At 40.1% G+C, this 144,179-nt stretch overlaps 1 protein-coding gene across 1 annotated transcript; it reads right to left on the reverse strand.

Moving 5' to 3' along the window:
* Nucleotides 1-6,599: 6,599 nt before the first annotated feature.
* Nucleotides 6,600-96,675, reverse strand: LOC308663878 (cholesterol transporter ABCA5-like). The gene is made up of 40 exons (XM_081320654.1): nucleotides 96,468-96,675; nucleotides 86,077-86,189; nucleotides 82,056-82,260; nucleotides 80,443-80,604; nucleotides 79,330-79,427; nucleotides 75,769-75,998; nucleotides 72,761-72,902; nucleotides 71,606-71,794; nucleotides 69,687-69,834; nucleotides 67,958-68,126; nucleotides 62,473-62,531; nucleotides 62,072-62,182; nucleotides 59,732-59,907; nucleotides 58,988-59,107; nucleotides 56,508-56,646; nucleotides 56,292-56,382; nucleotides 54,986-55,125; nucleotides 54,236-54,355; nucleotides 53,375-53,576; nucleotides 51,566-51,735; nucleotides 49,266-49,438; nucleotides 46,776-46,919; nucleotides 44,621-44,734; nucleotides 40,859-41,029; nucleotides 37,900-38,013; nucleotides 36,064-36,201; nucleotides 33,683-33,748; nucleotides 31,000-31,091; nucleotides 30,076-30,199; nucleotides 27,833-27,950; nucleotides 27,640-27,731; nucleotides 26,757-26,932; nucleotides 26,055-26,130; nucleotides 25,179-25,273; nucleotides 21,462-21,581; nucleotides 21,182-21,331; nucleotides 16,190-16,269; nucleotides 15,238-15,293; nucleotides 8,899-9,043; nucleotides 6,600-7,716 (listed from the first exon to the last, which is right to left on the reverse strand). Exons 2-39 carry the CDS (start codon nucleotides 86,179-86,181, stop codon nucleotides 8,939-8,941), a joined length of 4,980 nt encoding a protein of 1,659 aa, XP_081176780.1. The 5' UTR covers nucleotides 86,182-86,189; nucleotides 96,468-96,675; the 3' UTR covers nucleotides 6,600-7,716; nucleotides 8,899-8,938.
* Nucleotides 96,676-144,179: the final 47,504 nt, after the last annotated feature.

Raw genomic sequence — 144,179 nt, forward strand, 5'->3', positions numbered from 1 at the left:
ACATTTAAAATCTTTATGGCAGAAACAGGAATGGGGCTGAAAGAAATGGGAATGGTGCAATTCAATTTGTGACTGCATTTTAAGAGTGCATTACTTGAAGCTCTGCTGAAATAAACTGCCCTTCAGGTTTCACAGTTATGTATAGAATCATATTTCCAATTCAAACCACTTAGAGTCAAGGAGAGTTGCATCATAAGATAAACTACATGCTACCATAGAGGTCCTGAATGCTAGCATCTTATTTAACAGCAACCTGTATTTTGCTTTCAATATTGTCCCCTCTATGTCCTAATTTCATTGATGAAAGCATGTCTCACATTGAATGGCTGCTGCCCAGCTTTATACTGTAGCACCTACTAGGTAACTTCACCCATCATTGCAAATCTTTCTCATCCACATGAATTTTCTGTCTGAACAGCACTGGATTGACGGCAGTCTCCACCTCCCCCCCACACACACACCTAGTTCTCTGCTTTTCACCCTTTTTTGGGGGGGTATCATATTGATGTATTCTCTTGGTGTTCTTTTTCATTATTTATTTTATTCTATTATCTTCTATTCTGTTTATTGTTGTAAGCCATCTAGCCCCAAAGCAAGATAGGTGGCAAATAAATTTAACAAATAAATAAATAAATTATGATGACAGGGTTGCATGTAATTCTAATTAAAGTATTGCAGCGTTATCCTGAAAAGTAACTAAATCAATACAAATATAAATTTCGATAGATAGATAGATAGATAGATAGATAGATAGATAGATAGACAGACAGACAGACAGACAGACAGACAGACAGACAGACAGACAGACAGACAGACAGACAGTGGTAGTCCTGAAATCCCAAGGAGCTGGATCTAATAAGACTTCTGAATGATAAATATTGCATATCATTTATATAAACTTAACACTCTTCTTCAAAGTTCTTCCTATTGGTTTTATTGCAGTTGTCAGACAAAGAAGACTCCTAATCTTTCCTTCAGACCCAGACCAAAACAACCCACTGAACCTAAATTCCTCTTTGGCTAAACTTTACTTCTGCCTCTTACCTTTTTTTATCAGCACTCAGTTAAATGGTCTCTTCCAATAAGTCCCTTCTGCAGGAACCAAACATCAATGCATACTGGAAAGGAATCAAAAGGCAGAAATCACTTTGTGAGGCTCCATTCTCAGTACTGCTAAGTGATGTCCAGAACTAATTGCACCCCATTCATTGCAGATCAAGGAGATGAAAATGTCACCAGAGCAGGCAAGTCTGTCAAAGAACCATAGAAACGCCATGGATTATAAAGAGGTCTGGCAAGCAGAAAGTTGTTGTGGTGACTTTGATGTAAAAGAAACCAAAAGGCCAGAGGAAAGTTAAAGAGGCCGGGATTAGAGCCGAATGGGTATTTAGATTCCCACTGAGCCTCACCTCTAACCTTGGGTGTTATTGGTACCAAAAGTTATCCACCACTATTCAGGCTCCGTACGCCGCGCCTTTATAAGGGCAGACATTTCAGTCAGCGAGAAGCCAGCCTGAAATAAGTTTTCAAGGGCGCCGGAGAAGCAGAACGAAGCGGTGCTGATTTTATTTTCTCCTTTTTTCCCCTCACACCGCCCCGACACCCTTCAGGTTTTGCTTAGTCACGGCGGCGGCGGCGGCGGCTCGGTTTGAAGTGGCGCCGTTGGAGCAAGTGCCGGCGCTGCGCTGTGTCTCCGCGGCAGGCAAGGCGGGCAGTGGGATGCCCTCAAGACTCCCCTTTACACCGTTTCCCCGCCCAGAGGGAGGGGGCAGCTCTCCCTACACCCCGCCACCCCAAATTCTGCACGTCTCCCCATCCTTCCTGACGCCACCTTTTTCCTATCCCGCCCACCACCACATCCACACACACACGCAAACGCACACTTTTCTCCCTCAGCCTCCTCTCCTCCCCACTTGTTTAAACCTGACGCAGCAATCTGCCTTCCTTGCTGCTACCTCGGTCCGCCGCTTCTTGGTCCCGTCAGATGCGCAGCCGGAAAGCAGCCTTAAGAGCCACAAGCGGCGCTCCCTTGCGCTGCAGCGCCTCCTCGTCGATTCGGATTGGCGGAGAGGCGGCCGACGCCGAAGTCGGGCTGCTCCACCGCCCGCACTCGCCTCCCCAAGCCGCCTTAGGGCGGAGCGCCTCGGCTGTCCCCTTGGCAGCGGGGTTGCTGCAGGGCACGCCGCCGCCGCCTTAGCCGCCTGCCAGCGCTGTGGGTGGAGATAACGGTAGGAACTTTATTAAGGAGCAACTTTCCCTGTCCCGTTTCTTGGGAAAAGAGGAAAAGGGAAAGGGAAAGGGAACGAAAGGAGAGATTAAAAGTGTGACAGGTGGTTTTGCCTTCAGTGGATCCGAGTCCTTAATTGCATCAGGATTCAACGTTAGAGGGACTTCCAGAAAAAAGGCACGGTGGATCCTAAGCCACTGGGGTGATGCGTCTTGGCCCTATCCCAAACCCACGAACTTGGATAGGAAGAATTCTGGGCATCTTAAAGATATCAAAGCAGAGATAAGTGGCTTGGGGGTCGCAGAGAATATTTCTTTCATGTCCTGGTCCTTTTCCAGAGTGCTCCTCAGACAAGGAAGAGGATCCAGAAGAGGGCATTTTGGGGCTGAGGGGACCTAGTGAGATGCTGGGCAATCCTATCATTTCTGCCCTGGACTCAGTGGATTCAATCCCAACCAGGAACCTTCTCAGCTACCCTTCAATAATACCTTCTTGTGGATAGATTATATCAGAAGAGAGAAGTTGGACAGAACTGGGCCAACTGTTAGTATTTAGGAATGTAAATACTCAGTCTGGGCTTGGTAAAGCCAATGGAATAATGCTATTCTATGAAAGAATTCATGGATAGAATTTGCCACTGTAAAAACATTTCTGAATTTGATTTGACTCGTCTTCTGACATATCTTGTCTGCTCTTTCTGATGCTGCCATTTTGGTAAGTCATGTATGTGCTGAATTTGGACTAAATTTACAACAGTGGGATTAGCTTGACAATTTATTATGGCAATAACCAGATACAAAACTAGGGTTTTTTTAATAAGCCTAGGACAATTTAACCTCACATATTATCTAGGAAATAGGTGCTTTCTGTTTCGCTGTGACTGATTATGCCATTAGTGAATGTATGTATTCAAAATTCTAAATATAACTATTGAGCTCTAAAATACTGCAGTTTTCTAGGGTAGAGTGATCTCATAGAACAGTCTCCCAATTAGTCCTATTTCTTTTCCAGGTATTGATTGTATCTATGTTCAGCACTAGTCCAGGATGAGACTTGGAATCTCATGTTACAGAGAAATTAAACACCAACTTTTATTATGTGCCCTTTGTGCTTGAATATGTTAAACTGGGCATCTAGATTAGCAAATCCCAATTTCTAATGGATGTTCAGATGGATATTTTTTTTCAAACTGTCAATATCTCCATGTACTTCTAAGGAAAGAAAAGATGTTATGTGTCAGCTAGCTCATATTAGTCCATGGTTAGACAACTTGTATAGAGGCAGCAGCCACAGAATGCCACAACTGCTGGTCCTGAGTAGGCGATGGTCCCAAAGAAGGCATGTTAAAATTTTGTTAGAGGAAATTAGAAATTCAAGCACCCTCATCCTCTGGACATTCCCTTTTAAGCGTTTAAGAGTCAGTTCTTTACTCGGGGAGCAATGAATGTGAAAGAAAAATTAAAGAGAAGTTAAGGAAAGTGGGCATTTGGTGAAAAAGTTTTGGATCTGAGAATACAAAGGTATAAACCATAGAGCTGCAGGAGATGTCAGAGACAGTGCATTTGTGCCTTATATACTCAAAAAATCTTATTTCCATAATGCTGGGAGGAAAAATTGCAACCCTCTTTCCCAGCAAAATCCCAAGATCAGAAGCCACTAAAATTAGTTGCAAACCACAAAAGAGGTTATCAATTCATGCAGGTGATACATCCCTGTCTTGACTGGATCCACTGGAGTGATAATAAGATGGGTAGAATTAGCCTGAATTAGCATTTAACAAATTGAAAGAGAAGCGAAAGAAATTCATTCCCTCCTTCCAGTGAATAAAAGAAAATTTTATTTCAATTTGACAGCAGCAAGAATGCTCTATGCATGAAAATGGAAAGATACCTTAATTCTCACAATGGATGATTGGCTGCAAAAGCTGATGGAGTGACCAGAGATGGCTAAATTGACTGCTTTAATTAAAGAAAAGAATACAACTAACTTTGTTTCTACTTTGAAACCACTTCTGGACTTTATGCTTGAGGGGGAAAATTAAAGTTTGGAGTTTTGCTAATTAAATAGGTTTATTGTTATAGAAATGGCTAGTATATAGTATCATGCAAAATTAAAAGGCTGAGGCTGTACAATATTATTTTACACTACTGCACTAAAAAAAGTTGAAGTCAATATTTTTTTCCTTTCCCTTTTTATCCTACATTTTTCTTCTTCCCTGTTCCTTCCTTTCTTCCTTTCCCATTCCTTTCATTCTTCTTTGTATTTTATATTTTGATATGAATAAAAATGTTTTATGGAACGGAAAGGAAATGAGACAATAGAATGAAATGTTAAACTAATAAACATTTAAACTGGAAAAAAAAACCAATTTGAAATTAAGCAGCACTTGAAACTCAGGTGGCTTTGAGAGTTTGAAAGGATTCTTAAGGGATTCTGTGTGTGTACAATATTTTTGAGGACTTTAATATCTTAATATTAAAAAACATTTCTCATGTTAGTGTAATCTATTATGCAATGTATAAATATTGATTATACAATGTAAGTGTTTAATGGCAGTGAGTTTTTCAAAGTGCTTTAAGACTGAGTGCTTTCATGCTGATTACTTAGGAGTTTTAATTATTTACTTAGATATTTAAATCATACCAGCATAGAGTGATTTAAAAAAAAATACTGAAATGGCAGCAGCACTTGCTATAATCGGGCTAAGAACAGGGCTTTAAATAAAAATAAAGACTCGATCTGCAGTAGTTTACCAAGAATGCTTAGCCTGTCTCATTTCCTTTCCATTCCACAAAATATTTCTATTAACTTTTGGGTTTTGTTCTCATTGACAGCATGTAGAAAAAAACAACATTGAAACACTATAAACTGTTGGGAGGTATCCAATATGCTCTTACGGAGACACTCGGGGAAAGATTAATCAATCACTCCATATTGAGAAATGAGTATGTCTAGTGAGCCTCAAAATAGGAAATGGCAGCAGTCTGACTTGTTCGCACTCTTTTATCTCTTATTTCCTGAGTCTTCAACTGGACCTTTGATGAAGGACAGTGAGACACTTTGCTCTCCAGTTTATCAATATGATCTGTATTATTATTGTGGGCAGCCCAGAACACCTAGATCAAAATACCATACACCACCCAATTGTGAACTTCAGCTGAAAACAGTCCTATTTTTTTTCTCCAACAAATGTATATCTGCAAGTTATATTTGTGTGTGTGTATATATATATATATATATATATGTAGATCTTTGGTCATTCGGGTTTTTCCCCACATAGAATTGGAGGTATCATCCGTCATCGCCGAAAAATTATATATATATATATATATATATATATATATATATATATATATATATATATATATATATATATATATATATATATATATATATATATATATATATATATATAGAGAGAGAGAGAGAGAGAGAGAGAGAGAGAGAGATGTATGAGCGTATACACATTGTCCAGGGACAGGACCAGGAAACACACTAATATTGAGTTAAAGTGATAACTATTAGTTACATTTAATTATCTGAATACATACAGATAATCTGTACATATTCTCCCATGGAAAAACCCTTTTCATAAAAAGTTAGGTTCAACAAATATTAATCTAAGTATGCCAAACATAATTCTCAAGGGAGTTTATTTCAAAAGACGGATGTAATGTAGAAAAAAGGGATCCGGTGGCTCAGTGGGTTAGGACGCTGAGCTTGTCAATCAGAAGGTCAGCAGTTTGGTGGGTCGAATCCCAAGTGCCGCATAACAGAGTGAGCGCCTGTTACTCGTCCCAGCTTCTCCCAACCTAGCAGTTCAAAAGCACATAAAAATGCAAGTAGAAAAATAGGGACCACTCCGGTGGCTCTTCGGCTTTGAAACGGAGATGAGCACCGGCCCCTAGAGTCAGAAAAGACTAGCACACATGTGCGGGGGAACCTTTACCTTTACCTAATGTAGAAAAAGGACCTCTCCTGCATATCTGAAGAATCATTCACTGGTGGCAGGAAGAAAATCATGAAAGCCTTTATTTGTGTGATTAGGTTTGTAAAGAGTACTCTGCAAATCGGCCTTACTCTGCTTTAATAATAAAATAGAGCACTACTACTTTATGCTGTGCTCAGAAAACAGAAAAACAATTTTGCATTATTTTGTACCAACTGCAGTCTTTAGGCAATTTTCAAGGATAATTCCATGTAAAGTGTAATGTCACAGTCAAGACTAGCTGTAAAATAAGCCATGGAGAACGTGCAATGGTGAAACTCAAAGCAGTCTACTTGCAGCAGAAGCAAGATTCAGTAAAATGTTTCAGTGTTGATAACATTATACAAATAAATTATTCACATTCTTATACTGGAACAATAAACGGACATTTTAGAATGCTTTATTACAAGCAACAACGTTCCAGCAAGGCACTTTAACATAATAGCAGCAACAATATTGCAGTACTTTACCACTGATAGATCTGTGAGTCTAATATATAATTCTATTAAAATTTTATACAGCAAACTAAATATGCTTTAAAATGAGAACAATTTTGCCATTCACACAAAAGTAATTCATGAAATCAGTTAACAATGGGAAATAACTAAAACTGAATGTGAAAGATGAGGGCAAGGGCTACTCTGAAAAATACGTTTTGTGCTACCATGCAAATGAGGTTTTTGAAGCAAGTCTAACCATCCCTTGTCCCAATGTTAATGAACAGAAAAGAGGACCATTTGAAGAGATGAGGGAAGCAAAGGAGAATCTTCAGTGCTTGTGTAACATTTAGGAAATGCAGTGGTGCTTCTCTGGAAAATTGGGAGCAAGAGAAAAAAAAATGACTAACTTCTCTCTTGTAGTGAAAATGAGAAAGTTTAGAATGTGGGAATGTCAAGATAATGGATAATCCCCTTTCATGTAGAAAATACAAAGTGACTGGCTCAGAAGACAGACTGCTATAGCCTTAAGGTTTTGGAAAATATAGCCCTAGCTTTAGAAGTACAAACTGCTGGGCTAAAATGTTCCATCTGCAGCCACCACTGTAGCAAGCTATGAGAAAAAAAACTGGTTGGGTGGTGCCTGGTGTGAGTCCTTTGAGAGCGATGGAGCAGAGTGCAACTTTGATACCAGTTCCGAGGAAAGAGCATATATCCCTTACAAGTAGGTTCCGAGAGTAAAAACATGCCAAAAATTATGAGCTAGGTCAAACAGGAATGAAAGCACGATACACAAATTAATCTCTGCAATCTACTGGAATACAAGACTACAAACAAACTGGCTACTGCCCAACTAATAAAAAAACTGAGGTGCTGCACTGACCCCAGCACATCTCAGAAGACTATTGAGCTCAATGTTGGGAAGTCTCTTGAAAGCCAAAGCAATCCTCGGTCTTCTGATAGGGAAGGCAGAAATCTCCAACACTTTTTTGACTGAGCAAATATATCAATAAACAGTCCCAGTAAGAAGGAAGGCAGTCAATCCCAACTTAATTCTTCAATGCCTGAAAGGACAAAGGGATACGAGAATGAAGGGATAGGATCAGATCAACGGTGCAATGAGTTAGAAATCTCTTGATCAACCACCATGATACATCAAAGCTACAGATTAGACTGAGCATTTTAAAAACTCTGGCAAAACAGTTAGATATTGCTGCCAAGAAAACCAAATGGATAGACCCATTGCTAGTATCCTGCTAATTATTTTTCAAATTTGTATCCATGCACTGCCTACAAAGCCAGCCCGTGGCAGTCTCTTAACAAATCAGAAGCATGTGTCAGTGGGTTTTCTTTTTCTTGAAACTAGGTATAGAATAGAATAGAATAGAATAGAATAGAATAGAATAGAATAGAATAGAATAGAATAGAATAGAATAGAATAGAATAGAATAGAATAGAATAGAATAGAATAGAATAGAACAGAATAGAATAGAATAGAATAGTGATAGGTAGGTCATAGATCACAAATCATAGTTACAATCAGTAATCATAAGATACAAACATTTTTTTCTTTGTCTAGTGATTTTATTGTACATTTAGCACCTTCATATGCAATCAACTTTGTGTAAAAGAAAAACCTCGAATTTATTCTTTAACCATCATACTGAGAACCTAGGAAACAGCTGGGATAGCTTGATTTTGTAAATATATAGATCTTACATTTGCATCCTAGTCCTAGTATGTGTCTGTGTGTGGGTATTAATAGATTCACTATTTACAGAAGATCAATTGGAATATTTCATACACAAAGGAAATTTTTCATTCAAATTCTACTAAAGTTTTAACCATGCAGATGAACTTCTCAGTATTCTAGTAGAAAGTTATTTTGAAAACAAGGTTCTAAAATCCAACATGTATCATGGCTTTATAACCAGATAATTCAAGTTATCTATTTTCTACCAATAATATAAAATTAGATAGATCGTGGCTGATGAAATTCAGAATATCAGGTTCTACAATAGAAAGCATATACTGACTCATTAAAAATATTTTATCAAAGACAAACACTGGAAGTACTGTATATAAGATAAATAAAGAGAATAGGGTCAATGCTGCATTTTTAGATGTTGAGAATCAATATTATTTGTACTCCTAAGTACTAGTAATCGTTTTCTAATACAAAATAAAGGATGAACACTCCAAGAGAATAAAGTAACTTCAAATAATAAAAATAATCATTTAAAAACCTGAAGGATGTAGAAGTTGAAATCTGCAACATGGAATATATCAGAAAACAACTCTTTCTCCTTGGGTTCGTTCCCACCAAAGCATGCTATTTAACGTTCCAAAACTTTCATCTTCTTCTTGCTCTTTGGCAAGTTCCACAAAAACCTACGAAGAATGCAAGTTTTTAATACAACAAATTATCTAACATCCTTGACTGATCAAAGCCTTAGTAAATGGTACAAGTCAATATTCATGAGCCTATTTGTGATTATGGTATATGGAAATTTTTTTTTTTATTGAAAAGTTTTAAAGTACAATTTTCCTTTAAAAATCCCCCCTTCCCCCTCCCTCCTCCCCCCCTACCTCCCCCCCTCCCCTCCCCCCCTCCCCCCCCCCGACTTCCCAGAGCTAAATACAAGGTATATATATAAAAAGCAATCATAGACAATCATATGCTAACAACTATAAACTCTAAAATCCAACACTCTCTAGCTTATATAGGATAAAACAAGCCTTAATAATATCAAATATATGTAAAAAGAAGCTAAAATAAGAAAAGAAAAGAAAGAAAAAAAAAGAAAAAAAATACGAAAGAAGACTCATTCAAATGCTACATAAAACTTCTTAACCCTATACTTGATCTGGATAAACTCAATCCATTTTCTCCATTCCATAATATAGCGTTCTTGCGAGTGATCTTTCAAATAGGCCGAAATCTTCGCCATCTCTGCCAAGTCGGAAACCTTTAAAGTCCACTCTTCTATGGTCGGCAGTTCCTCTTTCTTCCAATATTGGCCTACCAAAAGTCTTGCTGCCGTAATTAAGTTCAACATCAACTTAGTGTCCACAACTGTAGCGTCAACAATTATTCCCAACAAAAAAAGTTGCGGACAAAACTTTATCCTCTGTTTAAAAATCTTCTGCATATTCCACCAGACTTTTATCCAAAAAGCCTTAACCTTCTTACATGTCCACCATATGTGAAAATATGTTGCATCTTCATCTCCGCACCTCCAACATTTAGGCTGATAATTCGGATACATACTTGCAAGCTTTTTAGGATCTAAATGCCATCTATAAAACATTTTGTAAAAGTTTTCCCTTAGATTTTGAGCTTGAGTAAATTTTACGTTCCTCACCCAAATCTTTTCCCAGGTGTCCATTGTGATAACTTCCTGGATGTTTTGGGCCCATTTTATCATACAATCCTTAACAAGCTCTGTTTCTGAGTCAATCTCTATCAGTGCAAGATATATCCGTTTGATATGTGCTGGTCCCTGATTTCTAATTTGCTTTATCAAATTTTCATCAGTCATTGTAAATCCATTTTTCTGATCTTCTTTCCACCTGGCCCGTAACTGAGTATATTGAAACCAATTTTGAACAACCTTCTCATCTCGCAAGAGGCTATATGATTTCAAACACCAAACATTTCTTTCCAAGCTAAGGATCTCCTTGTACGTAGTCACATCATGTTTGAAGCCAGCATGTATATTTTCTATTGCGTGTTTTGGAATTGCCCACAATGGTATCTTGCAACTTAACTTATGTCTATACTTCTTCCAAACTCTCAGCAATGCCTGTCTTAAAATATGCACCCTAAACACGTTGTCTACCTTCTTATCATACAACAAATATGCATGCCAGCCAAACAACAAATCATGGCCCTCAAGATTTAATAACCTCCCTTGCGTCAAGTTAATCCAATCACTTATTCCTACTAATGCAGCAGCTTCATAATATAATTTAAAGTTAGGCAATTTAAGGCCACCTCTCTCACGAGTATCCTGCATAATCTTAAGTTTAACTCGTGGCTTTTTCCCTGCCCACACAAATTTATTGATACCTCGCTGCCATTCCTCCAAATTAGAATCTTTCTTAAGAATCGGTATCATTTGGAATAAAAATAAAAATTTAGGCAGGACATTCATTTTTACTGCTGCAATCCGTCCCAACAAAGACAATTGCAATTTTTCCCAACTCTCCAGTTCTTTTTGAATTTTCCCCCATAGTTTTTCATAATTATTTTTATATAGCTTTGTATTAGAGGGCGACAAAATCACCCCCAAATATTTAACCCTTTTAACAATCTCAAATCCAGTTAATCCTTCTAAGAGAGCCTTTTGCGAAACTGTCATATTTCTGGCCAAAATTTTAGTTTTCTGTGTATTAACTTTAAATCCAGAAACCTTCCCATATTGTGTTATTATCTCCATCAGGTCCACAACAGAGTTCTCTGGCTGGGTCACTGTAACAACCAGATCGTCTGCGAATGCTCTCAATCTGTAGTCCTGATCTCCAATTTGTATCCCCTTAATTTTTCCTGAATTCCGAATTTTAACCAATAATATCTCTAATGTTAACACAAATAACAAGGGCGATAACGGACACCCTTGCCTTGTGCCCTTCTCAATATTACATGCTTCTGTCAAGCTATTATTAACTATAATTCGGGCAGTTTGTTTTTGATATAATGCCCTAATCGGTTGTAAAAATTTTTCCCCAAAATCCATTTTGTCTAAAACTTTCAACAAAAATTTCCAATTCAATTGATCAAAAGCTTTTTCAGCATCTAAAAAAATTAGCGCCGCAGGGATCTGGTTGTTCCTTTCCAAAACCTCTAACACATCAACTATATGCCTCACATTATTTTTCATTTGCCGACCACTAATAAACCCCGTCTGATCCCCATGTATCACCTGTTGCAGAACCCTCATCAGTCTATTAGCCAAAACCTTAGCAAATATCTTGTAATCTGTATTTAAAAGCGATATTGGTCTATAGTTTTTAACTTGAGTAGCATCTTGGTCTTCCTTCGGAATCAAAGAAATAAAAGCTGTTCTCCAAGACGGTGGCACCTTTCCCCCCCTCTGAATTGTCTGGAACAGTTCCTTTAACGGTTTTATATCTCTAATTGTAAATTTTTATAATAGGCCGCAGTCAAGCCATCCGTACCTGGTGCTTTATCCACCTTCAATTCCTTAATTGCTGTGAAAATTTCTTCTTCTGTAATCAGTTGATTAATCCCCTCTTTTTGTACTTGCGTAAGAACCGGGATGCTAGCATTCTCCAAATATATATCAATATCTTTTTCATTAATTTCCTCTTTAGCATATAGTTTCGAATAGAAATCCACAAAAGCGTCCTTAATAAGGTCCTGTTGAAACACAACCCTTCCTTTGTGCTCAATCTTGTCTATATTAGAAGCCCTTTGTTTTTTCCTCAATCTATAAGCTAACCATCTACCTGGTTTATTAGCGTTGCAAAAAGTATTATGCCTGGCAAACCGCAAGTTGGTTGCCACTTGGTCAGCCATTAATTTATCAAATTGTCCTCTTAACAGTCTAATAGCCTCCTTGGTCTTCACATCCTCTGGGTTCAAAATCAAAGCCTTTTCTTTTTCCTTTATTTCATTCTCCAGTTCTTTCCTTCTAGTTTCCACTGCACGTCTATGTTTGTTATTCATATATATCAACACCCCTCTCATATAGGCCTTGCTAGCATCCCAAACCATATCCATAGAGGTACCCTTATTCATATTAGTCTCAAAAAAATCCTTCATCCGCTGTTTGCATTCTTCCACATTTCTCTGATTTCTAAACAAATTCTCATTTACGCGCCACGAGCGCCTGTCTCTTTTCTCCTTATCAATCTCTAACCAAACTGGACTGTGATCAGAGATAGTTCTTGCACAAATCTTCACCTTTTTGGTCCTCCAAAAAAAATCATTAGTCAGCAAAATAAAATCAATCCTCGAAAAAGATTGATGTCTATCAGAATAAAAAGTATAATCCTTCTCCTGCAAATGTCTCTCACGCCAAATATCTCGCAATTCCAGGTCATCCTTCATTTCAAAAAAAGATTTAGGCAGTCTAGCATGGCCTGGAATGCGCTTGAAAACTCCAGCCTTGTCCAGCTGTACATCCAAAACACCATTCCAGTCCCCCATAAAAATAAAAGATTTATAATCCAACTGGGTAAGCTTTGTATGTAGTAAACTAAAAAAGTCAGCTTGTTGTTGATTAGGTGCATATAATCCAACTAACAGCGTCTTTTTACCTTCTAACAGCAGCTCAATCATAACATATCTTCCATGCTTGTCTGCTTCGACTAAGTCTGCTGTTAAGGCACTTTTAACATAAACAACCACTCCATTTTTCTTGTTCTCTGCAGAAGCAACAAATTGCGTACCCAACCTCGAGTTCAATAAATACTTTTGATCCAAAACTCTAATATGCGTTTCTTGCAAACATATAACATCTATCTTAAATTGCTTTAAATATTGAAAAACTTTCTTCCTCTTCTGTGGTGAATTTAGTCCATTAACATTCCAGGTTAAGAATTTAGTTGCCATGCATATCCTCCCAAAGCTCTTGGAGCACAGCTTTGATAGGACTATCTTCTTTAGGCCGTGCTCCTCCCACTGCTTGGCTATGAGTACGTTGTGAAGATTCTGAAGACTTTTGCTGGTCTTGTTCTTTTATTTTCTTTGCTCATTTTAAAGCAGCACGCGTTACCCTTTGCTCTCTAGGATCGTCCAAGGAAGTTATAGCTTGATCTCCTCCAGCACCATTATCCTCTGTTTCATCCTCTTGATGTTCTCCTTCTCCAGATCCCTTTGCAGCTTCCAGAAGTGTTAATGGGGTTGCTTTTAAAACATTATTGTAAAAATCACGCGCTTGCTTCACAGTAATCAGCCGATACCTTTTACCTTCATGCATCACCATCAGCCCTTCTGGAATCTCCCATCTGAACCTTATATCTCGTTGCTTGAGCTCTTGCACAAGAAATGTAAAGTCCTTCCTTCTCCTTAAAATCTTTGGAGGGATTTCTTTTAAAACCAAAACTTCTTGATCAGCAATCACAACTTTAGCATCATAGGCAGCTTGTATAACTTCATCTCTGATTTCTCTTTTTGCAAAGTAAACCACCACGTCTCTAGGCAACTTTCTCTGTCTGGCAATCCATGAATTCACACGGAACACTTTATCCATAGCTGCTCTTATTTCAGATGCTGGCTGGTTCAATACCACTTCGAGAGCCTCAGAAACCAGCTGCTTTAAATCTTCCTTAATATTCTCCTTTAAACCTCTGATTCTAACAGCAAACTGCATCTGGTAATATTGGGCAAGGCTTAACTCCCTTTCCATTTTGTCTCTTAAATTTTCATTCTCCCGTACTTTTACTTCTAATATTGCATTCTTTTGGATCAAATCATCCACTTTTTCATCTAAATCCTCCACACATTCCGCCACTTTATGCACTGAAGACAAAATGTCTACCTTCATCACGCTGCACTTCTGTTCCATCCTCTCTTCTATTTTCTCCTCCAGTTTCTCCAATTTCTCCTCCATCTGTGCAAATTTATCACCCATTGATTGGTTAATTGATTCCAGAATTACCTGGGCATGTTTATCCAGCGCATCTCGTAAATCCTTCGGTGTCAATACATCAGGAGGATGCAGCGCCTGTAACGATGATTGTTGCACCGGAGAAGATCCACCGCTCCGAAGAGTTTTAGGGGGAGGTTTAGTCGCCATCTTTAACTTTCAATTGTGACGCACTTCACTTAAAGTTTAAAAAGTCCACCAAGCTCGAGAGTAAAATAAAATAATCCTCTTCACCTTTTCCTCTTGTACCGCTCTGCCTGCTCCCTTTAATCCATAGTCCTTTCTTCAGGCAGGGGTGGTCGCAGACGCCTGGCTCTGCTCCAAGAAATCCGGAGCAGAGACGCCGGCCAGCTGGGAGCAACCCAGGCTTCGGGGGAGTTCAATCCTTCAGCCGCCCAAGCTCCAAGCTCAGGCGGCCCCGGAGAACTCTACCCCTACCTGGGGCCTCACCCCCTCCTCTTCTCCCGAGGAGGGGGCTTCAAAATCGCCCGAACAGCTGATCGGCGCTGTTTCGGGCGAAAAAAAACTCAGCTGAGCCGCGGGCAGCCCGGGAAGGCTGTCTCCGTCGCCGCGGAGCCACCGGAAGTCCGGTATATGGAAAATTTTTATTTGGAATGTAAAACAAGAATATGATGATGAGTTTAAATTAATCAATGAACTTATGACTACTTTCATTCAGATCTGTTGCAGGGATGAAGGTCAAGCTTAGTTATGAATGAAATGGGTAAAATCAGAAATGTCAGAAACTATGGATGAGTGAATGACATTTCAATTATTCTTGATTTATATGGAATTAGAAAACATATATATATATATATATATATATATATATATATATATATATATATATATATATATATATATATATATATATATATATATATATATATATATATATATATATATATATATATATATATATATATATATGTATAATACTGTACAATTATTTGGAAAGGTCTGAGTTACCTGTTCAAGGGTTGCTTGAGAAAAGCTGTACTCTTCAATATTAAAGGCATGTTTTGCTGTTTAAAAGAAATAAAAACTGTTAATTGCCATTGAAAGACAGGTATCAAAATATCTGATATTAAGATACTTTTCAAAACAAACAATTCCATCTGATGTCAAAACCATTGAACAGCTAGATCATTCCAAAAGTCCATGCACAAGACGACTTATAAAACTACTAAAACTACTATCCAAATGCTGAATTGGGACAAAATCCAAGTTTTGTGTGCACTCTTAGTTAATCTGTTGGAATGCTTTTCTCAGTGGAAGTTATTTCCATTAACGAGAAATTCTGTTGAATATTTTTTTCCGTCTGCAAAGTCTCTTTTGAAAAGTAAGGGGGGGAAAATCAGCAGTAGTGTACTAGTGTGGAAGTGGTTTCCCTTGATGGATGTACTTTGTCAAGCACTGTTTACAGCTTAAAAAAAATGTCCATTTGTCAAAACGCACACCTCTGTAACAATTCTAATGTTCAACTAATTTCTCTACACAACCTGAGAGCAAGCTAGAAAGGCTAGAAATTAGGATATGCGGTCCTTTGAATTTAATCATCATAATGTGACTGAGAACATGCACACAACATCTGTCTACACTGTATTAAAAATCATGGGATCATGTGGCTGCTCTGTGCAGCTGCTGCACAATCAGATACAGCTGCTTCAGTGCATTGCAGATAGATGCTGTTAGATGCTGTTTTCATGCCTCCAAGCACTTTATGATATTGAATAGAAAATAATACTTCATTTATTGCAATAGCTTGACATATATTATATGTATCTCTGACTGAACAGAAATGGATGAAATCATGACACGAGATGGCAAAATGATGAGGATACATTATGAAGAAATTGAAAAGATTAACAGAGAGATAGGCATTCTAAGGTTATCAGTTCACTTAGTATTGTTACCTCACCTTCCTCAAGTTTGGAAAAAGACAGGGCAAGTGAGTGGACATCTTCCTTTGGGATTTTGTATGATAAAATTGAGCTAAAGCTGCAACAAATAAAAAGAAAGAAAGTGTATTCCAAAACAAGTAGTTTGAGTAATACTAGATTTGGGGTATTTTAATGCAATGTCATTAGATATTTCATCAGACATGAGGGGTATGCAGGAGGGTCAATGACATCAAAATGACAGAGGCAACCAACAAGTGAAGCCCTGCCCTCTTTTAATATGTATGATACATTGCACACACACAAAAACACTGTGTACAGTCACTAAGTTATGCTCATCATTTTGAGACTGTTGACCCTGCCTATGATAAATACTACTGTTTTATCTTTGCTTTATCCATTTATGAATAATAATAATTACTTATTAGATACCTCTGAGACATAGTACAAATCAGAAAGGCAGTGACTACAAAATTCCACTCTGTATACTAAATGTAATTCACAACTTAATAGCCAAACCAGTAAATAAACGTTAATCACTGAGACAAACTAAACATGTTTAGAAACAATGCATTCTTATATAATTGAGCATGTACTGTATACTGCATAAAACAGCATTAATGTAAACTGCCAAGATTAATTAGTAGGATGAGATAACCTGGCCCTAGACCAGACATGTCAAACACAAGGCCCGGGGGCCGGATCCGGCCCGCGAAGTGGTTTCATGTGGCCCACGAAGCCATCCTGGAAACAGTGAGGAAACACCCCCACTGCCTTGGCCCTGGCCCAGAGACCCTCCTTCTGCCAGAGACCCTCAGATATGTCCCACTCCTGCCCAGGCCCCCATAGGCACCCTTGATGCGAACGATGTAGAACTGGCCATGCCCACCCAGTAGGCCATACGCACTCTAGCCACGCCTACCCAGCAGGCCACTCCCACCCTGGCCATACCCACCCTGCCCCTTGAGGGCAACCGCAATGCTGAGTTTGACACCCCTGCCCTAGACTAACTAATAGTCATATAAAATGCTTTTTAGCTCCCTTTAAAGGCCAATAAACTTTCACAGGGAGGAAGACAAAAAGGGAGCTGATTACAGAATTGCAAGCCCAGGATCCTGAAAGAACCTAGAGACTACAATCCTGGAGGGAGAAACTGAAGGATGGTCCAGTGCAAAGGAAATAAGGAGTAAAAAGGATTGCAGGGGAAAATAAGATAGCTATTGAGAAATTTGTGATCAGAGAACTCCAAATATAAGTACCAATGGTTTTAACTGGGCTCTGGCACAAATAAGTAGCCAGTAAAGAGCCTTTTGGAACATGAGAAAACGGGAATGGTTCAGATCATCGGGAATGGAACTGGGCTAGAATAAGACCTGAGACACAAAGAGGAACACAGGCTTCGTCTCAATCCTGCCAAGACTGAGTGGCTGTACATACCGGCATCTCGGACTAACCAGGTTTTTCCATCGTTAACTATGGGGAGTGAGGTGTTACCCCCCGTTGATAGGGCTCGCAACTTGGGCGTCCTCCTGGATTCACGGCTCAGTTTGGAAGATCATATAGGAGCCGTGACCAGGGGGGCTTTTGCCCAGGTTCGTCTGGTGCACCAGTTGCGGCCCTATTTGGACTGAGATGCCCTACGCACAGTCACCCATGCGCTCGTGACCTCCCAGGTAGACTACTGCAATGCTCTTTACATGGGGCTGCCCTTGAGGACCACACGGAGGCTTCAGCTGGTGCAGAATGCAGCCGCGCGAGTTGTGATGGGAGTTTCCCGATACTCCCATGTAACACCTCTTCTCCGTGAGCTGCATTGGCTTCCAGCTGCCCTCCGGGTGAGATTCAAGGTGCTGCTGATGACCTATAAAGCCCTAAATGGCATGGGCCCGGATTATCTGAGGGAGCACCTGCTGCCAGCATCAATTTCCCATCGTCCTGTGCGCTCCCACAGGGAGGGCCTCCTCAGGGTACCGCCGGTCAAGGATTGTCAGCTGGCGAACCCCAGGGGGAGGGCGTTCTCTGTGGGCGCGCCTGCCCTATGGAACCAATTGCCAACGGAACTCCGGATTGCCCCTGACCTTCGTTCATTTCGCCGGGACCTAAAAACCTGGCTCTTTGAGCTATCAGGCCTGGACTGAGGGGTTTTAACGATTTTAAATTGGGATTTTATTTTTTGGGGCCATATTTAATTTAATTTGATTTTAACTTAATTTTATACTGTATTGTTTTTAAATTTTGCCCTGTAAACCGCCCTGAGTCCTTCGGGAATAGGGCGGTATACAAATTGAATTAATAAATAATAAATAAATAAATACTAGAAGACTTGCAGTAATCTAAGAGTTAAACACACACACACACACACACAAACCACAGCAAGCACTAACAAAGCTATATTTTCCTCCATTGTTCCCCACCCTCTTCCTACAATTATTCACCATATCTCTATTAGTTTTTATAATATTTATATTTTCATGTGGGATTTGGTATTTATGTAAAATATTTTGTCTCTGTTATATTTATAATTTTTGCTGATTAGGTTGTTGAATCGCACCCAGAATCACTTTTTGTGAAATGAGCGACTACACACATTTGATACACATTGACTACACATTTAAATAAATCAAATTGTGACCCTTGCTCTAAGATTATCAAATGAGTGATCTGAGATGGGAGGCTATAAAGAATTGATAAATAAATACAGTATACAAATAAAGTGAGCTGATCATCAATCAAAAAACTTTGAGGCTGCAAGTGAAAGAAATTGAGACCACTCAACATCTCTGGAGACAAATAAGGGAAGACATAATACAGGATGGGAAGGATAATCAGGCCAAATGCTATCTCTGACTTACGCATTTTCAACTTGAGGAGATGGGAACACATTCAAGAGGAAATGCTAGTAAGATGTGGGCCATGCACAGTTATCAAGGGTCCCAAAAGACCAATAGACTAAGCATTATCAGCATATCAATGATATTGAAAACCCTAATTGTAAATCAGAGAACAGGATATAGGACTGATCCCTGAAAGACACTGAATATAAAAGAAAATTGCTGGGACTGTAATCCACCATGCAATATTGCAGAAAAAGGATAAGACAAACAACATTTATATCAATCTAGGACATTGGCAATGATGCCCAGGAACCATAATTTAAACAACAGTATTCAATGGCTGAGACAGTCAAATGCTGCCATCATGTCTAAAAGGACTCGTTATAGCAATAAAATATTAAGATTTTAGCACTGAAATATCATTCAATGTTTTCTTAGTTGAGTTCCTGGCTGAAATCCCGACAGTTATGGATTGAAAATGTCATTAGAAGACAAAAAAGAATCAATTGTGGGAGGATACTCTCAGAAACCTCAGATCAAAAAAAAGGAAACAGAGACCCAGTCCAGTAACCTGAAGACAAGAGGAGATCCAAGGAAGATTTATCCAATAAAGGACAAAGAGGAACTTGCTCTAAAGTTTGAAAAACTACCAGTGGTTAAAGAAAACTTCAGCAGGACAGAAAACTGGTTAGAAAAAGAGGCAGAAGAATAAGATAAATGTACAAGAAAAAGGATTCAGAAGGTAAACTTGTATTAAGAGAGATCAGCAAAATTTTTAAGCACAGATGATTCTTTTTTTAAAAAAAGAAGATGAAAATGAATTCACCACTTTATTAAAGGAAAAATATCCCATGTTCTTGCATGAAAGAGAAGAGCTAGAAGACTGTGTACTCCACAGTTCAGCAGTGGATGATGCTAATAAGGAAACAAAACAAGGGGGTAAACTAGTGAGGACTCCAGGTTTGAAAAATGAATGACAGCTTGAAACTAAAGCTTGCTTTGTCTCTCGCAGGTGATATAATTATCCAAAGTTTCTGCATATGTTTGGAAGAGGCTCTCTCCAGTTGCTTTTCTGGCCTACTGGCAGCCCTTTGTAGGACACCAGATCAAGAAACTGACACTACACAGATTGAAGGAATGTCGGGACAGATGCGTCATGCCGATACCGCGCCCACCCCATTGCTGGCAATGGGAAAAAAGTCGCAATACATCGTGACACGTCACGTGACGTTGCGAGTTTGACACCCCTGACCTAGATAGTCTGCATACTTGATTTAAAGCCTATATCATAATTGTTCTGCAATAAATATTGCTTATGTAACTTGGTGTTATTACTATCATCACTTAATAGGAAAAAGATCTACTGAGAATTTTTTAATTTTTAATTTTAACTGGGTTTTTTATTTTTTTCAGGGTTTTATTTAATCTTTTTTTAATTTGTTTTAACGTTTGTATTGATTTTTTTAAATACCCTGTAAACCGCCCTGAGTCCTTCGGGAAAGGGCGGTATATAAATCTAAATAAATTAAATTAAATTAAATTAAATTAAAATTGCTAGTTAAATTGCTAGTTAAAATTGCTAGTTAAAATATATTGAAAACTCTTTTAACTGACTAGGTCACAATTAGAAACGTATTAGTTTGATTAAGTTGACTATGTTATAACTAAGGGAAGCGGAGAGGGAATTTTTGTTGATGTAACCTGAGCTATGTACAAATAACCTGTTATTTGATATTGTTTCATTTTGATTACCCAACCACCGTACTGCTTCACAAATATTTGAGTGTAAATAGTATAAAATTAATAAAACTTCTAATAACAAAAAAATTGCTAGTTAAGCATTCCATGATTTTTAACAAAAACCAACTGTCCATAGAATGAATTTCATTTCATACATTAATTGTTGAATCTGTACTATAGAAGCCTGGGCTTCTCAAATTGCATCTTTATGTTTTTTTAAATTGATCAAAACTCAGAAGTCAAGATTTTACCTAGCTGGCACAGATCAGATTAGTAATGGGAAGGACCTAGAGTGAATCAAAAACGGTACTGTAGTCAGGCATGTTGCCACCCATATATTATTCTCTCTAATCCTTATGCTGAGTATATAACGAGACAACTCTAGTTATGTGATGGAATTGATTAATAGCCACTTGACTTGCAACAGCAGCCTTTTACCTTTCCTGAGGTCTTCCATTGGGAAAGATATGCAAAATTGCCCTCTGGAGCTGTTCCTTCATCTGTAAATCTGGAACTTCTTTTAATTTCATGTCTAAGTAATATCCTTTGCCAAATTTAGTCTTGAGGTGTTGAACTGTCCCAATGCACCTATCAATTGTTTGAGGCAGGAATAAGAGAAAAGCAAAAATATATTTGATGTTAAAATCTTTGTTAGTTTTAATTGTAATTTTTTTTCTTTCTCCCCCCCCCAAAATGCCCCAATATCTAGAGAAGATACCTCAATTTTCCAGATATCAAGATGGCCACTCGATCACACACGGCTTCTGCTTCTTCCATGTAATGAGTAGTCAGAATAGCTGCTCTCTCTTTACTTTTAAGGGCTGCTCGTATGGCTTTCCTATCAAACATAATAGATATTCGGGAAAGATTAGTCTTGCTAGGCCAACTCTTCTTTATATCATTGTCTATATAAAGTCCCATCTGATTAGCATAAAGAGATCTATTAATCTTTCCCAAAACTAAAGCTGCAGCTAGGAAGAACAAACGGGAATTAAATCCAGACAAAATGGAGCTGCTGCTGGTAAGAAATTTTTTTTAAAAAATAAGGTTCTGTCTATTTTGGATAACATTGCTTATCCCTTGGAAGAGTAAGTTTAAAGTCTGGAAATGCTCTTTGATCCTCAACTCTCCCTATAGAAATAAGTGATGGCTATGGCAAGGAGTATTATTTATGTATTTGGTTTCTATGTTCCTCAATTTCAAAAGGCTCTGAGCAGCTTTCGGGAAATAAAATAAAAGAGCTAAAGCCAATTAAAAAAAGAAAATACTTAGCAATTAAACATGACCAAGCAGTTATGCCACCATTCACAAACAGAATAACTCACTTTGTTAGGCGCAAGAAACCACAGCCATACATGAAGGGTTCAAGATGACTACTTTATTATATTCCACCTATACAAGAATATCCCCAGACTCTTCCTTCCTTGGGAACAAATATAAAGCTCCATGAATCTTAGGGGAGACAGTCTCAGGGCTAACTCCTCGCCTGATCCCTCCTCCTTGCCAGGCTGATAATTTCACAACACACCTCTCCAATAAACTCTAGTAAAAAGAGTTTTTATGACTCTTTAGAAGCTTAATTGAGAGGATCCCCCAAACCAAGGAATAAGCTGTTCCACAAGGGAGAAGGGACTATCATTGAGAAAACCTGATAATGGGGTCCCTGCTGGTTGTATTCTCTCAGCACAAGGATATTCAGAAAACCTTCTCTGACTGTAACAGGCAGGCAAATTAAACCTGGATAAGGCAGCTTCGGAGAAATTTGGGCCCTGAGCCATGTGGGTCTTTAAAGGTGGTAGGTGGCACCTTGAATTGCACTTGGAAGCTAATTAGCAGGCAATGAACCTCCCATAGTAGAAGTACTAGATGGCCAGGTCAGGATACACCCCTAATTCCTGGGTTGGTATATATTTGTGTTATTTGGTATTTTTGCTACTTTTTACTAGGTCTTTGCTAATTAATAAGGAGAGCTGAACATTTGAGTTTATAGAAAATGGGGTGAGGAATGGAATGAAGAGGTTGTATTTTATAAGACAGGGATGAGTTGTTAATAAAGCCACTTTGGGACTTTTTGTGAGAAAGTAGGGAAACAATTTTTATTTTGGGATTTGTTAGAATTATACAGAATTATAGAAGTAATATAGACTATTATTAATTTTAGAGTTAGATGTATCTTTATTTATATATGTACCAAAGAAAATTGGAAGACTTTTTTTTTACTTTTTTCTTTTGCTTCCACATTTATCTTGCTTTTTTGTCTGATTTTCCCATTTTGTTGCTTTTAGTTTGCTTTTTTGTTTTCAAATTTTAATCAAATAAAAATTTTAAAAAGGGAAATATATCCGCATTCCATGCTGATTATCATGGCTGGATGCACAGTCAGCCAGATGTTTAGACTGGATTTGTCATTGTTATCGACCTATCAAATCCTTCCCAAGGATTTGGGATAGGTAGATCTTGTCTAATAGTGCTAAAGATATTGTCGCAGGATGTAATCTGTTCCACGTAAAGCTGCCTTTGGCAAGTAACTGATAGTGATTTTGTCAATGCTTTTGTCAGTGATTTTGTCAAGTGATGCCTCAGAAGTTTTAGAATTACACTCAGGGCACCTATTACTGTTGGCACTACCTTTGCTTTCTTCCCTCTTATTTCTATATAAAGGTCTTGATATTTTGCGATTTTTGCCAATTCTTCTGTTCTGCAGTTTCCAGGTTCTGCAACGTCCACTATCCAGCCTTTTTCATCTCAAATGATTGTTAGTTCCGGGGTGTTATGTGATGAGTGCTTGCTTCTTTGAATTCTAAAGTCCCAGAACAATTTAGCTTTTTCATTTTCTATTACTTCAACTATTTTGTAGTCTCACCAGGGCTCTCTTGCAGGCAAATGGTATTACTTGCAGATATTGCAATGTACTGCTGTTGCTATTTTGTCATGCCATTGTTTGTAGGCAATCTGTGCGGTCTTCTTGCAGCAGCTATTTTGAAGATCCATTGTTTCTTCAGTTTCTTTGCAGAGATGGCATTTGCAATCTGTTGCTGTCTTCTCAATATTTTATTCCACTTATTCTCAATTATGAGATGCAGTCTTAACTCCCACATCCAAGTTATTGCTTTTAAAAAGCAATCTACTGAATATTCTTCTTCAATCTGAGCTATAGCCATTAAAAAGAACTCTTTGAATGAGGTAATGTGACTCTAGCTAACATTAATATCCTCTAGCCATGTTTTGCTTTTTAAAACTTATTACTGAGCCTAAAATAGTTGATGGGTATAATATGCTTCGACTGTAATATTTTTCAGGGGAAAAATATAGCAGTTCCCTTTAAACAAATGCTGCCTTGTGATACTTTAAAAACCACAATCCTGCATGAATCCATGAAATTGAATCAAGTCCTCTGCAATCTAAGATTACTCAAATTTATTAAGCTGGACAGTAAGAGAAAAATGATTAAGGAGACAAACGGTGGCTGGGAAAGGTGGGATGGTAGCGGCAGCACTTGAATATAGATGGATGTTATGCCAGCAATGGGGAAATTTCTGGTTATTCTTGTAGAATCTCTGCAGCAATAGGACCTGCAGTGTACTGTATGTCATAATAAATGTGTTACTTTCCCAAACCGCCCAGCTGAAAAATAAAGAAAATATGCTTCTATTTTAAATTTTGCTAATGTTGCACTTTTCTATTTCAGGGCTAGAGAACAGATTCTCTTCCAGTGGTGAATTCACCAGATCATCCATGTAAAGTGAAGAAATGCTCCCTTTATTATCTCTCAGAGGTTTATGTTCTTGTTGCCTTCCCTCTCAGAGCCACTTTGTGCCCTCCCTAATCAGAATGCTGGGTACCACCCAGTCAGTCTGGCACTACGACATTATCTCTCCATTCCTTCTTTAAAAAAATGAAATATATTGTGTGAGTCAAGTAAAGCCAGCCCTGACAGCACTTTTGCAGAACCACTACCAGGATCAGCTTCATCTGCAATTAATTTTACACCTGCCCAAAGAGCAAATCATGAAGAAAGCAAAGAGGGTTGACACAATTGTAAGAGAGGTTTCGATCTCTGTTTATTGTTTATGGCTAGTTCCTTTGAAAGTGTTTTGAAATATGAAGGCCATTAATCTTCTAAGATCTGTTAGACCAGATGTTTACATAGAGACAGATGGGGAAAGAGTAGAAGCCTTTTTCTGCTTCTTGGGATCGCAACTTTGCAGTATGTTCATTTTTGTTTCTATTCTGAGCATTGTCTTTTCACCAAATTTGTTATGCTTAAGTTATTTTTTACCAAAAGTAAAATGCCTTTTAAAGGCTTACAGAATGGATCCTTCATTAATCATTGCCCATTCTGGCCCACTATGCAACAGGATGGATAAATTTAAAGTAAATAAATGGTTGCGATTTCACATTAAATATATTCTTCATGTCCTTTGGAGACACTTACCACATGTGCTGTTTTGCTTTGGGGTCCATACCAGTAGATGGTTCATCTAGTAGAGTAATACAGGGACTACCAAGCATACTTAAGGCAAAACATAGCTAAAAAAGAGACCAGGGTGAGGGGACCACATCAGTGATGGTTATTTACTTTTAGTAAAGCCAAGTGAAGCAAAAAAAAAATCACTTCAAGATGGATTGCATCCATACAAATTAAAGTCAAATCTTCCGAAACTCTCTAGGAGACTTTCTACATCTGCTACTTTCAAAGAAATGTCAAATTTCATTTTATGTAACCGAACACGTTAAAGAGGACATAAGGTAAAGGTAAAGCTTCCCCTGCACATGTGTGCTAGTCGTTTCCAGCTCTAGGGGCCGGTGCTCATCTCCGTTTCAAAGCCGAAGAGCCAGCGCTTGTCCGAGGACATTTCAGTGGTCATGTGGCCGGCATGACTAGACGCCAAAGGCGCACGGAACGCTGTTACCTTCCCCACCGGAGTGGTCCCTATTTTTCTACTTGCATTTTTACGTGCTTTCGAACTGCTAGGTTGACAGAAGCTGGGACGAGTAACAGGCGCTCACTCTGTTACGCGGCACTCAGGATTCGACCCGCCAAACTACCGACCTTCAGATCGACAAGCTCAGCGTCCTAACCCACTGAGCCACTGCGTCCCTCCAAAGAGGAGATAGCAACTACTAAATGACCTGATGGCAGTTTTAGTTCTATTCCTCCAGATGAAAAGATATTTGGGATATTATCTTATAATTCTTAATGGCCATGGCAAAAGATTAAGGGAAGGAACATTTTTTCTCTGCTTACATAGTTAAATGTTTATGCCATAGCATGAATTAGAAAGTTAACTATTTCAGAAGAAAACCAAACCTTTCGTTTGATCCCTGCTCCAAGTTTCTTTACTTTTTTCTGTAGCTGCTCCTTAAAATCAAGTGCACTGGAGATGCTGTAAGAAAAACAAACTCATTTTTCTGTCTTGAAAGGGTATTATACCTGTAAGCAATGTGAAAAAAGCAATATGGCCCCCAATCTCTTGGCCTTCCTTCCCCAAAGGGATCAAATCTTGGTTCTGCAGCCTTGGGTGTGGGGAGGGGCACTAGGACAATCCAACTTTGGGGCTGGCTAGTTCCATGAGAGACCCCCCTCCCCCTGCTTTATAATAACCAACATTAAATGGCCATCTTAGAATTTTGTCATTAGTGTATATATTTTTTTTAAAAATCCTAATTTAATTTTAATTTTTATACATTGTTTTATCACTTATATTACATTATATTACCACCCAGAGCCTCTCTTTGAGGGAGATGGGTAATTTAGCAGTATGAAAACAAATAAATATGAGAGATCTTTATACTCAGCATATGTTATGATGTTTTTCATCATACTAATTAGAGGTTTGTGAAATTTCCCTATAAGCAGTTTTAACAATAAATCATGGTGTCAACTTCCAAAAAAGTTGACAGTTTGGACAGTTGATAACATGTCAATACGTGCTAATGAATGTATTAACATGTATCAATGAATTATTAGCATATATTAATGAATTATTTTTCTCTATTAGCAATGTCTTACCACTTTATGACTTCTTTCAGGTCACTTTCACTCATTCCTTTGATGGCACCATATATTTCAAAATGTTCCTGTAATGTGATTTCAGGCCAAAGTGGGTTTGTCTGTGGACAGTACCCCACAAACTTCATGGAATCATCTTCATTATTATCACCTGAAGAAAAGTCTCCCATCAGCACCTATAGATACACCATTGTTTTCAGATGATAATTCTAATTAATACGCCAGAAACATTTAAAAGTTATTATACGCACACCTTACTGAAATGATAGTAATAGGATATATTAGCTCAAGGAGTTCAGTTCTCTTTAACCAGTGGGGTGCAGTAGTTTGAAGAAAAATCAAAGTTTTAATTTCCACTTTTCCACTGAGCTCCCTTTGTAGATTCTTGGGAATCTATTTTAGAGGACAGCTGTTCTTAATATAAGATGAGGGGTGACTGAAAAGCATGTCATCTAGAGCTCCTTAGAAGAAAGGTAGGTTATAAATGTAATATATAAAAAGAAAAGAGGCTCACTCCATCCTTCCATCCATTTATCTGGATAGCTCTTCTACGTCCCTTCCCCAATTTTGCTTAGTTCAAGCACTTATTTTTGTAGTCAGGTCATTTTATTTATTCAATTCAAAGGATATAATATCACAAAAAGAGGACTTTATGAAGAAGCTTGCATGAGGAACCATCAGTGGACACATCACTATTAAGAAATATACTTCCAATGCTATTCCTTCATCATTCAACATATATAATAATGAATATTCAATCTCAATATGAAATATTCAAGTTATCAACTCAGAATTACCACCTGCATTGTAAGATCTTTTAGATGAGAATGCCATAATGTCCAGTTGCAAAAACTAGTAAAAAGATATGGTTAAAATCAATTACCTGGCCTGAATTTGGTTCAATTTCTCCCACCAGAATATTTATTAGCGTACTTTTCCCAGCTCCATTTGGACCCAGCACTCCCAGTATTTCCCCTAAGAAAAAAAAATACCGGAATCTGCAGTTTTTGCTTGGCAAGATTATCCATCTTTTTTTTTTAATATAGAGTCCATAATAAATAACTTGTAACACCAACCTTTTTTTACACAGAGGGAAACATGATTAGTTGCCACTTTCTTTATTTTTCTTCCAAGAAGAAAATCACTCTTTTCATCATATTCTTTGTGCAAAGAGTGGACTAAAACTGCTGGTTTCTAATTAAGAAAGAATGCAGAGCTTATATCTGAGCTAGAATGAATATACAATGCAAATACATTCCTTTAAATGAATAAAAACTCAATTCAGTTACTAACCTGGATCTCATTTAGAATATAAAAATGAATGTACATAGATTAAACATTTCCAAATTTGGTGGTGGTGGGGAGGTTATCTACTCAACATGAGATCACTATCTCCCCTCTCCCCCACAACTAATATTGAACAAAAATATTCTTTCTTTACATTGTTTGGGAAATAGGTTTAATTCTGTTTCCCACGTTGGTTGTGGTTTCTGCCACTAGGAGGTGTGGTCTGAACAATCACAGTAAAAGCACTCCTCTCGTTTCCCAGTTCCTGCATATCATTGTACAGCGGATCACAAAGAAGCTGAAATGAAGAGCTCCTGGCACAGCAACATACAAAATGTACAGGGACAGGAGCAATGCCCTATAACTCTCTGCACAAGAACAGCAACAAACTATTTTTATTTTTCTTGAATGCAGTATAGTATAGTATAGTATAGTATAGTATAGTATAGTATAGTATAGTATAGTATAGTATAGTATAGTATAGTAATTAGTATTAGAATTAGAATTAGAATTAGAATTAGAATTAGTATAGTTATTAGTATAGTATAGTAATTAGTATTAGAATTAGAATTAGTATAGTTATTAGTATTAGTATTAGTATTAGTATTAGTATTACTATTAGTATTAGTATTAGTATAGTACAGTACAGAACAGAACAGGGACTTTGGAAGTCTTCTACTCCAACCCCTTGCTTGGCAGGAAACCCTATACCAGGGGTGTCAAACAGCCGGCCCACAGGTTGGATGCATCATGCCGAAACTGTGCCCACTCCATTCCCAGCAATGGGAAAAAAGTTGTGATACGTCACAAAACATCACATGACATTGCGAGTTTGACACCCCTGCCCTATTCCAGGGCTTTTCAACCTTTTCACCCATTGTACCACTTTTAGGATATGGCAACATCTGAGTACCACCAGTGGCCTAGCAAGGTGTCAAAAACCTGATGACAAACAAAAAACAAAAAAGGGAAAAAAGTGATGAAATACAGGTAGTCCTCGACTTACAACAGTTCGCTTAGTGACTGTTCGAAGTTACAATGGCACTGAAAAAGTGCCCTCCAAGCCACAGCCAAACAAGACATCTGCCTGCCCGCCTGGCGGCGCTCTTCCTCCTGTCCAAGGTTTTCATTGTTGTGAGCATTTCTGTTGAGGATTGGCAGCGGGGGTGGGGTGGGGGGTGTTTGGTTTTTATTCCCCCTGTCTGCTGGGTGTTTGCAGCAGGTTTTGGTCACTTCACATGACCCTGGGACACTGTGACCGTCATAAATATGAATCAGTTGCCAAGCATCTGAATGTAAATCAGAAGACCCTGGAGATGCTGCAACATTCCAGCTGATTGGTGCTTCTTCTGGGCTCAGCAGAAGCGCCAGGATCAGCATCGAGCTCCAGCTGGAGCCTGGAGCTGATCCTGGCACTTCCGCTGAGCCCTGACAGCCCTACATCTCCAGCCATCTCTCGCTCAGGCTTGTGCGGTGCTGCCACCGGTTCAGCTCATTCCCTTCCCCCACTACTTTTCTAAAATGGTCGCGTACCACCTGCCAGGTGCCAATGTACCACCTGCCAGGTGCCAATGTTTATCACAGGTGGTACCCATACCACTGGTTGAAAAGCCCTGCCGTATACCATTTCAAGCAAATGGTTGTCCAGTCTCTTCTTAAAAACTTCCGGTGTTGAAGCATTCAGTTTCTGGAGGCAGGTTGTTCCACTGATTGTTCTCACTGCCAGGAAATTTTTTCTTAGTTCTAGGTTGCTTTTCTCCTTGGTTAGTTTCCATCCTGCATTCAGGTGCTTTGGAGAATAGCTTGACTCCCTCTTCTTTGTGGCAACCCCCGAGATATTGGAACACTGCTTACATGTCACCCCTAGTCCTTCTCTTTGTTAAACTACTAGACATGCGCAATCCCAGCAACTGTTCTTTATATGTTTTACCCTCCAGTTCCCTGGTCATCTTTGTTGTTCTTCTCTGCACTCTTTCTAGAGTCTCAACATCTTTTTTACATCATGTTGACCAAAACTGGAGGCAATATTTACCTCTTCACAGCTCTGACAAGTGATCAACTCTTTTACCCTCAGCCTCTCTGCTGTAACATCTTCATCCTCGTTCTCATCATGCGGCACATCAGGGAGTTTCCAGGGCTTGAGTTTCACAGGTGTTCTGAAAACAGGTAGAAGATTCATTCTCTACAATGGCTCTTTGAACAGACAAAATAAACAGGAAAATATTCCATGTAATATTTAACAATAAGGTAACAAGACCCCTCAAATTAGCCTGTTTTTATTTGGAAAAAGTTCCCAGGTGTCATGATGTGAGGAACAATTCAACATAACAGGGAGAAAAGGTACAGATGCAAGTCTGCCCCTTTGCTGAAACATCTATCAGGAAAAAGAAAAAGCTTTTCAGGCCACATACTTTAAAGTCTAGGAAGCTTTTTTTTTAATGAAAGATGATCAATGGAAAAGGTCAGGAGAAGCTGGATCTTATGTAAAAATAAATGATAATGCCCATTAATTCAAATGAAGCTGTAGAACAAATGATGATCAACACAAGGATATCTGCAGACTTTCCACCAAACAATTTATAAAACATAGGATCGGCAGAAGGCACTTGTAAATATATCAGCAAAACGAGTGGAGAATGAAACTGGGTTTGAAAATATTGGGAAATGTTATTTAAATGGAAACAGGTGGTCCTCACTTAACGACCACTTGTTTGGGGATTATTCCAATTTGTGATGGTGCTAAAAAATAGTAACAGTTATGACTGGTTCTTCTGGCTGTAGAACCCCACAGACACATGGTTGCTATTTGTATCCTTTTTCCCCCCTGGTTTCTGATAAGCAAAATTAATGAGGATGCCGCCAGGTAAAAAAATTATGACCACGTATCTAAAATTTATCATTTCCTATTGAAATTTGGTACTAGCATATTACATTTTCATATCAGTGATATACCAACCTGAAAAATGGATCTTTTCTTACTGACTTCCCCCCACACTTCATTTCAAGATAGCGCAGAAGAAAGAGCCAGATTACACATTGCAAATATGGCTAATATGAAAGGGAAAAAATCATATCAAAACTTCTGTTTTGTTAGAAACAAGAACAATTGGTAAACAAGTACAATCGAAACAGACAACTGAAAACAGCTGCTTAGAATGCCAGCTGCTTATGATAGGATATTTTACAAAATAATTCACTGCAGCAATTGAATACAGGTACTCAACTTACAACCATTCATTTAGCAACCATTCAAAATTACAACAGCACTGAAAAAACTGACTTATGACCATTTTTCACACGTATGACCACTGAAGCATCCCCATGGTCATCTGATCAAAATTCAGACACTTGTAACTGGCGTGTATGTAGGGATGGTTGCAGTGTCCTGGGATCACGTGAACACCTTCCGACAAGCAAAGGCAATGGGAAAGCCCGATTCACTTAATGACCATGTCAGTAACGTAACAACTATAGCAATTCACTTAACAAATGTGGCAAGAAAAGTCATAAAATGGGGTAAAATTCACTTAACTGTCTTGATTAGCAATGGAGATTGTGGTTGTAAATTTTGTTGTTATGAGGTATTATACTAGGTTTTAGTTTTTTTCTCCCCAACAATCTAAGTTATTGCTTTGATTCAGAAAGCTTAAATCATTTATTTATTTTATTTTATTTTAATTCCATTTATATCCCGCCCTTCTCCGAAGACTCAGGGCGGCTTACAAGCTTAGCAGTAGCCTTCATTCTATGTATATGCCTGCTTATTAGGGCTTTCACACACACACCAAGCGGCATTATTACAAAGTCAGCTTAATTGCCCCCAACAATCTGGGTCGGGACATTTGAAGGAATGTCCCCTTTGATCCAGATCTGTCTGTACTTTATATTATAACCTGTATAAGTCTTTTTATAAATCTCATGCATGAAAGAGAGCGGGTATGTTTTGGTTTTACAGCATATTTTTTCCATCTTTTTTAATACTATTTGTTATTGTTTCATCTTGGCCTTTAATATTCTAGCTTTTAAAATGTAATTCTATTTATGGTGATGTTCTTGTGTGCATTATTTTCTCAGATGCGGTTTATTATATTTTGCCCTAGGTTCCTGTCAAGTCAAATGTGCACTTCATGAATAAAAATGCCTGATCCCATCACTTACTTACACCACAATTCCACTCTCCCCTAATATAGCACAAAGTGAAATGACTATAATGGATTGAGGGTCCATTTTACATTCCATTATTTCACTTTCTTAAATCCATCTCAAAAGGTGAATAATGGAATTGTGGCGGCATATGAGAATGACCTTGGGATGCAGGACGAAGACCCAGAGCCTAGGCAATGTCTGATAAGAGGAAGTTCAGTCTGCAAATGGTGGTGGTGGTGGGGAATCATGGGAAGCGTTTCAGAAGAGAAACACTTAGTTTTCTAAGGGGAAAAATACTTTCAGTCTGGCAAGATTAATTTTAACTCTTTTAAGTAGTCCAGACAAGAAACAACCAGGAGCATCAACACTATCTTTAGGAGCTCAGTGGTGCGGTGGTTAGAATGTAGCATTGCAGGCTAACTCTGCCCACAGCCTGGAATTCAATCCTGAATGACTCAAGGTTGACTCAGCCTTCCATCCTTCCAAGATCTGTAAAATGAGGACCCGGATTGTTGGGGGCCACAGGCTGACTCTGTAAACCACTTAGAGAGGGCTGCAAAGCACTGTGGAGCGGTACAGAAGTCTAAGTGCTATTGCTGTTGCTATTGTAAGGTTACATTAGCAGAATCTTGCAAGACTGAAAATATGTCTCCCCTCTCTTTTCAGTCTTTGAAAAACTAGTGAGGGTCCCTTTGGCAAGTCTTTTCTCCCACCAGACTGTAGCCTAGGTTGTGGCATCTCAAGGTCATTTTCACCTACCATCTCAAGAACTGTTTCATATTTAAGAAACATGAAAATGAAATAAGAAATATTCTGTCTTGTCTCATTTTTATTTAAAGATTTTATATGACTGCCCATCTGGAGTAATGCAACTATGGGCTGCATGCCAGAAACAAATAAATATTCTTCAATAATTAAACACAGCACTGGCAAGATCCGTCTGTTGCTCCTATGCTAGCCTTTGAAGTAAAACCACTTGTATCAATAGAGACACAGTGGTTATAATTGAAATCATCAGCTTTTTAGAAACAATTCTTCAGGACCAAGCAATAAATATGAACATAAACTAAAAGAGGGACTGAAAACCCCATAATTTGTGTTAAGAAGGTCTTGAAAAAAAAAGTTCTGTTCCTTCAAGAAGCTCGTAAGAGCACTGCCTTCGTTTCCCACCCCAGTCCAAAAGCAACTTAAATTGCCTTCATAAAATAACTCATTTTTTTCTACATAATTAAAACACTGCATTTAACATAATAAAGTTGAAAATATGTGCTTTTTATTCCAGGTTATAACAAGTGCTCCTGCAAAATCAAACAGTATTATTACTTTTGCAGGAAGGGAGAGATGTTCACCACAGCGGCCAAACCAATTTTTAAACATGTCATAGTTTTGCACAAATTTTAAACAGACTAACTGTAAAATAACACACTGCGTTATTATTTCTAGTTGTAAGAAAATAGCTGATCTCTTGGATCTTTTATTTAAAAGGTGCTTACCGCTACAACAGAAATCAACAATCTTTCTGAATGCTTCTCCATCTTGTTATCAAGTTTCCGCACTATCTAACAAAACAAGAAATATTTAAAGCAAACCATAATAAACTTTTAAAAAATGGTACTTAGTATGGCTACTGAACTCAATAAACCATCTGAATGTTCTTCCATCTTGAGGGGATTCCAGATAAACAAGATAATACTCTTATTTTTAATTCTTCTAATATTTTTCACAGGATACGGTTAAGTTTATTATTCAGAAATTTATTCAGAAGAGTGACAAAATTTTCCCAAATATAGATTGTTCCAAAATGTATAAATAATTAGGTTTTCTGTCTGGATTTATCTCACTGATTCTATATATCAGCTCTAAAACACATTCATGCATAAAGAAAATACAGTAGTCCTTGACTAATACCAGTTCATTTACTGGCCTTCGAAGTTACGACAGCATTTAAAAAAAAGTGAATTATGACAATTTTTCACAGTTACAACCATTGAAGTACTCCCTTGGTCATGTGATCAAAATTCAGATGCTTGGCAACTGACTGATATTTTATGACAGTTACAGTGTCTGTGGTCCTGTGATTCCCTTTTGTGACCTTCTGAGATGTGGAAGCTACATTCACTTAACCACCATGTTACTAACTTAACTGCAGTGATTCACTTAACAAGTATGGCAACAAAAGGACGTCAAGTGGAGCAAAACTCACTTAAAACGCCTGTAAGCAACATAAATTTGGGGCTAAATTGTGATCGTAAGTCGAGAACTACCTACATAGCATGCCTTATTTTTTTCCAAAATCAGTAGAATTGACAGTCACAGTCAAATTTACTAGACTAGCTTTTTATAAACCAGTGATAACTTATTTATAAACTACTTTTATGGGCAATATTGGAGTAGGTAATAGAATATAAGAATATAAGAATGATGTGATTATATAAAAAAATTTTTTTTTAAGTTTGGAAGTAATCTATGGTATTTTAATTTGTACAATATATCAGGATAATATGAATTTAAAGCTTAGCTGGGAAGAAGAACAGCGTTAGACAATTGATATAAATTGTTTTATTTGTGATTGTTTTTATTGGGTAGATTGAAAAGTATTATATTGTTTTAGAATAATTATTGATATGATATATATATATGTTTGGAGTTTATCTATATGAGTTAAAGTTCGATAGTCTATATAGTTCAGGATTGTTTGCGTAAGCTAGATTATGATTGTTTGTATTTTTATACCCTGTATTCTGCTCTGGGAAGTGGGGGGGGAGGGGAAAGGGAGGGTGGGGAGGGTTGGGGAGGGTGGGAGGGAAGGGGGCTGGGGGTTTTTTCTTTTTTTTCTCCTTTTTTTGTTTGTTTTGTTTTTGTTGTTTGTTAAAGCTAAAATGTATTCTAAAACTTTTTAATAAAAAAATAGTTTTTATAAACTACTGTCATCAGCAGTAGTGTCAAGATTAATTAAGATTAATCAATCTTTCTTTTATCGTGAGAAGAAGTGATGACAATAACAAAATGAAAGGAAGAGATGCTAAGTTCAGAAAATATCCAGGACAGTCAAATGAGAGGGCCCCCCCCATGTATACTATCTGATTTGGTTGTAATAAATCACTAAAAGCATTGCAGTGGCAATTCATATTAACTGAAATGGAATGATGTTAAATATAGTATCTAAATCAGAGGTTGTAAGAGTCTTCTGATCTTCAGCCTGAAGGTAACTTTCTCACGCTTTGATTCCCAATTTGTAAAGAGCATCATCATAATCTTATTTAAGATAAAAGATGGAAGTAATTTAACCCTCTAGTGCAGACATGTCAAACACAAGGCCCGGGGGCCAGATCCGGCCTGCGAAGTGGTTTCATGCGGCCCGCGAAGCCATCCTGGAAACAGTGAGGGAACGGCCCCCACTGCCTTGGCCCTGGCCCAGAGACCCTCCTTCTGCCAGAGACCCTCAGATCTGTCCCACTCCTGCCCAGGCCCCCATAGGCACCCTTGATGCGAACGATGTAGAGCTGGCCATGCCCACCCAGTAGGCCATATGCACTCTAGCCACGCCCACCCAGTAGGCCACGCCCACCCTGGCCATACCCACCCGGCCCCCTGAGGGCAACCGCAATGCTGATGCGGCCCTCAATGAAATTGAGTTTGACACCCCTGCTCTAGTGATCCAAATGCTTTACACAGTGTCGACATCTACTCCTGGGGGCTGGGAAACACTTCACAGCACAATCTGCAGTAGTGTTAAGCACTGGTGGGGAGGATAGCCAATTGAACAAAAACCCCACAAATAGGATTAAAGTGAAGGCAGAATCACCCATTTAAATATTTTCTGTTCCCACTTCTCCTGCATTGTAACTTATTGTCTTTTCCTTAGAAAACCTACCTTTATAAAAGAAATAAGACACCCAATAAGAGGATAGATGGGAACAAAAATAGAAAAACAAACATGAAGAACAGCGGCTGTTGTATAATACCACATAAAGAAGGCTACTTCGATGACAACAGAACAAACTAAAGCCGCCTGGAAGAGAAAAGAAAATTTAAAGATTATTTTTTGTTATTTGTTTTTATCCAGTGGCAATCAATGTCCCAGCATGTGACATCAAATACATAGTAGAAAGACATTGTAGCGAACGTATAAATGGCATCTCAGGGTGCAGGGCTAGTCCTAGCCCTTTGACAGGTTTAAGACTTAGTAATGTAGTAAATTAAGGAAAGTGGAGAAAAGCATTAAATAGCCTAGAGCAGAGGTAGGCAACCTTGGCTCTTTTATGACTCGTGGACTTCAACTCCCAGAATTCCTGATCCAGCACAGCTGGATCAGGAATTCTGGGAGTTGAAGTCCACGAATCATAATAGAGCCAAGGTTGCCTACCCCTGGCCTAGAGAGAGGGAGGACAAGATAATCTGAAGAAGCCGATTGTTCAGAATGAGATATAGTACTGAGTTATGGTTGATCTTTGAAGGGCTTCGAATAGGGTGGTGTCTCCATCCTGGATTTTTTGGTGGCTTTCTATACCATTGACCATGGCATACGTATGGACTTGGCCTAGGACAGGGGTAGGCAACCTTGGCTCTTTTATGACTTGTGGACTTCAACTCCCAGAATTCAGGAATTCTGGGAGTTGAAGTCCACGAGTCATAAAAGAGCCAAGGTTGCCTACCCCTGGCCTAGGGGTTTGAGAGTCAAGGGGCATTGTTCTGCAAGGCTTCTCTTTCCTCTGTGGTCAGTCCCAGTTTGTATTCATAGAGATGGGGGAGAACAGCCACAGGGTGAGATTATTCAGTGGCATAGGGTGCAGTATATTGACGATCCTCAACTATACATCTCCACTGAGGCAGAACAAAATGGTGCCACTCAGGTGCTTACTCAGTTCCTGCAGGCTATAAAGTATTGATGGGGAAGCATTGGTTGCAGTTCAACTCTAGCAAGACAAAAGGGTTCTGGGATTTTTGGATCCCTCTGGATTTGGGCAATTGTCATCATTAAATCTCAAAAGCACTCCTCTGGCGAGTTTGTGCACAATTCAAAAGCCACTGCCCCTTTAGTCATTTCCCAAGTATAGTACTGTACATGAAGACCACCTAAATTTCAACTGGTTCAGAATAGATCAGGGCACACGGTTTGGAGTGCTCTAAGGTTTGCACAAGTTACACTACTGCTGTGCAAGCCGCACTGGCTCCCAATCTCCTTCTGAATGCAATTCAAGATGCTGGTTATTATCCTGAAAGCTCTGCATGCATGGGACAGGTTATCAACAGGACTGGCAACACCTGAGAGTATCTGCCTGCCCTGCCAAATCAGATAGGATGGGTGTGTTCCAGACCTCCTCTATTAAACAATGTAACCTGGCTGGATCTAGGAGGCATGCCTTCTCTGTAAAAATACCTCTCCTTTACAACAGCCTTCACTCCAAGATCTGGAGGCCCCTTTCCTCTTGACTTTTCAGAAGCCAGTGAACACCTGGTCCCTCCTCTCTCTCCCCCCCCCCCGCCCAAGGCAATGGGCTAGGATAGAAATTTAAACCAGCACATATGTAATTGGCATAGAATTATTATGATGTTCTGGCTGGAGTGTGTCATTCCTTAAAAAATGTTGTGGGGTTATGTTTTTTTACTTTTGATACATCTATAGTGGTCATTTTATTGCTAGCCACCAAGGTTATACTATATAAAAGGGGTGGGTCATACAAACAAAAAACAAATAAGTTTAACTTACCACTGAAAAAATAAACGACCAAAATTCTTTGGTATTTTGTATGGCGTTAAAGCTGAATGAGACAATATAGTTAAACATAATAACTGATGGTACGTAGCCAATCAGGCAAAAAACCTGCAGGTGAAAAGAAAATTCTTAGTTGTTGTTTTGTTAAGATCAGGGATAAAGAAAGCAGTGCCTAAGCCTTCCTCTCCCCTAAAAGAAGTTTTCTAACAGGCAACCTAGGAGGCCATTTAACTCCTACTCCTTTTCTTCTGTTCTCATCTGCTTCATATAGATTCAGCTGCCCTATTCTTCAAACTGAAGCTGAAGCTCAAATACTTTGGCCACCAAATGAGAAGAGAGAACTCCCTTGAAAAGACCCTGATGTTGGGAAATATTGAAAGTAAGAGGAGAAGGGGATGGCAGAGGATTAGATGGTTAGATAGTGTCACTGACGCAACAAACGTGAATTTGGGCAAACTCCAGGAGACTGTGGAGGACAGGACGGCCTGGATTGCTATGTCCGCGGAGTTGTGAAGAGTCAGATACAACTTAGCAACTGAACAACAAAATTCTTCAAAACTCTTATCACAGTCATTGTTGATACGTATACATGTATTTGTGTGACACCTTTTGTAGGAACTGTGACAGAAGAGGTACAAAGGATTCTGTGGAGTCCCTGGTGTTTTCTGGGCTTGGTTGTTTGCTTGCACAGTCTGGAAACAAACCATCAAGGTAAGAGAGCACCAAGGACTCTGTAGTTCAACTCTGAGCTCAGATAGTCTCCTCTACTGGAACAAGAGGATTTTCTTGTTAATTTTTATTTTTATTTTTATTTTAATTCCATTTATATCCCGCCCTTCTTCGAAGACTCAGGGCGGCTTACAAGCTTAGCAGTAGCCTTCATTCTATGTATATGCCTGCTTATTAGGGCTTTCGCCCCCCCCAAGCGGCATTATTACAATGTCAGCTTAATTGCCCCCAACAATCTGGGTCCCCATTTTACCTACCTCGGAAGGATGGAAGGCTGAGTCAACCTTGAGCCTGGTGGGATGCGAACCTGCACTAATTGCAGGCAGCTTGGTGTTAATGAAAATGGATGGAAAGTAACAGTGTATAATGCCACACTAACAAAGAATGAGGATGCGAAAGAAATCTATTCTAGCAACAGTGCTGAGTTTTCACTAGATAAAAATGTACGTTCCATAAAGAACCTCCATATGTCTATGAGAACAATATTATAACCCATTTCTAATAGAAGCAAAATTTAATTATTGTTTGTGTTGTTTCCCTAGCCATGACTTGAGATCCTGGCTTAGCTCTGGCATATATTAATAAAATGAACCATTTTAATCAATCAAACAAACAAACATTCTTATCACACCAAGCAATAATCAGTCTTTAAATTTTGGAAAAGCATCTGTTTGTAATGTTGCTTCTTAAGATAAACCAGTATGGGCTAAATGATAAAATGGATTTCAATTTTGAAAAAAAAGATAAAGAAAAATATTCACTTTTATGGAGAGAGAGTATAAAATCCAAATGTATTCACAATAAAATGAAAAATAAGACTTCCGGTGGCGACGCGGCGCCGAAGACAGCCGCCTTCGGGCTGTCCGCTCCGCAGCTGTGTTTTTCCATCGTAAACAGCGCCGATCAGCTGTTTAGATGGATTTGAAGCCCCCTCCTCGGGAGAAGAGGAGGGGGTGAGGCCCCAGGTAGGGGTTGAGCTCTCTGGGGCCGCCTGAACTGAGAGTTTGGGCGGCTGAAGGATTGAGCCCCCCCGAAGCCTGGGTTGCTCCGAGCTGCGCAGTGTCTCTGCTCCGTGATTTTTGGAGCAGAGCCAGGCGTTAGCAACCACCCCTGCCAGAAGGAATACTTTTGAGTATAAAGATGCAGGCAGAGCGGTACAGGAGGTCAAGGTGATGTGGACTTTTATTTTTACTCTCTAGCTCAACGGATTTTATAGCTTTAAAGTGAAAGTGCGCAATAAGTGAAAGTGACGAAAGAAGAAAGTTATGGAACCTCCAAAGTGTACTTACAGTGAAGCTGTGGGAGGGGTGCGGTCTAAAGAAGTTGAAGGGGTCATTTCAGATATGCTCCAAAAGCTTTGGAGTGTCAAGATTGGTGACTAAATTTCTAATTAGAATGTCAATGGATTGAATTCATCATAGAGGAGAAAGAAAGCTTTTTAATATTTAAAACAATTTAAGACTGATGTTATCTGTTTGCAAGAAACGTATATTAGGGTTGTGGACTAAAAGTATTTGTACGCAAGCTTCTAATCAACAACAAGTTGATTTTTCTTAACTTACTATAAACAAAGGTTACCTAATTGGATAAAAAAAAATTTAAATTTTTTATTTTATTCTTATTGGAGATTGGAATGGTGTCCTAGACGTATAGATGGATGATCTGGAACTGCGAGATATTTGGCATGATATATGCAAGAACTATTTTTGATTATAGTTCAGTTTGGTTGGAGATTAATAAGGTTAATAGAGATAGGCGTTTTTGGCATGTAATTGAGAATTTGTCTAGAGATTAGAGAAATGTGGGAGAATGTAAATAGTAGATGAAAGTTTTTTCTTTGAAATTAATATGAATAAGGATTGGGATTAAGAAATTTTATTTAGCATTTGAGTAAAATTCCTTTTCTGTTTTCTTCCTTTTTTTTCTTATCTGTAATATTATTACTGTTTGTAATCACTTTACATGAGCCAGAGGGTGATAGAATTAATAGTTTATTGTTGATAGCATATGGATGCTTATGTTTGTTTTTCGTTTTTATACCCTGTATTTAGCTCTGGGAAGTCGGGGGGGGGGAGGTGGGAATGGGGGAGAGGGATAGGGAGGGTTAGATGGGGGTGGGGGAGGGGGGATTAAAGTTAAAATGTATTGTAAAACTTTTTAAATAAAAAAAATAAAATAAAATGAAAAATAATAGGAAATGTATTTGTTGTAAAATAGAACTTACCACAGCAAGAAACTTCTCAGGAAAAAAATAAACTCCATGATGAAATACAAATAAGCTTCCTACCATAAGAAGAAGAATTATATAAAATAATGGGATATCAATTAGTGCCTGTCCACACCAATAAGCAGAAGGATAAAGTCCAGAGATTTTAAGTTGGGTGTAAGCTCTGATCTGGAAAATAAATAACAGATAGGTCAATAGGTGGGTAGACAACATATTGTGGCAGTAGATCTTGTCATTCATCCTGATTTTGTTGTTTCTGTTTTTAGCTGATATGTTAATATTAAACGTATCTACATGCTATATATGGTGCATTTTTTAAATAGACTATTGATCCATTATATAATCATAACGCTGGAAGAATATTATATTTTATTACACATAATCAACTAAAACATTAAGTTATTGCTGAAAAAATGGACCAACAGTGAGACATGAATAAAACTGGATCAAAAAAATTCAAATTTTTAAAAAAATGAACCAAGTACATCTTAAAGAGTAGAAAAAAATTACAAGAGCAAAGACAGCTAAAATAGTACATACTAGAAGTATTAGTAATTACATACTACATTAGAACCCCTAGAGTGCTTGGCAATTATAGTTAGGATAGTGATTAAATCTAAATATAGCTATGACAGTGAGCCAAAACAGAGCAAAACTTCTCCTAATGGTGCTTCTTCAAATTTTATCACGTCCATAGTATGGCTGTAAATAATTTTGATACAAATTCCACTGGGAGCCAATCTGCACATTGCTTTCTCACTAGACTTTGCAATGGCCCTGATATGTACATGAAATGAGGTTCTATAATGATGTTTCTGGACATTTTGAAAGTTATACCCCATTGCCTATTTAGATTCTCCCTTCTAAGTTGCACTCTGACTTGGCTGAATTGTTACACAGCCCCAATAAGCCATGTCATGTGAGGTCTTCTCTTAACAAACCATATGGCCTTTGGGTTATGACGGCAAACTGGGATTGCCATCTACAACCACATCACTCATCAATGGAAATTCTGATCCCAATTGCTGTTGTAACCTGAGAACTACCGTAATGTGAAATCAAGTTAAAATGTCTTCTTAAGTTATTCCATCTCCTTTATTGGTAATTGAGATGTGATATGTAGAAGAAAATGATTCTGGACTCAATCAAATATTTCTGTTGCCGCAGGAAAATATTCTAAATCACACAGGCATTGTATCACTAAATCACATACAAATCACACAGGTATTGTATCACTAAGGATTTTGACATTTAACAGAATCACGGGACTGTAAGGGACCTTGAAAGTCTTCTAATCCGACTTGCTTCTAGGGCAGTAACCTTCAGATCAACTCAGTCAAATCGCCATCCAACATTTGTTTCAGAAATTTCAGAGATGAAGTGAGATGATTCCAGGAGGCAAGTTTTTCCACTATTTAATAGTTCTCACAGTCAGGAAATTCTTCCTTATTCTTCTGGATCTGTAAAACTTCTAACCACTGGTATTTGTCCTAACTGTGGACACTTCAGAAAATGAATTCATACCCTCTTCCCATACCTGACAGGTATCAGAAGATTGCTATCATATCTCCCCTTAGTCCTTGCTTCGTAAGGCTGAACTTCTTCTAACTATTCTACTTCATTTCCAAGTCCAATTATCTTTGTTGCTTTTCTCTGTACCGTTTTCATTTCTCAGCATTCTTCTTCTATTATGGCACCCAAAATTGGATTTTTAAGTGTGCCAGATGAGGTCTGCCCAGGGCAGCATACAAGCAAAACTTTACTTCCTGTGAATTTGACATATGTCTATAAATGCAGACCGAAATTGCATTGGCTCTTTTAGCAGCAACAACGCTCTGTTGGCCCATGCTCACTTGGTTGTCTACCAGGACATCCAGGTACTTCTTACAAATACTACTGGTTGATCCAGGTTCCACCTATATTGTATCTCTACATGGTTTTTTTCTACCTCAATTTAGAACTTTACATTGCTTGCAATTTTGTTGGAAAAGGGCCAACGTTCAAGTCTATTAAGATCCTTTTGACATTGAGCCTGTTTTCTAAAGTGTTAGCAATCTTTACCATCCCCTGCAAGCTTCACGTCATCTACAAAATTGCTGAGCATCCCTTTTATCCTCTTAATTTTTTTTAATGTTGATAAAATACTGGGCCAGGACAGAACCCTGATGCATATTGGCTTTCATATGGACATACTGTCATGCCTCCATCTGAGCCTGAATCCAAGGAGGACATGGAGCTGGAGCAGGACCCTGTTGAGGCCCAGAAGGAGGTGTCTGTGGCTTCGGAGGACTGTGGGGAAGAGCAGGCTGAGGCAGGCCAGGGCCCTTCAGGTTTGGAACAGGGGAGGCAGAGTTCAGGCAAGGAGCAACATCCCCCCCCATCCTAGAGCAAGGAGAGCAGAGAGGAGGAGAGAACAACTTAGGCAGGCTCAATTGCTCAGGAGGAGAGCGTCCCGCCCCACTCCACAAGGCACACCTGGGGATTAAGATTTAAGGAGACAGCTGTGGGGTGGGGCATTTGCCCAGAACAAACGTGGTATCTTGGGACAGTTGTGAATTGTGCTCTTGTCTCTGTTTAACCTGGACACCTTGAATACCGGACCGGCAGACTGCATTTCTGAGTCTCTCCTTGCAGACTGTAGGCAAGCTGAGATTTAAAAGGACTCATTAAGTTTCTGTTTTGTTTTCTTTGTTATCTGTCTGGCCTTGAGGACATTGTAGACTTCTCCAGCTGTATTGAAATTGCCTTCAGCCAGAGGCAGCTAAAAGGTCTAGGTGTGTGTGTGTGGTGTGTGTGTGTGTGTGTGTGTGTGTGTGTGTGTGTGTGCGCGAGCTTTGGTTGAAGGCTTGCCAGCATATGTGGGAGCTTTTGGGGAACATTGGCAGTTATTAAAGGACTGTTTTTCTTGCCAGCCAGCTGCTTTGCCTCCATGCTGGGCCCTGGGTCATCACACATACGTACATTAAGAACCATATACTGGCTATGGTTATTCAGTGATCCATTTGGTAGTGGGAACATCACACTGTTCTATTTAATCAATATAAAACCTGTTTTTAACAAAGTCATACTGGTTTCCAATAATCACTTTCCTCCTTATACTCTCACTGTTTATCTTTTCTAGCATTTTCTCAGGTACTGATGTCAAAACTAACTCAAAGGCACTCCACAGAAATGGCATATCAGTCCACAGGTTATTAATTTCTTATTTTTATTTTTATTGTATTGGATATGTTTTAATTTGTACACCATCCAGAATCCATCTATTATAGATAGATAGATAGATAGATAGATAGATAGATAGATAGATAGATAGATAGATAGATAGATAGATAGATAGATAGATAACCTCCCCAAACCTCCCCAAACTTCGGCAGGTCTCCGGACGGCGGTGGCTTGGGAGAGGTGCGCGCGATCCCGGAAGCACCAAAGCCTCGGCCGCGCACAAGTCCTCGGCAAGTTTTTTTGTTGACTGGAGTATAAGCCGAAGTGGAATTTTTCAGCCCAAAAAGTGGGCTGAAAAATTCGGCTTATACTCAAGTATATACGGTAGATAGATAGATAGATAGATAGATAGATAGATAGATAGATAGATAGATAGATAGATAGATAGATAGATAGATAGATAGATAGATAGATAGATAGATAGATAGATAGATAGATAGAGATAGAGATAGAGATATAGAGATATAGATAGATATAGATATAGATATAGATAGATATATAGATAGATATATAGATATAAACATTATGATTTGCTACCTTGTGGTTTTCTGCATTCTCCATGGCAAAATATGATGGCATTCCAGTGACAAGAACTCCTAGTAAGACAGCTTCAAAATACAGCACAAGAGTGAAAACTGTGTCAGTGATTTCCTACGAATAAGAGATTTTTGTGTATGAAAAATATTGTAAAAATACCTTGAAAATCAGTATTTGTAAGAATAGAAATCTAACGAAGTCTAAACCATATAGCTTATTTTGGTATGCTATAGATCAGGGGTGTCAAACTGCCAGCCCAAGGGCTGGACGCGTCACATGGAAGCTGTGCCCACCCCATTGCCGGCAATGGCAAAACTGTCCCAATACGTTGCACGACGTCACGTCGCGAGTTTGACATGTCTACCATAGATCATGCCTCATTAACTGCATTTGGTTTCATGTGTCTCATATTAAATAATCATACAATACCAACTAATTCCAATATGTCTGAGTTTGTATTTGTACATCCAAAAATAGGCAGTATGCAGAACTTTAAATAACATGTTTAAATACCAAAACCTATGGATACAATTTTCCTTTCTGATATATTTATTTATTTTTTTATTTTAATAATATTTCTATACCGCCCTTCTCCCGAAGGACTCAGGGCGGTGAACAGGGCAAGAATAAAAATACAAATTACAAAAGTTAAAACTAAATTAAATAAATGCCCACATACTAAAATAGATATTTAAAACCTAATAAATAGCCCCCGATCCCCCCATCAGGCCAGGCCAGCTTGTTCAAAAAAGTATGTTTTTAGCTCGCGGCGAAAGGATCGAAGGTCGGGCGCCGTCCGGAGCTCAACCGGGAGCTGATTCCATAGCTCCGGGGCGCCCACAGAGAAGGATCTCCCCCTGGGGGCCACCAGTCGACATTCTCTGACCGGTGGCACCCTGAGGAGGCCCTCTCTGTGGGAACGCACAGGGCGGAGGGAAGTCGATGCCGGCAGCAGGTGTTCCCTCAGGTACTCCGGCCCCCTGCCATGGAGGGCTTTGAATACCATTACTAATACCTTGAATCTCACCCGGAAGGCAACCGGTAACCAATGCAGCTCACGGAGCAGAGGTGTAACGTGGGAGTATCGGGAGACTCCCAACACAACTCTCGCGGCTGCATTCTGTACCAGTTGGAGCTTCCGGGTGGTCCTCAAGGGCAGCCCCATGTAGAGAGCGTTGCAGTAGTCAAGTCGAGAGGTCACGAGCGCATGAGTGACCGTGCATAAATCATCCCGGCTTAGATAGGGCCGCAACTGGCGCACCAGGCGAACCTGGGCGAAAGCCCCCCTAGTCACAGCTCCTATATGGTCTTCCAGGGTGAGCCGTGAATCTAGGAGGACTCCCAAGTTGCGAGCCCTATCTACGGGGGGTAATAATTCACCCCCCATAGTAAGAGGTGGAATGTCCGAATAAACCCGGGATGAAGGTATGCAAAGCCACTCGGTCTTGTCGGGGTTGAGTTGAAGTCTGTTCCTCCCCATCCAGACCCGAACCGCCTTTGTCAGTATCACCTGATACTGACAAAAATGAACCCAGATTACATTTCAAAACTGCTTTGCAACCATTTTTAGCCACTACCACAAGCCTTATTCTAGTTTCTTTTTCTTTTATATTATCCCTTCCTATAATTAATAAATTTCAAGACATCTGTACACCATGGAGGTATGAGCCACATTGTGCTATTAGCTATACTAAAGATGGAGAAACAGCTTATAATCAGTTGAGAATCAGTGTATGTCAAGAGCATTTTAAACCAGATCAGTCAGCGCAACAATCTGTTGTGCACAATTGGCAAAGTATACTTTCTTGAAAGCATATGTTGAAACTTTCCAATTTTCATTTTTCAGGGAATCTTTGGCCTCAAGTGGCATTTCCCAGCTTAGAATTTCACCAATACACAGTAGATACATGCAAATTATTCTGAAAAATTTTACTATGTAAATGGTAAAACTAGCTTGAAGATATGTGTACAAATGCCAAAGTTAATGTAAAAAAAAAGCTTAGTGAGTAACATCAATCAACTGAAGCAGATTGGAGCTATAGTAAAATATTGGAAAAAATGCCCAAACTCTTTTAATTCCTAATATATAACATCATTATACATGATTATATTCAGAATTTACAATATCAGCATTTGGATTTTTACATTCACTTACTTGAAAGAAAGGGTTACTCCAAACTTGGATCTTTTCAGTTATGTTTGAATTGTATAGATAGAAGTTGCTAATAATATTCATCATAACAGGTAAAGAATGTATCATGGTACGATTAAAAGCAGCAGTAAAGATATACCGGTAACTCTGCAACAACAAAGATAAAGATTAAACTTGTTATATTTATGAGAATACACCTGGGTATAATGCAACAAGTGATAAATATCTCATTACAAAAAAGGAAAATGGACTTTTAGAAGCATAAAATGATGCAATGTGGTATCATTCACGCTACTTAAAATATAAATCAATGATATCATTAAAACAGATATTTCTTTTATGATTTGATCACAAGATATTTCTGCATCTCTGCTGAATCCTATGTGGTATTGTCAAATGGTTTACTAGATTTGGGTGATTATCCTGAAATCCTTCCATTTATTTATTTGTTTGTTTGTTTATTAAACTTGATATGTCACCCACCTCACTGTTGAAGTGGCTCTGGGTAGCTTAGAAAATGATAAAAAGGTGATGTGATTAAAATTAAGAAAGATTAAATAGACTAAAAACCAAGAGAACAAATGACATGGGGATGGGGAACTTCTCTGTCACCTGTCAGCCACCCTTAGCACAGAGCACCCCCATCAGGGCCCCAGGCTATTACCCTCTGATCTAATCATTGAAATCTATTTATTAGTAATGGTTCACATGAAGTTAGATGGTGAAATTATTTCCTGGCACACACGATTGAACAGACTAATTAATACACTTCCATGAGCCTCCTTAACAATTTGTTAGAACTGAACAGAACCTTGATGTAGGAAAAGAACAGGCAGAGCCGGTTGACGAAGTTAAGCAAGTCAGCAGCCTAGAGTCATTACATTCCCACAAATGGTCTAAGTCCAATCACTCTTGAACCTCTCTTGAATTCCATTGACCCTTATCTAGTGTCAATCCTTGGCACTAGACAGTTTGTAGATTTTTCACATATAGGCTTAAGCAATAAATCTGAACTGCAACTTAAGGTATGGTCCCGATTCTTCACACTGATGGTTCATGAATAAACCTTAATTTGTTGAGAATGAAATGGAGACACAACCTATTTTCTTTTTGTGATGCAACTCATGGGGCAGCCTTTGCCATCTGAACAGGGCTGCAGTGGCTATGCATTTTCATATTTCACATCTGTTCTGTTTTCGTGTTTCTTATTTAAGAAGCTCTGTTGCAGGATTTATTTTTTTTGTTTGACCCAAACCGATTATGATTGGATTTTTAGGCCCAGGTGTACATTGTGTTGTTATCTCTGACAGAGATGGGCGATTAAAAAATAGGAAATACAAATAAATAAAATTATTGTTGTTATTGCATAGTTTTATGTATTGTTAGATTGCATGTTTATTTCACCTTTATTACTTTATAAGTAATTCAAAGGAGGCTAATGCCTCCTTAAGTAACACCAGCTGCCTGCAATTAGTGCAGGTTCGCATCCCACCAGGCTCAAGGTTGACTCAGCCTTCCATCCTTCCGAGGTAGGTAAAATGAGGACCCAGATTGTTGGGGGCAATAAGCTGACTTTGTAATAATGCCGCTTGGGGGGGGGCGAAAGCCCTAATAAGCAGGCATATACATAGAATGAAGGTTATTGCTAAGCACACTGATTTGTGCTTTAAATTGTAAGCCGCCCTGAGTCTTCAGAGAAGGGCGGGATATAAATGGGATTAAAAAAAAAAGTGGGGAACATACCTAACGCTCCTTCCTGACAACAACCCTCTCTGTGAGAGAGTTGGGCTAAGAGAGAGAGAGCGACTGGCCCAAAGTCAGCCAGCCGTCTTTCGTGCCTAAGCCGTCTCCTGGCTTGCAGGTCGGCACCTTAACCATTGTATCAAACAGGCTTCTTTTTTGGGGGGGGATCTTAAAACTCTGTGTCCCACCCAGCGTTGCTGTCCTGAGATGGGCAGCTATATAAATTGTTTGTTTATATGTATAGATAAATACTTGTTTTTGTTATTCTAACCTTTCCCTATGTTTTTTGTCACCTGAAAAAACACTTAGCATTTAAGACGGATAGGCCACATTTTAGTGGCTGGGAGGCTGCATTTCATATTTTGGGGGCAGGCAAAGGCTCAGTAAGAATGAGAGAGGCAAAATCAGCAGAGGCACACCTCATACCCACAGGGCTAGAATTTCATGTTCTGTTCCCCACACCTCTGTGCAATTGCAGTCACAGTGGTTTCTGGGTGTCCAAAGGAGAACCAAATATTTAAAAGAAATACTGTTCATGTTCATTTTATGGAGATGTATACATTTTATTCCCTCACAAAACTGAAATGTTCGAAAGCAATTCACCATCTACAAATTTATTAAACTGAGATAGTTCTGCTCCTAGTACATTTGATACATTTGTTTTCAAATCATGCTATGTAACTACATTTAACTGCACACACATTTTCCTAAATTCCTCTGTATTCGTAGAGAATTATTATCTCTTCTTACCTTGTCTACTTTAAGTACATTTAATGCTGCACTATGTGGGGCAAATGACACATATACGCTGTTGTTTAATGCAGTACTGTGAAAATCCGCTGATTCATAACCACTGCCACTGTGTACTTCTGTCAGTATATTCTGATTTCTAAGAGTACTAATTAAGTCATCTATGTTTGACCCTGGATTAAAAAAAGGAGAACATGGCATAAAAATATCACAATTATTCCATTCATTCAGAGCAAATTAAGTATATAACATTTAACTTCAGTTAACTCTTAAAAGAGTTTCAGGTATAATATAAGAATGATCTGGGAGAGAAGGATGACAATATTCTTAAAAAAAAAGTGGGTCCTTTTCAATTTTAGAGAGCCTTAGAAAATGGCATTTCAGTAGGGTGGACCAGAATGACAAAAGCAGAACTGCAGTATCATGAAACACCCCCACACCTTTTCTAGCACAAAGGGAAACACCTTATGATGCAACCCTGCTTTTGTTCCTGCATACGCATACAAGGTTAGGCTCTCCATTGGTCAACTGTTAGTTTGAAACATGCAAATATGCAGCTGAATCTTATAATTTATGGCCTTCTTATCCATGGTTGGTTTATATGGACTTGAATTTATTATTCATCACAATGCACTTTGCATATCCATACTTTTTGGTACAGTGTTCTAAGCAGTCTGCCATTTTACTCTGCACAAATTGGATATACTGGTAGCTTCCAGTCAATTTCTCAGTAACCCCAGCGCTTGCAGTGTTCCTAACATGTAAACTGTGTTCTCTTGCAAGCTACTCCTTTCACAGTGAAAATGAACATTTCCTTAGTGGCCTGCCCGACTCACTATAATTTTTCAGCAATCTGCAATAGTCTTAAAAATGCTAAACAGAGAGATGGAGTGCTGCTAATTTCAACTGTGGGATTAGCAACCCCAGGCCTGTTTTATTCTATAATCTTTGCTTTTTATTTTTATTATGTATACAACAATACTTTAGTAATCATCGTTAATTGGTTCCAGGAGGTGTGATGAGTACCAAAAATGATGACTACCAAACAAATTTTTCCCATAAGGAATAATGTAGTGACTCCCAAGGCAGCCGACACTGACAAGTTCTAGCTTGTATGTTGAGTGCCGAACAAACAATGAGTACCGGGACAAAATGTTTGCGTCACAAGTGTGTTCAGTACCAAATCCAATGAGTTTCAAAGCAGTTGACTACCAAAGTACCACTGTTCTGTATTTTATTTTGAAAATTATTTCCTTAATTTTTAATTACTTATTCTTTATTTGAAATAAAGCTGAATGAGAGAACATAAGATCTAAAGTGGCTAAAATACACTTATTTCCTTTCTATAATTTTTGGGAGAATCTCTGTCATCTTTTCAATCATACAGGTAGTTCTCGACTTACAACAGTTCATTTAGTGACCATTCAAATTTACAACAGCACTGAAAAAAGTGACTTATGGCCATTTTTCACACTTATGACCATGGCAGCATCTTTATGGACATCAAAATTTCAGATGCTTAGCAGCTAGCTCGTATTTATAATGATTGCAGTGTCCCAGGATCATGTTATCAGCTTTTGCAACCTTCTGACAAGGCAATGGGGAAGTCAGATTCACTCACCAATCATGTTACTAATTTAACAACTGCAAAGATTCACTTAACAGACAACTCTGGCAAGCAAGGTCATAAAATAGGGCAAAACTCACTTAACAAATGTCTCACTTAGCAACATAAAATTTTAGGCTCAGTTGTGGTTTTAAGTTGAGGACGACCTGTATCATTACAGGTAATCCTCACTTACTGACTTGCCTCATTCAGCAACCATTCAAAGTTACAACAGTGCTGAAGTAGTTTATGACTGGTCTTCCAACTTGCCATCTTCACAGTCATTTGATCGTGATTTGGGTACAATGGTCCGTGATCACCATTTGGGACCTTCACAGCCAGCTTCTGACAAGCAATGCCAGTGGGGAAACCGGCAGGAAGTTGCAGGTCACCCTTACATGAAGAAACACTTAACAATCCACAGTGATTTGCTTAACAACTGCAGCACAACAGAAGTTGCCACGTGATGTTTCACTTCACTACCACATCAGTTAGCGATGGAGTTTCCAGTTCCAAAATACCTGTATCTGTATTTTTGTATTTTGCTTTGAAATGCTAGAATACAATCCTTTGGAACAAGAAAGTCCACCCGTAGTAGATTTTATACAGATGAAATAAAGAACTGGAAATGCCAGGAATTGAAATAAAACCAATCAGTACATTGTATTTAAAATGTAGTTCTTAAATTTCTTACCAGTGGAGTTTTGAATGAGGAGACTAGTTTTGTACTTGTCATATGTTTCATTGGTCTTAAGAAAATATAAATTTGGAGACAGCTGTATAGGGACTACAGCTTTTTTAAAATAGTGATGCGCAACAAACATAAAAATTTGAATAAGAAGAAACACTGTAAATAACAAAAGTCTGAAAGAAAAAAAAAGCAGATGTAATTATCAATCCTGCTTTCACAGAGGTCCATTCAAGAACTAGATCAGAGTTAGGCAGGCTTGTCTAGAGGAATTCATTACATTACATTACAGTCCATCAGTCTGTGACTAAAAATATACAGTATTGAGATATTGAGAATTGTAATTAAATGGTCTGGAATGTGAACTTTCTATGTTGTAACATATACCAGTTATAAATAACCTTATAAATACTTTTAAAACTTCAGTATACAATTAAATGCAGCATTGCAGAAAGTATACAGAAAAGAAATATTTTTGACAATTACTGCTAGAGTGAGACATCAATCAACCAATCAGACTGAGCTATTGCCAACATTTACCCCTTCCCTGAGAGAGAAGGGGAATAAGATGGTAGGACTAGCACAGAAGATGTGTGCAACCAGTGCTGTTATCAGTCAGTTGTTTCTGCAAGCTATCAATTTTAGGAATCATCATTCTTATCTGAAAAAAGAATATTGGCAGTAAAATGGGAAAAAAATAAAGTGTTAGTTTAACAAGAGTGCAAACACCAGCACAATGACACATTTCTTTCCTCATTCTGCACCTCCCAAATTTGCCAAGAATTTCTCCTTTATTTTCCCCAGATTTGCCTAGAAATTCTTCATTAAATGAGAGGAATATTCCACAGTAATTTCAACATTAGAGAAACTGTGCAAATGAAAAATGTACCAGCTCCACCACTTAAACAGAAGCTCATTTGCATGGAGCTGCCTGAGGAGTAGCCATCATTAAATGTACCCTGCTGAGCCACCCCTTGGTTTTTTGGTTTTTTTCCAGAAAAAAAAAATTCTAAGTGATCTTTTAAAAGCTGTTTTAATTTCCAACCATTCCAGGTATACCTTCGCTACAGCAATAACTTCCTATGAAACACTACAAAGAAGTTATGATAGCTGCCAGTGGGACATTTGGAACAACTGTTGTTGCCTTCTCAGACACCTATTGCCATCCAGAGCCTTGGTGGAACAGTGGGCTAATGCCTCCTTAAGTAACACCAGCTGCCTGCAATTAGTGCAGGTTCGCATCCCACCAGGCTCAAGGTTGACTCAGCCTTCCATCCTTCCGAGGTAGGTAAAATGAGGACCCAGATTGTTGGGGGCAATTAAGCTGACTTTGTAATAATGCCGCTTGGGGGGTGTATGAAAGCCCTAATAAGCAGGCATATACATAGAATGAAGGCTATTGCTAAGCTTGTAAGCCGCCCTGAGTCTTCGGAGTAGGGCGGGATATAAATGGAATTAAAATTTAAAAAAAAATTTAAAAAATCCTCTGGAATGAAGCTGCTGTGCTTCAAAAAGGGCCTCAGCCATTACCCGCCCATTGTGAACTATCCCAGGCTAGCTGAAAGTGACTATAATGTCACTTTGTGTGTGTGTGTAAATTTGTTTTGAATTGCTAACAAAGAATTAAAGGGAGACTGATTCTTTGTTAGCAATTCAAAAAAAAATACACAAATATGAGCTGTCACTATTGTGACCACGTAGAATTGAAGGTATAAGAGCAACGTTTCGATGAAATCTCATCCGTCATCCTCAGGCTGGTATACATACATATACATACATATACATATCAGGTTAATTCAAAGTTGATATACTTACACCACTGTCACTGACTTAATTTCACGTTTCAAGTTCAGGCAATGAACCTTTGCAATAGTTTTAGCTTGTTTTTTCCAGAGAGACCTCCTGTTCACCACACAAGACTTTACTTCAGAGAGCATTAGTAGACTTTGCTCTAATTCATCAGTAGATTTTGTATCCATTTCTTCTTCTACTTTTTCTGAGTTAAATACACTAAAATCTAAGAAAGAAAGAATAGCTTGGATGGCTTAAAATTTACTTCCAAGTAGATGAGGGGTATGTATGTATGTGAATGTATATGGGTAGTCCTTGACTTACAACCATTCATTTAGTGAGCATTTAAATTTACAACGGCACTGAAAAAAGTGACTTATGACTGGTTTTCCACACTTACAACCATCGCAGCATCCCCATGGTCACATGATTAATATTCAGATGCTTGGCAACTGATTCATATTTATGACAGTTGCAGTATTCCAGGGCCATGTGATCCCCTTTTGTGACCTCCTGACAAGCAAAGTCAACAGAGGAAGTTAACCACGTTATTAACTTAACAACTACAGTGATTCATTTAACAACTGTGGCAAGGATGGTCATAAAATGGGGCAAAACTCAAGTACTGTCTTGCTTAACAGCAGAAATGTTGGGCTCCATTGTGGTCATACATTGAGGACTACCTGTACAAGTAATTTGAAGGAATCAGTGAAGCTTCCAGCCCAAAAATGTCATTGCCCAACCCAAATTAAAAAATGGAAAATTCTACTATTCTATAATCTGAAATATAATTGAAATATGAGACTATTACTAATGAAACAGCATTTCTGATCTTGTATTGTATTGTATTGTATAGGAGGTTAGGCAGGTTTTTTTCCCCCTTACCTGCTTGGTCAATCTCTGCTTCAGCTTCCAACTTGAGGAAAACATCCTCCAAGGTTGTCATGGAAACACCGTAAGAAATAACACCCAAATGAGCATGGGTATCTAAATCAGCAAACAGCGCTACAAGAAAAAGTAGTGGTGGTGGTCTTAGTAATGAATTTGTAAATGTAATCATATTTCTCTGCAATGCCCTTTTTACAGTCTTCCCAATTTCCCAACTAACTCGCTACAGAGAGTTTAGGTCAGGAGTGTCAAACTCAATTTCATTGAGGGCCGCATCAGCATTGCGGTTGCCCTCAGGGGGCCGGGTGGGTATGGCCTGGGTGGGCGTGGCCTATTGGGTGGGTGTGGCTAGAGTGCGTATGGCCTACTGGGTGGGCGTGGCCATCTCTACATCGTTCGCATCAAGGGTGCCTATGGGGGCCTGGGCAGGAGTGGGACAGATCTGAGGGTCTCTGGCAGAAGGAGGGTCTCTGGGCCACGGCCAAGGCAGTGGGGGCCGTTCCCTCACTGTTTCCAGGATGGCTTTGCGGGCCGCATGAAACCACTTTACGGGCCGGATCTGGCCCCCGGGCCTTGTGTTTGACATGTCTGGTTTAGGTAATAAATGTATCTGGAGTTAGCTGTTCTCTGTTAAAGTAACCACCAACTAACTCTCTGTATATTAACATCATAGTCTTTGAGCTCAAGTGTAATTAGCCACGTAGTCTTCTGCTTTTCTCTGGAATTCAATAGAGGAAAAAGTTATACCTGAAAATTTGTCCATATCTTTAAATGGTAATGCATATATCAGTTGTTCTTCATTCTGTTTTAGCAAACTTGATCCGGGGATGTGCTGTCTGATGACAGATGCTGTAGCTTCTGTGTTACAATACCTATCTATATGCATGCTAAGAAACACATATATATACATCATGGTTTTGCAAAGTGATGCACGATATTCATTATAGGAATAAACATTATTCCCATATTGCTGTCTAATTGCAAATGTATCTGTACTTTCATAATCCAGTTCATGAAAGTTATTCATAAGTATTATATATTAGTTATCATCCTAAGGGTACTTACACTATAAAGTAGAAAAAATTAATAAACTTCAGCAAAATGTAAACACTTAAAAAATGACTACTGAACAACACAAACTGTTCAACAATTTTAAACTAGATACCAGAGAGGTCAAGTATAGTTTCAAACCCCTTTAAAAGAAACCAGACCAAAGTCAGGAATATACAGTATAGGTAGTCTTGACTTAACAACCATTCATTTAGTGACCATTTGAAGTTACAATGAAAAAAGTGACTTATGATTGGTTTTCACTCTTACAACCATTGCAACATCCCCTGGTCACGTAATAAAAATTTGGATACTTGACAACTGGTTCATATTTATGACAGCTGCAGTGTCACAGGGTTACGTGATCACCTTTTGTGATCTCCTGACAAGCAAAATCAATGGGGGGAAGCCCGATTCACTTTAACAGCCATGTTACTAACTTAACAACTAGAGTGATTTACTTAACAACAGTGACAAGAAAGGTTGTAAAGTGGGGCAAAATTCACTTAACAAATATCTCACTTAGCAATGGAAATGTTGAGCTCAATTGCGTCGTACGTTGAGGGCTACCTGTACAGTGTTCTTCACTAAGAGATTTAAGCATTAATGGAGGAACAGGTAAATAAGGCTTACTTGCTGTTTCCCTGGTACATTAATGCAAGCATAAGCAGTCTTTCAAATAATAACGACTCCAATTTTTCAAAGATCAATGTTAAGTAATCTGAATTAAGATTTAAAATTGAACTAGCAACTAAGTAGAATAGACATTTCAGATGAGCTGTCTAGTCCTAAGAAAAACTTGAATAGCTATATTCCATACCAGCTGAAGTTCTCAAGTAATTTTCAATGACAGCCTCAAGCAAAGCATGGTAACAATGTTAATCATACAATCCAATTCATACAAGCACCTAACAATGAAAGAGTTTCAAAGTTATTTCAATGTGCTTAGGAACAGAAATATTGAAGCAGGATTGTGACAGAACAGAACAGAAAGTTGTTGTACCTCAAACGATAGCCAATTCCCCATTTTGTCTTAAGGAAAAGGGAAGATCCAAGACATTTCAGCATTCCTTGAGAAATTACAGCTTTCCGATCTAGAAGTAGGCCAGAAGGGATCTTTATCATAAATAGATAAAGCTTACATGATAGCAACCAAAAGTATCTTATTTATATTATGGATAATATATATCTAACCTAACAGGCATCTAATTGAACATGCCTGCAAGAATGTCTGCTTCATCCATGAAATGGGTACTGAACACTGTCACACGGTTGGCTTTTCTGTTTTTCAAGAGGTTCCAAACTGTATGTCGGGAGCATGGATCCATACCAGCAGTTGGCTCATCCAAGAGTAACACCTGAACAACAGCCAAGGAAAACAATAGTTAAAACTAAGTATTCATTTTACAAATACAAATGCTGCATGGCACCAAAACTGTAGGGAAAACAAAATATTCTAAATGGTGTGGGAATATGGAGTGAAGTCCCATACATCCCATGATGGGCTGAGTACTGAAAAAAAAAAAGGTTTGCTGAGTACTGAAGGGAAAGGGGAAGGCGGCTGAATCATAGTTAATCTTTGCTTAACAATGGCAACAGGGACTGAAATTTCCATCACTAAGAGATGCAGTGTTGTGATTCAGCGTCAGCCTGTGATACCGGCAGATGAGTCTGATGATTCTGAAGAGAAGGAGAACGAGGGGTTTGGAGAGCCTTTGGTGTCAGAGGGAGGCTCTGATGCACTGCAGGACTCTCAGCCTGGCCTCTCCCATCATCTTCCTCATCAGACTCAGCCGTGTGAGCACGAGGTATTGGACGTAGATGATTCACAGCTGGATCTATTCAGGGATGCTAGGAGCAGGAGGGATTCCAGCAGAGTAGAACAGAGAAAGGCCATGAGGCAACTTGGTGAGAGGAGGAGAAGGCAACGAGAAGCCACGCCTTGGGACTGCTGATAAAAGGGGAAGGTGTGGGAGGTGCTGGTTGCTGAAGGCAACTGTTGAAGATCTTCTGCTAGAGTCCTGGTCTGTTATTCCTGTTTAACTCTTGTTTGAACTTTTGGTTTAACTCGTTTGAACTTTTGATTTCTTTGTAAATAAATTTGGTTGGGTTTTTTCCAGCCTGTTGACTATAAAAAGGGGTTGTCCCTGACATTCAAACAGGGCCGGTCGTAAGCTGGAACAGAACATGCAGACATAAAGCACAGTGTCACAATATTGCATCATTTAGGGATGGCAAGTCCCCATTGTTAAGTGAGGATCACAGGTCCTGAACAGAGGACCTCACCTGATAGCAACTTAAGACTTCCTGCCGATTTCCAACAAGCAGTGTCAATAGGGAAGTTGGCAGGAAATTGCCAGTCCTGAGTGATTTGCAACAGGCTGCCAGGTGGGGGAATGCAATGTATCCTAACAGGTCAGTTCAAAAATCTTTTATTCTGCTGTACTTCAAATGCACTGAAAATTAAGCCTGATAATACAGTACAAAAACATGGGCTTGATCTTTATTTGCACTGTCCTGCCCACTTTCCCAGCAAATTTGGCATAGCACAATCTTTGCAGAATGGCTAATAGACAAACACAGATAAACACTATGGGAAGCTGGCAATAACACATGCTTCAGCAGATGTCCCAATAAAAGCACTTAAGTGTTGCATTCATTGCAAAGAAGAGATTTTCACTGGCACCTCATCTAAAAAGAAGATGCTGCCTCGCAGTACATTGCTTTCTAAAACTGAGTATTTTTATCTCACCATGAAGCTAATCATGACTTTGAAATGTGTATCTGTTTGGATTTGTACCTTTGAGCGAAACATTTCTATGCATGGATGGGTGCGCACACACACTGCATACATGTGCTCACATCCATGTGCAGTTGAAAGAAAAGTGGAACTGCTTCCATATGCTGAGAAAGTCCTTTTTCCAGAATGTCAGTTCACTGATTGTGAGTTAACTGTGAGTTGTTTTTGCTTGAATACAGTACGTATATCTATTGGTCTGCTGTAATTTTGAATTAAGGTTTCTTGATTTTTCTTTATTGACACAGTATACTACTAAATTAGTTACATGGTTTATGGTAATGTTATTTTTAATCTATTTTAAAAAGTGTTGTTAAGGTAAGTGCTATAAGTATTTTAGACAGTAAACAGAAGAGCCCAGAGTAAAATCTGGTGTTATTTCTCTGTGGATATGGATGCACACATCTGAATATACTTCTGTAATTCCTTCTATGATTCTTCAATAAAAGTGATTAGCAGCTAGAAAACCATGTGACATCTGACCAAATTCTTGTAGGAAGTTGAGTGTTTAAAATGCTCTTAAAATACTCTTTTAAGATTAAGTAGGGCCAGCTAAGAGGAGGCAGCCTATTCACGTGTGGGGAAAGCTATTAATTGCTTAAGCCTGGGGTGTCAAACTCGCAACGTCACATGACATGTCGCGACGTATCTCAACTTTTTTCCCATTGCTGGCAATGGGATAGGCACCGTTTCGGCATGATGCATCTGGCCTGCGGGCCAGCAGTTTGACACCCTTGAGTTAAGCTTTTGTTGAGCAGACTGCTGCTGTAGAAGGCCGGCATGGACGGGTACTATTATTTCTACTATCCCTATTTGGAGCACACAATTATAGTTCAATTTGTGTGTGGTTTGGAATTGATAAAGAGTATTACTATCAGTATTTCAGTTACTTTGCTATTTACCTTCGGATCACCAAGAATTGCAATCCCAATTGACAGCTTTCTTTTCTGTCCACCACTTAGTTTTTTTGCTTGGTTATCCTTAATGGGCTGCATATCCAAATCCAATAAAATCTTTTGGACCTTTAAAAATCAAGCATGAAAAATATTTAGGGATAATTAAAGCAAGTAATTCCATAATTAATCAGAGTATTTACCATGCTATTGTCGCTAAAGCTCAAGGAATCTAAAGTTCTGTAACTTACCATAATATAATGCGTTATGAAAATAACTGAAACTCCATGTTATTTATTCTCTGGAATTTCAAAAACAACCCCCCCACACACAAGAGTTAAGGTGAGAGGTTTTTAAAACCAACAGTCCATCAGTCCATCCATCCAATCATTAAAGTGGTTTTTAACAAAAACATTTTGCTTCAGCTAACCACACCTTTTTAAAAATATGTTAAGCTGGTATTTGAAAGCGCAGATAGATTAGTATCAGGAAAACAAACAATTATGATGCCTATATCTATCTCACATCATTCTTTTACTTATAATCTTTTTATCTTAAATTCTATAAGCTTTTCTGCTTTTAGAAGAGGTCTCAAAATAAGGCAGCATACTATGGAATCTGAACATAAAAGATGCAGTCAATACATTGTTACTATGCAATTAAAATTATCTTTGTTTTATTGGAATACATATATGATACCATTTTGAAAATAAAAAATAAATACATGCACTATATAGACTGTATTCTACTCACCTCTTGTATCACATAATTGGGAGGTATTCCCTTAACTGCAGCAACTATTGACAAATTTTCTTCCACAGTTAATACATCAAAATATATATCCATTTGTTGACATACTCCAGTTATCTTTCTGGCATCTAGCATTTCATCTATTTCAGAAACTCTGTATCCATAGATCGATGCAAATCCTAATAAAAATAAACAAGGAAAAAAAATGATTGCCACTAAAATACATACATTTGTGTATACATCACAAAAAATGGACTTTTACTGGATTGTGACCATAAAATAGTTACTAAAATTAGTTTTCTTCAACAGAAAATCAAGAAAATTCTCCCTTTCTGAATGTTTCCAAAGTTGGGGGGGGGGGGGGAGGGAACACCTAAAACTAGAAAAACAAAATGAAAAAAGTGCAATGTTTTCTGCATGTGTATTGCCAGTTTGTAGAAAGGAAGGCAGTCAAAATATTGAGTCCTACATGGCATAGGGCCTGATTACTTGCAGGATGTCTTAACAGAATAACAGAGTTGGAAGGGATCTTGGAGGTCTTCTAGTCCAACCCCCTGCTAAGGCAGGAGAACCTATACCATTTCAGACAAATGGTTGTCCAATCTCTTCTTAAAAACTTCCAGTGTTGGAGCATTCACAACTTCTAGAGGCAAGTTGTTCCAATGATTTAACTATTCTAACAGTCAGAAAATTTCTCCTTAATTCTAGGTTGCTTCTCTCCTTGGTTAGTTTCCATCTGTTGCTTCTTGTCCTGCCTTCAGGTGCTTTGGAGAATAGCTTGACTCCCTCTTCTTAGTGGCAGCCCCTGAGATATTGGAACACTGCTATCATGTCACCCTTAGTCCTTCTTTTCATTAGTGGGTTAGACAGCATCAGCAGATGGATTTATAGCTGGTTGATTGGCCGTACTAAGCGTGTGGTCCTCGATGGAACTGCATCTACATGGAGGGAAGGGTGTAGTGGGGTGCCCCAGGGCTCTGTTCTGGGCCCAATGCTCTTCAACTTCTTCATCAATGATTTGGATGAGGGGATAGATAGGGAACTTATCAAATTTGTAGACGGCACAAAGCTTGCAGGAATAGTCAACGCTCCAGAATATAGGCTTAAGATACAGAAGGATCTTAACAGACTTGAACATTGGGTGCTATCTAAAAAAATGAAATTCAATGGTGAAAAAAGTAAGGTTCTACATTTAGGCATGAAAAACCAAATGCACAAGTACAATATAGGTGGTGCCTTGCTCAATAGTTGACGATGACTTAAATATGAGCCAGCAGTGTGCTGCAGCTGCCAAAAGAGCCAACACAGTGCTAGGCTTCATTAACAGAGGGATAGAATCAAGATCACATGGAATGTTAATACTACATTACAATGCCTTGGTAAGACCACACTTGGAATACTGCATCCAGTTTTGGTCACCACGACGTAAAAAAGATGTTGAGACTCTGGAAAGAGTACAGAGCAGAGCAACAAAGATGGTTAGCGGAGTGGAGGCTAAAACATATGAAGAGCGGTTGCTGGAATTGGGTATGTCTAGTTTAATGAAGAGAAGGACTAGGGGTGACATGATAGTAGTGACATGATAGCAGTTCCAATATCCTAGGCATTACCACAAAGAAGAAGGAGTCAAGCTATTCTCCAATGCACCTGAAGGCAGGACAAGAAGCAATGGATGGAAACTAACCAAAGAGAGAAGCACCCTAGAACTAAGGAGAAACTTCTTGACAATTAGAACAATTAATTAGTGGAACAACCTTCCTCCAGAAGCTGTGAATGCTCCAACACTGGAAGTATTTAAGAAGAGACTTGGCATCATGTACACAGCAATTTCTTTACAAATCCTCTCTCTTTACAAATTGACATTTATTTGTACTTGTTTTTATTTGTCATTGGTGCATGGGTAGAAAAAGAAACATATATTTAAGAAATCAAACAGAACAAAAGGATAAGTAAGTGAACAGCAAGATTACACTCTCAGTATCTGATACCAACATCCTGCAATTATAAATTGCAGTTAGCTGAAATGAAACTCAGTGCATAATTAAAAGGGAACAGAAATAACTTATTCATAACAGAAATGTCAAGCTACATGCAAAGTATTCTGCACTGCATGAGTAGAATGTCGCTATGAAAAAATTTGCAATCCTTTCCCCCAAATTCTGGGGTTGAAGGTTTGATCAACTGAAAAGTACAATAGGTTATATGCATTAGTGATTGGAAGGACCACAGAAAATGGAATGGATGAAAACAAAATGTGATTACATGGAAAAAACTTAAAATAGTGCATTTTCTCTTTACTTGCCCTTAAATATGGCAAATCAAAATTATTTCCATCATACTTACCATCAGAAGGTGGACACAAACCACAAAGAATGTTCATCAATGTTGTTTTGCCTGTTCCACTGTGTCCAAGTAATGCTGTGATCTGACCCTCATATATATCAAAAGATAAATCTAATAAAATAATGAAATGATTATGCGAGTGGGTAAAAAGTAATATAACACCATTAATCACTACATTACTAATTATTAAGATGCTTAACATAAAACTACATTCACCTTTAATAAACATTTTTGTTTATCATAACATTAACATAATAAACTCACAGATTATTTAATATGCCATTGAACATTAACAGGAACTTGCCAATATGCAAGTTTCTGATTATCAGAAAACAAAAAAACCCACTTAAACTTCAAGGATTTTTATTATGATAAATAGTTGAAAATCCCAAAATTCTTACTTTTTAAAGCCTCCACAGTTTCACCTTTTTTAAGAAAAGATTTCTGGACAGAGTTGATTCTGAAAGAAAGCATGGTAACTTTATTTTTTAAGGAAAGCTAAACTCTGATCGTATTTTAGCAAGATAAAAGCAAGCAATATGAAAGAATCATTATGTTATCATGAATATTAATGTAATTTAAATTAATGCTAACTGAAGATTCACAAAGCATAGTTGAAAGTTTCTCAGTTTCTGAGAGCTTTTAAGTAGGGAACATGTCTAACTACAGTATCCTATTTTTCTCTTGGAGTTTAACTTTGTCAATGTAAGAAATAGTTGTTGAATTCAGTATAATACTCCTATTAAAGGCTAAAGGATACATTTCTTAATCCTAAAACCACTCTTATCATTATACACTGGCACCTACACAACATCTACCCAATGACATTTAACACTGATTCCCAATGGAAAGCCAAATGGGTCACTGAACGCCCAGACATAGGTAGACATATAAATGACCCCACAAAAGAAGTGCCAGGCTTCGAGCTAGGTCAGCAATCGACAATACTGAGTAGGATTTATACCTCCCATGGTGTCTGCCTACATAAATGGGGCATAGTATCCTCCTCTAAGCATAACTGTAAGATCTTACGTCAAACTAAAGCGCACATCATGACTGGCTATAAGCTGAGGGCATATACCGGTCCGGTATCTGATTATTTTTTTTAACATAAATGATGCTGCGCTTCCATGGTTAGATGGCCTAGATGTTGGTATTTGAACACAGTTCTTTTTAACATTTATATTTTATTGTGCTTTACTAATCTAAGTCAAATGCTAATATATATTGCTAGTCCCTATATGACATTGTTGTTGTTGTTGTTGTTAGCTGCGAAGTCGTGTCCGACCCATCGCGACCCTATGGACAACATTCCTCCAGGCCTTCCTGTCCTCTACCATCTTCTGGAGTCCATTTAAGCTCACGCCTACTGCTTCAGTGACTCCATCCAGCCACCTCATTCTCTGTCGTCCCCTTCTTCTATTGCCCTCGATCTTTCCCAGCATTAGGCTCTTCTCCAGTGAGTCCTTCCTTCTCATTAGGTGGCCAAAGTATTTGAGTTTTAGCTTCAGGATCTGGCCTTCTAAAGAGCAGTCAGGATTGATCTCCTCTAGGACTGACCGGTTTGATCGCCTTGCAGTCCAAGGGACTCGCAGGAGTCTTCTCCAGCACCATAGTTCAAAGGCCTCAATTCTTTGGCGCTCAGCCTTTCTTATGGTCCAACTTTCACTGCCATACATTGCAACTGGGAAGACCATAGCCTTGACTATACGCACTTTTGTTGACAGGGTGATGTCTCTGCTTTTTAGTGTGCTGTCTAGATTTGCCATGGCTTTCCTCCCCAGGAGCAAGCGTCTTTTAATTTCTTGGCTACAGTCCCCATCTGCAGTGATCTTGGAGCCCAGGAAAATAAAATCTGTCACTACCTCCATTTCTTCCCCATCTATTTGCCAGGAATTGAGAGGGCCAGATGCCATGATCTTGGTTTTCTTAATGTTAAGTTTCAACCCAACTTTTGCACTCTCCTTCTTCACCCGCAACAAGAGGCTCTTTAGTTCTTCTTCACTTTCTGCCATTAGAGTGCTATCATCTGCGTATCTTAGGTTGTTGATATTTCTTCCGGCAATCTTAATTCCAACTTTTGATTCATCTAGCCCTGCCTTTCTCATGATGTGCTCTGCATATAAGTTAAATAGGCAGGGCGACAGTATACAGCCTTGCCTGACTCCTTTCCCAATTTTGAACCAATCAGTGGTTCCGTGTCCAGTTCTCACTGTTGCTTCTTGACCCGCATATAGGTTTCTCAAGAGACAAATAAGATGGTCTGGTACTCCCATCTCTTTAAGAACTTGCCACAGTTTGTTATGATCCACACAATCAAAGGCTTTGGCATAGTCAATGAAGCAGAAGTAGATGTTTTTCTGGAACTCCCTAGCTTTCTCCATGATCCAGCGTATGTTGGCAATTTGATCTCTAGTTCCTCTGCCTCTTCGAAATCCTGCCTGTACTTCTGGTAGTTCTCGATCCACATACTGCTGAAGTCTAGCTTGTAGGATTTTAAGCATGACTTTACTAGCATGAGAAATGAGTGCAATGGTGCGATAGTTTGAACATTCTTTGGCACTGCCTTTCTTTGGAATTGGAATGTAAACTGATCTTTTCCAATCCTGTGGCCACTGTTGAGTTTTCCAAATTTGCTGGCAAATTGAGTGTAGCACTTTTACTGCACTGTCTTTTAAGATTTTGAATAGCTCAGCTGGAATACTGTCACCTCCACTAGCTTTGTTGTTGCTCAGCTTTTCTAAGGCCCACTTCATTTCACATTCTAGGATGTCTGGCTCGAGGTCAGTGACCACCTCATTGTGATTATCAGGGACGTTAAGCTCATTCTTGTATAGTTCTTCTGTGTAATTTTGCCACCTCTTCTTAATCTCTTCTGCCTCTGTTAGGTCCCTGCCATTTTGGTCCTTTATCATGCCCATTTTTGCATTAAACGTTCCCTTCATGTCTCCAATTTTCTTGAAAAGATCTCTGGTCCTCCCTATTCTATTGTTTTCTTCTATTTCTTTGCACTGTTCATTTAAGAAGGCATTCTTATCTCTTCTAGCTATTCTCTGGAATTCTGCATTCAATTGGGCATATCTATGTTTTTCTCCCTTGCCTTTCGCTTCCCTCCTTTCCTTAGCTATTTGCAAAGCTTCCTCAGACAGCCATTTTGCTTTCTTGCATTTCTTTTTCTTTGGGATGGTTTTGGTTGCTACCTGTTGTACAATGTCGCGAACCTCTGTCCATAGTTCTTCAGGCACTCTGTCTATCAAATCTAATTCCTTAAATCTATTTGTCACCTCTACTGTATATTCAACAGGGATATGATTTAATTCATACCTGAGTGGCCTAGTGCTTTTCCCTACTTTCTTCAGTTTAAGCTTAAACTTTGCAAGGAGAAGCTCATGGTCTGAGCCACAGTCAGCTCCTGGTCTTGTTTTTACTGACTGTATAGAGCTTCTCCATCTTTGGCTGCAGAGCATATAGTCAATCTGATTTCTGTGTTGACCGTCTGGTGATGTCCATGTGTAGAGCCGTCTCTTGGGTTGTTGGAAAAGAGTGTTTGCTATGACCATTGTATTCTCTTGACAAAATTCTATCAGCCTGTGCCCTGCTTCATTTTGTACTCCAAGGCCAAACTTGCCTGTTATTCCAGTTATCTTTTGGCTTCCTACTTTAGCATTCCAATCCCCCATGATGATAAGGACATCATTTTTTGGTGTTAGTTCTATAAGGTGCTGTAGGGCTTCATAGAACCGGTCGATTTCATCCTCTTCAGCACTGGTGGTTGGGGCATAGACTTGGACTACTGTGATATTGAATGGTTTGCCTTGGATTCGAACTGAGATCATTCTGTCATTTTGAGGATTGTGTCCCAGTATTGCTTTTCCTACTCTTTTATTGACTATGAAGGCTACTCCATTTCTTCTGAGGGATTCTTGTCCGCAGTAGTATACCTGATGGTCATCTGAATTAAATTCACCCATTCCTGTCCATTTTAGTTCGCTGATACCTAAGATGTCGATGTTCAGTCTTGTCATCTCTTGTTTGACCACGTCCAGCTTTCCTTGATTCATGGATCTTACATTCCAGGTTCCTATGGAGAAAAAATCTTTACAGCATCGGACTTTCCTTTCACCACCAGACACATCCACAGCTGAGCGTCCTTTCGGCTTTGGCCCAGTCGCTTCATTCTTTCTGGCGCTACTAGTACTAGCCCTCTGCTCTTCCCCAGTAGCATATTGGACGCCTTCCGACCTGAGGGGCTCATCTTCCAGCGTCATATCGTTTTGCCTTTTGGTACTGTCCATAGGGTTTTCATGGCAAAGATACTGGAGTGGGTTGCCATTTCCTTCTCCAGTGGATCACGTTTTGTCAGAACTCTCGGCTATGACCTGTCCGTCTTGGGTGGCCCTGCACGGCATAGCTCATAGCTTCATTGAATTACGGAAGCCCCTTCGCCACGACAAGGCAGTAATCCATGAAGGGGCTATATGACATGCCATATGCTAAATAAATAAATTCATGTTTGAAATACTAAAAAAAGGTGACAGAACAGTTCTACATGTGTTTGAAAGGATATGGATCAATTTGTTTTAGTACTGATTCATGTGCAAAGATTTTCTAAGCACCTAGTAAAACAACTTCCATTATATATTGAATACAAACCAACATAATTTCCTCTTTTAAAGTTTCTACATGTTGAACAGACTGATGTAGCTATTTTATTTGCCTCATCCGCTAGGCAAAAATTACACTCTGACTGTGTCTGATGCAAGCAGTTTTAGCTTTATGATCACTTAGATGCTTGCTATATACAACTGACATATCAAATGTAATTCCTACATGTAGGCATGGTTGATTTTTACATATAATGGGCTGACCATATTTACTCATGATTAATGACCGTTGATTTAAATTCTGTTTTATAAACACTGATCATTTCAGTGCTTTCTTGCTATACGTCATTATCTATCCAACCCAATTTTGTGATTTAGTAGAGAAATGATTAGTTATGTTTTTTTCTCCAATGAACTTTCTCTTTGCCAACAATTAAAAAAAAGGATTTCAAAGAGTATCTGGATTGATGCTCTAAACCAGACATGTCAAACTCGCGACGTCATGTGATGTCATGCAACGCATGTGATTGTTCAAATTTATAATGGTACTGAATGAATAGTACTTATAACTGGTCCTTTTTCTTATGACAATCACAGCATCCTTGTGGTTGTGTGATTGCTATCCTGGTGCTTGCTCAGCATTCTGCTTGCAATTACAATGTTGCAGTGTCCCACAATCACGTGATCACCATTTGCAACCTTCACTGCCACCTTCTAATAGGCGAAATCAGTGGGGAAGGTGGCAGAAGGTTGCAAATGGTGACATGGTGTCACGTTTTTAATGACACTTTGGGATTCACTTAACAATGGCTGTTGCTAAGCAGTGTAGTCATATGACATTGCATTATTATGACTACATCACTTTGAGACAGAAATTCAGCCCCAGTTACCATTATTAAGTGAGAATTGCCTGAACGTTTTCTTTATCGTTGCTGCCAAAGTGAAATAACTAACATGACATAAAAAGATCCTCAAAATATTGACAAGATATGGTGCTTAAATGCTTCAAGCAAAATGTTTGGAAGTTTCTTTTTTTTTCAAAGTGAATTCTTTATACAGCACTAAGAAAACTCCTGGCTTCATAAATTCATATATAAAATTCATTACATAATATTTACATTGCATGCACTCAAACTCAATTTTAGTCTACAGTTCCTGATTATGTAAGCTTCTGATTTATCAAACTTAAGGAAAAAAATTAGATAAGAAATTTCAAATTAGGTAAAAGAAATATTAGCATCTGGTTTTAGCAGCTGAAGGAAAACAGAATATCCAATCATACCTGATAGCTTCTTTTCCTTGAAATTCTGATGACACAACTTCAATGATCTCATTGAAATACAAGTTCGCATTAATATTGCTTTCATACAATTCTTTGTAATTTTTTGTTCTCTTTGACCAAAATGAGGGCTTGAGAAAGAAAAAGAATTGTCTACGCAATCCATATTCTCCTGAGCAATAAAAGAAAAATAAGGACTAAAAATATTAAATGCTGTTAGTAACAGTACATAAATATTTAAAAGATATACTGTATGTTCACTTATACTGGTCTATGACTGAATTATTTTCATCAATTACAGGTAGTCCTCGACTTACAATCACAATTGAGCCCAAAATTTCTGTTGCTAAGTGAGATAGTTGTTAAGTGACTTTTCCCTCATCTTATGATCTTTCTTTGTAGACCTTTCTTTTATTGTTAAGCAAATCATGGCAGTTGTTAAGTTAGTCACAAGTTGTTAAGTGAATCTGGCTTCCCCATTGTCTTTGCTTGTCAAAAGGTCATGAAAGATGATCACATGTCCCCAAGACATTGCAACTACCATAAATTTGAGTCAGTTGCCAAGTTTCTGAATTTTGATCACATTACCAAGGGGATGCTGCAAAGGACCCAAGTATGAAAAACTGTCATAAATCACTTTTCGATTTATGACAGTTGTGGTTTTGATCACTAAATAAATTGTTGTAAGCAAGGACTACCTGTATCAAACTTCAGCAAAAGAACATGGTCTTAAACTTTAAGTGTAAAACAAATCAAAACTCTATTACTCAAATAGATCAAGAAATATATCACTGGGTTCGTATATTTCACAAAGCCAAAATGCAGATTATTTGAGTTTTCTTTATCAGATATGAAACAAAATATTATTTAAGAAATGGCTTAACTTCCAAAATGAATTCATCTCTGGTGAACTATTTTTTTAATGTAACTAGAGTATACGTGAAACAAATTATGCACAATAATAGTCAACAACTGGAAGAATTTACTCTCATGCATTCCAAGTATTTGTACTTTTTGATGCTTGTGAAACATTGGAATCTATGTAATACTAATGCTAATACAATGCACAAGTAAAAGTTTCACATTATTTTAAACCCTTGGCTAAGTATTTTCCCTACCTAAACATATAGAGCAAACATGTCAAACTCGTGACGTCACGTGACATTATGCAACATATCGGAGCTTTTTCCCCATTGCTGGCAATGGGGTGGGCGTAGTTTCCTCGTGACGCGTCCCGTCCGCGGGCCAGCAGTTTAACACCCCTTATACAGAGAGATTTTCTCTGTTAAACTAGAAGTGGTTTGGGACTGGAATATAATTATATGCACTCTAGCCCAGTTTAAAGAGAATGGCAAATTCTGATTTGCTGACAATCTAAAACTAAAGAGACATCTGAATATAAATTGCTATTTATTGATTACATCAAACAACTTCCAATTTTTCAAGAGAAAAAAGTGAAAATAAACAATTCAAATGTTTATGAAACATCAGATAGTATATAAATATATTATTGTCAAGAATTATTTATACATTTTTGCTGTGTTTCTGTGAGACACAAGGATTCTATAAATTACAATGGTTAAAGCAATTATCCTAGTTCAGGCTTATTGCTAGAAATATACGTAAAATGCACATTGCTGATAAATATATTTTGAGTTTTGAATTCAATGCAGATCAAATAAATGATTATACCTAGTTAAAATCATTCTTCTTAGTCAAAAATTAAATCTACCTGGAATGACCTGATCCAAGTAAACTGCCAGTAGTAAATAAAGCACACTGTCAAGAGCCAGAAGCAGTATAGCAATAATTAGTGGATAAGGTCCGTAAGTTAAATTTGAAAAATTAACTCCATCTTCATAATCTTCTAAATACATAACCTGCAAGCAAATATGAAATCTGAATATTATTTGGAACGCCATCATAGCATTAAAATACTAGGGAAGTAATTAACATTTATGGCACTCCATTGCAAATTAACACCGTTTGGCACATAAGAATTCTTCCATTTTATCAAATAATTTGAAACCACTTTAATTCTTAAGGATTCATAAATTTATCTGGTTTAGCTTGGATATTTTGGATACAGTTTATTTACTGTTTATTTTTATAATTAGCTTTACTTATACTAAGTAAATATTTTTGAAGTAAATTCTTATCTTCAAACTCAGGCAATTAATACTTATATTAAAAATAAGCACACATTTCACTGCATGTTTTCAAATGGCCATAGTTTTTTGTCCTGTTGAGCCACATTTTTGATTGCAAATTTCAAAACCTGACTATATTGCTTTTTGATCTGAAATGTTGTCATATAAAATAGGGGAAAAATATTAAGCAATACAATGACCAGAATATAGCATGTAAATGTTTACTATAGAAATAGCTTCAAGAGAAGAATAGTAGCTGTTGTTCTTGCTGTAACATAATAGACTTATTATGACCTAAATTTATATCAAAAATAAATCGTTCCACAAAAATGTTATTGATAAAGCTGCTAAACAAGATTGTAACTAATAATCATTTCTTGCATATAGTTGAGTTCTCAGCTTACCTCCACTGGTTCCTTGACCAAAGTTACAAAACTAGTGCTGAAAAAATGGACTTATGATCAGTCCTTGATGTTCTGACTGCAGTGATGTGATCTGGGTGCTTGGGTCATGATTATAGCACAGTAAGCTGCATTACATGATCACCATTTGTGATCTTCCCTGCCGTCTTCCCACAAGCAAAGTAAATGGGGAAGCAGTCAGGGAAGGTCGCAAGACCTTCTCACAAGGAATCCACTATGGACTATGAGATCCCAAAGATCTCATATTCTGTAGCACCCCTCACCACCCACATTCTGTAGCATGTGCCTGCCTGCAGCACTCCCTCCTTCCTGTGGTCCCCGTAGCGCCTCTACCAATTTGCCCTAGGCCTTCACCAGCCTTCCTGTGGCCCCCACTGACCTGCTTGTGCTTCCTAGCACTCGACTGCAGCATTGCCCACACTCTTTACCTTAGAGTCCTGCCTCTTCCCACTTAATGACTCACACATTTGGGAGTTATAGCACTAGCACTCAAGACTTATATACTGCTCTATTATACTTTACAGCACTCTCTGAGTACAGGCATATGGCCCCCAATAATCTGGGTCCTCATTTTACCAACCTTGGAGGGATGGAAGGCTGAGTCAACCTCGAGCCCCATCAGGATCAAACTCCAGGCTGTGGGCAGAGTTAGTCTGCAATACTGCATTCTAACCACTGCACCACCAGAGGTCCTGGTTTTTTATAGCAATTTGGACTCCCATCACTAAGAAGTGTGATTACATCACCTGTGCTTTATCACTGCATTGCTTAACAACAGTAACTCTGATCCAATTGCTGTCATAACTTGAGATGTAGCTGTACAGTGCTCACTAAAGAATCTGATATCTATCAGTCCCTATTCTAAGATTATTATTTTGTTACAGAAATCGGTCCTTGATTTTAAAAAAAATAATTTTAACTAATGAAGGAAACAGCAACAAGCAAGAAGCATGTTAACTGCAAGTATAGAATAAGGCAAATAATGTCTCTATGTCTATCTTTCTCTCACTAGTGTCGATAGCCGGGATTCAAACCATAGAAAGATGTATAACAATGTATAAGTAATGTATTTTACTAACCTGTGCAACACCAATTAAAAATGTGCATTGACACAGAGGGCTTACCAGCCACACAAGGGATTTTGGAATATCCTCTACCAGGAAAATTGTGAGACCCATAATACCAAAAGCCAGGGTTGACAAAAACTCAACTGTACCAACATGTTTTGATTTTTTGAAAAGAGGAGTCAACATGAATGCAAAGAAAACCTAAACAGAAATGAAACAATTATTTCAATGCATTAGAAACTTTGCAGTAAAATGCTGAAATTATGGTCTCTTATGTTGATACTGCAACAATTAGAATCATCTCAATTTAACACACCAATGGCTATTATTAAGATGGCTTTCATTGGAAGCAATCAGCGGGTTGATTTTGTTTCTTAAAATTTTCAAATTATGTGTTTTGGGGGTGGCCTGAGGATTTAAAAGCCAGAGATGATCAAGGCATTTCTAAATTTCTAGAATAATCTGGCTTTCATATACTGCAATATTCAATTTTACTTTAAGCATAAGTAAAAATATAAAATGTAATATATAAAAGTACACTACTAAAAGCAAGATACCGGTATATTTTCATTGTGAGTTAAAAAAAATAATACTGTATCCAAAGACAAATTGACTTTTCAAACAGTTCCAGTTCAGGAATGTCAATGATTGAGAGATAATTGAAGTCATATTTTATATGAGTTTTTTTAGTTTTGTTAACTGATGTGTAAATAATGAAAAATGAAGATAGCAATGTGCTGATTATATAATTTGCACAACTGCTCCATTGTAAGAATGGACAACAAATTCAACATACAGAACCAGACCAGAAATCAATAAAAAGCTAGAATACAGACTTATTTCCATATAATAATGTCATGTTATTAAACTAACTTTAATATTAGTGCCTTCTGGACTACATAAATATTTGTCATTAATAGTGATGTCTGTAATCATCACAAAATATTACATGTTTAAAGACTTAGTAAACACTTAGGTAAATCAGAAAGTATACTTAGAACAAAATAAGAAGCAACATCTGTTAAACTCAACAAACTCAACATCTGTTAAACTCATTCAGTGAAAAGAAAACCAAATTGCTTATGTAGGTCAAATAAGACTCTAAAACATTAACCGTAACTACAATATAGCAACAATGACCACACACACACACATACAAACACTTACGGAGGATATTCCATACAGGAAAAAAAGAAGAAATATCACAAAGCTGCTACTTTTGGGGAAAAGCGAAGAGAATGTTGCAATGATCGACATAAGAAGAGACATGACAAATATCAGACTGGTGTACAGTAGGACCCAAGAAAGCCTAAAAAAGAAAACATACAATGAAGATTCGTGAATTCAAAGCTATACGTTATTACTACACAAAGATAACTTACCTCTGCTTCAAAGAGCAGCAATCTTTTCAGGCAGCAGGCACCATCATGCTAGTTTGCACAATGTTGCAGACATCAAAAAAAATAAATTAAAAAAAATTTAAAACGCAGAAATAGCGTGGTATTTAATGTAACAACATAAATATTTTGCAATATTTGGCTATCTGAGAAGACGGTCAGCCAGCTGTTGTTGTTGTTTTAACTGAAGGATTCAAAGAACATAATTCAGTGATATCATAGAGAGCAAAATGCCCATTGCTGCCAATCCGTGTTCTAGCTCTTTCAAAGCAACCAAGCAAAAACTGAGTCTTGTGAACATGATCGTCTGTCCTTCTGCCTATCAGTCTGTCTGTCTGTCTGTCTAATTTATATAGCTGCCCATTTTACAAACAAGTGATACAACAGAACTAGGGAAGTCCCCTTTAAACAAAAAGTTTTTAATCGAAGAGCTCTTGCTCTTGACACTTCCAAAGACAGTATTATGTGTAAACCAAACCATTACAATTTGTTCAACAAACTGTGTTCATAAAAATTATTTTAGTGCAAGATATGTTATTAATGTGTCTAGGTGACCTACTAATAGGAACACAGAGGTGTACATTCATGCAACCTAACATATGAAGAATTACAGAATTCTGCAATACTGTTAATACAAAAGACAAAAGCTTTGCAAGTATCTAGGCAACTGACCAATAAGTATCTAGCAAGACTCTAAAGTCTTTTGGATGGGATTCCAAAAAAGTGCCCTAGAGCACAGGAATAAGAATAAATCACTTGTTTGCAATCTTCTTGGGAAAAGATGCTGTGGTTTTAAAGAGTTACAGGCAGGCACTACATTCATACCTGCTGTACACATTCCAAAAGAAGCTTTGGAAAGCTAATCCAAAACACTGCACAGATCTAATATCTAAAGTGATCACTGACCCCAACAGAGGAAACAGCAGTAACAGCGTTTTATGACTATCTGGATTTTTCAAGAAAATAGAGGAATACCTTAAGACCTGTCCTTTACACAAAAAGTGTCATTGCTCTGGAAAAATCCTTCTATACTATCTTAAAATAAAATTCATTGAATTTTCCAAAATTAAGAATTATTTTTTTTATGTTGCTTCATCTAATATACATATTTTTGCACATAATTTTGCCTTAAAATATGGAGAAATCATGTTTGCTAATATAAGTTTTTTCTGCACATGAATTTTGAAATAAAAAGAACTAACTTTATCAGAAATGCTAAAATTAATTCTTTTGTTTAAGGAATTTGTTTATGGAATTCTTTGTTTAAGAAATTTAAACAAAAGACTGTTTAAAACCAGATTTTGTAACAACTAGTCCAAATCCTTCAAGAATGGATATCATAATTATTCTCTCAACATACTATTTGATGAGAGAGAAAACAAAAGTGTGGAACTAAGATTTCTAGGAATGTTATTTAGAGGAAAAGATGGCTTATCAATGGACATATTTTCTTTTTCAAACTAGACTGCCCCAAAATTTTCCAAAGTACAACTAGACAAGACAATTCTATCACATCAATTACATTTTAAAAAAAAGAAATGGGGGTTATGGAAATCCTCTCCAATTCCACCAATCAAGTGCTTCATGCATTCTCTTTACATTTGCCCTCAATTAAAGATTTCTCATGCATATGTACCTGAAATTTAAACTGCAATTTCAACAAGAGAATCTGCACACAGCATTAGAGTTGCAAAGCTTTTTCAAGCATTCAGCATAACAGCGTCAATCCAGAAAAGCAAATCAACTTACATTTAAAGAGCCATCTCTAAATAAATTTTGTACATGTTTACAAAGTAACTCCGTTAACATATATACACAGTGATGATCAGGGCTTTTTTTGTCATAGAACGCTCAGAACAGAGTTCCGGCACCTTTTTTGGATGGAACCTTGTAGGGTAAGCAAGGCGGGTTGTATGACATGTGTGAGTTCTGGCACCTTTTTCTTTTACAAAAAAAGCACTTGTGATGATAGACCAGTGATGATATAATTGTGACCAAAAACTGCAGATCGTTTCAAGTGTCACTTTTATTTTCAAAATTGCATCTGATTCTTCACACAGCTCAGTGTTCAAAATGTATCACACTGTAGTCATATCTATTCACTCTAAGACCGTGGTGGCGAACCTATGGAACGGGTGCCACAGGTGGCATGCAGAGCCCTCTTTGTGGGCACACGCACCCTTGCCCCAGTCCTAGGCCTTCAGCTGGGTTTCATAAAACCTTTTCGTTTTAGGCCTCAGTCGCCATGTACAAAAAAAGAGGTTCAATCAATTTCAACTTCTCGTGGGAAAAAAAGTTCTCGCAAAGTTGGAATTGATTGATTGAACTTTTTAGTCCCACCCAGTCTGCCATTACCACTGCAGCCGCGCCCACCCAATGGGCCAAGCCCACCCAAAGGGCCACACCCACCCGGCACCCAATGATACATAAGTGGGTTTTGGGTTGCAGTTTGGGCACTTGGTCTCTAAAAGATTCGCCATCACTGTTTTAGGTGATGCCTGCTCTCCAGCATGACCGATGGAGAATCCACAATAGATGGGTTAATCCTTGTCTTCCTGCCCAGAGACCAAGTCAATCAACTCTTTGCCACGCCTCTTCCCATCACTGCTCTAAGAAATAGTCTAGGAAAGCTTGAGAGCAGCCTGAAATGCTTTCTACAAAGAGACTTTACCTTGGGTCACAATCAAGATGCTATCTATACCTTTTCTCTCCAATTGTGTAACTGAACAATAGCTGTTGCAGTTGTTTTAACACCAAAGAGCTAAGAAACTTACTCACCAAAAGGCAGTGTCATGAAGGCCCATTATCATTAAAAATTCTTTTATTTTCTTCTCTTTTTCTGCCACAATATGGATTGCCAAGTAATAACCAAAGGGTGAAAAGGCAACCACTAAGTAAATCAGAATGATTGCACGAGGAAAATTATCTATTTCCAAAATAGCAGATTCTCCCATCATGACAGCTTTTGTTTGCTCCAGTTCTTCCCAAACTGACTGATTGGTCTTCAGCTGAAAAAAGAAAATGACTATTTAAAACCAGGTTTTGGAATAGCTTCTGCTAATAAAGAAGCATTATTTCCAAAGCTGTAAAAGAATTTACAATAGATCTATCTATTTTATATCTCCACACAAAGTAATTTTGAGTTTTACAAAGGAGTTCTGATTTATTTTATATATATCTGCTTTTTTCTCTATTGGCTGCTCAAATTTTAGAATGAAGAAAAAGTGGAATAAATAAAATAGGAAGACATAAGATAAAAATGTTCTTTATCAATAGACAGAAAACTTGGTTAAAGAACTCTTACCGGATTAGGCAAAAAAAAAACACCCTATAGATCAGACTTTTAATACATTTCTATTAGCCCAGTTGCAGCCAAGTGATTTTTTTTTAGGCTGATCAGGTTTTCTCTTTGAGGAGATTGAATTTCAATTGCTGGTAATGAGGTGAAAAAGCTATTAAGCTGTTGGCCCATTGTTTGAAGCAAAGGAACCAGTAGAGTCAAATTTTTGAAATAGTTGTAGCTGATAGATAGTAGATTCAGAAGCTTTTAATACTGTAGTTTCCGACGTATAAGACTACTTTTTAACCCATGAAAATCTTCTCAAAAGTCAGGGGTTGTCTTATACGCCGGGTACTGAAAATTTAGGGACAGGGCTGGCTGGAAAACCTGGAGCGGATCTCCCATTTAGTCTGCGCAGGGAAAGCGGGACCAATTGGAGAAGAAGCTGCAGTCTGTGATTTTTTACAGGCTGGGGTCTGGGTGTCTTTCCTTCTAAAGTTGAAGAGCAGCTGTAGTATATCCCAACTTGAAAGGCAGGTGGGGAAGGCAGCAGCCAGAGCAGCGGCTTAGCTCTAAGGACACATTTGACTCAGGAACTGGGCGGGCTGGCTGGAAAACCTAGAGCGGATCTCCCATTTGGTCTTTTTTTAAAAAAATCCCATTTATATCCTGCCCTTCTCCGAAGACTCAGGGTGGCTTACAATTTAAAGCACAAATCAATGTGCTTAGCAATAGCCTTCATTCTGTGTATATGCCTGTTTATTAGGGCTTTCACACACCCCCCCAAGCAGCATTATTACAAAGTCAGCTTATTGCCCCCAACAATCTGGGTCCTCATTTTACCTACCTTGGAAGGATGGAAGGCTGAGTCAACCTTGAGCCTGGTGGGATGCGAACCTGCAATAATTGCAGGCAGCTGGTGCTATTTAAGGCTCTGCGCAGGGAAAGCTTTAGAGTGAATTAGGAAAAGTGAAAAAGTGAATTAGGAAAATAGGGAACGGTTGCTGGAATTGGGTATGTGTAGCTTAACAAAGAGAAGGGTGAGGGGTGACATGATAGCAGTGATCCAATATCTCAGGGGCTGCCACAAAGAAGAGGGAGTCAAGCTATTCTCCAAAGCACCTGAAAGCAAGACAAGAAGCAATGGATGGAAACTAGTCAAGGAGAGAAGCAACCTAGAACTAAGGAGAAACTTCCTGACAGTTAGAACAATTAACCAGTGGAACAACCTGCCTCCAGAAGTGGTGAATGCTCCAACACTGGAAGTTTTTAAGAGACTGGACAGCCATTTGTCTGAAATGGTATAGGGTTTCCTGCCTTAGCAGGGGGTTGGACTAGATGACCTCCAAGGTCCCCTCCAACTACTTCTTCTTCTTCTTCTTCTTCTTCTTCTTCTTCTTCTTCTTCTTCTTCTTCTTCTTCTTCTTCCTTCTTCTTCTTCTTCTTCTTCTGCTCCTCCTCCTCCTCCTCCTCCTTCTTATTATTATTATTATAGTTTAATCCACTTGCACTGTTTTGTTTACATGTTTGATGACAAACAGCCTTATGTTTATAAGTGACAGTTTTCCTACTAAGCACCTGCATGTCATAAGCATTTGAATTAAAATTACCATATTAAAATCAAATCTGATGTTTTTTAATTTTTATTTGGTGTGCGTTGGAAGAGGGGTAGTCTTATACGGCGAGTATAGCCCAAACCCTATAATTTAACAGGAAATGTAGGGGGTTGTCTTATACGCCCAGTCGTCTTATACGCCGGAAAATATGGTAATCAGGGTTTTTTTTTCCTTCTTAAGAAGTCATTTTATGAATTGGATAACTGGTAATTAATATGATATTAATCACTTTATGAGACAGATATTCAGCAATATCACAAAGGAATATTGATGTTTTGAAAGCTCCTTTGCGACTTTATTTAAGAAATATTGGAACTGATCCAATCATTGCAAAATGGTTGAATTCATGGTCTAGATGGTTTCCAAGTGGAATGGAATAAACTGTGGTACTGACAAGACTTTGGAAACACTATCAATAGCAAAAAAACAACAAAAAACACCCAAATGTATTATAGATCAAATCAACCCAAAATTTACTGGAGACACACATGATTGGGGACAAATTATTAACAAGCCATGGTGGCACAGTGGTTAGAATGCAGTATTGCAGGCTAACTCTGCTGACCGCCAGCAGTTCGATTCTCCCCATTGATTCAAGCCTTCCATCCTTCCAGGGTCGGTAAAACGAGGACCCAGATTGTTGAGGGGCCATAGGCTGACTCTGTAAACCACTTAGAGGGGGCTATAAAGCACTGTGAAGAAGTATGTAAGTCTAAGTGCTATTGCTATTGCTGTTATATTCTGAACACATTATGCCAATGTAATTTTGGGAAAGGCAGGAGTAAAGAAAATCAAAGGATGAACAGCAACAAGGTGGATGTATTCATTTAAAAGTCATGGTCAGTGCACAGTTGGAGGACACCCAAAGAGACAGGTAATCCTATTTATGGTCCCCAACAGTCAACAAGACTTAACTACATAATGAATTAACCGGTCAAGATGAGGAAACACAAAGATATAGATATACAGATATAGATATATAGATGTAGAGAGATATAGATGAAGATGGAGATGGGTGTATTTGGTGAAAATATAAATCCAAAATACACTTTGTTTATATGCATGTGGCATCTTAAGCAAAATAATTTCATATTCAGCTATTAGTTACAAACATTAATTTGAAATTCCATCAAACATTTTGGTGACTATTACAGCCACTCACTAGGTAGTGCACTGTGTAGATTTGAAGAGAAAACCATAATATGGAGACTTGATAGACACATTTGACTATTTCTTCAATCAAATATCGTATTAAGGACCAGTCAAGAAGTACTCTGTGTTCCAAATTATCTACTGTATTTTTTTCAAATTCAGATCACTGCATAGCCTAACTGCTCAATTGGATAAAGCATTTTCCTATATAAGAAATAAATAAATAAATATATTGTATTTTGACTAATACAAAGCAATATTGAGAGTTGTATGCTAATCATTTATATTTACCTGAATAATAGCTGCATCAATGCAGATCTGGAGAGCTATAAATCCATACCGCCAGTACGTTTCAGCTTCGCATATCTTGGAAGGACTTGGACAACTGGCTGTAAAAAAAAATTAAAAATATTTTTACTATCTATTCCAAAACATCAAAAATAGGCTCATATAATGTTTCTGCCATATAGACGGAAAGAATTACTTTATCCTCAACTAAGTAATTATCTTATTGGCATGAATAAACTCATCTATTATTTTATACTAAAATATAAGATTTCATATAAAATATATGGAGAAACTAATATTTAACATAGCCTTCTTCCAAATAGGTGCTCAGAAAAAAACCCATAATGAAATTAAAAGACAAAAATATTAGCAGCATATATTCTTGTTTAAAATTTACAATTATTCACATAGTTGAAGCTGTAATTCAAAGAATTCTACAGATATCTTTGTTAGCGAAAAATAAAAAGATATACATGTAAAGAAAGCATGGATATAATTTGAAACGTTTATATCATCTAAAAGCATTCTTTTTTTTTTTATTCCATTTATATCCCGCCCTTCTCCGAAGACTCAGGGCGGCTTACAAGCTTAGCAGTAGCCTTCATTCTATGTATATGCCTGCTTATTAGGGCTTTCATACACCCCCCAAGCGGCATCATTTCTAATCAGTGGCAAAAGCTTAAATTTAGATATTTAGATTGTTTATATAATTAAAACTAAAAACACATATATTAAGGGTTTATGGATCTAATTCCAACATTCAGTCAGTTTCGGATCATCATTTCAATTCAGCAATTCTAAGAAAAAATTCAGACACATCTAATTAAGCCATTTGGTAGATCGAACTGACTTCAAATTAAATGTCCAGCAGGTATAATTACAACATCTCCGTTTATAGTATATTTGAATGACTGCATGCCTTTATGGAAACAGAATACCGGTAGCTAGAATGTTTTTAAAATACATATGGAACTTCATAAGTATCTAGAAGTAATTTTGTCAATTGAGTAATAAATTATGAACAAAATGTTACAAAAGATCACTCCTATGTCTGAGGAAAATCAAATATTTTGCAGCAAGCCTCAGTTTGTATATATATATATCTATATATAATACCTCTTGATTCCACGTGAATAGCAGAAACAGGAACCTTTGTAGGAGGAAATCTGAGTTGATAGGACATAGAATCCTTAAAAATTACACCCACAAAGTTTTGGGGACTATGAAAGGCAGCCTCTTGCATTTCTTGCTCAGTTAGAAATTCTTCAGTAGTGATTCCTATAAAAGAAAAGTATTTCTTCTAATTATTTTCATCTCTGATTATTTGTACTAATATAAGTACAATTCTATCTGTAACTGTCTCATTTATTAATCATATATTTTTGTTTACATATAACATTCAGCCTAAAGTATATCTGAAGCTACTGATGTCAACTTAAATTTTTAAGTCTCTGTTAAAAGTGTGGGATCTTTTAAATGAATAGAGTAATGTATATTTGCAAAATACGTAAGTTATTTTGAGAGGATCAGTTTAAATCTACACAACAGAGTTCTGTGTGCAGGTAGTCCTTGACTTGTAACAGTTCATTTAGACCACAGGTTCTCGACGCGGGTGCAAGACGATATTCCACGGGGTGCAAAAACTTGGGTTTTCAAAATTATAGTGTATATACATAATTCGTTGCCATTATTTCAAACTTTTGTAAGGGGTGCAAGAATATATCAGAAGCGTTCTAGGGGTGCGGAATACAGAAAAGGTCGGGAGCCGCTGCTTTAGACACTGCTTAAAGTTACAACGGCACTGAAAAAAAGTGACCTATGGCCATTTTTCACACTTACAACCATTGCAGCATCTCCATGGTCACATGATCAAAATTTAAACACTTAGCAACTGACTCATATTTATGACAGTTGCAGTGTCCTAAGGTCATGTGATCACCTTTTGCAACCTTCTGACAAGCAAAGTCAGTGGGGAAACCAGTTTCACTTAACAACCTGACAACTGCAGTGATTCACTGTGGCAAGAAAAGTTGTAACATGGGGCAAAATTCACTTAGCAACTGTTTTGCTTAGCAACAGAAATTTTGGGCTCAACCATGGTCATATGTCGAGGACTACCTGTACTAAAAAGTATGGGTTTTCAACACAGACTGCATGGTGGCAAGATTCTTTCACTCATGAGGAACAGAGCTACAAGAATCATTCTCCTTGCCAGTGCCAAGTAGGATGAGATTTAGCTCTATTGGATACATATTCAGCGGTTCTGGTCTTTTCTGTTAGGTGGCATTAATCGATTTGTTTTGTTCACATGGAACTTGCTGGACTCTAAGTGAAATTTGGATCTGCGGCCTCTGAGCCACCTTTCTATTAGCAGATAGGTTAGAATAGGGCTTTTATTATTTATTTTATGTATCTGTTTATCACATTTGTATCCCACTGCAATCAGAAGAACCTCAATGACTCCCAAAGAGTATATGATTGATTGATTGATTGATTGATTTGGGACACAAGTAAGAAGCATATTGCTAGAATAAGCTTTAGAAGGAAAAAAAAATAAACAAATGTGTGTTAATGTAAAAGAATATTTATAAATATTTAACATGAAATAACAATGTGCTTGCTATTATATGGAAATAACATGTTTAATCTATTTTTCTAACTGTATCTTCCTAGCAAATACAAGAAAAAATATAAACATATGGGAGAACAGAAGAGTTTGCTTATAATACCTTCTGTAAAATATTCTGCAGACATTTTGTGCATGATTTTTCTCGTCACATTGTTCACTGGTGTGTAGCCCACAACAAACCCAGAAATACTAGAGTGATCCACAGAATAAAGATCAGAGTCAGGCACCTCATCGTATTTCTTATTTGGATACATCATGCTCAGTAATATTAGCCAGAATAAAAAGAAAAGTGGAAGCAGTATTTCCTGCACAAATAAAATCAACATGTTAAATGAGTAACACTCAGAAACAACCACTTGCAGCTGTATACAATACTCACTGAAACAGTCTTCTTAAAAATCTGTTTACCATTATTTCACTATTTAAACATTACATATCTTTATATTTGTATAGCATTCACAAATACTGCCTACTATTCTCAACATGATGAGAAGCTTTCTCTGAATAACATAAATCTAGACTATTTCAAAATCTAGAGTTGAAGATGGGGCAGGGTTAATTTCCACTCTCTTGCAGGCTAAGATTTGATTTAACTAGCACTTACTGGGCACTAGTACAGGGGCTCAGAAATAACATCTACACTCTGGCAACAACAAATGTTGATGGCCAATGGAGCAGGCAAAGTTTGCTAAATTAGTGTACTTGTAAAATTAAAATAGAACATGTGAAGTTATCTAATATTGAAAAGATGTACAAACTACATTTTAACGCTCTTATAATCTTAGCATTCATATTTTCCCTGGCAAATATGAACTACATTTGATAGAACAGATCATTTTACACGGTCTGGATAATTACACAAGAAAAATCACATCTCAAAACTTCACACATACTATATAGTTATTTCAATGTGGTCATAGGGCTAAAACTAATATGATCGTAATGGTTCAGCCTGCATTATTCACTCACAATTATAATTACAGCAACATGATATATGCAGTACAATGTAGTGAGGCATGTGAAGATCTGTACATTGGGGAAACAAAACAACCATTTCATAAACACAAGGCACAAGATAGGTGAACAAATCCATCAGGACAAGATTCAGCAGACCATCTGCATTTAAAAGACAAAGGGCACTCTTTTGAAGGCAGCAAAGTCCACATTTTGGACAGAGAGGACTGCTGGTTTGTAAGAGGGGTCAAAGAGGCCACCTGTGTAAAAACTGAACACCCCTCTCTCAATAGAGGGGGAGATACAACATCATCTATCTCCAGTCTACAACACAGTCCTTTCTTCAACAGTTCCAAGAAGACTCCACACACATTTGCACCACTCAGGTGACCTTTCATTCCCCACCATTCAGTCAAAGCTGAAGAAGCTGCTTGGATGACAAGAAAAACATCTTCAAAGAAAAACAAGAAAGTCAGGTTGCCTCTTGAAAAAGCACCTTTGGGACAACCATGACCTGGATGACTGAGAATCTCCATAGACAGTCACAGTTGCATACTTGACAGAAGGAACTGAACAACTCTCCCAGTATCTGGAGACTAAAAGATACAAAGAACTGCTGCAGGACTTGGCTTTGACTAGTCTAAAGAAAAGAAGAAATAGAGGAGACATGATAGCAGTATTCCAGTATTTGAGGGGCTGCCGCAAAGAAGAGGGGGTCACATTATTCACCAAAGTACCAGAGGGCAGGACAAGAAACAATGGTTGGAAACTGACCAGAGAGAGAAGTAACTTGGAATTAAGGAGAAACTTCCTGACAGTGAGGACAATTAACCAATGGAACAGCTTGCCTTCAGAAATCATGGGTGCTCCATCACTGGAGATTTTTAAAAAGAGGCTAGACAGTCACTTGTCTTGAGATGGTCTAGGTTCTCCTGCTTGAGTGGGGGGCTGGACTAGAAGGCCTCCAAGGTGCCTTCCAACTCTATTCTATTCTATCTAAGTGCACTATTGCTGAAATAGGGGCTTAATTTTCATTTTAAATATCAATAAGACTGGAGTTATAATCCATACTTTGTGCCCAACAAAAATGGATATGCTTAATCTAATAAATCAAAATTATATTCTTTATACTCAGAGAATGCCGGCTGGTGGCCCCCAAGGGGAGGGCCTTCTCTGTGGGCGCCCCGGCTTTATGGAATCAACTGCCGGTTGAGCTCCGGATGGCACCGGATCTTCGCTCCTTCCGGCGCGGGTTAAAGACCCATTTATTCGAACAAGCTGGCCTGGCCTGATGGGGGAAATGTTAGGGTTTTAATGTTTTTTATATTTTGATTGTTTTAATTTGGGCAACAATTTAATCCTTTTTAACTTTTGTACTTCTATTTATATGCCCTGTTCACCGCCCTGAGTCCTTCGGGAGAAGGGCGGTATAAAAATTCAATTAAATAAATAAAATAAATAAATACTCCAGTATCAGCATCTTAATCTGTATTTATTTTTTTATTTTAAGAGAAATGAAAAGAGAGAAAGAGCTTGGTCCACATGATTAATCCAGTAGAATCCTATAACATACAGTATATATTAAGATTTTTATTCTCATATTGCTGGTGGATATATAAAAATATTTTTGAATGGTGTTTGAATGCAGTCCTTTTCTTTTTGTGAGGCTCATGTAAGTGTAATATTGAAGAAAAGATCCTGTAGAAAGGTATAAGCCAATCCATGATTTCTTTAAATCTTGTCTGCAGTTGTGGCATTGAGAAACTTAATATATTACTTACAATAATTCATCCTGCGCAATTTGGCTTTATAAAAGGCTAAGCCTTTTATTAAAGAGTAAGGTTTAGATAATACTAGACTGCTGATTAATGTTTTAAAAGTAAAATCATAGAAACTAGATTGTTCAGTAGTTGCTTCACTGAATGTAGAAAAAGCCTTTCATGTGGTACAGATTGAAGTTTTAATACGTTTTTTCAGATGTAGATTCCCCCCATTATAATTTCTTGGGTTAAAATCCATCTATTGTGATTACAAATGGAATTACGGTATTTGTCCTCCAATTAAAATATCTCAGGAAAGATTTTTTTTAATTTCCCCTCATTATTTATTAAATTTATATGCTGCCCATCCCACCTAGAGGCCATTCTGGGAAACTTACAAGACATATTTTAATTGATACCGGAAACACTGACTTGTTTTATTGCACAGTTAAAGCATATAGAGTATAAAAATATCTGGAGTTGAAGATAACTTAAGCCTTTTTTATATGTTGAGGATATTTTGAATCTTACTGATTAGTTCAATGGCCTTTATTTAAATTTCTCAAAATTATTCAAAGGCTTGGTAAATTATCATGTTAATCCATTCAGTGGAATAAGTCATATAATATCTAGTTTCCATTGGATCTGACGTATCTGAGGAAATTTGCAAAAAAAAAACAAGAGATCTGTTTATTGTGTACCTTTGAATCATTATTCCTACAGAATGTCCTCATTTTTAATTTAAAGGTATTCAAAATGGACAGGATGCTAGCAAAGGTGGCGGGTTCTGAAAGCTACAAAGGCTTTTTCAGCAGCTGCAGAAAAAGGCAAAAGTAAATTGGCCCATGTATTGGGGCGCAGGGGGAGAGGGACGGCCTCCCAGCCATGGTGGTGTAGGGAAAGGACTCAACCTCCTTCAGCTTCTCACGTACTGGTGAGCTTGCAGCCAGCTGAGATCTCCCGGTCCATGGGAGGTTTCCATGACCCAGTGGCGCAGGGACTCCCAGAGCCTCTCCCACCCAAGGCATCCTCATGTGATCACTTAATGAGCTGCATGATCACTTAATGACCACAACTGTCCCAACTGTGGTCATAAGTTGAAGACTACTTGTACAAATATTGAAATTGCCAAACTAAAGCATTATCCTTAATAAAATCATTTAATGACGCAGAAGCCTAAGAATAATTCTGATGTAACAATTTAAAACAGAGCTCAAATCAATGAACAAAATGATTTATTTATTTAGCTAATTTTTTTTATCACTGCCCCATCTCACAAACAAGTGATTCTGGACAGCGTAATTAAAACTAAAATAAATATCTAAAACCATTAACAATTATTTAAAAACATCCAAAAGATTAATCTCTTAACTTCTTCAAACCTTAGAAAACTGCAGATCAACTGACCTGAACACTACTCTTCTTGGTTCTCCATTTAACCAAGCAATTCTTATAAACCAGAGCTCTTGTCTGTCGCCACACTCCTTTTTGTCTTGAAGCATCTGTAGACATTTTTGCATCTGAAAAAGCAAACAATTACATGCATCTTTTAAATGTACATCCCTTTAAATCGTTTTAACCATAGTATCATTCACTACACTTATATTACTGATCAGTATGTTAAATGGATACATTTCTGTGAAATTATATATAACATTCACCAATTCTCTTTAAGTGATGCTACTCAGATAAATTTTAGGAAATCTGACCTGCAGATGTATTGCTGCTCTAAATACATTACAAGCAATCCTTGACTTATGACCATTCATTTCAGTTACAATAGCGCTGAAAAAAATGACTTATGACTGATCCTTGCACTTACACTTACCGTATATACTTGAGTATAAGCCGACTCGAGTATAAGCCGAGACCCCCAATTTCACCCCCAAAAACTGGAAAAAGTTATTGACTCGAGTATAAGCCGATCCGCCGTTCTGCAAGCCTCTGCCACCAGCAGAGGCTCGATCCGCCATTTTGCAAGCCTGAATACACAGGAATACCCTGTGTGGCCGCGGCTCGTCGGCAGGTCTCCGTTCCTCCTGCCGACCTTTGGGGAGGTTTGGGCGCCTCCCCAAACCTCCCCAAACGTCGGCAGGTCTCCGTTCCTCCTGCCGACCTTTGGGGAGGTTTGGGCGCCTCCCCAAACCTCCCCAAACCTCGGCAGGTCTCCGTTCCTCCTGCCGACCTTTGGGGAGGTTTGGGCGCCTCCCCAAACCTCCCCAAACCTCGGCAGGTCTCCGTTCCTCCTGCCGACCTTTGGGGAGGTTTGGGCGCCTCCCCAAACCTCGGCAGGTCTCCGTTCCTCCTGCCGACCTTTGGGGAGGTTTGGGCGCCTCCCCAAACCTCTGCAGGTCTCCGTTCCTCCGCGCAGACCTGCCGACCTTTGGGGAGGTTTGGGCGCCTCCCCAAACCTCGGCAGGTCTCCGTTCCTCCTGCCGACCTTTGGGGAGGTTTGGGCGCCTCCCCAAACCTCCCCAAACCTCGGCAGGTCTCCGTTCCTCCTGTCGACCTTTGGGGAGGTTTGGGCGCCTCCCCAAACCTCGGCAGGTCTCCGTTCCTCCTGCCGACCTTTGGGGAGGTTTGGGCGCCTCCCCAAACCTCGGCAGGTCTCCGTTCCTCCTGCCGACCTTTGGGGAGGTTTGGGCGCCTCCCCAAACCTCCCCAAACCTCGGCAGGTCTCCGTTCCTCCTGCCGACCTTTGGGGAGGTTTGGGCGCCTCCCCAAACCTCGGCAGGTCTCCGTTCCTCCGCGCAGACCTGCCGACCTTTGGGGAGGTTTGGGCGCCTCCCCAAACGTCCCCAAACCTCGGCAGGTCTCCGTTCCTGTTTGGGGAGGTTTGGGCGCCTCCCCAAACCTCCCCAAACCTCGGCAGGTCTCCGTTCCTCCGCGCAGACCTGCCGACGTTTGGGGAGGTTTGGGCGCCTCCCCAAACCTCCCCAAACCTCGGCAGGTCTCCGTTCCTGTTTGGGGAGGTTTGGGCGCCTCCCCAAACCTCCCCAAACCTCGGCAGGTCTCCGTTCCTCCGCGCAGACCTGCCGACCTTTGGGGAGGTTTGGGCGCCTCCCCAAACGTCCCCAAACCTCGGCAGGTCTCCGTTCCTGTTTGGGGAGGTTTGGGCGCCTCCCCAAACGTCCCCAAACCTCGGCAGGTCTCCGTTCCTCCGCGCAGACCTGCCGACCTTTGGGGAGGTTTGGGCGCCTCCCCAAACGTCCCCAAACCTCGGCAGGTCTCCGTTCCTGTTTGGGGAGGTTTGGGCGCCTCCCCAAACCTCCCCAAACCTCGGCAGGTCTCCGTTCCTCCGCGCAGACCTGCCGACCTTTGGGGAGGTTTGGGCGCCTCCCCAAACGTCCCCAAACCTCGGCAGGTCTCCGTTCCTGTTTGGGGAGGTTTGGGCGCCTCCCCAAACCTCGGCAGGTCTCCGTTCCTCCGCACAGACCTGCCGACCTTTGGGGAGGTTTGGGCGCCTCCCCAAACCTCCCCAAACCTCGGCAGGTCTCCGTTCCTGTTTGGGGAGGTTTGGGCGCCTCCCCAAACCTCGGCAGGTCTCTGTTCCTCCGCGCAGACCTGCCGACTTTTGGGGAGGTTTGGGCGCCTCCCCAAACGTCCCCAAACCTCGGCAGGTCTCCGTTCCTGTTTGGGGAGGTTTGGGCGCCTCCCCAAACCTCCCCAAACCTCGGCAGGTCTCCGTTCCTCCGCGCAGACCTGCCGACCTTTGGGGAGGTTTGGGCGCCTCCCCAAACGTCCCCAAACCTCGGCAGGTCTCCGTTCCTGTTTGGGGAGGTTTGGGCGCCTCCCCAAACCTCCCCAAACCTCGGCAGGTCTCCGTTCCTCCGCGCAGACCTGCCGACGTTTGGGGAGGTTTGGGGAGGCGCCCAAACCTCCCCAAAGGTCGGCAGGAAGAACGGAGACCTGCCGAGGTTTGGGGAGGTTTGGGGAGGCGCCCAAACCTCCCCAAAGGTCGGCAGGTCTGCGCGGAGGAACGGAGACCTGCCGAGGTTTGGGGAGGTTTGGGGAGGCGCCCAAACCTCCCCAAACAGGAACGGAGACCTGCCGAGGTTTGGGGAGGTTTGGGGAGGCGCCCAAACCTCCCCAAACGTCGGCAGGTCTGCGCGGAGGAACGGAGACCTGCCGAGGTTTGGGGAGGTTTGGGGAGGCGCCCAAACCTCCCCAAACGTCGGCAGGTCTGCGCGGAGGAACGGAGACCTGCCGAGGTTTGGGGAGGTTTGGGGAGGCGCCCAAACCTCCCCAAACAGGAACGGAGACCTGCCGAGGTTTGGGGACGTTTGGGGAGGCGCCCAAACCTCCCCAAAGGTCGGCAGGTCTGCGCGGAGGAACGGAGACCTGCCGAGGTTTGGGGAGGCGCCCAAACCTCCCCAAACAGGAACGGAGACCTGCCGAGGTTTGGGGACGTTTGGGGAGGCGCCCAAACCTCCCCAAAGGTCGGCAGGTCTGCGCGGAGGAACGGAGACCTGCCGAGGTTTGGGGAGGCGCCCAAACCTCCCCAAACAGGAACGGAGACCTGCCGAGGTTTGGGGACGTTTGGGGAGGCGCCCAAACCTCCCCAAAGGTCGGCAGGTCTGCGCGGAGGAACGGAGACCTGCCGAGGTTTGGGGAGGTTTGGGGAGGCGCCCAAACCTCCCCAAACAGGAACGGAGACCTGCCGAGGTTTGGGGACGTTTGGGGAGGCGCCCAAACCTCCCCAAAGGTCGGCAGGTCTGCGCGGAGGAACGGAGACCTGCCGAGGTTTGGGGAGGTTTGGGGAGGCGCCCAAACCTCCCCAAACAGGAACGGAGACCTGCCGAGGTTTGGGGAGGTTTGGGGAGGCGCCCAAACCTCCCCAAACGTCGGCAGGTCTGCGCGGAGGAACGGAGACCTGCCGAGGTTTGGGGAGGTTTGGGGAGGCGCCCAAACCTCCCCAAACAGGAACGGAGACCTGCCGAGGTTTGGGGACGTTTGGGGAGGCGCCCAAACCTCCCCAAAGGTCGGCAGGTCTGCGCGGAGGAACGGAGACCTGCCGAGGTTTGGGGAGGCGCCCAAACCTCCCCAAAGGTCGGCAGGAGGAACGGAGACCTGCCGAGGTTTGGGGAGGTTTGGGGAGGCGCCCAAACCTCCCCAAAGGTCGGCAGGAGGAACGGAGACCTGCCGAGGTTTGGGGAGGCGCCCAAACCTCCCCAAAGGTCGGCAGGAGGAACGGAGACCTGCCGAGGTTTGGGGAGGCGCCCAAACCTCCCCAAAGGTCGGCAGGAGGAACGGAGACCTGGGGAGGTTTGGGGAGGCGCCCAAACCTCCCCAAAGGTCGGCAGGAGGAACGGAGACCTGGGGAGGTTTGGGGAGGCGCCCAAACCTCCCCAAAGGTCGGCAGGAGGAACGGAGACCTGCCGAGGTTTGGGGAGGTTTGGGGAGGCGCCCAAACCTCCCCAAAGGTCGGCAGGAGGAACGGAGACCTGCCGAGGTTTGGGGAGGTTTGGGGAGGCGCCCAAACCTCCCCAAACGTCGGCAGGTCTGCGCGGAGGAACGGAGACCTGCCGAGGTTTGGGGAGGCGCCCAAACCTCCCCAAACGTCGGCAAGTCTCCGTTCCTCCGCGCCCTGCCTGCCTGCTTCTTTCCGCTGCGGAAAGAAGCAGGCAGGCAAGGCGCAGAGTTTGGGGAGGTGCGCGCGCACCTCCCCAAACCTCCCCAAACTTCGGCAGGTCTCGGACGGCGGTGGCTTGGGAGAGGTGCGGGCGATCCCGGAAGCACCAAAGCCTCGGCCGCGCACAAGTCCTCGGTAAGTTTTTTTTGTTGACTGGAGTATAAGCCGAAGTGGAATTTTTCAGCCCAAAAAGTGGGCTGAAAAATTCGGCTTATACTCAAGTATATACGGTAAGTAATGCAGTGTCCCCAGAGTCACATGATCAAAATTCAGATGCTAGGCAAACTGGCATTGATATTGCAACAGTTGCTGCATCCTAGGGTCATGTGATCGCCATCTGTGACCTACTGGGTGGGGTGGGGGGGCCTTCTGAATAGCAGAGAGAATGGAAAAAGGCAGATTTGCTTAATGACTGAAGTTATTCACCTTACAGCTGTGGCAAAAAAGGACGTAAAATCAGGCATGACTTATTTAACAACCAGATCACTTTCCAATCCCACTTGTGACTGTAAGTCAAACACTACCTGTATCTTCTTCTTAATTGCAAATACAATAAAGTAGAAGTTTAACATGTACTGGGATATGCACACATGCTATTTGTTTTCAGATTCTATTATTAAAATTGAATTTGTCCAAATCCTAAACTATGATTAATATGACCAATTAACTCTTTTAAAATATCCAAATTACATAACTCATTGTGGTTCTGAACAATTTCCTGAAGTTCCTCATGGCAAAATTTTTCTATTTTGCTCTTAAACTATTATTAGTATGCATTTGCATTTTATTGACCACAATTTCATACTTGTTTTTTGCAATAGCATAGATTAAAATAAAATCTGGTACTTTTTTTCCCTTTTTGCTATTATGCAATTGATTTGGGTGTGTGCACTAGCCAGTTTCAACTGGTAGCATTGCAACATTAACCATAAAGGGTAATTATTCAAATGCAAAATGTTGAAATCAGAATACTTCTATTATATAATAAAAATAAAAATAGGGTTTACAAATTAAATACATTTTACTGCATTATTATTCCGCAACTCATGCTGCTCAAATTATGTTCATATTTCCAAGTCCTTGATAAGACTACTTTTTTGAAACATTGAGTGGAAGAGTCAGAATTTACCACCTGAATGAACATTTACAGTTTAAAGGAATAACACACTTTAAAAAACCTTATTTTTTACAGATTCAAACATTTCTACAGTATTTTCAGACTGAATTTTAGAACCAGATTTGACAAAGAGAGAACTTTGGTCACCTTGTAGGATAATCTCCAGGAAAACGGGGTGGGTGGTGGTAGGGAATGAGTCCCCACTGATATTCCTGGATCTGTGTGTATTCTAATGTGACTTACCATGGTGTCATTTTGGAGTGCATGAATGAACTGGTTTATATAGTTCAGCTCTTATCTCTTAAATTACTGTACTGCCCATCATCTACCAAATTCTATATTATGTAATATCTATACTATATGAACCTGCTGGGAATGATCCTTTGCAGGTCTGAAACTATTTGTCAGCTTTATACTGATGATATTCATTTTCATTATGTACAACCATAGATTCATAGACATTCATGCAGATCTACATCTATTCTCAAATTTTAAGATTATTGAAGAGGGTTACATTGCAAAAAACATATAATCTAATCTAGCAAGCCTTCTTTCTCTGTTAGAATCTACTACCAAATAATTTATTTTGACAAGGTTAAAGGATTTTCTACTGAAAATACTAAGGGATAATGGCTCTTTTCTTAGTACTGTACAAAATAATACAAATATTTTTGAAGGGTATCTCTTTTTGAGATAGAAATGATTACAGCTTTTTAAAGCTGTACTATACTGAAATAAAAGCACTCAATCATATATCTTTATTAAATAAAGACGGACAACAATGGCACTAAACATGAGGTAAAATACTGTATGAAGCCTGCTAGAAATAAACTGAATGTTACGAGACATGTAATTGAACACTGAAGCTTGGCATGATAGTGTTGTACTGTTGTGCCTGACTGAAATATCTACTAAACTCAATGTATTCAAAAATATTTTTTTTACTTCATTACTGTATGTTTTAAAAATAAAAAAACTAAAAATATCTATTTCAGGACATTTCAAATACCAGTTAATCACAAAATCTGAAATTGCGAGAGGGTAATGGATACAGGATTTAATTTGAAGGTAAAGGTAGAAAGATTTTTTTTCAAAAATTGTGTATATAATTAATTTTTAAAACGCAGGGAAATTTCACCAAGTTACTTGAAAACCCTTTGCGCACAGTGAATTTCGTATCTACTGCTTCACAGAGCTATTGACATCTCTGGTGAAGATTCTCCTCTCCTCTCCACATTTAGTGTTCCAGTTCCTAAGAAAGCAGCAACTAGATAGAAGTTTACCTAAGAAGCTAGGAACAATGATGACTCATGGAGGGCCCCTGCACTAAGCTTCTGCAGAATGACATTGTTTTTGCTCTTCCAGGATCATTCCAAAGCAATGCTTGTTGAAAAGAGTACCAGAGAGACAACATATAATGATTGCAAAAAGAAAAAAATAGCATCTCACCCATATAAAATAGCTTTCCCCCCCAAGAAAAACATTTACCCAAACTAATTGTTCCAGGTTTAGCATGCCTGTATTTTTCCACAGATCTCAATCAAAATCAAGCTCCAAATTCCCCCACAGACTGGAAAAAAGGCCAGTAAGACAAATCTTATGAAAAATTGTGCAATAACTTAGAAGTAGATCTAAAATTAGTCCACCAACAGGACTGAATTAAGAAATGCTTACACTATAGCATTGCATCTAGGTCTCTTACATCTTAGTCCAAATAATAAACTGTTGTAAGTGATCCGCTCCTAACAAGGATTACTTACAATTTCAACTGGATTAAATTCTTTTTAAGCATGCATAAAAATGCAGCCAGCCTTCATTAGCAGGTACAAGCTGACAAGAGGGCCATACTTCTATAATAATCCAGTCAAAGTAAAATATCTATGTAATGCTACATGTAATAGGCATAGATTAAAACAAAATAGTTCTGATGTTCAATTTAGTATTTGTTTTTAGAGGAAAGCTGAATTTAGTACTTGTTTTTAGAAATGTGTTTTGGTAATTACACTATGAGAGAGCTCCATAGATTGTAAAACATATTTACTTCAATAAACACTATCTGCTGGCAAGTCCTCGTTAATTCTGTGAGTAGTCTATAGAGAGCTGAATTTATACAAGGCTCTGCCCTAATTGCACTACTGAGATGATATACAACAGAGTGGTATTATAAGCACTTTTTCCTCATAGCACCTCCCAATTCCAGAGAAAATGCTTATACAGAAAGCATTTATACACTTATCAAATTCTGAAATATTTACTGGCACAATATGGTAGTGTACTATGATAGAAAAGAATCCTCTCTCCCTCCCTCCCTCCCTCATCAGAGAGAAAGGTAAACAGGCAGTGACAGCAGAGAGAAGAATTAGATCTGCATACCAGTTCTACTTAAAGATGACACAACTCATAGGAATAGTCATTTTCAATTCAAACTCTGAGCAGAAGTGCTTATAAGAACCAGTGATCCATTGCACATCTGTTTTTACTGTATTGAACAGAGCTTAGTCCTGGTTACATAAAAATAATTATTTAGATTTATGATTACCCAATCCAAAAGTTTCTGGGTGGCTTTACAACATTGGACTATACAAGTAAAGTAGATAAAAACATGACAAGGTACCATAACAATCAAGAAGCTTCACAGGGGATCCAATAAATATACTAACTCAGACATGGTAACAGAGCCAGGTCTTAAGGGCCTTGCAAGAACACTAGGAGAATGGGCACCATATGTACCTTGGGAGGGGAGGATGCTGAGGACGTATATGGCATTGCAACCATCACACCTAAAAGGTATGCCGGTACAGGTTTCTAAATTCATCAAGATTATAGGACCCAATTATTAGAATCTAGCTTGCAGTATCATGGTCTAATGAGACACAACTTACCGTAGCTTAATATCCTTCTTTATATCATATTTAACCAGATACTAACCCGATACCAACTGCTAGTATAATCTGCATGAAAAGGCAGTAACTGTGAATCCAGTCATATAATGTATTTATAAGAAATTTACTCTTCCTACTACATTTCTGTTTCCATTTGGCATTACACAACCTAGCACTGGCTTCTTTTAAAATCTGTACAACATTCCAAAAATTTAGAAACTAGAAGTGCCAAATAACAATGATAATCTTACTGCTTGTGGCATAAGCCTTCATGGAGTAGAATACACTTCATTAGATAAATGAATTGTAATTGCACATAACTGTAATGATGTGGAGGGATGCATTACAGGTAATCCTTGACTTACAACCACAGTGGAGTTCATAATCTCTGTTGCTAAACAAGACAGTTGTTGAGTTGTGCCCCATTTTACAACGCTTTTGCCACTGTTATGTGAATCATTTGGTTATTAAGTGAATCTGGCTTCCCCCAATTGATTTTTCATCAGAAGCTAGCTGTGAAGTTTGCAAATGATGATCACATGACCCTGGGATAGTGTAACTGTCAAATGCCAGCTGTCTAGTGTCCAAATTTTGATCACATGACCATCAGGATGCTACAACAGTTTTAAGTGTAAAAATTGGTCATAAGTCACTTTTCAGTGCCATTGTAACTTTGGTCACTAAATGTTTTTATTATACATAATACAACTGCCAGTTTTTTAGTTGCGCTGGCCTTCATTCACATCAAGTTTTCTTACTGTTTTACGCTTTTCATCTCTTTTCTTCGGGTAGGCAGTTAAGTTAAAAATAAATCTGTACTTTAATTTCCTTTTAAGAACTTTAAATGTCTTAGTGAACATTCACAAACATTTTACTATATTAACTTACAATGTTTTCTGCTCTTCCAGTACAGTACTATGCAGTGTTTTGGGTACAAGAAAGTGTAGCATAGTTCAAAATCTGATTTTCTATTGGGGAAAAGGGATGGATAGCTAATTTTTCTTCTAGTCTTTCTCCCAGTTTCTTAATTACATAACAAACTCCCATAGAGTTTCCAAATATTTGCATCTTTCAGTTAATTACTCTGAAAATTAACCATAAATAGTAATTGATCATCAAATTACAAGATGGCCTTTCCCTGACTACAATTAAGTACAGGCCCCTTTTCTTGTCCATAATCTGTGCAATTATATATTTGATAATTGCTGCAATTTTATCTTAATTGCTGGCGATTTGTTCAGAATAGCCTCAGAATCTATTGGAAGCAAATCATAAACTCGTTTTGCACATATCAACAGAAATCCGATTTCACCTCCTAATCAACAATTGCTACCCTAACAGATAGTTGTTATTCAGGTTTCTCATTCTTCGGATCTAAATAATGCTTTTCTCTTTTGACTTCCCCACCTCTACAGCATATACTGTACATCACACACTCGCTAGGAAGGCAATATCAGTTTTACATATAAAACACAGCGTTTAAATGATGCTCTGAGAGGAGTAAAGTAGAGAACCAAGAAAAGAGAACGGAATGAGAAAAGCACCCTATATCTCACCCATGAAGCCCCACTTAGAAAGGCAGAGTCTGAGATCTACACCGCGACCAAAAGACAGCTGGCCACATAAATACCACAGCACGCGCTGCGTTGTGGGTCAACAGGCAGGGACATCTGATACCGGCAGCTCTCGCTGATTAGCTCCTCAATAATTGACCACGCCGGCTAAAACACTTGCGGCCAAAGGAAGCCGGCTGTCCTCCTCCTCCTCTCTCCCAGAGGCAAAGCCGCCGCCCCCTCGCCGTTTCCCCACAACCGAGGAGCCGGCTATCCAAAGCTGAACCCGGAGAGCCGAGCCCAAAGAGGGGTTGGGAAAGCCTCGCATTCCTAGCCTACCCGCCGCCTCCGCTTCCTTCCCCCCTCGCCGTGCCGCATCTCTCCCGCCTTACACCGCACCGTTGACTCCCGCCTCTGCTCCCCTCCCCAAGCCGCCTCTTTAGCTTTCTCCTCACGCCTGCCTCGCCTTCTCCGCCCTCTTTTCCCCCCCCCGCCTCTGCTCTCCGGGGGGCCGCCTCGCGCAGCCCCCGCTGCAGCGCGCGCCTGCCCGGGGCAAGAAAGAGCTGCAGTCCCCAGCCTCCCCCGCCCCGCCTTCACCACGCAGCCGCCTTCACCTCAAGCCCGCCTGGCCAGAGCTGAGCTGTATTATTAAAGGAGGAACGCGGGCGCGTAGCCGCGGCCGGTCTTCCTCAACCTGGGCCTTTCGGCGCCCGCGAAACCAAAAAGGCCGAGCTGCCTTAAACGTCCCTCCCTCCGCAGGGGCGCTTTCGTTACTCTCCGCGCAGCTGTTGGCAGCGGGATTGCAGCAGCAGCAGGGACGACTCCCCTCCCTCCAGGGAGCCGCCGCTCCCGTCCCTCTCGCTTTGTTTGGCTTTCGGAGGAGAGCAGAGGAGGGAGCGTCGCCAATGGCGGGAGCAAGTTTCCGCCAGCTGAGCCAGCCAGTCTCTCTCTCTCTCTCTCTCTCCCCTCCCCCCCCCGCCTTCCAACCCTGAAATAGCTAAACGCCGGCAAAAAGGAATGTTAAAAGGCAGTAAACATATTTACGGAATGGCGCGTGCACACCTAACGCTAACTGTGCCATTATTCTAGCTTGTGCCGTAAGAGAAGAGCTTTCTTCGCAAGGTGGTTTCTCGACATCCAACAGTCACGTTCGTTAACGGCCCTTCTTCCTAACTCTTGCCCAACGTGCCGGAATGCTCTGCACCGCGAAAAATTCAAAATTAATAAAAAGAGGGTGTCCCGGAAAGCGTTTCTCCCTTCACAAGCGACAAGGCATTGGAAGTTGAACGTGTGTACGCAGAAGAGGATTCAGCGGAAGACAGGATTTGATTACTCGACGCGGATGCTCTATGTCTACCGAAAGTCCCGTCATCTTCACTGGAGCCTGCTCTCCCAAGGGAATGAGAAGAGAAATTGCAGCCTTAAAAGGGTACATCACGACCCCTTCTGACTGTGCGCACAAGGAGGATTGGTTATTCCTAAATGAGGATGGAGGCTTTGTAAACAGATTACAGTATATGCATTACTGCATGTTGAATTCCTGGCAGTCCTGGGTTCAGTGGGAAGCATGTTCAGTTCTGCCACATCTGACAGGTCACAGGTTTTCCACCTTTGCTTCATAACTATCCAATAAAGTACAATATAATAAGTGACAAAAACACCTTGAAGCAAAAGTTTCTACAGTGATGGCTTCCTGGTCTCTTTCCCTGGAAAGGGTAGTAGTAAATTACAGGTAGTTCTTGATTTACTACCACAATTGAGTCTAAAATTTGTTACTAAGCAACACAGTTATTAAGTGAGTTTTGCCCCATATTGCGGCCTTTCTTGCCACAGTTGATAAGTGAATTGCTGTAGTTGTTAAGTTAGTTAACATGGTTATTAAGCGAATCTGGCTTCCCCATTAACTTTGCTTGCAGAAGGTAAGGAAAAGTGATCACACGACCCCAGGATACTGCAACCATCATAAATGCATTCATAAATACATAAATACTTAATTTTGATCACGTGACCATGTGGATGCTGCAACAGTCTATAAGTGTAAAAAATGGTCATGTCACTTTTTTTCAGTGTTGCAACTTTGAACAGTCACCAAAGGAAAGGTTGTAAGAGGAGGACTATCTGTTACAATGCATGTTTTTAATATTTTACCTGTAATATTTTATCTTCTGTGAGGGAGATGGATGGTTTTAAAATTTGATAAAATGAATAAAAATAAAAGATTTACTTAACTAAATTAATATTTACCTTATTTTTTTTAAAAAAGTATGCTTTTGTTTTTTTGTGATGTAGCGGAATCAGAATCCATTTATATCATATTCATAAATGGAATGTTTCAAACATTATTCCATGGATTCTGCCATCTCCCGAAGAGAAGAGAATAGATGTGCATTGAACCGGTATTAGGCATTTCAAAGGAAAGGAGAAGCCTTTTGAACTGGGGAAACAAAAGGGGGGGCTAGCATCTGGCTTGTGTCACGGAAGAGAGCAATAAACATGAAGAGTCCTAAATTCCTTTTTCCCACGAGAGGGATGATACGAGATAAAGGATGGGGGACTGACCAAATGGGGTTAAGGGGGGTTAAACCGGGAACTCTTTATAAGGGTTTACTTCGTGGAATAATATTAAGTCCTGTCTCGTTTCCTACAACCAAGCATGTCATAGTAAAGATTCTTTTTGGAATAGATTTGACTCCAAGAATTTTGTCCTCCTAAGACGTGGTTTGGGGTGGGTCCTGACACCATCTTAATATTTTGTTTATTTTATTAGATTTATTTAAAAGTTCCTGCAGTATAAGTAAGAAAAAACAGAGACACAGAACCAGCCCTGAAACTTGAAAACCATCAGAAGCAGCAAAACAACCAAACATTAATAACCTTACTTCAAAAATTTCAACTGTAGATTTAATCTCTTGGAATTCTGTAAGCAGATTCAAACTGCATCAAAACACCAAACTCCCTTCACAGTGAGGGTGACATATTCCTGTGGAGTGATGACTTCCAAGAAAATATTGCCTGTAGCAAGTAGACTGCAAATTTTGACACTAATATTTGGTTCTATACCTCCAATGAGATTCTAGCTGATGAGTTAAATAATACTTCCTGAATTCTCTTCAGATTTTTTTGGCTAAACATTGTCTGTTAACTGCTTAGAGTCTATAATAGCCTTGTCTGAGCAATTAGTAATTATCTCTGTAAAACTTAATGATTTGAAGAAAGTGTTTGATGCCTACACAGGATGGTTACCAGAGATACAGAAAGCAAATTACTCTCAGTGAGCTTTTATGCTGATTATCCCACCAACTGATTAGCAGTCTGAAAATAGCAAATCTTCTGGTCCTTCAAGCCCAGACAGTAAAATGGATTCTCTCCTCATATATCAACATAATCAATTAGTTCTGTCTGTTTTAATAACATGAATGGAGGAAGGGAGGCTTCCAGAGGCTCTGTTTGTTTTTCCTTGTGCCAGCTCTTTTCAATGCCATCCTCATGCCATCGATTTTGTTCATATTAATTGGCTTCCCACTAGGAATGGAAATTGGGGGGTTTTTTCCAGCAATTTAATAATTTGTTGATTAAAATGAGTACCTTTTCCCACACATTTAGCATTATCTCCATTTGGATGTTCCACCATAAGATTTCAACAGCTTACACAACAGCTTACACACTCCAAAATGCTGTGTCTAATTTGGACTTTCTTCTCTTTTATCCTTGACCTTGATGTTAGGGAATACAGCAAAATGTTCTATCAACCCAAGGAAATTACCAGTTGGTCCTTTTGAATGTAAACTTATTAATGTTACAGCACTATGCTTGACAATTAGTAGTTAAAAGTAGTTAAAAGATGTTATTCAAAAATTAATAATTGAAGGATTTACATGAGCAATGGCATTGATCCAAGAGCCTGGATCAATCATATTGCTCTAGTAACATATCAATGAGCATGCTATTGGACCAGTACCGGGCTGTGGCATGCCAGTAATTGATCTGCACAAACAAGCAAAGGCCCATCCTTGGGATGCAGGCAGCACACAAAACCACACACCCTCCGGGGACCGCAGAAAAACCTCTCTCCACGGAACCAGTCCCTGGTGCCCAAAAGGTTGGGGACCTCTGTCTTAGATCTTCAAGGTGGTGGAGTGGTTGGAATGTAGTACTGCAGGCTACTTCTACTGACTGCAGTTTGACAGTTAAAGTCTCACTGGCTCAGGGATGATTCAGCCTTCCATCCTTCCGAGGTCAGTAAAATGGGGGCCCAGATTGTTGGGCGCAATATGCTGACTCTGTCAACTGCTTAGGGGGAGAGCGGTAAAGCACTGTGAAGCAGTATATAAGTCTTAAATGCTATTGCTATTGCTATCTAGTTTTAGGAATACTTACTGTTCCAGTTTTCCTTAGATGGTCACTACCATCTTCTCAAAGAATTGTTAGCCTTTAAAATACTTGCAGAATTTGTTCATAATTAATTTAATTCTACTGTTTCTTTTCTTTTTTGTAAGGTTGCTATGCCTGACACCAATTTCACCTCTATAATTTGACGGAGGTGCTGCTTACGCTTTTCAGTTAGTGTCAAGGATTTCTTAATAAGGTCCAGATTTCATTTATTAATGGGCTAAAAGTTGAAAGAATTTAGTAGAAGTATATCAGTGCAACTTTGCTTTATGAAAGCTCATAACTGCTCTCAAATGATTGACAGGTTTGCATTTTCATAATCCCCATATTTATAGTATTTTTGTTTTTGAGCTAAATGTTTTCTTTCCCCAGTCAGATGCCTGCACTTCTTTTAGGTAAGCTTACTTCTTTATTGCAAGAGCCAATAATCTCACTTCAGCCTCAGGAATTTGCAGAATTGTTACTTTACAAATGATAACATACCTGTGAGCCTTACTATATCCATCTTGTTACATTTGTCACTAATCCATCAAAGCATGAAAAACACGTATTCTTAAATGTGATTGATGAAATGAAGAACTATGATAAGCTCAGACAGTTAGTTACACTTGTGCTGAGCAGACAAATTAAACTATCTTGGCCAGAGCCAGATCTAGCCAGGTTGGTGGCACCAAGTCATATTCTGGCATTCTCTATGGTTTGGTTCATCTTCTGATTTTGTTTTCTCAGGAACTTCTAAAAGGGATCTCATACTTTTTTTTTGAGTTTTTGAGCTTTACACGTACAATTTTCAGCCCTGAATTGTTTCCTTTTCTCAGACATTTTCATTTTTTAGACAATTAATAATGTTTGTTATAAAACCAAACACTGTCAAATGAAAACAATTCTGCAAAATTATAATTAATCCATGACCAGGCAATATTGGCACATACAGTGGCGTAGCGTGGGGGGTGCAGGGGGGGCCGGCCGCACCGGGCGCAACATCTGGGGGGGGCGCGCTCGCACTGAGCTGCTCGGTAGCCACCGAGGCTCTGTGTCATTTCTGTCCGCGCCGCGGGCTGCGAAGAGGCGGGGCGGGGCCAGGCCGCTGACATACACGCCGCCCAGTGACAGGCGGCGCACGCGGGCCCAACCAGGAGAGGCCCCCTGCTGCAGAGGCCCTCCCCCTCTCCCGGCCCCCGCCCCCTCCCGTGTCTCCTTCATCCGCTCCGGGAGAGCGAGCCAGAAAGGGTAGTGGACGGACGGACGGGCGTGCGGGAGGGCGGCGGCAGGGTGACTTTGGATTCCAGTTCCGCGAAGGAAGAAACTGGGGTCCCTTCTTTCTCAACGCACCGGACTGCTCCAGAATAAGAGCCTTCCTTAAAAGTCGCCCGGTTCGGCTCCGTGATAGCCGGCGATGGAAAATATCTGGTCCAAACCCAAAACCCGAAGTGAACAAGTGCACGCGGTCTCACGCCTGCGCTTCCTGCTTGGAGAGCGCCGCGGGACTCTGCGCGGACTACCTGTGGCGAGAAATCAGTGAAAAAGGCTCGTCAGGGACCGAGAAGGAGTTCTAGATGCAAAGCTCCGCAAAGGGGGCGGGAAAGAGTCCGAAACGTGGGTTCGTTGCTGAACGCAGTGCTCAGGGAGCCCCAAGGGCTGCACAGAGTTGGCTTGGCTCCGCTCTTGAGCTGCTCTTTCTTGCAAAGCGAAATGAGTCCGGCAGGTGAGATGGGCGGCCACATAAACTGAATAAAATAAATAGAAGCGGCCAACTCTCTCCGCCCAGGCTCAGGCCAACCGCAAGCGCCCCGCAGGCGCCCTGGCAGGTTTGGCCGAGCGAAGACGGACCCGCTGGCCGGCCGGCCTAGCTTCGTGCGCATGCGTGGCTTTATTTAGCGGGGCTCACGTGCGAGCTTGAATGCAGCAGCTCTTGCAGGTCGGAGCCCCGCCCAGCCGCCCTCGAGAGGGACCCGGAAGCATCCCGCATGCGCGCGACTCTTCTTGGAAAGTCTACGCCGCTGTGAGGCGCGTCTTTTCAGCAGTGCCGTGACGTCACCGCCCGCCCGCCCCTCTATTTCCGCTTCTGGTTGCCTTGCCCCGCCCCGGGTGCTGACAACCCACGCTACGCCACTGAGCACATAGAGTGCGCCATTATTTCTTTTCACTTTTTTATTATGAATTTCTAAAGTCTTTTCATGGTGCCTCCTAAAATTTGGCATTCCTAGAACTTGCACTGCTGTTCGGAGAGAGCAATTGGATATTGGGACAATCCGTGTTTAGATACAGTTTTATTTGATCCTTACAGCAGAAGCTAAGACTCTGAAACTTGATTATATGCATTATTTAAAATACACACACACATATACATCCACATCCACACACATCCACACATATACACGTACATATTTTATACACACACACACACACACATATGCATAGCAATAAGTCAGGGACTATCTGTAATTTGTATTGTGGTATAAGACCTCAGTAAAGCATTCATTCATTCATATTTTCCACCAGTGGTGATAATATTGAATGCATTTCTGTAATAAACCTAATACTGTAAAACCCTTCTATATGTTGGTCTAATAATGTAATCATACTGACCACAGTTCCTTGCATGAGGATTAACATGAGAATGAACATTGTTTATCTGCTAGGCCAAGTTTTTGGACTGAGTGGCTTTAAACTACTAGCTGAAAAACAAAAGGCTTATGTCACATTCCCCAAGATTTTTTTTTAAAAAAAGGATAAACTTGTGCATTGTTAGAAATAACAATCCTGTTGTTTAGTAAGAAGGTTTCATGTTTAGTAAAAGAAAACATGAGAATCTGAGAATGCAATGATGTCCCCTAGGATAACTGCCATTGGATTAAACTTGTCCCTGGTTGTAACATCTAAGAATCTAATTGGAAATTAAATAAGTGGTGAATGTTTTAAAACAAGGCTGGCTAAAGATATTTTCCTCACTAAGGCAAAATATATGATAGCGATAGCAATAGCACTTAGACTTATATACCGCTTCACAGTGCTTAACAGCCCTCTCTAAGCTGTTTACAGAGTCAGCATGTGGCCCCCAACAATCTGGGTCCTCATTTTACCCACCTCGGAAGGATGGAAAGCTGAGCCAACCTTGAGCGGTTGAGAATCGAACTACCCAACTGCTGGCAATCGGCAGTCAGCAGAATTAGCCTGCAGTATTGCATTCTAACCACTGTGCCACCATGATGCTTCTATAAGAGGGCTGCACTCCAAGGACTGAATCTGCCCAGTATGGATGCAAGTAGGGATTGATACTCCATGCATTCACCTCATTTTGTTCCACTAACCAGGGAGGTAGGAGGAGTTTTAAAGATGGAAAATGCTGTCCTCTTTCAGATAAAAAACCAAAAACCCTTCAATTTAACAGATTTAAAGACAGGTATATGTCGTGTTTATTATTGGTGGTGACAACTGAGAGGAGAAAGGAGAAGGAGGTGGGAAGATTGAGGGTAGGCAGTCTGGTAATACATGCTGCTAAGGGGAGAACAGAACTGTCAAGACTCACACATCTTTGTTATGCTGCCCTTCTGTACCATTCCTGGTATGCTAGTTTAAAAACATGGCTGTTCTGTAGAGGAGATTGTGCATTTTTTATTCATGGATCAGTTTATAGATGTTTCTTGGAATATTGCCAGGGTTTTGTTTTTTTGTTGTTGTTCTAATTGCTATTACAAGGTGCCGGATCTAAGATTGGAAGTGCTGGCTAATTGCTTTTGCTTCAAGGCTTTTTCAGTATGTTATATTTGTTAGCAGAAAGCCAGTTTGATGTAGTGGTTAAGGCACCAGGCTAGGTGACCTTGGGTTAGTCACGTTCTCTCTGCTGTAGAAAGGAGTCAGTGGCAAACCACTTCTGAAAAACCTTGTCAAGAAAACTGCAGAGACTTTGTCCAGGCAGTCTCTGAGAATCAGGCACAATCAAACAGAAGAAAAAGAAACTTTTTATTAAAGTTCTGTTGTTTTAATTCCTTGCCTTGTTTTACTGGATAGCATTGTATCGGTTATTTCTTGGTCTCTGATTGTAAATAAAACATAATTGTTCAATTATCACAGCTGTAATGAGAGATATGTCATCAGAACCTCAAAAAACACAAACTGGCTCCAAACATATCTTTAAATTAGTAGTTACTTTATTAGAAAACACAAAACAGCAAAGAGAAATTAGAATCAGTGTTGGGTTAAGTAGAGAAAAAGGAGATTGAATTCTGTACTGCCAGATTGCCTGATAAGGACCATCAACTATTTTTGAAGGGCAAGATTCCTTGCCCTCAGCCCCCTATGAATGCAACCTCAGACTGTATTGCCTGTATTCAGCCTGTATTGTCATGCTCTAAGTCAGAGGTCCTCAACCTTTTGGGCACCAGGGACCAGTTACGTGGAGAGAGGTTTTTGTTTTTTTTAATTCCATCCATTTATATCCCGCCCTTCTCCGAAGACTCAGGGCGGCTTACAAGCTTAGCAGTAGCCTTCATTCTATGTATATGCCTGCTTATTAGGGCTTTCACACACACCCCAAGCGGCATTATTACAAAGTCAGCTTATTGCCCCCAACAATCTGGGTCCTCATTTTACCTACCTCGGAAGGATGGAAGGCTGAGTCAACCTTGAGCCTGGTGGGACTCGAACCTCCACTAATTGCAAAGCCCCCATGGATGGGGCTTTGTTTGTGCAGACCGGTTGCTGGCATGCTGCGGCCCGGTACCAGTTCACGGACCAGAGGTTGGGGGCCCCTGCTCTAAGTTGTAAATTAGTGGGTTTTTTGGCTTCTTTTAGCTTAAGCATTGTTGTCCCATTGGCCAGCTGGGCTTTAATTTGTTTTCTAGGCAACTTCCTGCAGTTTGATTGATTCCTGCACAGAAGTAGGAAGGCCTCTTCATCCAGTTTTCTCAGCTTTGCTTCAAGAAGGTCTGCGGTAGCCTCTGAGATTACACCCAATCATAATAAAGTAAAAACTCTAATACAATCTATCAATTACTTAATTGCATTTTACTTTGCCATGTAGTCTATGCATTATTTACAGCATTCTTTCAACGTAGTGTTTAATAATTATAGCTCTTTTTCTCTGTCCACACCCCAAATCTGAACCTCCTATTTCTATCACAGCTGGCCTGTTTCGGTCTGCCCTGGTTCCAGGTCCTTCTCTGTCTTAACCGCCCCCTGGATTCTCATCACGGATCTGGATTATAACTATAAAGGTAAAGGTAAAGGTTCCCCCGCACATGCGTACTAGTCGTTTCCAACTCTAGGGGCCGGTGCTCATCTCCGTTTCAAAGCCGAAGAGCCAGCGCTTGTCCGAGGACGTCTCCGTGGTCATGTGGCCGGCATGACTAGACGCCAAAGGCGCACGGAACACTGTTACCTTCCCACCGGAGTGGTCCCTATTTTTCTACTTGCATTTTTACATGCTTTCGAACTGCTAGGTTGGCAGAAGCTGGGACGAGTAACAGGTGCTCACTCTGCTACGCGGCACTCAGGATTCGACCCGCCAAACTGCCGACCTTCTGATCGACAAGCTCAGCATCCTAACCCACTGAGCCACCATGTCCCTATTATAACTATAGACTATCCCAATTCACAAGACCATGCATGCAGACAGGAGCCATACTTAACAGAAGATTCAGCTAGTAGGCATTCAGGCAATGACAGCACATGATTTTGCTGCCTCGGCTGCTGCTGGAGATTGCAGGTCTCTGCTCAACCTGAATTTGCTAGTTCTGTCTCTTTATTGGAGGAAGAAGAAAAAAATAACAACTGAGTCGCAGGAATCATAATGAATGAGGTAGATAACACTCCTAGCTTTCTACAGGGTCATGCATTGGCATAAAAACCCTGCCAACAATCTTTAAAGAAATCTTGTTGGGAACATTGTCAGCTGTAAAGTGATGTGATGGGTCTGTTCTTGTTTGGATTACATCTTGGGAGACTTGGCTACATGTGTAGCTCTTACCTTCTAATCAGTATTCTAGGCAAGCTGCTTTCTTTTATACCAAAAATGGGATAACTGCAACCTACAAATTATGGTACTTAACAGCAAAATGGCTGAATTTCAACAGCATGCTTTTTGTGTGTTGGGGGGGGGGCTTGTGCAAAACTCAAAGATGGCACAGCGAAAACCATTCAAGTTCAACCTTTTTTTTTTTTTTGCTAACACTTAGTGGACAGAATCTTGCCAATGAAATCCTCCAAATTTCAACAAAACATCCCCAAGTTGGCTCCTCAAACTTTGATTTTTAGATTTGATCTGTTTGTTTAAATATTATATTTTGGAACTGCCCATCTTACTCACAGAGGGTCTAGATTGATTTTAGGAGTATCCAGGAGCATTTTAAATATAGGAATCCAAGTTTCAGGTAATCCTTGACTTATGACCCTTTGTTTAACAACCCTTTGAACGTACAATGGTGTTGAAAAAAGTGACTTACGTCCAATTCTTTCACTTATAACAGTTGATGCAATCCTGTGATCACATGATCAGAATTTGAGCACTTGGCAACCAGCTTGTATTTACGATGATTGTAGTGTGCCGGGCTCACATGGTCACCATTGACCTTCCTAGGAGGCTTCTGACAAGCAAAGTCAATGGAGGAAGCCAGATTCAAATCACATAATGATGATTGTGAGTCGCATAACAACCATGGCAAAAGTGGTTGTAAAATCAAGCACAACCCATTTAATGACTGCATGGCTTAGCAACAGAAGTTCTTGTCCTAGCTGTGGTCATAAGTTGAGGACTACCTATTATCCTAATGTTTTTAGTCAGACCAAAGAAAAGAGAAAGATTCCTATTTTGCATTTGAGATGTATCGCTTAATCGTCTCTATATATTTTAATTCATTTGTGAATGAAGATATGCAACATAAGGCCCCGTAAATATTGGTTTTTTTAACTTTACTTTAAACACATATATACTATACACAGTGTAACATATACTATATATGTTTATGGATTGAGAAACTTGTTGTACCAGTGCAATAAAGCAATAATTCCACTAGATGTCCTCAAAGTGTAAAGAGACTATACAGGAATGTAAATGCACTTTGCCAAACCCACAAGGCATTTGATTCAATTCAGTGTCAAGGGCTAAATTTTACACATACTAGTTATGTATCACAGTATTCCCATTCAGTACTATAAATATGCCAGAGACATATAAGGGAGCTAATTTTGTCATATAAAAACTTTAATATATGAGGGTGGAGTTTCGTTCTTCTAGCTTGTGGGTTGGTTTCCAAACATTTCATTGCCGGATGATTACATTACATTACATTACAGAAGATTACATCTTCAGCAGAGTTTAGGGGATGTCAGTGTTCCTCTGTTTATAAGGGCTTTGTGTGGTCAGTGATGGGTCTTGTGATGGGTTAGATATGGGTTAGGTATGGGTCATGTCAGGTAAGGGTCATTGGGAGGTGAAGTTCTGCACTTCACCTCCCAATGACCCACATCTGATGTGACCTCCCTATCACAAGACCCTCAGTTGATGATCCCACACATGGCTTATCACAAGACCCATCGCAAGACCTACTGACCACGCAAAACCCTTATAAAAAGAGGAACACTGACATCCCCTAAACTCCAGCAGATGTTACCTAGCCTGGTAATGAAATGTTTGGAAACCAACCCACAAGCTTGGAGAATGAAACTCCACCCTCATCCTGAATGAGCTACAGATATTTGCCACCATTGCAATTTAGTATATTTTGAATGGTACTGGGCATATCACAAAAACTAAAACATTCTTGCCTCCTCCCCACCCCCAATCCTTCAGCAACATAATCACACTAGGTTGCAGTTTGGGGAGTTGTGTTTCAACCTGGCTGGAGGGCAACAGGTTGGAGATGGTGATTATAGATGTATGTTACATAGTGACTTGATCAATCTGATCAGTTCCTTCATAGGCCACTGCTGAGGAAGTTGACTTTACTACTCAGCCTAGCATTTTTGTAGACGTGTTAAATTTTATGTTTATGTCTGAGATATAAAAGGATCACGGAACTGCTTCTGGAATGTTGGAAGATGTTTGAATTGTTTTGAGAAGGCATTTTCACTGACATCCCCTCATATAGTTGAAGGTATTTCAGGACCATCAAAATAATTTGTTACACCATAGTATATATTCTACTGCCAGTGAAAACATCTTGAGAAAAGTAGACACAGAGAAATCTGCAAGAAATACAATAATACAATACAATAATTGCATTGAACTATGGGAAAAAAATGTTTCTCATCAGACTGTGAACTTCATTGCTATCAAACCATGTATCTTTCCAATCTATATGTTGTAAATATGTTTAAAGAAATTAATTTAAAGAAACTAATTCTCAATTCATATGAGTTTAAGAGTGTTAGAAGAGTGTGAACATTGCTAGTTTCAGTGAGATGGTAGTTTTACATAATGGTTTCTTCCTTGTCTCCTCACCATCAATTGGAGGAGGAAATTAGTCACCAAAAATCAGGGATGTACTGAGTATTCTCGTTTATACCAATATAATTAGTATATCATGTGTTTTATCTTTTCTTGAGTTTTTATGTAGAACTGATGTAATAAGTTGTTGGGTTAGGACTGGAGAGACACAAGTTTGAAATCCCACACAACTGTAAAATTTAGTAAATACCTTTGGGCCAGTCACTTTTTCAGCCCAACCCATCTCCTGGGATTACTGTGGGATAAAATTAAGGGGAATGTCCTCGCACAAACTATTTCGAGCTGTGGGGAAATAGTATAAGTACAAAAAGTAAATAAGCATCATTTGACATGTTTACTTGCAAGGAAGGTTAAAATTAATTGTAGGCTTGCTGCATTTTCCTTTTAATTTATTTGACCAGCTATGTTATTTTTGAACAGGTCTCCACATTCTCACGTGGGGTGAAGTTCTCAAAAGCACATGCACACAACCTTGTTGGAACAAGGAAGAACAGAAGGCAGCAATACCCCATTGTCAGTCTTGAAAACAAATACTACAGAATGCCTAAAGTACACTTAAGTCACTTCTGCTGTATGATGGAACATGAGTGGCAGCTAGTTACCCAATATTTTGTGGAGGGCTGCATGAAGTCTCTATGAAATCATGGAGAACTCTCCCAGTGGGCTTTCTGTTGTGAATGGCAGGAAGAAAATGATCTGCTTAACCAAGTAAACATCTGATTACAGGTAATCTTTGATTTACAATACTTCATTTAGTGACCGTTTGAAGTTACAACAGCACTGAAAAAAATGATTTATGATCATTTTTCACAGTTACGACTGTTACAGCATCTCCATGATCACATGATCCAAAATTCAGATGCTTGGCAACTGGCATGTATTTATGACAGTTGCAATGTCCAGTGATCGCCTTTTATGACCTCTTGACAAGCAAAGTCAATGGGGAAGCCAGATTCACTTAACAACCATGTCACTAACTTAAAAACTAAAGCAATTCATTTAACAACTGTGCCAAGGGGGTTGTAAAATAGTGCAAAATTCAACTAACAACAGAAATTTTGGGTTCAGTTGTGGTCATACGTTGAGGACTACTAGCACTGGTTTCTCATAACTAATAGGAACAGAAATCCAGCGACATGCAGTAACTATTATGAAGAAAGGAGATTTGGCAGCAAGGTGTGTGTGTGTGTGTGTGTGTGTGTGTGTAAGAGAGAGAGAGAGAGAGAGATTCTATGAAATGTTCACACTAGTTTGTAGACCCAAGTCAACAAACCTATTCAATCATCAGTATCAAAACAATTCTTTGTCCATTACTTATGTTGGAAAGTGTGTTTGCCTTGACCATAATATATCTCAATAATGCTTTGCTGGATGAATTTGATTTAATTTTTTTTAAAAAAAAATCTATGTAATTTCCAGTTCCTACCTGAGAACTGATAAAATGTGCCTTTGCCTCACACAAGAAAACTGATCTTATCAGAAGCAGAGGTGCCCAGCTGAGCAGTTCAGGATGGCAGTCTGAGCTGCAGAAAGCAGGAAAGCCTAGGAGAAAGCCGAGTGAAGGAGATGGCCCATTGTGGCGGCCGTGAAGAAATGACAGCTTTCAGAAATAGCGGTGAATCAGCGGGACAGGGATTCAACTAACCTGGCAGAGTGAGCACTCAGCGAACCTTTGTAAGTGTTCCGGATCATGAAATCATTCTGGAGAATTTCAAAGAACAGAAGAAAAGAGGAGAAGCCTCGAGCGAAAGGGGGAAATCACCTCACCTGTCAGATAGCGGTGAAAAGGAGACAGGGAAAAAAAGAGATCTGACCTTAAAGTAACAGACTCACAGGCTCTAAGGACTGGTGATCAAGGGTGGTTTCTCTTTCTAGCTCTTGTAGCAAAGCCATTGAGAAGTTTAACAACAACAAGCGCTGGCTCTGGCTTTGAAACGGAGATGAGCACCGGCCCCTAGAGTTGGAAACAACTAGCACACATGTGCAGGGGAACCTTTACCTTTTTTTTACCTTTATTATTGTTACATGTTACTATATAGATAAATTAGGACTGTAGTGGTATATAAACACTTGAAATTGATTAATATTGATTATTGTATATTAGAAGTGTTAGTGTAATAGGTTTCATATTGTGTTAGCAACAAAATATATCATTGTTAAGATATAAAGCACTAGTGATTATAACCTTGGAAGAATAATAAATTCTCCAGGTGTGGTGGAGGGAAAGACAAAGATCGTGTATAAGTGGGAGGGTTGGTTGACGTCATTTCGAAAGATGACAAGCATCCCAAATCTAACAAGAGTTGGGACTGGAAAAAGGCAGACAACCCAAGCCTCATCGGCAGAATTAAGCCCAGCAGGGCAAAGATCCATAGAAGAGATGATGCCATGGGAGAGAGCAGGCTCACTTAAAGACCTACAAGCAATGCTACAATCCATGCAAGAGGTTATGCTGAGAAATCATGAGGATCTAAAAAAAGAAATAGGTGAAATAAGGAATGATACTGGAGAACGTAAAGAAAAGATGGGAGCAATGGATGGAAAATTTGAATGTTTCCAACAACAAATATTGAAAAATGAACAGAAATTATTAGAAATGGAGGGCAGAATGAATAAGGAGGAAAGAAGAGTAGATGAAATGAATGAAAAACTCTTGCAAGCAAACAAAGAGTTAGAAAAAACCGTCATCCTGTTTGAAACTCAGAAAGCAGACCATTATCTATGTTTCCAAAGCGTAAAAGAAGGGAAGGGGGAGGACCTCCCAGAAATGATGACGGACTTGCTAGCAAGGGCCCTAGGGACAGGGAAAGAAGAGATGGCAAATGAGATTGATGAAATATACAGAATCCACACAAACTACGTGAGAAGAAATAACCTACCCAAGGAAGTACATATTAGATTTGTGAAGAAGTCAGGGATGAGATTTTGCACAGAACAAGGGACGACCTAATAGAATACAGAGGCAAACAACTAACTGTCCTTAAACAAGTCCCCAGGAGGTTAAGAGACCTGAGAAGGCCCTACCAACATATTACATCGAAATTAATAAGACAAAACATCAATTTTAGGTGGTTGATGCCGGAAGGGATTCTGGTGACCTGGCAAGAAAAAAGATACAGGCTAGATTCAATTGACAAAGCACAAAAGAGTTTTTCCAGCAGCACCTAGGCAATGAAGATGAATTAGAAGAAAGAGAGTTAAGAGAAGAGAACAGTACAGAGAGATATAATAGAAAGATATGAGAATCACAAGGCAAAGAACGGGAAACGGAGAGAAGAGAAAAAATGAAAATGAACTATGACGATGATGAAAGTAGACATAAAAAACTCAAGGAAGATAGACCGACAAGAGCGACAAGATCAAAACAGAGGCAGTAATGTGGAAATATTAACAGTATTATCATTAAATGTAAATAGATTAAACTCCCCGGCTAAGAGAAATATAATTTTGAATAAGCTCAGTAAGAAAAACTTAAACATAACAATTCTACAAGAAACACATATAAAGAATCAAGACCAAGATCTACTAAACTATTCTAAGTTAGGAATCAAATTTGTATCACTTTCACAGCAGAAGAAAGGAGTAATTGTGATATATGTTAAAGAAAGAATCCCAGCAAAACAAATCTATCGAGATGAGGAAGGTAGAATACTGATCATTGAAGTTTCCCTGAATAAAAAAAAGGTTGCTCTGGTAGGAATTTATGCCCCCAATGAAAAACAAAGACAATTTTATAAGAAACTGCATAAGGTTATTGCTGATATTGAATATGAGAACATTTGTATAATTGTTGATTTTAATGCAATTATAGACAGAGAATTAGATTATAAGAGTGAGGAAGGAAGGAAACGAACCAGAAGAATATTACCCGGTACTTTTTTTAAAATGGCGGAAGAATTAAATATTCAAGATAGTTGGAGGGAGAGAAATCTGAATGAAAAGCAATTTACATACTATTCAGGGCGGCATCAATCGTGGTCCAGAATTGATATGGTCTGGACAAAGAAAGAATTAAATTCAGATATAGATGACATAGTAATAGACATAATATTTGGGCAGACCACAATCCCATTATAATTAAATGGAAAGAACAGAAGATAACAACAAGGAGGTGGACTCTAAAAAGGCAATCCTAAATCAAATAGAATTTAAGGATAAGATGGAAGAACAAATGCAGACATTCTTCCAGATAAATAAGAAAGAGGAGACTAGCACTCAAAATTTATGGGACATGGCCAAGGCTGTTATGAGAGGAACTGCAATTGCATACATGGCCAATGAATATAAAAAGAAAAGGCAATATCAAAAAAGTTTAGAGGAAAAACACAAAAAAATAGAATTAGAACTACAAAAAAATCCACAATGTAGAGACCTAAAACAACAGCTAGATTTAAATAAGCATAAATTGAACATTACAGAAAAGGAAGAAATGGCACAAAAAATAAGTATTAGACAAAAAATTTTTGAACAGGCAAATAAACCTGGGAGATGGTTGGCCTATAGATTGAAAAAAAAAAGATAAAAGATGGATTAGTAAATTACATAATTAAGCAGGGGAGATGGTACATCAAAATGAAGGAAAAAAATGGGTGACGTATGAATTCTATAAAAATCTTTATAAAGAGGATGAAAAGTTTAGTGAGGAAAAAATATCACAATATCTTATGAACTTACTGAAGGTTCCGGAAGAATTTCAAAATATATTAAATAAGGATATAACAGTCCAGGAAATTATAGAAGCAATTGAAAAGCAAAAAAGTAATAAAACACCTGGCCCTGACGAATTACAGTCTGAAATATATAAGAACCTCCAAGAACTCTTGCCCGCAACCCTATTGGACATGTTTAATGATGTACTAAACACAGCAAAACCCCCAGACTTATGGAAAGAAGCAATCATCTCACTAATTCCTAAAGAAAACTCTGATTTGACCTGCATTAAAAACTATAGGCCCATTTCTTTGCTGAACACGGATTATAAGATTTTCATGACTATAATGGCAGAAAGATTTAAAAAATATTTAGCTGAATTTATCCATACTGACCAAAATGGCTTCTTGCCTAAAAGACAAATTAGACATAATGTTAGGATCATACTAGATATCTTAGAATATTATGAATTACTCAGAGAAAAACAAATGGCATTGATTTTTGTTGATGCTCAGAAAGCATTTGATAACGTCAAATGGAATTTTATGTTGACTCAACTTAAACAGATGGAATTCTGTGAAAGATTTATGTTTAAAGCAATCTATTCCAAACAAGAAGCAAAAGTAATCATAAACAGAGAATTAACAAATAGCATTCAAATACAAAAAGGCACGAGACAAGGTTGCCCACTATCTCTTCTATTATTTATTCTTTCTTTAGAAGCACTCACAAGAATAATTCGAAAAAATAAGCTGATTAAAGGACTAGAAACCAGAAAAGAGACATTTAAATTACAGGCTTATGCAGATGATTTAGTTTTCATTTTGGAAGACCCCTTAGAATCTGGAACAAGATTATTACAGGTGCTGAAAAATTATGGAGATGTCGTGGGGTTGAAGATTAATAAAGAAAAACTAAGATGTTAGTTAAAAACATGTCTAATTTACAAGAAACTGAGCTAGTAGAAAAAATTAATATCCAGACATCTAAAAGAGTAAGGTACTTAGGGATCTAACTGTCGGCAAGATGTATTACACTCAAAAGAGAAAATTATGACAAATTAATAGATCAAATTACAGCAGACTTAGAGAGATGGAAAAACTTGCAGCTCTCCTTTATGGGGAGAATAGCGACAATCAAGATGAATATACTTCCCAAATTACTCTTTTTATTCCAATGTGTACCAATTAAATTAGGCAAGGATTTTTTTTGAAAATTTAAACAGAATTACATCCAAATTTATCTGGCAAAGTAGAAAACCGAGAATTAAATTAAAATTATTACAGGATGCAAAGGAAAGAGGAGGGCTCGGCCTCCCAAATTGGGAAAAATATTATCAGACGGCACTATCGGTATGGATAAAGGATTGGATACACTTAAGGAACAGAAGACTAGTAGCATTAGAAGGCCACGACATGCAAATGGGGCGGCATGCCATAATGTGGGACAGGAAATATAAGACTCATCAGTACTTCCAGAATCATCATATTAGACGTGCACTATTAGACGTGTGGATAAAAATTAAAAAAATTAATTATATAGAAATCCCCAATTGGCTATCCATATTAGAGATATTCATGCACCCCAAATTCATAAATTTAGAAAGAGTAATCACATATAAAGATATCTTAGATGAGAATGGAGACTTGAAAACAAGGAAAAGACTATTAGAAGACGGTATAGAGTTGGAATGGTGGGCATACTTACAAATACAGTCACGATACAGAAAAGACAAAAAAGAACCAGGGATAAAACTAGAGCATACACAATTAGATAAAATCCTTCTAGGAACAGAAGACCAAATGATAAAAAAGATATATCAATATTTATTAGAACAAGATTTGTTAGAAGAACAGGTAAAAGAAACAATGTTAATCTGGAGCAAAAATTTCGGTTACAGTATTGACCTAGATATCACAATGAGGTGGTCACTGACCTCGAGCCAGACATCCTAGAATGTGAAGTGAAGTGGGCCTTAGAAAAGCTGAGCAACAACAAAGCTAGTGGAGGTGACAGTATTCCAGCTGAGCTATTCAAAATCTTAAAAGACGATGCAGTAAAAGTGCTACACTCAATTTGCCAGCAAATTTGGAAAACTCAACAGTGGCCACAGGATTGGAAAAGATCAGTTTACATTCCAATTCCAAAGAAAGGCAGCGCCAAAGAATGTTCAAACTATCGCACCATTGCACTCATTTCTCAGGTTAACGCTAGCCACCTCTTATAAAGAAAATTTATACAAGATGTTTTATAGATGGCATCTTCCCCCTACAAGGTTAGGAAAAATAGATAAAAAAATCTCACTGACATGCTGGAAATGCAGAAAGCTTCCAGGGAGTTACTATCACATTTGGTGGGAATGTCCAAAAGCTCAAAATTTTTGGCATCGGATAAAAAATTGATTGGAAGAAATATTATTACAAAAAAATGATTTAAAACCAGAAACCTTCTTATTGTTGTTGTTAGTTGCGAAGTCGTGTCCGACCCATCGCGACCCTATGGACAACGTTCCTCCAGGCCTTCCTGTCCTCTACCATCTTCTGGAGTCCATTTAAGCTCACGCCTACTGCTTCAGTGACTCCATCCAGCCACCTCATTCTCTGTCGTCCCCTTCTTCTATTGCCCTCAATCTTTCCCAGCATTAGGCTCTTCTCCAGTGAGTCCTTCCTTCTCATTAGGTGGCCAAAGTATTTGAGTTTTAGCTTCAGGATCTGGCCTTCTAAAGAGCAGTTAGGGTTGATCTCCTCTAGGACTGACCGGTTTGATCGCCTTGCAGTCCAAGGGACTCGCAGGAGTCTTCTCCAGCACCAGAGTTCAAAGGCTTCAATTCTTTGGCGCTCAGCCTTTCTTATGGTCCAGCTTTCACTGCCATACATTGCAACTGGGAAGACCATAGCCTTGACTATATGCACTTTTGTTGACAGGGTGATGTCTCTGCTTTTTAGTGTGCTGTCTAGATTTGCCATGGCTTTCCTCCCAAGGAGCAAGCGTCTTTTAATTTCTTGGCTACAGTCCCCATCTGCAGTGATCTTGGAGCCCAGGAAAATAAAATCTGTCACTACCTCCATTTCTTCCCCATCTATTTGCCAGGAATTGAGAGGGCCATATGCCATGATCTTGGTTTTCTTAATGTTTAGTTTCAACCCAAGTTTTGCACTCTCCTTCTTCACTCGCAACAAGAGGCTCTTTAGTTCCTCTTCACTTTCTGCCATTAGAGTGGTATCATCTGCATATCTTAGGTTGTTGATGTTTCTTCCGGCAATCTTAATTCCAACTTTTGATTCATCTAGCCCTGCCTTTCTCATGATGTGCTCTGCATATAAGTTAAATAGGCAAGGCGACAGTATACAGCCTTGCCGGACTCCTTTCCCAATTTTGAACCAATCAGTGGTTCCGTGTCCAGTTCTCACTGTTGCTTCTTGGCCCGCATATAGGTTTCTCAAGAGACAAATAAGATGGTCTGGTATGCCCATCTCTTTAAGGACTTGCCACAGTTTGTTATGATCCACACAATCAAAGGCTTTAGCATAGTCAATGAAGCAGAAGTAGATGTTTTTCTGGAACTCTCTAGCTTTCTCCATGATCCAGCGTATGTTAGCAATTTGATCTCTAGTTCCTCTGCCTCTTCGAAATCCTGCCTGTACTTCTGGTAGTTCTCGATCCACATACTGCTGGAGTCTAGCTTGTAAAATTTTAAGCATATCTTTACTAGCATGTGAAATGAGTGCTATGGTGCGATAGTTTGAACATTCTTTGGCACTGCCTTTCTTTGGAATTGGAATGTAAACTGATCTTTTCCAATCCTGTGGCCACTGTTGAGTTTTCCAAATTTGCTGGCAAATTGAGTGTAGCACTTTTACTGCATCGTCTTTTAAGATTTTGAATAGCTCAGCTGGAATACTGTCACCTCCACTAGCTTTGTTGTTGCTCAGCTTTTCTAAGGCCCACTTCACTTCACATTCTAGGATGTCTGGCTCGAGGTCAGTGACCACCTCATTGCAATTGTCAGGGACGTTAAGCTCATTCTTGTATAGTTCTTCTGTGTAATTTTGCCATCTCTTCTTAATCTCTTCTGCCTCTGTTAGGTCCCTGCCATTTTGGTCCTTTATCATGCCCATTTTTGCATGAAACGTTCCTTTCATGTCTCCAATTTTCTTGAAAAGATCTCTGGTCCTCCCTATTCTATTGTTTTCTTCTATTTCTTTGCACTGTTCATTTAAGAAGGCATTCTTATCTCTTCTAGCTATTCTTTGGAATTCTGCATTTAATTGGGCATATCTTTCTTTTTCTCCCTTGCCTTTCGCTTCCCTCCTTTCCTCAGCTATTTGCAAAGCTTCCTCAGACAGCCATTTTGCTTTCTTGCATTTCTTTTTCTTTGGGATGGTTTTGGTTGCTACCTGTTGTACAATGTTGCGAACCTCTGTCCATAGTTCTTCAGGCACTCTGTCTATCAGATCTAATTCCTTAAATCTATTTGTCACCTCTACTGTATATTGAGCAGGGATATGATTTAATTCATACCTGACTGGCCTAGCGCTTTTCCCTACTTTCTTTAATTTAAGCCTAAACTTTGCAACAAGAAGCTCATGGTCTGAGCCACAGTCAGCTCCTGGTCTTGTTTTTACTGACTGTATAGAGCTTCTCCATCTTTGGCTGCAGAGCATATAGTCAATCTGATTTCTGTGTTGTCCATCTGGTGATGTCCATGTGTAAAGCCGTCTCTTGGGTTGTTGGAAAAGAGTGTTTGCTATGACCATCGTATTCTCTTGACAAAATTCTATCAGCCTGTGCCCTGCTTCATTTTGTACTCCAAGGCCAAACTTGCCTGTTATTCCAGTTATCTTTTGGCTTCCTACTTTAGCATTCCAATCCCCCATGACGATAAGGACATCATTTTTGGGTGTTAGTTCTATAAGGTGCTGTAGGGCTTCATAGAACCGGTCAATTTCATCCTCTTCAGCACCGGTGGTTGGGGCATAGACTTGGACTACTGTGATATTGAATGGTTTGCCTTGGATTCGAACTGAGATCATTCTGTCATTTTGAGGATTGTATCCCAGTATTGCTTTTCCTACTTTTTTATTGACTATGAAGGCTACTCCATTTCTTCTGAGGGATTCTTGTCCGCAGTAGTATACCTGATGGTCATCTGAATTAAATTCACCCATTCCTGTCCATTTTAGTTCGCTGATACCTAAGATGTCGATGTTTAGTCTTGTCATCTCTTGTTTGACCACGTCCAGCTTTCCTTGATTCATGGATCTTACATTCCAGGTTCCTATGGAGAAAAAATCTTTACAGCATCGGACTTTCCTTTCACCACCAGACATATCCACAGCTGAGCGTCCTTTCGGCTTTGGCCCAGTCGCTTCATTCTTTCTGGCGCTACTAGTACTAGCCCTCTGCTCTTCCCCAGTAGCATATTGGACGCCTTCCGACCTGAGGGGCTCATCTTTCAGCGTCATATCGTTTTGCCTTTTGGTACTGTCCATAGGGTTTTCATGGCAAAGATACTGGAGTGGTTTGCCATTTCCTTCTCCAGTGGATCACGTTTTGTCAGAACTCTCTGCTATGACCTTTCCGTCTTGGGTGGCCCTGCACGGCATAGCTCATAGCTTCATTGAATTACGCAAGCCCCTTCGCCACGACAAGGCAGTAATCCATGAAGGGGAACCTTCTTATTAGGGATTATTAATGAGAAACTCAGCAAAGCATCTTTTTACTTACTATTGCATCTTTTAACCGCAGCAAGATTGGCCTTCGGCCAAAAATGGAACAAAAAGGAAACCCCCACTGAAGAAGAAATAATAAATAAAATTTTATCCTGCGCCAAAATGGACAGATTAACTCTATAGATTAAAAATAAAACTGAAACAGAGTATTATGAAATTTGGAAAAATTTGTACAATTGGTTAGAGATAAAGAGGATCACTGAGATGACTATCGATTGATTAGTTGATAACGTAAAGACTTCTTATTAGCAGTGGCGTAGCGTGGGTTGTCAGCACCCGGGGCAATTTGCGCCCCCTAACCCGGTGACATCATGGCATCGCCGAAAAGACACGCCCCGCAGCGGCGTAGACTTTCCAAGAAGAGTCGCGCGCATGCGGGATGCTTCCGGGTCCCTCTCGAGGGCGGCTGGGCAGGGCTCCAACCTGCAAGAGCCGCTGCATTCAAGCTCGCACGTGAGCCCCGCTAAATAAAGCCACGCATGCGCACGAAGCTAGGCCAGCCGGCCGGCGGGTCCGTCTTCACTCGGCCAAGCCTGCCGGGGCGCCTGCGGGGCGCTTGCGGTTGGCCTGAGCCTGGGCGGAGAGTTGGGCGCTTCTATTTATTTTATTCAGTTTATGTGGCCGCCCATCTCACCTGCCGGACTCGTTTCGCTTTGCAAGAAAGAGCAGCTCGAGAGCGGAGCCAAGCTGACTCTGTGCAGCCCTTGGGGCTCCCTGAGCAGCTCAGTGCAAGCGCGCCCCCCCCCAGATGTTGCGCCCGGTGCGGCCCGCCCCCCCTGCACCCCCCACGCTACGCCACTGCTTATTAGCACCTATATCAGGACACACCAGAAAATTTACAAATGTTATATGTACATTTTGTTATACTCTGTCCCGTTATAAAATGTATTTTAAGTTTCGGTTTTTCTTTCTGTCACATAAGGTAATACTAATAGCAGTGTTGTAGCCAGGGAAGTTGAATCATGTCCACTTTTGTTTTTAAATGTACATTTAATAAAAAAAATTTCTAAAAAAATCCCTGATCTTAGAACATAGACCATAGGATAACAGAGTGGAAAGGGACCTTGGAGGTCTTCTAGTCCAACCCCCTGCTCAAGCAGGAGACCCTATACCATTTCAAACAAATGGTTGTCCAGAGTCTTTTTGAAAGCCTCCAATGATGGAGCACCCACAACTTCTGAAGGCAAGCTATTCCATTGGTTGATTGCTGTCACGGTTAGGAATTTTATCCTTAGTTGTTCTAGCTTGTTTTTCTCCTTGGTTAGTTTTCATCCATTGTTTCTTGTTTTGCCTTTTGGTGCTTTGAAAAATAGTTTGACCCCCTCATCTTTGTAGGAGCCGCTCAAATATTGAGGTACCTCTAATTCTTTGGTATCTAAGGAAAAATGCCACATCAACTGCATCTACTAGTCCTTTCCTTTCCTGTTTTTATGAATTTCTTCACAGTCTACAAAAGAGGCATTGTTTGTCTATTTCTGTTGTAGGTAACCAGGACAGAATTGCAAAGTAAGACTCAAAAAAAAGGGGGGGGGGGTGTTCTAGCTATATGAAGTAAAATAATATTACCACAAACTGAGGAGAAGCTATATTAAGTGTACAAGGTGTGTAATGTATTGGGCTTTGTCTTACTTAAGAATATCATGTGGAGTTAATTGCTGGAAGGTTGCTTAAGCAGGGAAGCTGGCTAACGGCTCCCAGCTTCTCAGACAACCTGTCTCCAGCGCCGCCATTGGCTGCTTCTTGGGCGGCAATAGGTTGCTTTAAACCTATTGGCTGCCACCTAGAGGACAGGGTATAAATTGCTGCATTTGCAGCCCTGTTTCTCAGTTCAGTTCCTGCAACAAATAAAGAATGATTCTTGCTGAACTCACTCGCCTCATCTCGTCAATCAAGCATCGAACCCAGTATATAACACTGGCAACGAAGGTGGGATCCTGCTTCTCCAAGAGAGCTGAGAGTCACTAGGGGACAGGCCGAAAGCGCCTGGTGGGAAAAGCAATTCCCCCCCCTACAGTCGGCCTAGCACAGCCACGCTAGCAACCACGTGCCCAGAGGACCAGTCCCTGGGCATACGGAGGAGCAGGATAAGAAGACGTTGAGCCCCAGCCATGAAGACCAGCAGAAATGGCAAAGGTCAGAAAGCTGGAAGAATTTGATATAGCTTACCTGGAAAGATGGTCCTCGTATCTATCCAGGGTCGAGAACTATCTACGTGCGAATCAAGTCACCGAGGATGGCCTGAAGGCCGCTACACTCCTGTGTGTGTGCAGCCCAGCCACGTTCGACATCGTGGAGAACTTGTTCGTGCTAATGCCATTGGAGTCCGTAACGTTCGTGGACTTGAAGAAATGGCTCGGCGACCATTTCTAGCAAAAGCTGTCGGTAATTGCTTGGTGCCACGCATTCGAACAGAGGGTTCAGCAACAAGGTGAATCAGCGTCTGAATTCATCGCGGCCTTGAGGCAGGCCACACGCCTGTGCCAGTTCTCCAACGTAGAGGAGAGGCTCCGAGACCGGCTTGTCTGCTGTGTCCGGAATCGAGAGTTATAGCAAAAACTCTTTGCGAAAGAGAGACTGTCGTTCCCAGACATGCTGAAAGAGATCATGGTGGACGAAGCCACCGGTGGGGCAGTATGAGCCATGCGGCCCGCCAAAACAGCACAGCATGAGGAAGCCGTCCACCATGAGGACGCCGAACATGGGAAAGACCCACAAGACAACACAGAAGTCGACAAGCTACAAAGACACAATGACCAACAGCATCACAGCGACAAGCAACAAGGGGCAACTTACAAGGCAGATCCCTTCCTTAGGTGCCCAGGATGTGGCGGCTGCCACTAACACATGGACTGTAGGTACCGGACAGCCACGTGCCGGGCCTGCGGGAAGACCGGTCATATCACGTCCATCTGTAGAGGTCACCAAAGGGACCAGCAATCGAATTGCCAGTTGGACATTCCGATTAGGAGAGGTACCAGGGCCCCTGGGCAGTATAGCGTAGGGTTTTGCTCCAGCCGCAGAAGCATTTGCCACACAGGAGCTCGCCACCCTAGTAAGCCGAAGTTTAGACTTCAGGTGGAACTGCAAGGTGTCCCTTGCAAGATGGAGCTGGACACAGGCTCAGCTGTATCTATTGTTTCACTTGAGACATTTAATTTCATCTGCAATCGCAGGAAGAGATGGGCCAAGCTGAGGCCATCTGACATTATACTATCCGACTTCCAAAATGCCAGAGTCACAGTCAAGGGTGAGGCCACACTGGCCGTCAAATTTAAGGGGTTTTCTGGGCACCTGGACATTGTCATAGTAGGGGGTCAGCGAATAAGCCTGATCGGGCTCAACTGGTTTTGATGTACTAGGCATCCAAGTAACCGGAATCAACCGGACGCAAGTTGCAAGTCTAGCTTTAAGCTAATTCACAAACCTGGCAAGGATATGGGCCATGCAGATGGCCTGAGCAGGCTTCCACTGCCTCAAATCGAGCCAGATTTGGCCCCAGCGGCCCATGTTTTGTCCATTCAGGACTTGCTAGAGTTTCCCCTCCACGCGGGGGACATAGCCGCAGAAACGGCAGCAGAAAAAATACTAAGCAGAGTGCTATCTTGGGTCCACATGGGGTGGCTAGAAAAAAGCTCTCACAAGGAGACACGAGCTTTCAGCTCATAAGGGTTGTATTCTATGGGGGAACAGGGTCATTGTTCCCACCTCATTAAGGGACAGGGTATCGCAATCGCTTCATGAAGGTCATCCAGGTATTGTTCACATGAAAGCTTTGGCACAAAGCTATTTATGGTGGCTAGGATTAGATAAAGCCATTGAAGCTCAAGTACACGGGTATTACACGTGTCAGCAGTCTAGGCCTGAAATGCCACACGCTCCTGTCCATAGATGGGAGGAGACACACACCCCCAATTGAGGATTCATATAGACTTTGCTGGGCCCTTTCAGAGACAGCTCTTTCTTGTAGTGGTCAATAGCCACTCTAAATGGCTAGAAGTTATACCAATTGCAAATATGACTACTGCTAGGACCATCCAGGTGCTTAGGAAACTCTTTGCAACACACAGGCTACCGGACGTCGTAGTGTCCGATAATGGGGCCCAATTCACTGCGGCAGAATTTCAGGCTTTCCTGAGGGCAAACCTCATTAGGCATGCGACATCAGCTCCATTTCACCTATCTAGTAATGGGCAAGCTGAACGAATGGTGCGCACCATGAAAGAATCACTGAAGTGCATAGTGACTGGGGACTGGCACCACAGACTGGCCAACTTTTTGCTCTGCCAACATTCCACACTGTGCATGGCAACAGGCAGAAGCCCAGCAGAGCTGTGCTGGGGGAGGTGACTAATCACAAAACTGGACAGGTTGCACTCAGACCAGGTGGCAGCAGAGGCCTCTCGCCAAAGACCCCTGAGGAGGTTGCAAGTGGGCAACGGGGTGTGGGCCCGAAACTATGGGCATGGGAACTTGTGGGTGCCAGGGAAAATCACCAAAACGTCAGGGCCCCCTCTCATATGAAGTAGGCCTAGAGGGCGGCCGAGTCGTTCATCGCCATATCGATCAGCTTAGAAAGCATTTTCCAGAACAGCCACAAAGTGAGGACTTTGTTCCAGGTCCCATCCACAGACCGCAAACCAGCAGCCAGGCCGATCAATCCATATGCTCTGAGGTCACAGCAACGGGGAGGTGGTCGTAGGGGGGCAAAGCCCTGGAGTGCAACATGGGGCCCCTGACGGAAGTAGTCAACCAGAACACTATAGCCGCTGTGCTAACTCTGCAGAAAGATTAGACTCTGGGGTGGGCCAAACAGGAATGGCCAGCCAGAGAATTCCGAGTCAGCCAGACTTGCTTGAACCTATGGACCCTGGTCTACCCAGCCCGACAGGCAAGCTGGTAGACCGGAGAGTGCCTGGCTCTCCCAGGCGTTCCACGAGGGTTCGCAAGCCTCCTGCGTATTTACAAGATTTTGTTCCAAAATAATTGAGCTATAATGTTGCTGCTAGCCAGGAGAGCCTCTGTATCAGCAAGTATGGAAAAATGTGTATGTTTGCATACTACTTCTGTATCTCTGTAAAACGTGTAATTGCTGTAATCATTCCTTTGTTATAATGTGTGTAAATTCTAGGGGGAGGGGTGTAATGTATTGGGCTTTGTCTTACTTAAGAATATCACGTGGGGTTAATTGCTGGAAGGTTGCTTAAGCAGGGAAGCTGGCTAACGGCTCCCAGCTTCTCAGACAACCCGTCTCCAGCAATGCCATTGGCTGCTTCTTGGGCGGCAATAGGTTGCTTTAAACCTATTGGCCGCCACCTAGATGCCAGGGTATAAATTGCTGCATTCGCAGCCCTGTTTCTTAGTTCAGTTCCTGCAACAAACAAAGAATGATTCTTGCTGAACTCACTCGCCTCGTCTCGTCAATCAAGCATCGAACCCAGTATATAACAAGGTGGTAAAGGATTTGGCCCTTTAATAAATTTTCCCTGGCAACATTGCAGAGAAGTCACGTGTGTGCCAGAACACAAGTGTGTGTGTGAGGAAAACCGTCTGCCACTGCAAGGATATTTAGGAGATTAAAAAAAAAGATTGAAATGTTATCAACCACATTACTGGAGACAAAAGATTAAGTCATAAAGGTTTCAAACCTTCATAAACAATAGCATAGTTGGATGTAGTATTAAAAATCTTTTCTATATAGAATAGATAATATTAGATGAAGTTACTTAAATTAATATTTGATTTGTATTTGGCCATAGAATTGGAAGGTAATCTATTCTATTATCCACAGAGATGTCTTAATAATGAAGTATCATAGTAAATAAATAAGTTTAGTATTCCCTGTTCCAGAACTGTAGCAATCTGTTCTTTTCTCCTCCCATCTGCTATAGTGCTTGAGACTTAAATTAATCTGAATGTTTTTTTTCTTACAGAACTCTCCCTCAGAAACTAAGCTTATATTAATAATATAATTATTGGTACTCAAGGGCTTTGTCACTGTGGAAAAGGTGAGAAATGAAAGACTTTTGCAAAGCTATCATATGTGGAAAAAATAGATGGGTCCCGATTAATAATAAGAAATCTGTGCATGTTTCCCTATAATTATTACTAACTTGTGAACATCTACACCTAGCAACTCTGACAATGCAAATAGCAAGGTAACCCATGTATCAGGATAGGATGCTATACAGGAAGTTCTTGACTTACAGCCGTTTGTTTATTGATAGTTCAAAGTTATAACAAGTGATTTATAACTGTTTTTCACACCACCGTTGCAGCATCCCCATGGTAACATGATCAAAATTTGGATGCTTGGCAACTGACACATATTTATGATGGTTGCAGTGTTCTGGGGTCATGTAACTGACTGACAAGCAAAGTCAATGGGGAAACCAGGTACACTTAAAAAACATGTTACTAATGTAATAAGTGCAGCGATTCACTTAACAGCTGTGGCAAGAAAGGTTGTAAAATGAGGCAAAATTCACTTACCGTATATACTTGAGTATAAGCCGACTCGAGTATAAGCCGAGACCCCCAATTTCACCCCCCAAAACTGGAAAAAGTTATTGACTCGAGTATAAGCCGATCCGCCGTTCTGCAAGCCTGAATACACAGGAATACCCTGTGTGGCCGCGGCTCGTCGGCAGGTCTCCGTTCCTCCTGCCGACCTTTGGGGAGGTTTGGGCGCCTCCCCAAACCTCCCCAAACGTCGGCAGGTCTCCGTTCCTCCTGCCGACCTTTGGGGAGGTTTGGGCGCCTCCCCAAACCTCCCCAAACCTCGGCAGGTCTCCGTTCCTCCTGCCGACCTTTGGGGAGGTTTGGGCGCCTCCCCAAACCTCCCCAAACCTCGGCAAGTCTCCGTTCCTCCTGCCGACCTTTGGGGAGGTTTGGGCGCCTCCCCAAACCTCGGCAGGTCTCCGTTCCTCCGCGCAGACCTGCCGACCTTTGGGGAGGTTTGGGCGCCTCCCCAAACGTCCCCAAACCTCGGCAGGTCTCCGTTCCTGTTTGGGGAGGTTTGGGCGCCTCCCCAAACCTCCCCAAACCTCGGCAGGTCTCCGTTCCTCCGCGCAGACCTGCCGACGTTTGGGGAGGTTTGGGCGCCTCCCCAAACCTCCCCAAACCTCGGCAGGTCTCCGTTCCTGTTTGGGGAGGTTTGGGCGCCTCCCCAAACCTCCCCAAACCTCGGCAGGTCTCCGTTCCTCCGCGCAGACCTGCCGACCTTTGGGGAGGTTTGGGCGCCTCCCCAAACGTCCCCAAACCTCGGCAGGTCTCCGTTCCTGTTTGGGGAGGTTTGGGCGCCTCCCCAAACCTCCCCAAACCTCGGCAGGTCTCCGTTCCTCCGCGCAGACCTGCCGACCTTTGGGGAGGTTTGGGCGCCTCCCCAAACGTCCCCAAACCTCGGCAGGTCTCCGTTCCTGTTTGGGGAGGTTTGGGCGCCTCCCCAAACCTCCCCAAACCTCGGCAGGTCTCCGTTCCTCCGCGCAGACCTGCCGACCTTTGGGGAGGTTTGGGCGCCTCCCCAAACGTCCCCAAACCTCGGCAGGTCTCCGTTCCTGTTTGGGGAGGTTTGGGCGCCTCCCCAAACCTCCCCAAACCTCGGCAGGTCTCCGTTCCTCCGCGCAGACCTGCCGACCTTTGGGGAGGTTTGGGCGCCTCCCCAAACGTCCCCAAACCTCGGCAGGTCTCCGTTCCTGTTTGGGGAGGTTTGGGCGCCTCCCCAAACCTCCCCAAACCTCGGCAGGTCTCCGTTCCTCCGCGCAGACCTGCCGACCTTTGGGGAGGTTTGGGCGCCTCCCCAAACCTCCCCAAACCTCGGCAGGTCTCCGTTCCTGTTTGGGGAGGTTTGGGCGCCTCCCCAAACCTCCCCAAACCTCGGCAGGTCTCCGTTCCTCCGCGCAGACCTGCCGACGTTTGGGGAGGTTTGGGGAGGCGCCCAAACCTCCCCAAAGGTCGGCAGGAAGAACGGAGACCTGCCGAGGTTTGGGGAGGTTTGGGGAGGCGCCCAAACCTCCCCAAAGGTCGGCAGGTCTGCGCGGAGGAACGGAGACCTGCCGAGGTTTGGGGACGTTTGGGGAGGCGCCCAAACCTCCCCAAACAGGAACGGAGACCTGCCGAGGTTTGGGGACGTTTGGGGAGGCGCCCAAACCTCCCCAAAGGTCGGCAGGTCTGCGCGGAGGAACGGAGACCTGCCGAGGTTTGGGGAGGTTTGGGGAGGCGCCCAAACCTCCCCAAACAGGAACGGAGACCTGCCGAGGTTTGGGGAGGCGCCCAAACCTCCCCAAAGGTCGGCAGGAGGAACGGAGACCTGCCGAGGTTTGGGGAGGCGCCCAAACCTCCCCAAAGGTCGGCAGGAGGAACGGAGACCTGGGGAGGTTTGGGGAGGCGCCCAAACCTCCCCAAAGGTCGGCAGGAGGAACGGAGACCTGCCGAGGTTTGGGGAGGCGCCCAAACCTCCCCAAAGGTCGGCAGGAGGAACGGAGACCTGCCGAGGTTTGGGGAGGCGCCCAAACCTCCCCAAAGGTCGGCAGGAGGAACGGAGACCTGCCGAGGTTTGGGGAGGTTTGGGGAGGCGCCCAAACCTCCCCAAAGGTCGGCAGGAGGAACGGAGACCTGCCGACGTTTGGGGAGGTTTGGGGAGGCGCCCAAACCTCCCCAAACGTCGGCAGGTCTGCGCGGAGGAACGGAGACCTGCCGAGGTTTGGGGAGGCGCCCAAACCTCCCCAAACGTCGGCAAGTCTCCGTTCCTCCGCGCCCTGCCTGCCTGCTTCTTTCCGCTGCGGAAAGAAGCAGGCAGGCAAGGCGCGGAGTTTGGGGAGGTGCGCGCGCACCTCCCCAAACCTCCCCAAACTTCGGCAGGTCTCGGACGGCGGTGGCTTGGGAGAGGTGCGGGCGATCCCGGAAGCACCAAAGCCTCGGCCGCGCACAAGTCCTCGGTAAGTTTTTTTTGTTGACTGGAGTATAAGCCGAAGTGGAATTTTTCAGCCCAAAAAGTGGGCTGAAAAATTCGGCTTATACTCAAGTATATACGGTAACTGTCTTGCTTAGCAACAGCAATTTTAAGCTCAATTGTGGTGCTAAGCTGAGGACTACCTGTATATTTATTTTGAAAGTTAGAAGACAATGGCGTATATTAGCATTATGACAATATACCGTAACTTGCAAATATTGAATCTACTATAACCATGTTCGTATAGGATATTTTTTTAAACTTGTATTCAGTCCATCTGCTTTTTGACTGTATGTATGTATGTACGTATGTGCGGGGGAACCTTTACCTTTACCTTTTTATGGGGTTGAAGATAGATATTTAATTTTCCTAATTACATGTCAGACTTTACACTAGGCATTCAATAAAACTTGATTCTCCAGCCACTCAAACCCATATCAGAAAGTTGCTTACAGTACACAAAAACTTCACAACAGAATACAGCTAGATAAATTGCGTTATTGCAGACAAAAAAAATCATATACTAATTATCACAGAACACAGAAATCAAGCCCTATACATATAATTGCTCCAAGGTACAAATTCTAGGCTCTTTCCTCCTGCTTTTTCAAGTCAAGTAACTTTGGACTCTTCTTGAGAATAAGAAACAGATGCTTTATGTTTATATAATGATTTTCTCTGGCCTCAGAATCACTGGTTCCTGCCCTGCAGCTTCAACCTCTATATTAGACTAGTCTTTCTTAACCTTTTTTTTAACCTTAGAGAAAGCTTTGAATTAATTTTCAGGTCTCAGAGAACCCTCCATAAAATTTGTTATTTCTACAGCTCTTCGTACATTAGTACTGGTATGATTGGTAACTTACAGATATAATAATATGAAAACTTTAGCATACTATTCACTTCTAGCCTATAAAACCTATGTTTTTTTCTAATGTTTACAATGACAACCAAGTGTCAGGCACAGCATGTATGAATTCCAACCACTGCAAGTATTACACACACAGTTTTTTCTCAGTCACAATCTCTGGCAGAATCCTAGCAACCTCTCTGCAGAACCCCAGCTGAAAAAGACTGCACTGGACAATAACAACATTGTTAGCATATATTCTTCCAGTTGTGGTTAAAATTTCATAATCAACAAGCCTTGAGAAAAAGTGGGGACCATAAAACAAAGTTGCTGTAGTAGGTTAAAGTTTAGGAGAGGATGAATAATTCGGAACTTTTTTTCTTGTTTACATATTTTAAGATCTGATAGTGAAGACTGATCATCTTTTTTTGAAATATGTCCCTATGTCATTTCTTCTCTCTTGTGGGCTTGTATTGCTTTAGATACTGTCAATTATTAAAGTGCTAATTTTGCCCTTAAGTTGATAATATCCAATGGCAATTGCAAGCTGCACACATCTTGTACTGTAGCCAGGCAGGTTACCCGTAGAGGATAACATCAGCAAGGGGCTTACTGTACAAGCCATTTCAAACTTAGCAGATCCTGGGCTGTCTCTCCCATTCTATTCAGTTTTTCCCTTGAAAGAGCTGGACACAGTTTAGTATGCGAAATCCCTTTGAGAAAAGAATTAAGAGATACTTTCTTAGATGTGCAAAATGGGTGGTCTAACTGCAGACTGCTTTTTGCAGTTAATAAGATCTGGAGAGCAGGAGAAATAGCTTAGTTTCTCACAGGAAGATTCTTCCAAAAGAGAAGGCTGTTGAGCTGATCAATAAGAGAGATTCTTTTTTTAAAAGTTCACTAGGAAGAATTTTTGGAACTGGAAGAAGATGCAATGGCAGGGAATCCAAGATGGATCTATCCAGCACAGTGCAGTCTGCTGAATAATTGTGATTGGTTTTAGTTCAGAGCAACATAAACTAATGGCAGGGCTTTTTTTCCTCATAGAACGCTCAGAACGGAGTTCCGGCACCTTTTTTGGATGGAACCTTGTAGGATAGGCAAGGCGGGTTGTATGACATGTGTGAGTTCCAGCACCTTTTACAAAAAAGCACTGGCTAATGGTCTTGAGCTGGACTGAGCAGCGCTATATTTTTTGGTTCAAGTGGGGACTGAAGTCTCCTAAAAAGGAGCTGAATGAGATCTGGAGAAGCTTGTCTACTCTTTGCAGAAGGCTTCTTGGGAGGCTGAAATGTTGACCAAAGAGAAGCCTCAGCCAGCCTGTAAGAGGCAAAGCTGGCCACTATATTTAGCCTCTTTTTTAAACCTCAAAATAAAAAGTAGGTAAGGTATTTAGAAATAGGGCAGTGTACATATGCATTAAGCCAGTATTATGGGATGCTTAACACACAGGCAGAATACACTTAGGCTGCACAATAGTTAAAAGTGGAAAGCATCTATTTTACAATGAATTTTAAAATTCAATCCATGGCAGCTGTTGTCCAGGCAGAGAATGGAACATAGTTATCTAGCTGTAAATAAAGGCTGTGAAATGTAAATGTTGTTTGATATCTTAAAAAAAAATCTCATTCTGATTTGTATAAAACCATGGAAAACCCACAGCAGTACCGTGATGTGAAGCTTTCTTTCATTTTGTCAAAATTCACGCTAGGACTCAGCAATAAATCATAAATCTTCAAACATTTAATCCTTAATTCTGCTTTCAGCTAGGCTTGGCAGAAGGTTTCCAGACATGACTTAGCTCAGGATCTTTCCTGCAGACGAGAATGAAACCTTAATGCAGCCATTGATTGCTTACTGCAGAACAAGAATATCCATGATCTAGTCTTTCTTCCTCCCACTTTTCTAAGTTAATAGATATTTGGCAATTCACTTGGCGGCTTTGGGTGGTTGAGGTATGTTTACAGAATGGTTCTCCCTAGCCTGGGAACAACTGATTCCTTCCTTGCCAGCCTATGCTGTCTATGCTTCCAGTTGTATTTTTACATTTTAGAAAGTGGTGCAGCGGGCAGCACATGAAGTTGGCACTTCCACAGATGCCTCTGTTGTTTATGAAAGGCTGGCAAGGAGCCACTGCTGCATAAAGCAGATTTGTGCGGTTGCAGAATTACATAAGGGTACTTGAGCTACACTCTGCTCCTAAGTGCACTTTTTGTATGTTCATGCAGTTGTGTATATCCATGTGCAGCCTGACTCCCTGTTCATCTCTCAGAGGTTAATATTTATTGGTCAAGAGAAAGTGCACAGAAGCACCTTACGCTAGTGAAATCTGAAGAAAGGGAAGAGACTTTTCTGTTGACTACATTACAATTCAACAGTTGGAAAAGACTCTTAAAATAGTTCCTGTGAAATTAATTACTTAATCAGGATTTAAAAAAATTCCAGTGGTTTCAAGAATTGCATTGTTGTTTTGAATTGCTTTAAGACTCATGTTAATTAAGGATTTATTTACTCCTGTATTTGAAAAGTTGAGGTCCCACCAGTAGAAATCAGAAGTTCAAACCTTGATATTCCATGGAGAAAGATTTAGGTAGGTTTTTTTAATACATTCAGATTTACATATAGCACCAAATCATCTTAATAAACTAATTTGACAGTTGATAGCAGCCTTGTTTATTGAAGCATGTTTACATAAGGTCATATTAAGCAAACCTACACCTCCCTGTATGTAGCCATGTGCACCATATCTTCAGATCAAAATAGTGCTTCTAGTTGTGTCCCAGTTCCTGTTTTATTGCCAATCAACATGATAATGAACTTACAAGAGCAGGTTGGGCAGAACAGAATCCCAGTAATGTGTTTGACTTTCGCCATTATTCTTGTAGCTTCTGCTATTATTGTTAGTCTTTTTGTTTGAATCGAAATCATTGTGAACAATGGGATTGTTTGGCTTGAGTAGAGGAAGGAACAGAAAATGCTGGCCCCCTTCCAATGAATTCCATGAATGAAGTTTTTTCCATCCCAGCAGGAATAAAACCATTTGAGACTATTCAAATGATACCATTTTACTAAAGCATTCATTACTGATGAATCAGAAGAACAAGATTGTTTGGTACACATACGGGCTTCAGGCATGGGTTCTAAAGATAAATCGTAGCCTGTTTGTACTCTGATGTAGATTTTTTTTATTCATGATTTGTTAAACATATATTCTCCTTCCTTTCAAGACAAAATATTTAGCATTTCCTCCCCTGATTTTTCCTTGCAAGACTTTTGAGACATGTTGGTTTGAGAAATAGGATGCGTGATTTGAGGCCGGTGGAATGAATATACAGAATGCCTTGAAGGTCAGATGAAAGATTCATTACTAAGACAATAATCAGATAAATGAGACTTGAGTCCAGACCAAGAAAGTGGTCCGTGGAAATGCCTAAGACAACATCTTTGCTTTCACAAATTTACACAAAGATAAAAGAATGAAAAAGAGAAGCACATTCAGATTTGAACGATTTTGTTAATACAACGGTTCTAATAAAAGTAGCTTTAGGCTCACATGGTGTCTGTTCTTAGTCTGGTCTACCTTCCAGAGCAGACACCACAGAACTTCTGTGGCAAAGAGTGGACTGAAGAACTTGGGTCTCACTGCTACTAGATGAGCACCTTCAACACTGTAGCAGTCTGACTCTCAAGTACCTATATTTTAGATATTTCTTTACCACCTCTAAATGTGGGAGAGGGTCCATGGCAGGACCTTTGCCCCAGTGACTCCTACTGGTCAAGGAAAAAATAAACAAGCTTTTTTTCTACTCTATTCCATTATTTATTTATTTATTTATTTATTTATTTATTTATTTATTTATTTATTTATTTATTTAAATTCCATTTATATCCCGCCCTTCTCCGAAGACTCAGGGCGGCTTACAAACTTAGCAGTAGCCTTCATTCTATGTATATGCCTGCTTATTAGGGCTTTCACACACACCCCAAGCGGCATTATTAGAAAGTCAGCTTATTGCCCCCAACAATCTGGGTCCTCATTTTACCTACCTCGGAAGGATGGAAGGCTGAATCAACCTTGAGCCTGGTGGGATGCGAACCTGCACTAATTGCAGGCAGCTGGTGTTACTTAAGGAGGCATTAGCCCACTGCATATGCATTAGCATATTCCAAATGGAGCTTACAGGATGGATTTGGTGAAGAAGATATCATCAGAAGAAATAATTCCAGGTTAAAAATAAAAGTCTTGCAGAGTGGTTTACGGTGGTTCTCCTCCTATCTCCTGGGCCGCTCGCAGTCGGTGTTGACGGGAGGGCAGAGATCCACCCTGAGGCCTCTTGTTTGTGGAGTTCCTCAGGGGTCGGTTCTCTCGCCCCTCCTGTTCAACATCTACATGAAGCCGCTGGGTGAGATCATTCGTGGTTTCGGGGTGGGGTATCATCAGTACGCTGATGATACCCAACTTTTTCTTTCCACCCCGAACCAACCCAGCGATGCCCTCGCCGTGATGTCCCGTTGCCTGGAGGCGGTCCAGGTCTGGATGGGGAGAAACAGGCTTCGTCTCAATCCTGCCAAGACTGAGTGGCTGTGCATATCGGCATCTCGGGTTAACCAGACCATTCTACCTTTAACGATGGGGGGTGAGGTGTTACCCCCCGTTGATAGGGTTCGCAACTTGGGCGTCCTCCTTGACTCCCAGCTTAATTTTGAAGACCACATAGGAGCCGTGACCAGGGGGGCTTTTGCTCAGGTTCGCCTGGTGCACCAGTTGCGACCCTACCTGGACCGAGATGCCCTACGCACAGTCACTCATGCGCTCGTGACCTCCCGTTTAGACTACTGCAACGCTCTCTACATGGGGCTGCCCTTGAGGTCCACTCGGAGGCTTCAGCTGGTGCAGAATGCAGCCGCGCAAGTTGTGATGGGGGTTTCCCGATACTCCCATGTAACACCTCTACTCCGCGAGCTGCATTGGCTTCCGGTTGCCCTCCGGGTGAGATTCAAGGTGCTGGTAATGACCTATAAAGCCCTAAATGGCTTGGGTCCGGGATATCTGAGGGAACACCTGCTGCCGGCATCAAGCTCCCTTCGTCCAGTGCGCTCCCACAGGGAGGGACTTCTCAGGGTGCCGGCGGTAAAAGATTGCTGGCGGGTAACACCCAGGGGGAGGGCCTTCTCAGTGGGTGCGCCTGCCCTCTGGAACCAGCTGCCCGTGGAGCTGAGGACTGCCCCCGACCTCCGTTCATTCCGCCGGGACCTGAAGACCTGGCTCTTCGAGCTCTCTGGCCCAGGCTGAGAATTGTAATTTTAATTTTAATTGGGGTTTTTTACATTTTCAGGGACTGTTGTAATTATTTTTAATTGTTTTTAACTTTTGTATTTCTTGTTTTAAATACCCTGTAAAGCGCCCTGAGTCCTGCGGGAAAGGGCGGTATATAAATCCAATTAAATAAATAAATAAATAAATAAATAAATAAATAAATAAATAAATAAATGTGTTTTCTTGAATTAAAAAACACCAACCTCACGTTAACCTGAAATGGCATGATGACTTCCCTTACATTCGTGTACTATGTCTTGTGCCATATACTTTTACAATAAACACAAATGATACAATGATAACTTGGGCAAAAAAATTGTTGGTCATACTATAGAGCTTGAAGAATGGGAAAAGTTATGGGATAGAAATATTAGATTAACTAAAGCTGTATCATGTAAAGAAAATTTGTATAAAATGTTTTATAGATGGCACATGACACCAGTGAGACTAGCGAAAATGTTTAAAAATACTTCAAATGTTTGTTGGAAATGCAGCCAAAGACCAGGTACTTATTATCATATCTGGTGGATATGTTCTAAAGCCAAACGGTTTTGGCTCAAGATATACTCATATACTCTGGATTAAAAAACAAATAGAATTTAAACCGGAATTGTTTTTGTTATGAACGATAGGTCCCAATTATGATAAGGAGAGTGGGTATCTAATATTACATATACTAAGAGCAGCAAGAATTATCTATGCCCAATATTGGAAAAATGAGAACTTACCGACTGAAGAAGTATTAATTAAGAAAATATTAGATTGTGCAGAAATGGATAGATTAACTTTAGAGATTAAAGAGGAAGAGCATTTAGTTTACTATAGAACTTGGAACAAATTTTATCAATGGCTAGATAAATGAATTAGAGGGAAAGGAATGTGATACGTATCTTTGACTTTATTTTAGTAAGAAAAATATTATGGATTGAAAACTTAATATTGCTTATTATAATTTACTATACTTATTGTTATTAACTATTACTTTTACCATTTCTATTTATATATATTTACCCATACAATATGCTGTTTGCCAAATATTGAATGTTATTGGGGGAAACCCCAACCCTCATCCCAACCTTCCCTGTACCCCAACCCTAAATCCTACCCTTTTATCCCTCTCTCCAACCCTATAAAAACCAATAAAATCTTTCTAAAAAAAACCACAATTCTGAAATCTGAACAACCATTTTTGAATGCTCTGTATGTCTAAATCAATACAGGTAATCCTTGACTTACAACCGTTCGTTTAGTGACAGTTGGAAGTCACAGTGGCACTGGAAAAAAAGACTTACGACCGGTTTTCACTCTTAGAACCATTGCAGTATACCCGTGGTCACGTGATCAAAATTCAGGCAAGTGGCATATATTTATGATGGTTACAGTGTCCTGGAGTCATGTGATCACCATATAATATAATCTTTCCAGCCATCTTCCAGCAAGCAAAGTCAATGTGGTAAAGGGGACACAACTCATTTAACAAGTGTCTTGCTTAGCAATGGAAATTTTGGGCTCAATTGTCATAAATTGAGAACTACTTGTACTATTGAGAACTTTTTAAAAACCACTTGTATTAGGGTAAGACAGCCATTCCAAGTTTTGGTCTGGGGAAATTAATCACAAAAGGTTTTGCTGCTTCACATTCAAAATGTGGGTAGGGCAGTGTCATGCTTTTGAGATAGGCCAAATCAAGAATCTATATACCACAGAGATTCCAGGAATATACCGGTAATTTTATTGTTGTAGAGAGTAATAACAGAATCTTGAAAACCTGTTCAGGTTTCTGTCTGTTCTCCCCATAAAATTAAGGCAGAATAATTCTGAATTTCTTTTCTCACTTGCTTCATCCTCTGGTTTGTGTAATTGTTTTTCCAAGTGCCTCCTTTCAAACCAAAGTCATATCAAAATTCTTTTACAAGTAGAGGAAGAATCAAAGCCTAGAACATAAGGCAGACAATGAATAGAAACATCTATAAAACAGGATAAGCCTAAAAATTAATAAGCTCAGTCAACTTCTTGCATTAAAAAATTGATAGGTAAATGCCTAATCAGAGAAAAGATTAATAGATTGATAGCAACCAAGACATGGTTTATAGTAAAGGGGAGAAAGCAGTATATATTGGATATAGAGAATCAGTTTGATCTAGCGGTTAAGACCCTAGGCTAGAAACCAAGGGAATGTGAATTCTAATCATTGTGGTGGCGCAGAATATAGTATTGCAAGCTAACTCTGCCCACAGCCAGGAATTTGATCCTGCCCTGCTGAAAGTTGACTCAGTCTTCCATCCTTTCGAGGTCGGTAAACTGAGGAGCCAGATTTTTAGGGACAACATGCTGACATTGTAAACCGCTCAAAGAATGCTGTAAAACACTATGGAGTGGTATATAAATGTAAGTGCTATTGCTATGGCTAGTTCCGCCTCAGGCCTGAAAGCCAGAAAGTGACTTTGGGCCAGTCACTCTTTCAGCCCAATATACTTTACAGGGTTATTGAAAATACTGGAATCCAAGGAGAATTGCTACCTTTAAACCTCCCATTTGTCTTTCCATCCTAGAATATATATAGCAGACTATTTGTATTTCTGCCTATCAGGGATGAACCACAACAACAAAAGCTGAAGAGAATACTAATGTTGACGCTACCTTCCACTGTCAACCTCAAGATAAGATGCAGATCTGCAAATTGCAATGCAGGTGAGAATTTCACTTCTCTTGCATTTCAGTTATGCATTTTACTGCAGGAAAGATGCAATATCTGCCATTATCTGGGCTGCAATTTCATTTGTATGTCCCAAAGTTGGGGAAATCTTTGAACCCCCATGACCCCCCCAGATAATCAGATTCAAAGTTCCTTGAATCTATCAGAACCAGAAAGGTTCTATCATTGGGCAGATCTGAATTAAACCAAATATTTGACATCCAGAAGGAGCCCTGAGTCCCTAGGGAGAAGGGCGGTATAGAAATCAAATAAATGAAATGAAATAAATGAAAATGTTTACAGAAAACTCAGTTATATGGGTAGAGATAAGCGTCACAAGCTAACAATAGTCCTATGCTATGTCAGGGGAAAACTGCTCTCATTAGCAATAATTTAGGTTTAGGGCAGGGGTCAGCAACCTGAAACAGTGAAAGAGCCACTCGGAACTGGTTCCCTCACAAAAGGAAAAACTGGGAGCTGCAAAATATGTGTGCGCATACATGCACGCATGCACAGAACAGGGTTTGACTGAAGAGTGGAGCCAAGGCAAGATATGCACCTACCCTGCATATTTGAATTGATTGGTTGAACTTTTTTAGTCTCACTTTTTTTTTTTGGACTGCACATGACAGAGGACTGGGAGCCGCAGGAGACGGCTGAAAGAGCCGCATGTGGCTCCGGAGCCGCGGGTTGCAGACCTGTGGTTTAGGGCTACAGAATTATTTATCAGACAAGATGTCAACATTTATTGGGCAGCAAGACTCAAATCAGATAATTGTTTCCCTTCCATTTTATTCTCCTCTCCTCCCCACTCCAGAGTATATTGGGGTTCATATCTCCTGCTCAGAAAATAAACCTTCTTTGGCTCAGTTTAATATCAGGAATTAATTACACTTCTGAAATGATACACATTCTTCAGTGCTGGTGCTCTTTTAATTAAACATAAAGGCATAATAAGTGCATAGAAAGTTCAGGAGATCTGTTTGAAAAGATCCTAGCTTGTCTTTCAGATGTAGAGCCATTTGAACAGAGTTAGCGTTGACAGGTTTGAAATGGAATATGGTCAGTGCTGCTTGAAGAAATATGCTGAATGCCCCCAGATTTCTTTTATCTCAAGATGTTAAGACAGATCCTTGTTCAGAATTTCATTCTTCTGATGAAGCATCATTTACAGGCTGAGCCAATCCAATGCTTTATTTTGAAATACCCCAGATATTAAACAACCATTTGCAAGGCTAGGTTGGTGACTTCGTTGTGATTACAAAGATATGCTGGTGACATCACAGAATTTGTGAAACAGTTGGCACTCTTTGTAACTTGGTTTTCCACAATACAAATCACAAGGCACACCACAATGTTGCAGAGCTGGTTTTTCAAACATTATCATAGGAATGTAGAAGGCATTCTCATGCTGAAACTGCTGAGTATGCTTTCAGACTGTTCTCACTGCTCCAAAAATCTCTTTTAAGACCAGGCTTCTTTCATAGTGGCACCACTGGCAACAGTCCTGTGGCCCTTGTTCTACCTGTCTAGTATTATAAATGATGGCAGACGCTGCACCCAACAGAAGTTCTTCTTTAACAATGTATATGGCAACAGCGCATATTATAAAAGGTTGATTAGAAGGCAACTGCAGAATTTCTGTGGGATGGAAGTCATGCATGTTTCTACTTTATTAATAACTGTATATAAGAAGAGCTCTGTTGCAACTGTTTCTTAAGATAATTTTTTCCCACACATCTTGTCTTCTTTTCCTATATATTATATATGGTCAAAAGCACACAGTGTTCCATATATGAGTTTCATATGTAAAAACATTTTACAGCATCCTGTTATCATTTTTAAAAATCTTAGCGGTAAACAACTCAAGTTTAAATGAATGGTGAAACTCAAATTTTAAGGAGTTGCTAGCAGTTTAAATCAGCATCGATGCTAGCTTAATCTAACTGCAACTCAGAGTTCAACCAGTCTTCTATCAACACTTCACTTCTGGTTCAAAAGGAGTTTTCCTACCTCAAAGAAGAGCAACAAAGATGATTAGGGGACTGGAGGCTAAAACATATAAGGAATGGTTGCTGGAACTGGGTATCTGTAGTTTAATGAAGAGAAGGACGAGGGGTGACATGATAGCAGTGTTCCAATATCTCAGGGGCTGCCACAAAGAAGAGGGAGGCAAGCTATTCTCCAAAGCACTTGGAAGCTGGATAAGAAGCAATGGATGGAAACTAACCAAAGAGAGAAGCAATCTAAAACTAAGGAGAAATTTCCTGACAGTTAGAATAATTAATCAGCCTCTAGAAGCTGTGAATGCTCCAGCATTGGTAGATTGTATTTTTAAGTTTTTAAGAAGAGACTGGACAGCCATTTGTCTGAAATGGTATAGGGTTTCCTGCCTGAGCAGGGAGTTAGACTAGATGACCTCCAAGGTCCCTTCCAACTATCATCATCATCATTGATCATCGCACAGTCAGCCAGATGTTCAGACTGGAGTTGGCATTTTTGTCTACCTATTGAGTCCTTACCAAGGACCTGGGATAGGCAGATGTGGATGCTTGATGGTATTACAGATATCATCGCAGGATGGAAGCAGTTCTTAGTAAGGCTGCCTTTTGCAATTGACTAATGGCGAATTTCTCAATGCCAATGGTGTTCAAGTGGTGCTCCAGTTGTTTTGGGATTGCACCCAAGGAGCCTATTACTATTGGTACTATCCTTGCTTGCCTTTGCCATACTCTTTCTATTTCTATTTGTAGGTCTTTGTATTTTGTTATATTCTCCAGTTCTTTCTAGTCTATTCTGCTGTTTCCAGGCACTGCCATGTCCACTATCCAGACTTTTTTGTCTTTCTTATGTTAAGTCTGGGGTGTTATGTTGCAGGTGCTTGTCTGTTTGAATTCTGAAGTCCCAGAGCAGTTTAACTTTATCATTTTTTATGACTTTCTCTATTTTATGATCCCACCAGTTCTTGCTTACAGGCAAATGATATTTCTTGCAGATCTTCCAATGCACCATTGTTGCTACTTTGTCATGTCGCTGCTTGTCGTCAGTCTGTGCGATCTTCTTGCAGAAGCCAGAATTAGTCCCTTGGTCTCTTTCTTCAACTTTCCTGCTCTTAGCCATTGCCAGGTCTTGTTATTATCTGCTTTCCCAGCTATTTTTTTTCAGTGTACTGGCCATGTAGTGCTTTGTCTTCCCATGCCTCTATTCTGTTCTTCATTTGGTCTTTCTTGTAGGCCAGTTTGGTATTATTATTATTGTTGTTGTTTTTGTTGTTGTTGTTGTTGTTGATCATTGCACAGTCAGCCAGATGTTCAGACTGGATTTGGCATTTTTGTCTACCTATCGAGTCCTTACCAAGGACCTGGAATAGGCAGATGTGGATGTTTGATGGTATTACAAATATCGTCGCAGGATGGAAGCAGTTCCTAGTAAGGCTGCCTTTGGCAATAATAATAATAATAATAATAATAATAATAATAATAATAATAATAATAATAACAACAACAACAACAACAACAACAACAACAATAATGGGTTATGGTCTCATTTTGGGATAGCTAAATCAATAGTCACTTCTTAGTGTTGCTCTAGATAAGTTAAGACAGCATGGCTATTGATACATGTTTATATATTACGGCTATGCAATGTTTTGGATTTGATTTGGAAGATGTGTTTCAGAATGCATGAACCACAAAAGCAACTTTTGCCTATCCTGGAAAATATGCAGTTGCTTTAATGATCCATAGATAGGTAGTTCATTGGCACTCCTGTATTTTCCAAAGACTCCTTCTTCAAATCCTTTCCTGCTGCATTCCCTCTTTTAAAATGAAATATGTGCAGTGTTAGTGCCTGACTGATCATCTTTCTTTAATATTGTTTTTTTGAACGAAGAAATACATATCATTAAATTAGGATATTTAATTGTATTCTTCCAATGTGCTTACCTTTCACTGTCCCACCATTATTCCAATGCATACAAGCATAGTATCCCACAGCACCCATTTCCCCAGAAGCAATGAAATATACAGTTAAGGAACAAAGAAAGAGGGAAATATTTCCAAATGCCCAAATTCCTTGTCACAGTGTTCCTTTACAAGCCCTGTCAAGTTCAATTTCTTCTTGAATATTCCAATCTTTTGGCTCCATGTAAACTAGAAAGAAAGAACAGAAAGCCACTTTGGGGGAAAAATTATATTGGGAGCAGAGGCAGATTTGATCAAAACCGAACTGGTGCAAAACTGAACTGGTGAATTGGTAAGGTGGCTCCATTACTATTATTATTCCATCACCTATTAATTTTTTTCTGGCTGTTTTTATAGTTTTTAATGTTTAAATTTTTGTTATAGGTAATGGCTTTATATATTTATTGCTTTAGTCTTATTGTACGTGGCCCAGAATCACTTGCTTGTGAGATGAATGAATGAATAGATAAATAAAACTGAAACAGCACAGAAGCAAAATGTTATCAAGGTTAGACACAGCAGGATTACAGCATTCAGATGTCTTCCTATTTTTTTTCTAGTAGGTGGCAATGACTATGGGGAATAACAATTACACTCTAAGGGAAGCTGTATCGACACATTTCCCAACAATAAGAGCAGAGTTTGACCGTGAGCTGCTAAAGGTGGTCCAGATCTGTGTGCAATGGATGGTCTGGAGAAGTTAATTTATAGTAGCAAGCTTTTTGCTGACTCAGTGAATGGTGGGTGGCATTTTATGTAGGGCAATGTCCTCTGTGAACTATGTTTCTCCACCATTATGCAAACCTCACTAATTGGGATCATTTATAAAGGCAATTAATTCACTACAGTCATGTTATCAATACAAAGCACCTGCTTAACTTGAACCTGTGCAGCTGGGTTCACACATGGCACTAACCCACAACAAGTTTGGTCTAGCATGTTCTGTGAACGAAAGCATTATTACTGCTGAACATATTATTCTGTGAACTGAGGCAGGTATGACTTATTCAATCATAGTTCAGTAATATCATAATATGGTGTAACATTTCAGTCATGATTGCAAAGGGAGACCTGTAGAGGGAAAATGTTTGAAAGCAGCTGGTAAAAAAAGTCAATTTGAAAACTGAAGAGATTCATAACAGAGGGATAGAATCAAGATCACATGAAATGTTGGACTTCCGGATGGCAAGGTGTCGCCGGAGGCAGCCATTCTTCGGCTGTCAGCCTCGCGGCTCCATAGAGCCGCCGAAAACAGCGTCGATCAGCTGTTTCGGCGGCTCGGAAGCCCCCTCCTCGGGAGAAGAGGAGGGGGCGAGCGCCCAGGTAGGGGTAGAGCTCTCCGGGGCCGCCAGAACTTAAAGTTTTGGCGGCTGAAGGATTGAGCCCCCCCCCGAAGCCTGGGCATGCTCCGGACTGCGAGGCGCCTCTGCTCCGGGCTTTTTGGAGCAAAACAGGGCGTTCGCAACCATCCCTGCTAGCAAGAAAGAACTCTGGAGAACGAGGACGCAGGCAGAGCGATACAGGAGATTTAGGTGAAGATGGTCTTTTGATCTTTAACTCAATGGACTTTGCTGAGCTTGTAAGTGGAAGTGCGTAGCAAACAATAGTGGGTGAAAATGGCGGCTATAACTTCTAAAGTTTCTGCTCTGGTGCAGCAGTCTTCGTTGCAAGCTTTATTGCCCCCAGCACCCGTATTTGCATCAGCCCTTACAGTTAAAGATTTGCAGAATGTGCAGCAAGAGACTATGGAAAAGCAATTGCAACAATTTGCTGAGATAATGGATAAAAAGTTGGAGGAGAAGTTATCAGAAAAACTAGTTAAGGTTATGGATGAAAAGATTACAGAGAAATTAACAGAAATAAGAGCAGACATTTTATCTGCATTTCAAGGCATGGCTACATGTATTGAGAATTTGGATGAAAGAGTGGAAGACCTCAGTCAAAATGATATTAGACTGGAAGCAAAAATGACAGAAACTAAAGATGTGGTAGAGAAAATTGATTGTGATTTGACCTCGGTACAGTATTATCAGATGGAGTTTGCTTTAAGGATTAGAGGCTTAAAAGAAAATCCTAAAGAAAATTTGAAGAAAATGGTTTCTGAGGCTCTGGAAGGGGTGCTGGGGCAACCAGCAGATGAAATAATGGAAGATATAGATAAACTTTTCCGTGTTAATTCGTGGATTGCAAGACAAAGGAAATTACCCAGAGATGTGGTGGTTTATTTTACAAAGAGAGTGATTAGAAATGAAGTTATTCAAGCCTCCTACAACATTGAATTTGTAATTGCTGAGCAAAAAGTCTTGATTTTAAAAGAGATCCCTCCAAGAATTTTAAGAAAAAGGAAGGAATTTGCTTTTTTGACACAAGAATTGAGACGACGTGATATCAAGTTTAGATGGGAGATACCAGTGGGCATGGTGGTGACCTACGAAGGTACAAGGCATCGACTTACTACGGTGATTCAGGCACGTGATTTTTACAGTAATGTTTTAAAAGCAGCCCCCATACCACTTTTGGAATCTACAAAGAAGAAAGGTGAGAGAGAGTCTCAATGATATAGAGAGAATCTACAAGGTGCTGAAGGAATAATGCAGACAGATGAGAAAGTTACAGGAGTGGATCAAATTTCAGTATCACTGGAGGAGGCCAGAAATTGGAAGAGGCGTGCTGCTTCTAGACGAATGAGCCAAGCCTGAAGATTGTTGCATAACTGAAGGATAATAATGTAATAAGGATTATGGGAATTGAAATTGTTAGAAGGGCTAAATATTTGGGGATATATTTTTCACCCTTATAAAATAACTATGTGTTGTAATATTTTATGCTGTTTTAATTTTAAGATAATTATGAAAACTTAATTGGGAAGAATTGTAGTAGTGCTTACTGAAATTTTGTAGGTTATGATTTGCTATTTGGTTGGTATGTATGTTTATTGTGTGATAAGAAGGTGGATAACGTGTTCAAGGTATATACTTTGTGATATGTTCTGGTGCAAGTTTGGGAAAAATTATAGATGAAAGCTAACTTGTAATATTTTTATGGGCAATAATGAAACACGTAATAGAAAACATAAGAATGAGGTGACTATATAAAAAAATTTTAAGTTTGGAAAGTAATGTATGGTACTTGAAGCTGTATAATATATTAGGAGAAGGAAAGATTGCATAAACTTGCTTTTAGTATGGAAATTTAAAGCCCAGCTGGAAAGAAGAATAGTTTTTAATGATTGATGTAAAATTGTTTTGCCTGTAATTGTTTTTATTGGGTATTTTTATTGACACTATTGTGGCGGATATCAAGTGGATGTTGAATTTAACTATGGCAGTAAGATTTCTAGT

Source organism: Vipera berus (assembly GCF_964194415.1).
Source record: "Vipera berus genome assembly, chromosome: 2".
In the NCBI taxonomy this organism is placed as follows: domain Eukaryota; kingdom Metazoa; phylum Chordata; class Lepidosauria; order Squamata; family Viperidae; genus Vipera; species Vipera berus.

Excerpts from the sequence above, each read along its gene's own strand:
- LOC308663878 (XM_081320654.1), bottom strand. The coding sequence starts at position 86,181 with ATGTCTACAGATGCTTCAAGACAAAAAGGAGTGTGGCGACAGACAAGA. Across the intron at positions 51,736-53,374 it reads ATTAAGTCAGTGACAGTGGT|ACTTTTGTTATTTACAGTGT; the intron begins GTAAGTATATCA and ends TTTTTCTTTCAG. Across the intron at positions 21,582-25,178 it reads AAAGCAAAACAGCACATGTG|GAAAGCCATACGAGCAGCCC; the intron begins GTAAGTGTCTCC and ends TATGTTTGATAG.